General features: G+C 40.2%; 4 protein-coding genes and 1 long non-coding RNA gene across 7 annotated transcripts; 2 read left to right on the top strand and 3 right to left on the bottom strand.

Moving 5' to 3' along the window:
• Positions 1–31,692: 31,692 nt before the first annotated feature.
• Positions 31,693–33,242, bottom strand: LOC144716423 (uncharacterized). 3 transcript variants are annotated; one of them, XM_078591532.1, is made up of 6 exons: positions 33,122–33,242; positions 32,739–33,002; positions 32,591–32,667; positions 32,480–32,516; positions 32,290–32,401; positions 31,693–32,219 (listed from the first exon to the last, which is right to left on the bottom strand). In XM_078591532.1, the coding sequence occupies exons 2-6, from the start codon at positions 32,971–32,973 to the stop codon at positions 31,733–31,735; spliced, it is 948 nt and encodes a 315-aa protein (XP_078447658.1). In that variant the 5' UTR covers positions 32,974–33,002; positions 33,122–33,242; the 3' UTR covers positions 31,693–31,732. The 3 variants fall into 3 exon arrangements, with proteins under 3 accessions (XP_078447658.1, XP_078447659.1, XP_078447657.1); XM_078591533.1 differs by having other exon boundaries at positions 32,739–33,071; positions 33,159–33,239; XM_078591531.1 differs by having other exon boundaries at positions 32,739–33,242.
• A 6,580-nt stretch (positions 33,243–39,822) lies between these two features.
• LOC144700447 (uncharacterized) lies at positions 39,823–40,374 on the bottom strand. The gene has a single exon (XM_078571874.1). The coding sequence runs from the start codon at positions 40,372–40,374 to the stop codon at positions 39,823–39,825; it is 552 nt and encodes a 183-aa protein (XP_078428000.1).
• Positions 40,375–81,418: 41,044 nt separating this feature from the next.
• LOC144706514 (pentatricopeptide (PPR) repeat-containing protein) lies at positions 81,419–84,486 on the top strand. Its single transcript, XM_078579508.1, has 2 exons — positions 81,419–82,266; positions 83,497–84,486. The coding sequence occupies exons 1-2, from the start codon at positions 81,592–81,594 to the stop codon at positions 84,271–84,273; spliced, it is 1,452 nt and encodes a 483-aa protein (XP_078435634.1). The 5' UTR covers positions 81,419–81,591; the 3' UTR covers positions 84,274–84,486.
• Positions 84,487–101,487: 17,001 nt separating this feature from the next.
• On the bottom strand, positions 101,488–105,352 carry LOC144706507 (cytochrome P450 71A1-like). Its single transcript, XM_078579497.1, has 2 exons — positions 104,370–105,352; positions 101,488–102,253 (listed from the first exon to the last, which is right to left on the bottom strand). Exons 1-2 carry the CDS (start codon positions 105,297–105,299, stop codon positions 101,633–101,635), a joined length of 1,551 nt encoding a protein of 516 aa, XP_078435623.1. The 5' UTR covers positions 105,300–105,352; the 3' UTR covers positions 101,488–101,632.
• Positions 105,353–123,096: 17,744 nt separating this feature from the next.
• Positions 123,097–124,453, top strand: LOC144716416 (uncharacterized). Its single transcript, XR_013584892.1, has 2 exons — positions 123,097–123,971; positions 124,123–124,453. It is a non-coding gene; the product is annotated as an uncharacterized LOC144716416 (long non-coding RNA).
• The last annotated feature ends 19,726 nt before the right edge of the window (positions 124,454–144,179 follow it).

The following is a 144,179-nucleotide window of genomic DNA, read 5'->3' as shown; positions in this document are numbered from 1 at the left end:
TTTTTCGTCCCAGGATGAAAATATCGTCCTGTCCGCGAGGTCGGACGAAGACGGGGCAAAAACTTTGTCCTAGAGCGAAAGGAGGAGATGGTTTTACTGTTCTTGGACGAAAAAAAAGTCCCGTTCTGAGGCCTCGGATGATGGACGAAAAGATACGGACGAATATTTTGGTGCCTCCGCCATCGGCAGTTAATTTCTTCTCCCTCGTCTTTGTCTTCTCTCTCTGTTTCTTCCCTTTTCTCTCTCTTACAATCTCTCTCTCTGTTCTCCCTTTGTCTCTCTGTATCTCTTTTTTTATCTTGCCCATTTCTCATACCTCTATCTATCAGCTAAACTCTCTCTTGCCTCTCTCTATCTCATTTCTGGTCTCTCCCTCTCTCTTAGCTCATATATCTCCCTTCTCTCTCTTTCTCGTTTCTTGTCTCTCCGTCTCTCTTGTACTTAAACTCTCTCTTATCCCTCTCCAGCTCGTCTCGCCTCTCCCTCTCTCTGTTCATCTCTTTCTCGTTTATCATATCTCTTTCCCTGCTAAGCTCTCTCTGACCTCTCTCTATCTCATTTCTTGTGTCTCTCTCTGAGCTCATCTCTCTCTATATCGTTTGTCATATCGCTTTCCTTGCTATGCTCTCTCTTACCTCTTTATATCTCATTTTTCGTCGCTCTCTCTCTCTCTGTCAGCCCATCTCTCTCTCTCTCTCGTTTGTCATCTTGCTTTATCTGCTAAGGTCTCTCTTACATCTCTCTATCTCGTTTCTCGTCTCTCTCTCTATCAGCTCATCTCTATCTCTCTCTCTCTCTCGTTTGTCATCTTTCTTTCACTGCGAAGCTCTCTCTTACCTCTCTCTATCTCGTTTCTGGGCTCTCTCTCTCTCTCTCTATCTGTCTCACTCTCTTTATCAGCGCGTCTATCTCTCTCATTTGTCATCTCTCTTTCCTGGCTAAACTCTCTCTTACCTCTCTCTATCTCGTTTCTCGTCTATCTCCCTCCCAGCTCATCTCTCTCTCGTTTGTCATCTCTCTTTCCTTGCTAAGCTATCTCTTACCTCTCTCTATCTCGTTTCTAGTTTCTCTCTTTCAGCTCATCTCTCTCTCTCTCTCTCTCTCTCTCTCTCTCTTGTTTCTCAACTTTTTTTGTTGCTAAGCTCTCTCTTACCTCTTTATATGTCGTTTCTCGTCTCTCTCTCTCAGCTCACCTCTCTCTCTCTCTCTCGTTTGTCATCTCTCTTTCCTTGCGAAGCTCTCTCTTACCATATCCAATAAGCGCCGGAAATCACAAGATAAGCAATAATAATTATTCTGATACAAAAGTCTTTATGTTTCGAAATAGAAACCAATATTTATCAGATTCAAAGTTTTGAACCATTAAAATTATACAATAACCCCAAGCACTCGTCATATTAATGGATAGCTTTACTAGTGTTTTCTCACTAGTGTACCTATTGATCAAATCAATGGTAGGACGCCTTATGTGAATCATTACGGTTGCCAAATGATGATAAATTACATGTCTTTAACAGTATGGAGGCATTTTATTGTGTTTCTTGTAATAAACAGATAAAGAGTTTTATGAAATCGATTCTGGTTACAACAAGCCAAAAAGGGGTCACTTACTCTTCCCGCTTGAGAAAAATACGCAAACGCGTGCAAAGATGGTTCCTCCCGTAGGAAGATATTGAAACTAGTAAATTATTTTAATGCAGGTGATCGAGGGTATTTCATCCGTCCAGAAGTCCAATCGTTTCGGATCCACAAATTCGAGGGCAAATAGAAGAATTTTCAGGTGATCAGCCCACAAATATAATCAAATTATAATTTAAGATCAATAACATAAAAAATGATGACATGAGATTTATATGTTCAAAATTAACATCTATTCCAATCAAAAGTGCTGGGCCAATTCTGGATATCAACCTCATACCAATTTCTCCTCCTTCCACTTGTTTATCATTCCGTAGAGAGTTATGTCTCGTAAATTTGCATTCGTAAGTGAGACATCCACTTCCCAGTTCCAACAAACATAGAACTATGGACACTCAGGATATAATCTAAGTGATAATAGAGCAGAGGCTATCGCTACTCAGTAAATAAAGACTTTGCGGGACAGATAAAATGTGAAATGCTATTCACATTGCATCAGGATTCTTTGATGTTGCTATTTCCTGCTCTCAAGATTTCATCGGGGGTGTGGTTCTCTTGATGCACACAACGTCCATGGCATCGTTCGGAACTGGGTTAACAAAGCACAGTCGGAGTTAAAAGATATGAACATGCTCCAATAAAATTGTGTGGGAGACAACCCAATCACAGCCCTTTGGCTTCTTTCCGTACATCGAGATAGACAATATTCTTTATCCCCCATGTACGATGTATAAGCAAGTCTTCGATGGCATGCAATGAGAGAAGCGACTTGTGATAGGATCCCAATACAATGATCGGTAGTATTAAACAATGTTTTCTGTTTATCATTATTTACACGATATTCTTAAACGATGCCAAAATAATTAGATAGGCTAAATATATATAATCAAACTCCTACGACGAGTATCAGTGATCGCACTGCACTTAGCATGGACGCGCTGAAAGTATTTCAGTAACAGACTTTTCTAGGTGCTTTGATACTTTGATTCCCAAATCTTAATCAGGTTAGTTAATACATCGGTATTTTAGGGGTGCCTGATGACATGCATTTGACTATCACAATGTTACGTTCGAATAGCAATATGGAATTATACTTGCGTGATGAGTACGAGTGATTTTACTGCAGGTAGCACTGGGAACCTTAAAATAATCTATCTTAAACATATTTTGAATAGATCCACGGCTCTGGCATTACTCTCTTCATTGGTAAAGTTTGGTGATTGAGCTATCAATGCTTGGCCATTGTTGGCTGAAGGTGGGTACGGGGCTTTGTCTTTTTCACGGGAAACATAAGAAATGCATCGTGTGTTTTGAGGTTGGCAACAATTTTGTCAAATTTCAAGTTTCCAATTGTTGGCACTGACTGTATGTTGGTTCTTGTTCACTCAGCAAGGTGAACACGTGATAACATGCATTTTTAGTGCCTTATATTATTATATTTATGCGGCTTTATGCATTAAATTACTCATATTTGCATGTTATCAAGCTTAAAATGATTAAATCTATTTTTAGAACAAATTTCTGAATTTTCTATATTTTAGGATTTTTCTAATAGTATATTCTAAAAGAATATAATTTTTTGAGAAAGAATATGATTTTTCTGGAAGTTTTAGATATTAAATTTGGAAAGATATGATTTTTCTGATTCAAAAAATATATTTATATGTATTTTTTGGGCTTTTATTTGATTTAATATGAAAATTTTTAAGTATTTTGTTTTTTTTATGGCATAGTGTGACGTGGCGTGCGGATGCGCCGCCACATCAGCATTGAGAAAGAGATTTTTTCTTTGTTTTTTGTCCTTTTGACATGTACATGTGGCACGGAATATGAAAAGTCACGGAATACGAAAAGCCATGGAATATGAAAAGCCACGGAATACGAAAAGCCACAGAATACCAAGTGCTTTGACTTCTTAACAGGCACAAACTGATGACATTGATGAGGAGTGAGAAGAAATTAAAGGCTAGGATTGCTTCAACTTCCAACGGCCATAACTTTTCATCTTCCCCTCCTCTTTCTATCCATACCCTCTAATCTATAAATAGAGGCCTGGATCATTGTAAAAACCTTCTTGAACTTGCTTCCCACTTTTGTGGGCTGATTGAAAGAGAGTGAGTTTTGAGATCCATCAAGAGTGTTCTTGGTGTCTTGGGTGTGTGGGAAGAGACAAAAGAAAAGAGGGGGAGCTTACCGGCACTCGCAAATCGCCGTGATCCTGGCGGAACGTAAGGATCTAAGGTAAGTGTCTTCGCCTTACGTTGTTTCTCTCCCAACATCATCGTTATCATAGTTATAGTTTTTTTTTTTATCAACGTTTCATTTATCACTTCACTTACTTGCGTCCCCACTCTCTCATCTCTCCATCCTTGCCATCGTACCATTCCATATCCAACCACTATCCTCGTTCATACCATAGTTCATTATCGTGTCCGTCACAATCACTTACTCTTTTATTTAAGTTAAATTAACATATAAATTAAGTACTTCTTAATCGATATCACTCGCTCATATCCTTGAATTGTGTTTTTTTTTCGATCGCTCATTGATCATCACTAGTTTAAGAAAGTAATTCCTTAATCATCGTTCCCTGTGGAGACGATCCGTACTCATCACTAACTACGTATTTTCAAGTACGGTCAAATATATTTTATTGAATAATCTCAATCACCAACGACGAATTTTAACCCTAAAATTGAGATTATCAACACGATATAAGCCTCATTTGGTAGTTGCGCACTTGTGGGGGCCGTGAACACAATCGAATCCTGTCTCGTTCATTATGCATCATTGTTGTGCTGTGCGACACACTCTATAATTGTCCATTGAGATAGTCCATGGAGCTGTCTATATGTTATCAACCATTCCTTCAGTGTAGGATTCTCGATTGTGTTTGCTTGATAATGTGCGGTTGAGATTGGCCAAAGAAACTATTTAATTAAGCCCATTCAATCATCACTGTTGAGAAGAGGTGACATTGCGCTGTTCCTGGTGTGATAGTCGTCATTGTTGAGCTTCATTTGAGCAATAGGTCTAATAGAAGTTACCATTGGGACGTTTCCCATGGCTGCCATACAGGTCTTGCTACAGAGTTTGAAAGACCGATAAGAAGTAGCAGCAGAAGATTTTCCTCCATTCCTCTTGACGCTCACCACGGCCCTGATACTGTGAACGAGTAGGCATTACTGGCTAAAAAACAATAAGAAATAAGTGGAGAAGCAAAGAGAAACTGAGGGCCACGGAGTGAATAGATTCTATTAATCCACAAAATTTATCTAAAACAGTTCGGGATGTATACGTATACTAATATATAGAAGACACAAAATACGTAGTTTCTATGACTTAATCATAGCCGTTTCATTCTTTCCTGTCTACATTTGATCCTCGTCATATAGATATAATCCTACCTCTGAACACGAGTTGTCTCCTGGCCACTAATTCTCATAGCAAGTACGTGCTCAATTTTACCTAGCAAGCATAGCGCTGCTCATGCTGGTATTGCGGCTGGCTACGTAATCCTCTTGGTCCTTTGATGCTGATCCCGCGATTGATTGGGTGTCTAGTTCCCGCTCCCCTTGTCACCCAAGCAGTCCGGATATGCTAGTCATGAGCTACCATTAATGGCCCTCCCTCCACAGCTAAGTATCACAGCGTCCTCTCACACGGCTGCCTAGGGGAACACTGGACTAGGTTAAACTAACAAAACCTTACAATAGCACACGCAAAAGCCATATGGTCATTGACACTGACCATTACTTCGCCATGCTCTAATGTGTTTGAGGTGTTTACTTTAAGGCGGCTTCGGGTTGAGACCCGATGGAGCGCTGCATATCCTTAATATGGTTCTGACCTTGGACCTGATTTTATTTTTCCAATGCATTCCTCGTCCAACCTTGAGAGTTTGTATTACCACTTCACTGCTATCAACTTTAGACAGTTACTCTCTCTCTCTCTCTTGCTCTCTCTCTGTCTTTCTCTTCATATCTCTCTCTATATCTTGGTCGTCGTCTCTCTCCGTTTTACACTTCGTCTCTCTCTCTTTCTCTTTCTCGTAGATTCAGTGTTTATTTCATTATTTGAAGGGTCATACGAATTCAAATTCAGCTGAGTGTAAAGCTGATAACGCCCTAAATTCAGTGTTTAATTCAAGCAGTTAGCTCTTTTTTAACCGTTTTATGGATTTTAGTTACACATTAATCATTATTCCAAGTCAATAACGATTTCAATCTAACTTTACGTTCTCTTGTGAATTTTATAGAATTTATTACTGGTTGGAATAGCTTTTTTAAAATCAAATTGGCAGTTTCAAAAACAAAAATTAATTTTTCATAATGTGGGGATAAATTACTGAGACTTTTCGATTTTTCTTGAATTTTATTCAATTTTTTCCAAATTTATTGCAAGAAAAAATGAATTTTAAGAAATATTTAAAGGGTCTTGTCCGATTAATTTCGTTTTTCCAATGGTTTTACTTGGGAAAATATAGAGGAGAGAGAAGCGGAGGGGCATATCTATAAGTAAAATTATGGGCGTCTCTCTCTCTCTCTCTCAGAGTTTCAACCCCCGTTTCTTTTCGTCTCTCCTTGTCTCTCTTTCTCCAAGCATCTCTCTCTCTCGTACTCTCTCTTTCTCTCTGTCTTTCTCTCTCTTTCTCCTAATCTCTCCTACTCTCTTTCGCTAAGTCTCTTTTTCTCTCCGTCTTTCTCTTCGTCTCTCCTTCTCTCTCGCTGAGTCTCTTTTCCTCTCCATCTTTCCCTTCATCTGTCCTTCTCTCTCCTTCCCCTCGTCTCTCTTACTCTCTCTTGCTGAGTCTCTTTTTCTGTCCATCTTTATGTTTGTCTCTCCTTCTCCCTCTTTCTCCTAGCTAAAAAATACACTTGTTAGGATTATTATATATAACTCATAATTTTCAAAGAACAGAAATCAAGTGTGTTCACAAGTGGGAAAGGACAGCCTGTTAAGAACAAAACTCTCTCTTACTATTGTTTGCTAAGTCTCTTCTTCTCTCTGTCTTTCTCTCCGTCTGTCCTTCTCTCTCTTTCTTCTAGTCTCTCTTACTCTCTCTTGCTGAGTCTCTTTTTCTCTCCGTCTTTCTCTTCGTCCCTCCTCCGCTCTCTTTCTCCTAGTCTCTCTTACTTTCTCTCGCTGAGTCTCTTTTTTCTCTCCGTCTTTCTCTTCGTCCCTCCTCCACTCTCTTTCTCCTAGTCTCTCTTACTTTCTCTCGCTGAGTCTCTCTTTCGCTCCGTCTTTCTCTTTGTCCCTCCTTCTCTCTTTCTCCTAGTCTCTCTTACTTTCTCTCGCTGAGTCTCTCTTTCGCTTAGTCTTTCTCTTCGTCTCTACTTCTCTCTCTTTCTCCTAGTCTCTCTTACCCTCTCTTGCAGAGTCTCTTTCTCTCTCTGTCTCTCCTTCTCTCTCTTTCTCCTAGTCTCTCTTACTCTCCCTCGCTGAGTCTCTTTTCCTTTCCGTCTCCCCTTCTCTCTTTTTCTCCTAGTCTCTCTTACTCTCCCTCGCTGAGTCTCTTTTCTGTTTCCAATGAGAAATAAATCGGAGTGCCTGGTCTATTCAACGGGCCACAAAGGTTTGACGTTATCTTTCCTTATATTTGTTTTGTAGGCCTTGTATGTCGGCCACGTATGTTTGTGTTTGTTCGCACGTGTTTGGACCGTTGTATTGACCTACACGTTTGCACATGTGTGAGCCCCAGTGTGGGCATGGTATAGGGTATATCTCCTATTAGGGTTCCCTAATTAGTTTTAATTGGGCTTTCTCCCCTTTGTTTCTATGGAGGAATGCCTATATTTACCCTTATAAGAGGTGGGGCCGCCCATAGGAAGAAGAGAAATGAAGAAAAGGTTGAAACTGTGATTTTTAAGGATTTTTTCCGCTTTTAGTATTTATTTTGAGTTTTCCCCAAACATACAAAAATGTCACTGCAACTTCAGAAACTGTAGTTTGCTCGCCAGGAACCGCCGTCGCCGCGACCTTCACCGAAGCTCTAGCCGTCATCTCGCACGGCCTCTGGCAGCCGCCCGCGGCCTCCTACCACCTCCTACGACTGCCCATAGCCTCTTGAGGCCATCTGAGCCTCCCACGCAGCCGTCCGCGCAGCCTTGGGGCCGTCGCTTCTCCCACGGCCGCCATCTCATCCCACGGCCGCCATTCCCCCCATGCGGCCCTCGCCTCCACCTGTAACCTCCGGCGGCTGCGCCTACACTCGACCACAGCCACCGCCGGTGGTGGGACAACAGCCGCAAGCTATGACCGAGACAGCTATAGCCGCCCGCATGGCCGCAGCCACGAGGTGGAGCCGCAGCTGAGAGCCGGGAGCCGGGGTCAAAGGCGCTAGCCGTGGCCACGAACAGCGGTTGTAGACGCCAGTAACTATGCAACCGTCTGCAGCGAGCATAGCCGCTCAGCCGCCTTCACCGTTTGAACCGCCTCCTAGACCACCACGCCGTCTGAACCACCCCGTTGTCCCTTAATCACCTCCACGATCGCCCGAGCTGCCTCTATTGGGGCCAGCCCTACGCCGCCACGCCGCCAAGCCCTGGCACCACCGCACTATTGTGCCGCCTTGCCGTAGCACCAGTGCGCTGTCGCGCTTTGTTACCAACCTAGCAGTGGTGCGCACTACTTTCGCCGCGCACCACTGCATCACCGCACCTTGCCAATGCATCTTGCGACCCTGCCGTGGCACCCTACATCTGTTGCGCGCATCACCGCGCTCGTCTCCAAGTTGGCCGCCATGTATGCCGCCATACTTGTAGCTACACCTACTGCCACGGTTGGACTACTTACCACTATCGCCCATCAACGCTCATTGTCGTCGCTCCTCAGCGCCCACCATCGCTACTCGTCAACATCTGCCATCAGTCGTCATCGCTGGCCACATACCCGGTTGCCCACCAGTCCTGTTACGCTGATATTGATGTGAGGCCCCTAACTAATCTTGTACGCTCGCAATTCTTCCGGTTTACGCGTTCTGTTATTTCTTTTAGTACCTCCTGAGTGTGTCTCCTCCGCCAGGGTAAATTAGTCGTAGATAGGGATACGTCAATGGGAATAGGTTTCTATTGGAATGACCTTTGTTGGTGCGTCGAACGGTGCACGCCCGAGCAACAATAGCCATACTCACACAATCGGCCCTCAACCCGTCGTCTGGGTCATCATGAGCCTAGTGGTATTCCTAGGTACGCTTACCATAGCATAGTGGTCTTTGGTGTATGTCGCTGCCAGATTTATATTCTCAATTGATATTATTGTTGCATAATCACTAGCATAACATCAGCATTATTCATCTCCATTGCATGACATGGCTGTTCCCATCCTTTCTATGGTGTAACACGAGTCGTTTGATTGTTGCGTCCTTCGTGTTACATCACTTCTTCAATCAAGACAAGTTTTAGTACATTTCACCCTAGCCAAGGCAATTCAGAAGAACACAATCAAGATCAACAAGGAAAGAAACTTAAAATAAAATCCAATACCATGATAAAATTTGATCCAAGGACAACTCCCCTCTGAGTGCAGACTGTGGTTGAGCATCCAACAATGAAAAAGACAGAAAATTAGGAACTTATATCTGGGGTAGAGGGGTGAGACAATTCCACTTTTCCTGTATGCTTACCTTAATATTCTTTGTTTTCAGGCTCTGCTTGTCGATCCATCTATACAGATAGAAAGAGGATAAAATGAAGAACTAGCCCTCAAAATTTGAGCTCCATTGGACGGTTGGATCTTCCTATATGAACGTTTTCATCTGGATAAAACTAAGGCATTTGGTCCTTTTGGGTTTCTCTCTCCACAAAATTTTCAGAAAAGCCCTTTGCTTTTGTGAAATTTTATTTTTATATATGTATTAGCAATATTTGGATATATGGCCCTTCACTTCTCAATCACCTAAATTATCTTCTTATTGCAAAAAGGCCATCTACTCTTCCAAAACAAGTTAAAATACAACAATATTAATTAAATTGGAGATTTACACATGCAAAAACTATGAAATTAATATTGTAAAGACACATTTAATATTAAGTAAAAAAGGAAAGTTCAGGTGAATATAGTAAAGACACAATTATTTCATTTTTACAATGAAAGAATGCAATTATAGTCATTTTAGTATAAATATAAATATAATATGTATGAAATTAATATTGTGAATTTCCTGTTAATAGGGATCCATGAGCAGAGTCAGGGGCGATGATCTATTTTTCTATCTTCAGCTTACATGAATTAGGGAATGTATTTAAATTTTATTTCCGTTTTGGATTATCTTTTCATTAGGGTATATGCTTTCATTTCAATCTTAGATTGGTGCACATATTTAAATGAAATAAACCCTCAAATCAGAACTTGAATTCAAATATTCTTAGAATACTTTTTGGAGCCATTTCATTATACACCTTTTGCCCCTCTGAAACTCAGTCAATTTTTATTTATTTTTAACTTTCAATTTATACGCTATTACTGCCATGAATAAATTATTTAAAATAATAATCCATCTACAGCTGATTCTATTAATATAATCCTACATAATTTACATGACTAAGTAGCAATCCACTCTTACTATTACACTCATCCTGAAACTTTTTCTTCTTTATGCACTTCCTCTTACATTTTATTAAATAAAATATACACTTTGACTATATCATTACATATTTATCTTCATTGAAATACTATCTGTAGGTGTTACCTCAAACACATCTATTAAATTCCACTAAAAAGTAATAAATAAACAATAATGTTTCCCTACTAAAATTATTTTCCTCAGTTTATCTCGCACTATGTCTTCCTTTTACCTCATATCTCGCACTGTTGGACCTCTGAAAAATTATCATTGTGCCTTTTTCAGATTTCTAAGTCTATGTATACAGTTTTGAGCTCTAATTTCAAACTACCTTCTCCTTGCCCTTTGAAAATCTCAGCCCAAAAGCTACAGAAATCTCTCAATCTCTGGAACATTTTTGAATAAGTTTTTGAGAATTCTTTGAAGAGTTTATTTGTTGCTAACATCAATCCAAGTCCATAGAACTTGGAATCGTGGTTTCTGGTACAGTTTGTTTCAAGATTCCAATGAAAGAAGGCTGGCCTCCAAACTTCGCACATTCTCAAACTTGTGATAAGTTTACAATTTTTAGCATACTTTTTATACTGATTTTGAGATTTTGTTCAACATATGAATAGTTGCTAACATTCATACAAAACCAAGAGTTTGGAATCGCATCATTTGATAGAGTTTTAAAAGAGTTACAGGGGTATGCAGTTGGACACGAAGGAATTGGACAGTAAACTAATAACGTGGAAAGATTCCTCTATAAACTCTCCGATGCAAAGTGTGAATATCCTTATTATTTGCCCGTCCCATAATTTTAAATTCTATTTCTTATAAATCATTTATTAAAGGCATCTGATTCTTTAGCATTCCCAGAATTCTCTGAAGATTTATTGCACAGTAGGCAGATAGAGCCTTCCTCAAGTCTTTCTTTGATAAAGGCATTTGCATGCATGCCTCTCTCATCTTAGATAAACAAATGAGCCATAAAAATGATGTAATTTTCCTCATCATACAAATGGAAAGTTATAAAAAGTTTTTAGTCAAACATTCACTTGATCCATGCTGCTTCATTAAGCCCAGTAATGATAGATTATTTTATATTTGCAAGGGATCTTGAATGGATTTTTTTGCTTGATCATCCAAGATACCAGATTCCATCACAAGGAAGTACACGCACAAGTGATCAACCTGAGATCAACTCATGGACAAGCAATGTTCATATTTGTGTAATGTTTTAGGTCTAAATCATCTGTCTTCTTAAAATTGAATCAATACCCAGTGGTTCCCTTGAGGTACCACGCTTCCTTTGAGGTAAGATGACTTAAGATACCAAATATCCCTTAAGATACCATATAATTAATTACACTGCCTTCAGATAGATTAAACTGAGATAATGCAAAAACAATACTTAAACTACAAGAAGCACAAGACATAATATATTTAGAGGGAGATAGATATCTAAGTCAACAAATTAATCTTTGATATTACCCTTGGTGCACAACCATAATTCCTTCTTTAATCTTGGATTACCTTGAATTCACAATGTGATTCATTTAAAAGGTATCATGTTTCAAATAAAAAATTGTGTAGCTATTTTCAAAGTTGCACACTACTTTGATACCGACATGCACTAAATGTATGGCCATTTTCCCAATATCAAGCTTTAAGAATAATGTATGACCTGTATTTCTTTGTTTATAAGATCATGGGTGCATTAATTTTTATAATTGGCGAAACCATGTTTGAAGACTCAACCCACACACTGTTTTCACTAATGTAAAAAATTTAGGTGAATTTTACTTTTTATATTTTTGCACGGTAGGTCTATAAAAATCCCTCTTCAAAGTATCCATGATGAAAGATGCTCTTTACATATATTCAATAAAAAGAAAACATTTTTTAGATTCTAGATACATAATATTCTAAAAGAATTCACTCTTTGTGCTATTACAGACGTTTCTAGGTAGTTGATAACATATACTTGATAGTAACCCAAATCATTTACATCAGCCTGAAGTATTTTGTCAATCTCCATTTGTAATTTTCTGAGTCGTATACGCCATCATACAGTAATGTAATAAATTTTAGTATCATGTGTTACACAAGTAATAAACCCTCCCAATCATTGACCACCACCTTTCTCCAGCTGAGGTCTTTTAATTCGTCATTCACCTTTAATTTTTTCTTTGTTAAAATTATTAAAAAATAATGGTAAGGTAAATTACAGTATACAGAAAATTAATCATAAATTGGTCAAAGTATCATTCATATATTATTTCTACTACTTTTCCTAAGGTCCAATATGATATAGTTTGATCATCATTTGAATAAAAATGTTCACCATAATGTTTTAATTAGATTTCCTTGGTTCCGGACATGATAAATTCCGTAATAGTATTCAGGTATTCTTAAACTAGACATTCCATATTTTCACTTAGACCTTAATTAAACACTTTTATGCCACAAACAATATTAATGTGAGTCTTAATAATAGGGATGTTAAGAGTAATACATATAATTTTATGGAAAGATAACATCTTTAGAAACATGAAAATATTAAACTATTGTGGAAAGCCAGTGTATCTTTTGCGCGCATCTTAGCATTGAAAAGACAAATTTAATAGTTTTACAATATATTATATTCAATAAAAGCTTTATTTTTAAAAAATATAAAGTAGTGCACATGGTTCTTATTTACATTGAAGAAATGCTAATAGTCAATTTACTTTATAAATGATAGGTTTTGGTATATTATTCATGATCATAGTGGCAGTTAGTAATGCTTCTCCCCAATTACTCTTTATGTATTACTGTAAAGATCTAATGATCCACTATTTTTCTTTATGTGATCCCAATTATTTCATCAGTACCATTATGTTGAGTAAAATAAATAAAATTTCATGAAAATTTTATTCATATCTAAAGAAATCAAAATTTATTATTATAGTATTTATCTGTGTTTTCTTTTCTATAATGCAGCAGACTTTAGATTCATTTCAATGGATAACATAGGTTGCATTAAATAAGTTGAAAGGGATTAAACATTAAATTAATGAAAGATGCTTTGATCAATTTTGTTTCAAAACACAAAACTGGTATTGAAGCCTGTTATTACAACTTCTGAATTCAGAATTTATTTTTAAATTGACATTAACGGATGTCCAAGTCTTTGGTTTAGGATCCTCAAATCATAAGAAATGCGTGGTTAGATTTTTCTTAAAGGTGGAAACTTTCTTGTTCCTAAAAATTTGAAATATAATTTTCATGATTTTTCCTAGTCTAGTCTTCTTGTTGAATAACTTATTTGATACGTTACATTAAAAATTGTAAAAAAGAATGCCAAATTCATAATGCGACTGGTGTATAGTTGTGCAAAATGAAAAACCTCATATAAGATCAAGCACAAGCACGAGCACATGCGTGGTCTACCCTGATCTATCTCGCATGTGCACCCGCAAGCACATGCACCGTGTGGGCATTGGTTTTAAAGATTAGGGATGGGTGTCCCCATTTTTGTTGTGTATGGTGTCCATGAGTCGAATTCTGCCTCCTATCCCAAGTCCAAGTATTTGGGTTTTTTGTGCATTTGTTCTCGTGCAGATAGCACACGAGCCTTTGTATGCTAGTAGTGCCTACTTTGGGGTCTTACACACCCCACAACCACAACCCTTGTCGACGCCTGCTGTGTCTCATAGGCTCACAGCAAGTGTTCAAACTGCCATAGGTCAGAGTTGTATTTCTATTCACGCATTCATCAGACATTTCCTCCACATTACGAGGTACTCGCTCTTGTGGTAGCAACAATGGCATCAGTTTCAGCCTATCTCCCTTTTGTCCTGAATACCCTTTTCTTCCTGGTCAAATCGTGCCCACACATTTGGTGCCGCACGGCGGCTTTGCTCCTTTATGCGTCGTTTGGGTCAGCCACATACTTCTTGTGCATTGAGATATGAAAGACTAGATGGACCGCCAGTCATTGGGGTATGTTGTGTTGGTAAGCAGCCTGTGTGAGTCTTGCAACTACCTCAAACAGTCCACCGTTGCACGATACAAGTCCCTTGTGCCATTTATGAACCAAAAATTAGGGTTGAATATGTCATTTAAGTATTATTCTTTATATAAAAGTAATTATAATTTCCTCATGAGCATAGAGCAAGCAAGAGCCAAATCAATTAGGAGCAAGTTTTGTCTTTAATTTATTTAAATTTATTTAAGAATTAAATTTAATCTATATAAAGCAAACTAGGGAAGAGTAATTAAAAATAGTTATAAGAAGGTAGGAAAAATTTTGAGAATTTTAGTTAACCTAATTTATTCATATGTTATAGAATAATTTTGAGAATTTTAATATGATTCTATTGTAGAAAATTACTAACGAATTTAAAATACATTTATCAGTTATTTTGGGAGAGCAGGGAAATGGTAGATGAAGATTGATATTAATGAAGTGAAGTGGATGAAAGAGATACCAAGCTGATTACAATGGATAGGATGCGCTGATGAATGACAAAATGGAGTGAGTCACGATGATTTTATCATTAGATGCAAATATACGCAAACCAGCGGTGGAGTTAAGGGCGATGTGCATGACACTGGAAACCTAGGCTAGCGATGATGATATCCTAGGAAAAGGACAAAAATGTGAGTAAGAAAAAAACAAAGATCACACTAACCTCATCGCCATGTGCCCAACGGGCCAAGTGGTGCTTTTTCTTCAAGTTTCTTGGTTTGAATGTCACTCCAATAATTTGATTTGGAGTACAAGAAAAAACTCAAACAAGATTTTGAAGGAGCAAAACACTATGCTAATCGTAATTGAAAACAAACTCTAACGATGTATTTTTTACAATGATGAAGGGTTATATTTGTGGATATAACATGGTGGATGGATAGAAGAGGGAAATTTGAAATTATCCTCAAAATTTGAGCTTGAAAATCCTAGATTCTTAGATATCACTATATAAAATTTGAACGGATCCGAGCCATCTGATTTTTTCTCTCCTTCAAATTGTAGGAGGTAGGGTTTGATAGATCGCGTCTGATCTGGGTTTTTGATAAAGACCAAAACCTTACCTAAAATTTTTTCTAGCTCCAGTCCATTCGTTTTAAAACCTGGTTAGGCTCGGGCTAGTCCCAGTCTAGTCAAGTTGACTAGTCAATGATAAAGTCAAATTATAAAATTTATGTTGATGGTTATGTTGAATGCCTCTTAGCCTCTCTTCCCTTCTTTTCCCCTTTCTTTCAATCTCCCTTGTTGAGTCTTTCTCCATCCACACCGCCCTTTCTTTGTTGAGAACTGGTAGGGTGAGTTGAGAAGGAAGAAATGTTCAATAGAGAAATAGGTTTGGATGGCTGCTTGTAGCCTGCATTCAAAGAAAAACTCCTCTACATCAAGTGGGTGTCTACAAATAGTCAAATAATTGTGGCTATACCAAACTCAATAGAAACCTCTCTAACAAGTTGGGTTTAATACTTTTTAGAATTTTACAAAAAATATTAAATAAATATTTAATAATATACTTTTGGTTCTCGTTTTATTTGACCTGTGCACCAAAACCTACCCATGCAATTGGTCCTGCCTCAAATGGAGGACCTATAGTCCTGGTTCGGCCTAGTAAAACTGGTCCTCAGTTCTAAATGTCCATCCTTATATGGCCAGCCTGGCACAAACTTCTAAAAGTGGAAAAAGTCAAATTAGTTCATTAAAATATTTAAATAAACTCAAATTTTATTTTCTGAATTATAAAGTTATTTTATTTATGAATTTAACTTCAGCATATTCCATTAAAGTACTAGAAAATAAAGAAAAATCAGAATATCATATTAAAAGTATAAATAACTCCTTAATATATTTAAATAAATCTAATTAATTTACTTGTGAAATTATTTTATTCATGAAATTAATGTCTCAAAATTATTTTTAAAATATCATAAAATAAATAAAAATAGGAAATTTATTATAAAAGTGAAGTGAATCAGTTTCAAATCTAATAACCTTGATTTTTATTAATTTCAAGGAGCATATACACATAAAGTGCCTGGAATTATTATGAAAATTAGGATGTTATTTGTGATTATCAGCCACTACTTTGCCTACTTAATCTTAAGCTTCTGGTTTTCCATGCCAAGCAAGGCCAAATCACCACCTTGAACTCCGTATCCGATTGGTGTTGGTCCATGCTTGCCTTCATATGATGATTGCACACTCGAGTGCCTCACACACGTTCTCAATGCCAGCATGATAATCACACACAAACCAGAAGCTGTATAGAAATGACCATTTCCCTTTCTCTTTACCACTTCCATAGGGGTAGCAGGTGCCTTTGGATCGCAATCTTGAATGGTGAATGCCTCGTAGCTGAGCTGTGGTTGATGTTGTGGACAACTTGTGCTGTATCTATTAGTTCAACCCAATACTCATGGTTAGCTGAGACATAATGTCACTAGTACTCCTCGAGTAACACACTGATGAGAAATCTGTTTATTGATGGAAGCTTGTTGAGAACTTGAGCTTTGAGCACATACTTAAAAAAAAACTCCCAAAAGAGGCTCGTGAATCTTGTATCACATTCGCTGATGATGTCTAGTGAAAGCTCGTATCATTTCACCACATGGTACATGAAGAACCGAGTGATAGCGTCAGCATGCAAACCACTACTAGGTCATCTTAAAATTCCAAATTGATGTCATCCAAAATGCTTCTTTGGATCGCAAGACATGATGCCACAAAAACATCTGGCTCTTTAGGGCTGAGTGTGTTGACAACTTGATTGGTGTGCCCCAGCTTGTACTTCTAGTGTAAGTTGAACTCTACTAAGAAGTCTTTCCATCTCACTTGCTTTGGCTCAGGCTCTTTTAAGACTCAAAGCAACTAGCTACATCATTATTCGTGTAGACACACCCGTACGAGAGAGTGGTCCGACACTGGTAAGTAGCAAACCATTACCCATCATATCTTTATTGTGTAGAGTGTACCACCGCTATGTGTCATTCAACTTCTATCTTTGGTATACCAACATTTGCCCTTCTTGCATTAAAAATCCTCCATGAGCGACGTTGGATGCATTAGAAAATATTTTATATTGCTGGGTTCTATGCCTTGGTTTAACCATGGAAAACATAGTGTCTGTGATGCGGAAGCTTGAATCGGTTCATAATTGATCTATAAAATCAATACATCATATGTACCTTATGGGGAACCTGTTCCACCCATGACTTTCCCACTCTAACATCATTTTAAAGCTGCTCATGTGCCCGGCCTCAAGAAGTACCCACACAATCATGTTGCTCATGGATCTTCACCTCTTCTTCTGCAACTCTCCTTGAAAATCTTGAAGATATTCTCACAATGAAGACACTCTTGATGTAACACGACGTTTGGAATTCAATACGCCGTGTAGTGTTCAGAGATTAGGCCCTAAATACAATGAAATGATGTGAAAATGCAACACAGTTGATTTTGAGAAATTTTAAAAACGAGAAATATTACAATCGTCAGAAGACAAGAGTGGTAGGTCAGTTAGACGACACGTGACGGGTTAGTCACGATCGAGCTCCCAATGATCCACGTAAGCAGACAGAGGGGGCCGACGTGATGGGGGATGTTCTCGTCCAAGTGCGTCCGCACCGTCCACATGGGTGTCGAGATCCGTTACCGCCAATAAAATCCCTAATACATATATGGTGGCTAGTTCCTAACACATATAGTTCACTCTAGGCAACAGAACAGTCGGTGATCAGCACTGGAAGAAGTAATGTAAAACTGCTAGAAAGTGGGGGAGGGGAATGAGTGTTGAAGCATAACCTGGAATACTGAACACTGCCAGATCAGGTTGTCCGATAGAGCTGGTTGCAACAAGAGAGTGATAGAATGATTCCAGCAAAATCACAGTAGAGATTAATCGCCAGGTACAGACGGTGGGAATTTGTGACCGAGTAGAGATCGCACGAAGCATTCGTTGACGTCTGAGAGAAAGATTCAAAACGCCATCGATCGTACAATAGAGAAGATTCCAGGATTGGTGACCGGGAGCAGAGTGGAGGACAATCCTTTGTTTTCGAGAGAGAGCAAGTAACACGGACGAATGGGCAAAGTGGAGTATGATCAAAAGAGAAGAAAATGGCCCACAAATAAACTGTTTTTCTGTCGACCGTAGGTGGAAATTCTGATCAGCGGCCTTTCTTTGACTAATTGAGGCTAGAAAATGGTTCTCGACTCCTCTGGCAACGTCAAACGCAGAAAATCAGTAGTACGGTGATCCTCAATGTTATCCCTCTTTTTTTTAATCTTGAGGAAGGAACATTGAAGAGGAGAAATGCCGGCGGTAACTCTCATTGATGGTGGAGGGTCTTCATCAATCATAGAGAATCCAGCAGAAGGGTCGAGCATTCATCAGACGAACGATCAAAGTCGACGCCGTCGGGGAAGATACCGCTCAACCAACAGGGTAATTTGATAGGTGCGTGATGTAGTCCTAAGAAGCACCCAAATGATACGACGACCGATTGGTTCTGTTACGGTCGTAAAGACAACAAATCATCTCTGAGAATTGAAATACTCGCGACGATGATGCACCCAACAGCAATTAGAGTCCCGGATCGAATTGCAATTGGCTGATAGCTCTTCAATTCTCACAATGAACAATAAACACCTGATTATTCAAACAGCGCAGAGGGGGACCACGATGAGGGAAATGAACACCCAGAACTCTTCTCGGTAGAAACACGATCAGTCTTCCTTCTTCTTCTTCAGAGAGCAAAGGATGAGAAAAAAAATAACTGCCAAACACCAACGAGATCTAGTTTTTCCACACAAAAGACTTCTTGGCCTCCACGTCCACTCCTCCCTCTTCTTTATAGGGGGGGGGGGGGGGGGGGGGGAAGTTATGGAGGCTCAATTGGGCCTCTCTTTTAAGGAGAAGGCCTATTGGACCTTCCCCTAAAAAGTGATATTTAGGGGGAGAAGAAGCCCAACATGGATTTCCTCCCCCTAAAGATGACACTTAAACATGATTAAAAATAAAACATGTATGAGGGGGAGGCCGGTACTCAAGCAGGAGGGACCTCCCGACAATCCAAAGATGACGAAAGAAGAAAAGAATGTAAAGATACACAACGCGAAGCGGTAAGACAATGTCGCTTCTCAAGCTTGGTAGTGGAACTGTAGATTCTTCGCGTCCGCCCAGGCTTCACGATGTGGCTGCGACGGGTCGGGGTGTGAACGACTGGATGGTCCTCCATCATCCTCCTTGGTTCAGTGGAGATGAAAGCAGAGTGAAGAAAGGGGGCTCTCAATTCTTGTTGGCTAGGGTTCTTGAAATGAGTGCCCTTTCCCTATTTATATTTTACTCAAGTTTTTTCCAAGACCCCATAAAGTAAAATATATTCAGCAATTCCCCTATAATATTATGCATGCGATGCTCAAGGCCCATGTATCATTCTAGTTAATAAATTTAGTGGCCTAATAACAATTATTGGCCAACCTTATTAATTAACTATATCAACATATAGATTAATTAACCAAGGATTGATTTAACCCAATCTATAGGTGAAGTTTCTAGCATGTGGGGTGCCAAGCTACACCTCGTGATCAAGAAGATATTTAGTGTTTGAACTCTCTCGTGGAACATTTATTGTCATAGGTTACTGTATATATATATATAATTCATCATCTGCACGAGACTCTCAAATGACTTATGGTATGGTTGATCTTCAAACCCTTATCTGTCATTCAATTAGTACTAATGCGTAATGGGGAGCATTGGAGAACTCCTCCTCCAATATCCTCACTACCCTTGACATGGATTTTCTGTATCATCATCCTTTTGTCAATCTCTTCTTATACTGAGGGCGTATGATCCCGTCTTAACCACTCAATCATCTCCATGAGCTTCTTACTACATATGAGCTATGACTTGTTTGAATCCATGATTAGAGGCTCGTAAGTCGTAGTCAAAATGTATTCATCCATCCAAGAGATGTCCTTGGTGTCTCAGGTTGGTGGATCACTTATACAACCGTGACATGAAACAACATGATTAACGTTTAGGTATAATTCAGGGATTCATACGGATCAATTAGTCAACTCTTTCTCCAGAGCACCTACTATCTGTTCTTAGTGTTGACACACTAAGAGCCACAAGATCAGCTATACTTATCTTATAAGTAGGATCAGTTAGCGATATTATAACCGAATAATTTGATGCCATATCGACTATCTATTGAATGGGAATATTTGGAATACATGGTTAAAGACTAGTGATTTTTGTATCATGATCTCATCGTAATTCACTACGCCATTACACATATTCATGGATTTCATTATAAACAACACACTGGAATAATAGTGAATATAATATTTTATTCAATAAATTTAAATAAACATGCTGGTGTGATTTGGCTTGACGGCCACCTCATATCTATCATATATGGTTTGTCAAACTTAGGTAGTCACAGTACGGGCTCACTTGTGACTGCTCTCTTCAAATCAAATAAAGGCCTTCTAGCATCGCCTTGGCATTCCTTCAATAGATTTCTCACTGGTGCAACTAGAAGAGAGAAGGAATTATTCAACTTTTGATAGGAATCGGTAAATCTGAAAAAGGATCGCAAATACGACACCCTATTTTGTGCTTCCCACTCACAAATAGCACACACCTTGGAAGGAACCAGTGCACACTACCTTGCCCTACTAGGTGCACAAGGAATTCAATCTCCTCTAGAGAAAGCTCAACCTTTTATGGGTTGATGTAGAGTTCATGCTCTCTCAAATTGGCCAACACTTTTAGCAAGTGCCGCGTGTGATAATCTAGACTTCATGCCATGACATGTTGTTGGAGCATTGGTGAGTGATAACACCCTAATTTTGGTCTTTATTCCATGTTATTAGCATGATTTATGCATTTAAAAGACTTAAAATTGGGTTGTTATCATATATTTACACGAAAATAATGCTTTCAAGTAATTTCTGATTTTTCCCTAATTTTCTGTTAATTATATGAATTTGTAAGGGTTTTTTAAAGCTCGAAATAATTATTTTTGGATGAAAATGGCACATTAAAAATTTTATTTTGACATTTATCAACATGGGAATGAATCAGGGAATTTTCTAGAATTTTCTAGAATTTTTTACAAATTTTTAGGAATTTTCTGGGATTTATTTCAAGAAGAAATGCATTTATTCTATTAAAAAAGGGCATATTTATAATAGAAAAAGAAGTATTTTTATTATTTTCAAACTTTCAAGGGCCTTTTTGCAAACTTTCGTTGCAAAAAGACCCTGAAAACAGCTCTCGGTCGCCACTGCAGGCGTAAAGATCCAATTTAAAATTTTACAGGGTTTTATTGCAATTTTTAATATATATTTTTTATGTTTTAGGAGAAATCGGAGGAGAGAGAGTGCGCCAGGGGCATACGCAATTACTTTTGGGCGGCGTCCAAAAGCAATTCCAGGCTTTTTAAGGACTTTTCTGCAAAAAGGAGGATTCAAAATGCGCCAGCCAATGAGAGAGCGACACGTCATTGCGTGTTTAAAAACGAAACTAATAAATAAATCAATTTTAAATCCAATGGATTAAATTGGTTTAAAATTGATTTATTAATAACTTTTGATCCTGAAGTCCGATTGAGATGAATTTTTTATGGATTTGTTTGTCTTGATCCCCTATTTATATCTGTACCATTGGATCATTCAGATCTAGCCTACATTGATAGATAAATATTAAGTACTAAACGGGGGTAAAATGGTGATTTTTACCATATAACCTAAGTATAAAAGCTAAATTTCGAGAGGGGGAGCTCATTCTGGAGGGTGCTTCATCACAGCTGCAAGACAGAGAGGAGTCCCAGCCTGGATCAACAGTTTTGGTATTTTTTTTCTTTCATTGTATTCAAACTTTTGTGCATTTTGAATGAAATAGGTTAAGTTGTTTGTTTCTTCATCTCCATTCTAGTCTGAACTTCTAAATCGCTTGGCTTGAGTGGCATGTACAAGCCCTGATTAGGATTGAGAGGAGAAATTGAGAAATTTTACCTGGGCATTCAATTGCATTACAAAAGAAAACTCTAAAAAATTTAGTTTTAATTCTTAGAATTCTCAATTTCCCCATTTTAGTTCTGAATTATCAATCTGCAAAACTCAACCCAACTCATTTTAAGAACCCTCTTTCAACCTCTCTAAATGACTTCTTGGATCCTTTTATTAGGATCAAATAAGGAAATTTAGAGCCCTTAATTCTTCTAGTCTTCTCATCTCTTCTATCCCCCTCTCTAAATTCTCACCTAATTAGGGTGACTTGATCCTCATTGAAGATCAAATTCACTCTAATTAGGATCTAAAACACCAAAAATAAAATCAAATTGAAATTCCTACTTGCCTCCCTTGGACGACACTCATACTTATCACTATACATAATAAGTAGAGTTTTATAAATTTTATTGCATAAGCCAAAAATTCACAACGACAAGGGCTAAAAATTTTGCGTAATTTTCACCCCTATTTTCGGCTTATCAGTGAGCTCGAAGGACATTACATTAAAATCATAAGACCCACAACATCTTACTTGTTATCTTCGGCTCATCCCCTTCCTCGATCCACACCGAGTGATACTCAATGTTGAAGTCCTTCTACAAGAAGAAATGAGCATCTTCTAGGCGCTCAAACAGCTCCTCTACATTCGACATTCGGTAATTTTTCTTCATCATGACTTTTTTGGGAGCACGGAAGTCCACGTAGAGGTAAAACAAACCACCTTGTTCTTTGGGAATAGTAACGCCTCACCAAATAGTGCCTTAACTGGGGGATCAGACCCAACTCAAGTAGCTACTAGAGTTGTGGCATCAGGTCTTCAAGGTAAGCTGAGGGCACCTTGAAGGGTACACGCAAAAGCGGAGGGGTACTTGGACAGTAAGCTCATTGGGAGCTCCACGGGCATGACCCCAATGAGCTTCAATAGTATGTAGGCAATTGCTTGCTCCAACCTCCCTACACAGCGGTGATTAGTTTATTGTCATCGTCATCACCCCAATTGAGCACTAGATGGGTAGGTGCACACCCTTGGTGGACACTTTGCTTCTTAGCCACTGACCCTTGTACAATGATGAGAAGGTCTCTTCCCCCTTTCATAGCTCATAATTGACTTGCATCACAAACAGAAAATGAGTGTCTCGTGGCCTCCAATAACCCTGGTCTATCACAAGACAAGAGTGTGGTCCCTCGGGGAACCGGATGTTGCGTTACTCAAGGAACTCAACTACATGTGCTCCCACTAGGGGGCCAAGACCTAGGACAACTTGGAGGTCATGCATGAGAGGGACTATGAAGGTTGTCTGGCTTTTCCATATCCCCACCTATAGACTCCCCTCCTAGAAACATGCCAGTGATGTCTCGGTCTTCCAAGTTCATGGCATTGATCTTACAGGTGCTTGGGAGAGGTTCAGGTTGAGCCGTCTGGCTTCATTCTCGACAAGGACATTGTGTGCCAGTCTTGTGTCGGTTATGGCCATTGATGGGTGGCTGTTTATGAGAAATTTTAACATGGAGGAGGCTGAGTCCTTCATATGGGCGAGGATAGCGTCTTGCATGACCATCACAAATTAAAGGGGGTTTGTCATCACCATTATGATGCCCCTATGAATGTCTAGTAGGGTGAGGGACATGACCATTGTATTTATGTTGGCGGCAGCCCCCCCACCCCATGGGAAATCCCTCAAAAGGTGGGGGCCTCCAAAAGAGAAGCATATTAGTCTTGGACCCACACCTAGGTTCATTGTCAATTTCTTTGGTCTCTTACCCTTGTTAGGACCCTTGACGTTGTATGTCCTAAACTTTCTCTTTACACCCTAGCTGGCTGAGCCAAGATGGTCTGAGTGGATACCACCCCACTCCCTAATATTGTAGGCCAACTTCAAGTCCTAGCAATGCCTCCTCTCTAGCTTTAACCGAGCTATAGGAGTCCCCTATCGAAGCAATATAGGTTGTCCTCATTTGGCATGCCAGCGATCTATAGAAATAGAGAAGCAAATTTCCTCCTATAATCCCTTAAAACACGCCATCTTTATGTTTTCCAGCTCATCAATGGTCATCTAAGAGATGTTGTATGACATGAATGTCTCCTTCAACTCTTTCACAAACTCCTCGAATGTGGCCAGAGGCCAATGCCTCTATATCAAATGCTAGCGCCAAAATATTTTAGTGTTTGCCATGAGGTAGAAGCTGGATGTTAAAACCTTCCTCTCCTCCAGGTTGCCCACTAGTTTGAAATGTCTTTGAAAAGCATAGAGGAAGTTAGAAACATCCACCTCCCTTTGGGCGTTAATAAATGGTTTTGAGGGTGGAATGACAAAACGGTCCTCTCCACTATTGTGCTTGTAAGTGGGTACCTCTAGTCCCCATTGGTTCGCTATCTCCATCTTAAAAGGCATCACCATCTCCATGAGCTTTTTGATGACATCTTGTATGTGGCTATTTGCTTGTTTGAGTCTCCCAATTCTGGTCTTTAATTGAGACATCTTCAAGGTTATCTCTTCCACTTTGTTTGCTTGGGCCTTGATGCCCAACAGACCAGAGTAGATTGCGCCTAGTTCTTGCTTTAGGCATACTGTGCTCTAGTGCTTTCCTTGTCGGAGGAGTTCTCAGTTTCCGTCAAACTTCATTTTCTTCGTACAACTTGGCTCAGTAGTGCTAGGTGAGGAACCCAACATGGCTTTGATACTAGTTGCCACATGGTCAAATTCAGAGCTAAGAACAATCAATACTCACACTGAACGCGCACTGGCCTCAACACTTTAGCAGAGGAAGTGTCTTTGGAATGCTTGAGATTTCATAGGGGTTAAGAAGGTAAGGCTGCACCCTTTACAGAACACCGAGACATTTTATTACTACACGAATAAATATTCATCAATAATTATGACTAGTACATCAGGCAAAGGCCAATACATGAATGTAGAGACAAGGTGGGATTGGCTTGGGGCCCCCAACCACGTGCGCACTTGTGGGCACTGCCACAACAAATTTGTACTCGTGCTGAATGTCGTGCGCTTGGGGACCATGGGCCTAAGCATATCTGCCGCTCAATCGTACAACATGCCCCAATGTCCACCCACAACACCATCATGCTTGGGGTATATCCTTGATGATCCATGCAACTCCACCACCTACAGTGACACCTCTACCACTTTGTTCTACATTGAAACTATTGTGCTTGGTGCCTCAATCATTGGCATCTACACTCTGAAACACTATCCTTAAACACTAAGTGCCCAATAAACGTCTCGGCACTTCGTACACCATGGCTATTTGTTGCAGCGTGTGCATGCCTTCGTTGGGGGTACATACAGACTGCAGCGCAAGCTTTGGATGCCCGCGTGCAGGCAACCCTGACCCCCCACGTATATGTGCCAGCAAGCACAAGCACCGCATGGGCATCGATTTAAAAGATCAGGGGTAGGGTCATCACCCATGGTGCATGTAGTGTCCACAAGTCAAACTTGACTCTTATCCCATGTCGAAATATGAGGGGTGTGCCCATAGGCATGTGTACTTGTGCACTCTATGCAATTAACAAGAAAGCCTATGCGTGGGAGTGTTGCCTACTTTTGGTCCCTTACACATAAGCTTCAAGGGTCATGTGAAAATTTTCTTTAGATGCCAAAGGACATACTTAAAGTTTAGGGATTTTGATGAAAAATTTAGACCTAGTACAAATAGGGGAAGGCTTTGTATGAAACTAGCCAACCCCATGTACTAGTTTATTATAAATAGAAACCTATTTTATTTAAATATGTATTCCTAATATTCCAATTCATAGGATAATTGTGAAGGCCATCAAAATATTACCTTATCATAACACTATATAGTCTCATGGATGTGATGACTATTGCCGACCCCAGAACTATTGGTGTGAAGACACTAAGGAAAAATAATGGCTGACCTTTAGGGGAAAGCGTTCCCTAAATTTATTCTCATGAATCTCTGAAGGGTATTATACCACTCTATTAATGGGGTTGATTTATGACACAATTGTGTTACTAGTCCTTAGACTTAGGACACTAAAGACATCTTGTGTGTGGATGGTTATACTTTGACTATGACTTATAAGCTCCTCATCCTTGATTCCCAACAATCTTCTCTAGGTTGTAAAAAAACGTTTATGAAGATAATTGAATGGTTAAGATGGTATCGTTTGCTCTCTTTACAAGAAGAGAGAACTTAACAACGATGATGTGATAAAGTCTTAGACTAAGGTGGCAGAATATTGAAGAAAAGTTATTGGATGATGTCCCAACATCTTATTACTAATTTGAATGACTAATATGTGTTTGATTGTTGACCATATCCCAAGTCATCATAGGAGTGCCAAGTAGATGAGGTAATATACATACACTAATTTCAATCAGACGAAGATTTCATCATAGATTAATTATACTCCGTATCTTTGAGAACATAAGATATAGCTTGGCACGCTAGGGACTAAAAACTCCACCAATCTCATAGATTAAATCAATATTTAATTCATTCATATGTATGTTAATTTAGATAATTAATTAGGATGATGAATCATGGTTAATTGGTAACCAAAGTTAATAACTAGAATTATACATGGGTAAGAGGGTCACCCTAGGGACTATTAATAGAACTAATAGTCTTCTAGAGTTCCAAAAATATACTTAAAGTTTAGGGGTTTTATGAAAAACTCCTTTAAATAATAAATATGACAAGAACTTAAATAAAATTCTTCTTGGTAAAAATTATTCAGGTGCCCATCCTTCTTTTCCCTTCAATCCTTGGTTCCTGATGCCAGACGCCGTCAGAGACGTCATCCAATTGTGTATCGAGACGATACTCTGATACCAAGATTATGCTGGACGTCATCAGAGACATCGTCTGGTCGCGTTTTGAGACGATACTCTGATACCAAGATGATGTCAGATGTCGTTAAAGACGTCGTCCGATGGGTAATTATCTAACATAAATGTAACTATGTGATGATGTGAATCCTAGGTGGATGTAGGTGCAGGCCGTGACTCATGGGGAGATTCACCGTGCTTCGAGGTCCGAGTGGACGACCGATGATGGTGATGGTGACCTTCTGGACCTTGTCAAAGCAACGATGGCAACCACGACGTTGAACGAAAGACTTTTCATTGGACCTCACACGTAACGGATGGGCACGCCCGTACCAAAGAATTCACTCAATTCGTAGTTTTCTCTATAAACTCTCGCACCTATTTCCAACCCGAGCGCGGTGAAGCACAGTCAAAAATATACTGAAGACGGCAATATAAAGGGTGAGCAAGGGGATGACGTACTTCGTCAGTGGCGTCGCCCGTCGTTGAAGTCTTCGTCGATGCGAGTGCCAACACGGGTAGATGTAGTGAAACAGTGCCGAATGAGTACACAAGTAGCTCGATGGTTGGTAGTGGCGTGACACAGGAGCAGGCGACGGAGATTTGAGGGGAGGGGGAGAGGCAACGAGACAACGTCTAAGTGACACATCTTGGAGTATCGCAACCGGGCGGCATGAGCCTGGCAGCTGGTACAGCTTGCGACTGTGCGGTCAATGCGCCGTGGGTCGACCCCTGTAGCCCACACGGTTGCATAGTCTGGTAGCTCGGTTGGATGCTCAATCACACAATTGAGTGGATCAGCCTAGTGGCTGACCACTCGATGACAGGACTGTGTGACTGAAATTGGGGTGGACGGGCCTAGCAACGTGGATGAGTACTCAAATGCTCGATGGTGAGGGCGACCTCGTGGCTGGCGGACTTGCCTGCACTAACTGCACGGTCATGAGTGGCGCAGCTAGTTAGTCGTCCAAGCAGCGGCGGTTTTGCATGGCGGGTCATCCACGATAACTCGGCAATAGGACCCACACAAAGAGAGAGTCTGTGAAGAAACTCCACTATGTCAAGTTGACTGTGGAGCAATATATTCTTCCACGTGTGGTGATCCAAAAGGCCACGACGGAGATGTCTATCGGGCTGGCACGGTTAACGTATGGGGTCTGAGTCTTGCACGCGATCGTGCAAGGGCAGTCCATCGTGGCGCACCCGTGAGTTGACCAATGCAACACCGGGTGAACTCCTGACACGCAGAGGGAGGGGCTTATTGATGATCTCAAATTGTCATTGACACAGACATGGGAGGAATGTCACCAAAGTGATTTTGACTGCAGAAAAAATAGCACGATGGTGACAAGACAGGATGGAGAAACGAGGTAATCGATCTCCCTTCTCCTTCCACTCCTTCCCCTTTATTCCTCCTCTCTTTGTCAGGTGTGAGATCTGATAATTGAACAAAAAAAAGTTCCACAAAACCAGATCTGATATCAGGACGTACCCATCATGGCCTTATATAGGGCCATGATGGGCCCATTACAAACAGTTCAACAAGGGGCCCAACAAGGGAACCTTTTTACAATAATTAAATTAAAAACAAAGGGAACTTATAACGACTCAGAATAAAATGATGGATAAAACACAACTATACGGACACATCACGACGAGTACACCGTGACGAACACAAAACATGAATAGGACAAACGAAAACAGAAAATTAAAACATGAGCAGGTACACGGATGTGCTTTACCCGGAGTATTTAAACCTGGGCATCTTCATGGACACTTTGGCATGCTAGTCAGGCTGGACACGGACCGGCGGTGATGCTGATGACTGTGAGGACAACTCCGATGACGTATCCTGAAGGTGGTTTGGGCGTGCTCCATGAGTTCCCATCTTCTTCACATGTAATTGGAATGTTGTTGTGAGGATAGTGGATCCTTAATGGGGCTCATCAAGAAGTAGGAGGATATTTAGCATATTGGGGATTGTGCGAACACATCATGAGTCTTCTCCCTTGAGTGACTTAATACATCTCAATTGAGGAAATGATAAATTAGTGATCCGATTCCATTTTCTATCTTCCACGCTTGAATATCATCATAGCTTTAAGTCAATCATTGACATAAAGCCCAACACTAACCCCATTTGATGCTTCAAGTCATGTGGATAAATTCTCACATTTCATTAATAATTATTTAATATAAAATATTTAAGTAAATTATTTTTTGAATATGAATGCAAATGGAGAGGATAAAAACAGCCCAGACCAATTGAAGAAATTCCAAGTTAATTAAAAAGTCAATTTTATGGGAAGCTTTTTAAATTTGGAATTGACACCAGTTCAGTAGGTTGAAATGATGACAGGATTTGGATTTGGGTTGCAAACGAAGAAACCCTAGCCCTTTTAAGTAGGTTAAGCCAGTAGACTTGCCTGAGGGGAAACTAGGTGCCCTTAAGATTGAGGATATGAAGCCAAGTTCATTCTGTGATTATCACACACAGCACGGGTGGTGACGCATGTCCCTCATCTTGAAGCCAACGCCCATATGGTGATCGTGCTCATCGGCGCACATGCACGACTGATCAGGGTAGGTCATGTGTGCAGGTCGTCGAGGCCTATGCCGTGGGCCCACGGGTACTACCCCTGTAAGGTTGGGACCGTATCAAGACAAGGCATGTGGACGTTGCGGCGTATGTAGGCATGGCGCACGAGGCACCATGACCATTGTAGGGCACTCAGTGTGTCCCTACGGTTGGTGCTGCAAGCCTTGGGGTTCCAAGCACGACAGTGCCAACAAGGACCAAAGTAGTATATGTGTCAGCGTGGTTGTTGCAGGCCGTGGAGCTTCAAGGCTGGGCTTCGAGCATGGTGGTGCTATGGAGGGATTTCGGGGCATTTGGTACAACTAATTGGCACACATGTTGAGAGCCATGGCCCACAAGTGCTCAGTGCCCAGTCAGGACCCACACTTGGATCGTCCTACCCAATGGTTTAGGTTGTGCCCAGTCTCTGTTGGACAGTTAATCTTGACTTAATTTAGGAGTTGGTATTTTTGAATAAGTCAACAAAGAACAAGTCAGCATGATGTGGAGGCAAGAGCTGAGGTCGAGTGCAGAAGACTGGGTTTTTTTGGAAGACCAAGTACATTGACAGGTGTGTGGCCATCCTGAGTTTAAATCCATAGGCAGTTATGGGGGAGTGCCTATAAAGATGTATGTGTTCCGTTGTTGTTGCATGTTGTGTGCATCAAGGTTCCTTCCTCTCTCAAAGTGTTCTTTCTTCTTGTTTCTCTTTGTGAGATCAAGAGAGTGAGAACTTAAATCTTTTTTCTCTGTGTGAGATTAAGAGAGTGAGTGCCTGTCCTTCCCTTCTCTGTGTGAGTTGCTGAAAAGAGAGAGATAGGTTCCAACAGTCTCTACATTCGTGTATGGGTTTTGTGCCTAATGTAATGGCTACAATCACCAATGCATCTTTACACATGCAGTAATAAAATGTTTATGTGTCCTGCTACAGGCCTAGCCCAAGCTCCATCTAAACCCTAATCAATCTCAAACATTGGCAAATAGACTTCCACTGCCCACGTGAAGGCCACTCAATGTTCAATGTTCACGTGAAGGCCTTTGCGTGTTCAATCCAAGTATTGTTCTTAGCTCCAGATTTGACCTCGTGACAGTGAGACATACGTATTTTCAGAGAGGATGAACAAGGATTGTGGAGGCCAGCACTGAGCTCCCATTGGAACAGTTGACCAAGCCATTCAAGTGATGTTCTCACATGATATTCTCGTCTGTTTTGATAGCAATCTAGTTGATTGCCTAGATTCTGAGCTTTCTAAGACCGTCTGTCACGTCAATTGGTTCCACCCGTAGCAAAATTTAAGCCCAAAATATTCCACCGTAAATTGCCGCCGATAAAGATTTCCAGGATCCACAAACACTACATCATTCAATTTGAATATTAACTGTTTTTAGTTTTATTTGTAGCGTTTCATAACTTTTGATTACATTAACTAATTTCCAAATTGAATGCCTTTCTAACCTCTGAAACTTCCGGCTTTAAAAGGGATTTCTATAAAAGAATCAGCATTCATCTCTTATGAACAACTATTTTGAACTCTTTATTGGAGCACGCCTTGATTATCTGTTAAAAAAAAAATTATAATCCGATGGGCTTTGACTTGCAATCTTGCGTTCTTATAATTTTGCCCGTTGGTTTTTTTTTTCTTTAATTGGCAGTGTGCGTTTAAAGAACCCAACAAGTGTGGGCAGATTGTAGGAAAGACAAAAAGGTAAAGCTTTCGAAGCCGCAACAGTGAATCATCGACGCCACCTAGAAGCTCTAAGTCAGAATATTTAGTTCAGCAAGTTGTCAATCAGGAAGGACGCACGAGATAGACATGACTCAAAATATAAAATTCCGACGCTAATGAGAGTGTAGGTAAGCATCACGCTTCTCCATTGATTGGTTGTGTTTTCGACGACAATTTCCCTCATTGTCTGTTGGCACGTCAGGCTCTGGGCAGAGTCGGGACGGTAGTTGCACTATTTATCGAGGGCCTTTAATTCCAGTACGATCTCTGAGAAAAATATAGATAATTCTATTATTTTGTTTGAAAATGGTTGTAGGGTCACATAGAAGACGAACCATAGTTGTGTGATGTCTGAAAAATTCAAAACCGGAGTATCTCACTACATTTCACTCATATGGTCAGATTTAATGTGCTTATCATCCTCTGCGCCTCTGGGGCCTTGTTCTTCACTGAATCGTTAGAGGTAATGGAGAAGAAGGGCAGCGAAGGGTGGACTAAAATGCTACCTACGACTTCCTCTCCATTCTTTGGCAACTGGCGGTTGTTCTCCTTCTCAGTTGGGCTCATGAGTGAAAGAGTCAGGTCAAGTCTGCAGTCGTCTTCGTTCCACAATCTTTTACTTTTTGTCGGCTGGGGAATCTGCTCTGGCTTCCTAACTTGCAATGGCTTAGATTCTTTGTATGCTGAGGTGCGCTCTTGATTGAAACTCCAATCGGACCGATGTTGATGACAAAATCCGAACAATCTTTTCTGCAACAGGTCGCTTAAAGTATATTTGCCCTTCGGTATTTCATGCATCGTCCCTGGTGAACGAGGCGAGAAATAACTATTGATGTCTTGGAGGGGATTATTTCTGTATCCCAACGATTCCTCTCTTCTGAAGAGTAAGCAAGAATGCGTCAGTATTTTAAAAATAATGGTAGGTATGATGCAGGAAACTATTTGACCTCGACGCGGTATTAATTGATTGCTGAAGTACTTGAAGCACTGGGATATGTCGAAGATTGCTCAGATGTCCGTTCCCTGAACGCTGCATCGATATTCTCGTTGACCTAATTACTGTAGAAAAAAAGGCAGACACAACCTCCGTTGACTTCAAAAGTGATATTGTGAATCAAGATTTAGAAATGGTCTCACCTTTCCCAAAATTGTCTATCTTCTTGCTCCTGTACATCTGAACCGTACACGATAAGAAAGTTATAAACATTAATTAACGCAAATTCGCAGGATTAGGTCAGAGCTGAGAACCTGCAAGTGGCTCTTCACATGAGCCATATTAAGGCCCCTGACGTTCATCATCTGGAGAATTAACTTGGGCGTGGCCTCTGCGACGAGAAGGAATCAGACAGACATGGGATGTGGCAAGGTCTTGGAGATTTGATTAGGATTTACTCACCATCTTGACCGCCGAGCTTTTCGACAGCGTGGACGAAGCAACGGTGGAGATCTGGCGTCCAACGGAGCCGCGGATTTTTGGATCTGTTGTACTGTCGAACGCAGTCCGTAATCCCGGCGTTGCTGTCTTCAACGGTGCTATTGCTAGAGCTTCCGCCATGGGCCAGCTTTCCTTCGCCTTCTTCCTCTTCCGCCGAACTCTTCTTGGAAGATGCGGGAATCCCGATTTCCGTCATGTTTCCTTTCTACTCTAAGGAAAAATTACCTTCATAGAGAGAAAGAAAGAAGAATTCGATCCCACCCTCGCTCAGATATCCGTCCTATGGCTCTTCATCTTCATCACATGGACTTTAGATCATTAGAGAGAAGTCCAAGAACTCTTACATCATGAACCGTGAGACCTGAATAATGGAATACGCACCATCCTGTATCGAATAAGTCCTGGAAGCGCCGACTCTCTCCCTTTCTTGCTCTGTCTGTGTGTCTCTCTCTTGTACGCGTGATCACACGGGTTTTGGACGAATCTTCGCAGTGACATGAATATATAGAGGAGAACAATTCCATTTGCTAGTACAATGAAAATGACATTGGGTGCGGTGAAGTACAACGTACAAATAACCTTATGCACTTACAAATCAAATCTTTATCGACGGACGAAAGGGGTGAACACGAGAGTATTTTCGCGGATTTTAGGATTAAACCGGGTACACTTTAGCTTCAGTAATAATAGGGAGTTTTCTTAATCTGAAGTTGTCCGCGAGGATGGTGCAAGTTGGCCCATATTTTAGCTTAGTCATCACGTTGAGTTAATTAAGAAACAGTGGGCAGAAAGATGGCATTTCAACTTGCCGAACGTTGGAACAAATCCTTCGCTGTACATGAGAGAAATTCAGCATGTGTTTTCATCCAGGAAGTCAACGGCTTGCAAGTTGGAACAGTGGCAACCTTTAGTCCTCGTCCTGTTACATCATGTTATTTTTCTTTATTCATATTCATTCGTCAACATAATGGGGAGAGAGAAATTCACCAGATTCGTTGAGCAGCCCTGAGCCATCGGGATAATGACACGGTGTAACGCCCTCATTGGTTTATTGATCTCCACTTGGGGTTGTATGTCACAATCTTGGAGTTCTTAATAACCAAAATGTTAAAAGAAGGAATAAGTTTCGATAAACTACATAAGGGTCGGTTCGTTCTCACATCCGACTTCTGCATTCCACAAGAAGATGACCTGATCACGTACGGGGTAATTTATATTTCCCAATGTCCTCCCTCGAAGATGGTCCCGGAAAACTTCTTTAATTCCAACGATGTGAATACTCTGAAATGGCCCAACCGCAACAAACTCTCCCTCTCTTCCTCTGTGTGTCTCTCTCTATCTTTCTCCCTCCCTCTTTCCCTCTCTCTCCCTATCTCTGCCTCTGTGTCTCTCTCTCTCTCCCAATCTCTCGTTCTCTCTCTCTCTCTCTCTCTCTCTCTCTCTCTCTCTCTCCCTCCCTCTCTCTCTCTCTCTCTCTCTCTCTCTCTCCCTCTCTCCCTCCCAATCTCTCGTCCTTCCCCCGTATAGTGTAGGGACGCGGACGGGCTGATCCTCGTGGTTGGACGAAATCGAGACGGAAATTCGTCCCGAGACCTCCGGCTTTCGTCCACTCGGACAAAACAACCGTCCGTACGGAGGTATCGGACGAAAAAACCCTCCCGTCGGCGTCTCTGCAGGCCTGCACTGCTTCCGACGTAGGCCGGGACGATCTCCCCTCTCTCCCTCTCCCCCTATCTCTTTCCCTCCCCCTCTCTCTCTCCCTCTCTTTTCCTCTCCCTCTCTCTCCCCCCTCTCTCTCTCATCCTCTCTCACTCTCTCTCCTTCTCTCTTCCTCTCTCCTCTATCTCCCTCTTTCCCGCTCACTCTCTCTTCTTGTCTCTTCCTCTCTCTCTTTCGCTCTCTCCCTCTTTCCGGCTCACTCTCTTCTTGTCTCTTCCTCTCTCCTCTATCTCCCTCTTTCCCGCTCACTCTCTCTTCTTGTCTCTTCCTCTCTCTCTTTCGCTCTCTCCCTCTTTCCGGCTCACTCTCTTCTTGTTTCTTCCTCTCTCTTCTATCTCCCTCTTTCCCGCTCACTCTCTCTTCTTGTCTCTTCCCCTCTCTCTTTCGCTCTCTCCCTCTCTCTCTCTCAGTCTCACTTTCTCTCAGTGTCGCCCACTCTCTGTCACTCGCTCTTTATCTCTCTATTATTTTCTCTATCTCTCTCTCACTCTGTCTCTCTCTTTCTCATTCTCTCTCTCCTAATCTCTATCTATTTTTCTCTCTCACTCTCTGTCTCTCTCTTTCTCATTCTCTCTCTCCTATCCTCTATCTATCTTTCTCTCTCACTCTCTGTCTCTCTCTTTCTCATTCTCTCTCTCCTACTCTCTATCTATCTTTCTCTCTCACTCTCTGTCTCTCTCTTTCTCATTCTCCCTCTCCTATTTTCTATCTTTATCTCTCACTCTCTGTCTCTCTCTTTCTCATTCTCCCTCTCCTATTCTATATCTATCTTTCTCCTTCACTCTCTGTCTCTCTCTTTCTCATTCTCCCTCTCCTATTCTCCATCTTTATCTCTCACTCTCTGTCTCTCTCTTTCTCATTCTCCCTCTCCTATTCTATATCTATCTTTCTCTCTCTCTCTCTCTCTCTCTTTCTCATTCTCCCTCTCCTATTTTCTATCTTTCTCTCTCACTCTCTGTCTCTCTCTTTCTCATTCTCCCTCTCCTATTCTATATCTATCTTTCTCCTTCACTCTCTGTCTCTCTCTTTCTCATTCTCCCTCTCCTATTCTCCATCTTTCTCTCTCACTCTCTGTCTCTCTCTTTCTCATTCTCCCTCTCCTATTCTATATCTATCTTTCTCTCTCACTCTCTGTCTCTCTCTTTCTCATTCTCCCTCTCCTATTTTCTATCTTTATCTCTCACTCTCTGTCTCTCTCTTTCTCATTCTCCCTCTCCTATTCTATATCTATCTTTCTCCCTCACTCTCTGTCTCTCTTTCTCATTCTCCATCTCCTATTCTCTATCTTTATCTCTCACTCTCTGTCTACCTCTTTCTCATTCTCTCTCTCCTACTCTATTCCTATATTTCTGACTTTCTCTCTCACTCTCTGTCTCTCTCTTTATCGTTCTCTCTCCCCTACTCTATTCCTATCTTTCTGACTTTATCTCTCACTCTCTGTCTCTTTCTTTCTCATTCTCTCTCTCCTACTCTATTCTATCTTTCTCTCTCACTCTCTGTCTCTCTCTTTATCGTTCTCTCTCCCCTACTCTATTCCTATCTTTCTGACTTTATCTCTCACTCTCTGTCTCTCTCTTTCTCATTCTCTCTCTTCTACTCTATTCTATCTTTCTCTCTCACTCTCTGTCTCTCACTTTTTCATTCTCTCTCCTGCTCATTACCTATCTTTCTCTCTCACTCTCTGTCTCTCTCTTTCTCATTCTTTGCCTTTCTCTCTTTCGTTATCTCTCTCACTCTGATCGTTCTCTCTGCATTTCTTTCTCTTTCTTGTCCCTCTCTTTCCCTTTCTTGTACTCTTTATTTCTTGATCGTCCTCTCTCTATTTCTTTCTCTCTCTTTATTTCTGTCACACTCTGTTTATCTCTCTAGGCCGTTCTTTCCGTTTCTTTATCTCGGTCTCTCTTTCTGTGCCTCTGGTTCTCTCTCTTGACATACCTCTCTCATATTCTCTCTCTTTCCATCTCTTTCTGTTTCTTTCGATCTCTCTTGGTTTCTCTGTCTGATGTTTTCCTCTCTTTTTGTTTCTCTTTCCGTCTATTTTTTCCTCCGAATGTCTCTGTTTTTATCTCTTTCCGTCTCTCTGTTTCTAGGTCTCTTTATTTCGCTCTCCCTCCCCCTATTTACCTCTCTCTCATTCTCTCCCATGTTCTCTCTCTTATTTCTCTGTTTCTGTGTCTCATTCTCTCTTTCTGGCTGTCTCGCTTTCCTTTCTCTATGTTTTTGTCTCTCTTGTTTGCTTTCTTCCTCTATCTCTCTTCTTCTCTGTGGACCAATTAAAACTGCGTGGACAAATTAAAATAAAATTCATGAAATATAACAAGAACGTTTAGTAAACTAGTATCTCTGACTCTGTTCAGATATGTGTTGGCATTCTCTTGGGAGACGTACCAACCAACCCACATACATTGATTCTCCTCAGGTATCTTCGTCCAGGCGTCCAGCGCTGTCCGTAGTGCAAGTAAGAAGCGGAAAGGCCTGCGGTCATTTTATTAATTTGGAAAAACCTTTCTACTGGTCTAGTCACGAAAAATATCAAGGGAAGTCCCTTCCGATCTGTATTTTCATTGAGCCTAATGTTTATATATGTTTTCAATAAATGTCATTAAACCATTAAGTAGGACTTTATCTTGGGAGACGTACCAACCAACCCACATCCATTGATTCTCCTCAGGTTTCTTCATCCAGACGTCCAGCGCAGTTCGTAGTGCAAATAAGAAGCGGAAAGGCCTGCGGTCATTTTATTAATTTGGAAAAACCTTTCCACTGGTTTAGTGCACGAAAAATATCAAGGGAAGTCCCTTCCGATCTGTATTTTCATTGAGCCTAATGTTTATCTATGTTTTCAATAAATGTCATTAAACCCCTAAGTAGGACTCTATCTGAATGAATCGGAGGAATAAATTATCAAACTTACCCATCTTTTCGGGCAATAAATGAAAGACAGCTGGCCCTTGCCCTGTTACATCCATATACGTGGCATCAGAGTGGTCGTTGTCATTGACTTTGTGGATCGTGACACGGTTTCTCACGGCCAATACCCCATGAAGGTTTGTCGGCCGGACAGAACATACTGGGATCTTAGAACTTCGACGGCTCTTATTTTCGTTCAGTTTCTCTCAAAATTATCTCGGGGACTACTTTCTGTTATTTACAATTCAAAGACCAGGCAACTTGGTACTCCTGATATCCTTTTCTTTGAAAGAAACCCCAGTAGATCTACAAACTCCCCCTGAAATGAATCTTCTGAATTGACTTATTAAACTCATCTACAATTAAAAGATCATGCCAACTTTTCTTCTGTTCTCATTCTACACTATTCAACGGAATTAAATAGCTAGCGATAATCTTCCACGAACGTAGAACCCCAAACGTTAAATGACCCCGGCCGAGTCATTATCATTCAGGTTGGCATCAGATGCCTAAGAACTGCGGGGATTATACCTTATCGATTGAGTTCATCGCGGGCTATTGAGAGAAACAGGAAAAGAAGATCCATCGTCTCGTTCAGTTTGAGTGGTCCGTATTTTGCCTCGATGAAACGATCAAACTGTATGCAATATCCATTGTGGTTATACACCTAAGCACGCCATGATTTCAATTCCGAGTTCTGCTATTGTTGAAAGATTCCCTTCTAAGAGAATATACCAAGTAAAATTTAAAAGGAGGAGAATAATGTCTTCTTACTTGCCGGTCAACTAAGCAGATCCACGTTGAGACTTGGGTATGGTTGTCGGTTTAAGTCGGGCGTTGAATGGATCTTGAATGGGCAAACATCGCGCATGAAACAGTAGGAATGTTCTTTGGAAACATGGCAAATACAAAGATGTTACACAATCGCGAGAATAAGGCAGAAAAAAGCTTATCCGGCTGTTAAGAAATGTGAAATTTCTATGAAAACGTGGTTCTTGCAGGGCGAAAGTCATTTGCAATAATGATCGTATACAGCAGGTGCTCCAAGGAAATAAAAAGTCATATTTTGTTAAATGAAGAGTCCAAACCATCATGGGAACTGTCCAAACCATGGAGTGTTACCTTGCAGCTACTCGTATTTTTGAATACGCGCATTTTTACATAATAGAATATAACTCACTTTCTTTTCTTTAAACCTCTGAGAAACATTCTAAATCTTACTTAAACCTGGGTCGCAGGCATGAATGGAAATAGGAAGAGCGTGAGTTGTGATCCGTTGGGCTGCCCTTTATTCAGGATGGGGAAAGACGTCCGCGAGCTTGAAAAGTAGATCAATGTCAGATTGCCTTCGTCCTGTTATACTCTTAGCCCTGGCGCGAGAAATCCAGGGGAATAATAGATTAGTCGATGTCATCGGTGTTCATTGATCTTGACGCGGTACTGGCCATGCCATTCTTGGCTTCCAATTCACCAGCTCAGATTGTAGGTCAACGATGTTGAAATAAACGAAAGAAGGATTCTGTTAGTCAAATTAGTGTAAAAACGGACAAGGGAACGCGAGAGGGGGGGGGGGAAGAGAGAGCGCGTGACCGAGAGATAGTTGGGAATCCGCTGGAGTTTTTCAGCATCGGTTCGCTATACGTAGAACTTCTTAATATATGGCTTCTTCCCCTTTAATCTCTAGTCAATTTTATCTTAAATCATTCTCAAATCTTATTTATCTCCTCAGATCTGTGTATTGATTTTCATGATCATCTTCGCCACCCCTTTCCCTGTTTCTGAGCTCAGAAGACCAGGTTCCTACCTTGATGAACTTGCGAGAGCACCGACACGAAATCCCCGCGCAACGTGCGATCACGGTGCGAAATCGATTCTTCCTCTGATTTCTCCACCTTTTCCATCTCAAATTTTTAACCAACATTCGATCCTCTTTTTACTTCACTATCTTCTGATTTTAAACGCAGTACAGTTATAGTTATAAATATAATAGCAAATGAACACTTTACCAAAAACGATATTTTGTAACCCAATAAAGATAAATTTTACCTGAAACGATATTTGAAAAGGTATTCCTTATTTTTCGCCCAATGCGTTGGCCCCCTGACGCGCTATGGAGCGGGTACGTGTGCGCTGCGTACAGTCAGCGCAAATTCTCATTTCCTTCTGATTTCTCCACTTTTTTATCAAAATTTCTCACCAAAATTCTGTTATCTTTTTATCAAACAACTAAATACATATTTTTAACACTAGGGGGGACTGCTCGCCACGCTCACTTGGGGTTTTCAATCATACCTGTGTTTGATGAAGTTGCAGTATAAGGTGAATTGCAGTGGGTTGATTATCAGAAAAGGGTAATATGTATTATGGGTTTAAAAAAAACAACATGTAACATGCATCGGAGGCTGCCTGCTATCTCCTACTGGAAAACCTCTGCGTAAACAACGTTAGTCACTGTGGGTCGGTTCGCACCGCCATCGCAGAACACAATTCCTACCAGACCGATTTGCGTCCTTGAGAGAGCGAAGTAGAGTTGACCGTGGGTAAAAAGCGGGTGCGGTAGATATAACCCCACGGTGTCGAGAGTTTGGCCTTGGGACTTGTTAATTGTCATGGCGAAGTCGAGTCGAAGTGGAAACTGGAGGCACTTGAATCGAAACGGAAGCCTCAATTGAGACGGGTATAGCGCGATCCATGGTAGGAGATGGACTTTGCCATAAAAACTTCCTCGGATGACGATTATGGCTTGGAGCATTGTCGGAAAAAAGGCATCCACCCGAAGCCTGGTCCCATTGCATAGACATTGCACGGTGTTCAAATTTTGGAGAAGTATCACGATGTACCCGATCTTGAGTCGTAGCTTGTGGAGCGGCATTGTCGCATCATCAATCGTGTTGAGGAACTCGGTTGGGTAGAGGGATTCATTGTCGACTTCGCCAGGAGGGATTGTGTCAAAGCTGAAGTACTCCATCACTTCACCTGGTAAGACATCGAGCATCATGTCGTCGACCTTGACCACATCATCGTTCAGAGGCGTCAAAATCGTCTTCGCTGTCAACTGAGTTGCGTCGTCTTCAAAGGTGCCAACACTTGGGCAATCAGCTCCGGCAGTGAGGAGACGCGCCGAATCTCAGTTGGAAGATCGACGTTAGGGCCAACGCGTCCTTCTCCAACCGCAAGTAAGAACTCGCTCCAAGCTTGTTGGTCGGGCAAAACGCAAACGTTGGTTCGGAGGCAAACAACAAAGCAATGGCGCCATACATCGCTTCGGTTGAGGGATGAAATGACGATCAATGAGTATGAGCCTTTCTGTATGACTGGAAGCATTTGTCTGAAGTCGCCTCCCATCACGACGACCTTGCTACGAAAGGAACCATTTCCATACTTGCATATATGCTTTTCATCACATCTCGAACTGATCGATCCAACGTCTCGTACATGTGGCAGTGCATCATTGGCGCTTCCTCCACAATTATCATGCTTGCTGACTGAATTTGACGGCCGATCTGATAGTCAAGTGAGATTCCACACGTTGAGATGTGAGTGACAGGAATCGGAATCTTGAATGGCGAGTGCAACGTTCGCCCTCTGTCTAGAAGAAACGCCGTAATACCACTGGCCACGGTCGAGATGACGTTGCGGCGAGAGGCCTTGATCTGCGCGAGAATAGTTGAGTAGAGAAATGTCTTCCTGTAGCCCCTAGGCCCATCAACAAAGAAGACCTTGGCCTCCGTAGCACGTTCTATCAATTCGATGGCGTCGAATACTACGTCGTACAATTGTCGATGTTCTTCGTTCAGCATGTCTTGTAGGCGTTCCATCGCAAATATCATAGGCAAGATGTCGTTTCCTTGGCTTGGCCCCCATTCTGTGTTTGTCAATGGGAGTTCGACGCCTTGTGGCAATGCGGGGAACGTTGTGAGAGAAGATCCATTGTGGTAGAGGATTGACTTGAGCGCGCTCAACACTTCTTGCCTGATCGCTTCAGCAACTTGCGAAACAGCGTTCGCAAAATGGATGTCCTCCGACATGGTGTCTACGTACTTCTCGAGAAGCACTTCTGGTTGTGAGATCTCACAGTAGAGTAGCATCATCGTGAAGAGCTTGCAAACTTGACAAGGAGAAGCAACGCCTGATGCCAACGCGAGATCGTTGTCGAACTCTTCGTCAGGCTAGAATAGGCCACGCGCTTGAGCAGCTCTTTGATTCGTGTCGTAGACAACACTATCGACGGTGTGCAAATCTTCGTAACACATTACACGAGGAACATGATGCAGCATCAACTGGAGGTAGTATCACGTAGTATCACGAGGGCTCACGAAGTGCACCCTTCCAATATAGTGTAGTCGTTGACGTCGTGACCAACATCGAGTGGAATCATTCCACGTGTAATACGACAGGACGTCACACTACAACGTCTGCTTAGTGACTTCATCTTCCGGATGCTCCCTATTGTACCGCATCCACTCTACAAGGGGTGTGTTGCCGACCTGTCCATGATCTCATGACCGGTTCGTCTTGAGCATACACCACATACTGCATATTCGTGTTGTGAACTTGGAGGGCGTACACACTTGGATACATCTTCTGCATGCTGAATTCATAGATCCGCCAAAAAGCTTTTGATGTAGATACGTATCGTGCATCAAGATATTTTTGGGCTTCATCGCGTGATGAAGGCTCTTGAGCTACACTTGTGACGGCACGTCACTTAGAGCATCCTTCAAAGCTATTCTGGCTTGAATGCGGTTGTGGCCCTTGTAGACATACTTGTGCAAGTACCTCACCGACTGGATGGAAGAGCAGATTTCCACATTCATGTGGTAGTTGAACACCTTACACAAGTACTTGTTGTACAAAACAACCCAGTAGTTGTCGATTAGATGCGAACCCTTCTAGACGACGCGACCATCATTGCGGCACTAGTGGAGAGGGTACCCGACGTTGTTGACTTGGGTTGAGCCGATGAACTCCTTAGGAAACCTCTTAGAGCACTTTCCATCCCTCATACACAGGCATCTTGGGTTTGTTGAACCGCATGGGCCATGTATCATATGTGTCATCGCATAGTCAAACAACTCCTTGTCGCTGGGATCGGATAACTCAGCACAGATGATCTTGTCGATGTCTTCAGGAGTCTTCGGCTTGTACGGATCATCCAGAGCAAGTGGGCGTGCGGGAGACCGCGCTTCTGAAACTTGACGATGTACACACAACCTTTAACTTTGCCAAATATTTCCTTGTCAATGATCAAATGTGACATAGAGGTCAAATCGATCTTGCGCCTTCTGGCTAGGTAGAGGTAGAGCTTCCCTAATCTTGGGGCAGTTTGGGTTACAAGTCATCATGATGAACAAATCTGGCTTTCTCATCTTTCTTACGTTTGCCATGGCATCTCGGTACAGCCCTTGCATGTAGCGCGGGCCGCTAGTGAAGGAAGGGGGGAGAATGATCATCCTCGTTGCGGGCACGGCAACATCATCGACGGAAACTTGATCAACCAACCCTTGGTAGAGGCTTGCACGCAACGTCACCTGGTTGTAGTAAACCCACAACAAGTGATATTATTCAATCTTGGCGTAAGCATCCACAACATATTCATGAAACAGCCGGCCAAAAAAATGAAAGACTCTTGATGCCTCTTGAACCATCAAGTGGTAGGCATAAAACTGGTTCATCATCACCTTGCTTCTTTCCTTCAGTTGCAGGCTCCACCCCGGACTGCCCTACGAAAAGCGCAGTACGAAGTGGAGCGGATCATACTTTCCGTCGAGCTGACTCACAATCTTCAGGCTCCCACCACGCTTTCAAAGAACAATGTTTCGCCTTCCATCCCCTTCATTTCCATCTCCAAGCATAAGAACAGCGACTTTAGAGCTTGTGGGTTGATCGTAACGGTGGTCATGGGTAGAAGGCTCGCCGACTCATAGCTCAAACTCTTGGGTGGATGTGGAGTGAAGCCCTTCTTCGTTGTTCGCTTGAAACAGGTAAACAAAGGGATTGGCCACACTCAAACAATCGTGGATCTTTTCAAGGATGCTGCGATGTAGATCAGGGATGATTGAGCTTCGTCGGTCGATCTGGTAGTCCATGTTGTCGATGTAGATTTGAGCAAAGCGAGGAGCTTGACCAACGGGGGGCAGCAAAGCATTTGAGATCCGATGATAGGCGCCGCCTTGTACACGCCTTGTACATTTGAGGTACGTGTACACGCTGACACGGTTGTCGACATGCGCACGGTCAAAATTTGCAACGTTGGACGTGAAATCAAAAGCAAAATTGTATGCTCGAAGAAAATTGTGATAGTGCTTCGCCTCTTCTGTCGTCCCTCCGACAGAGCAAGAAGCGGTGTTGGCAGGTTAGTTTACGCTGACAATGTGACCTCGCCATCCTTGCAGCATAACTAGAACACTGGGTTTCGTTGACTAGAGCCAGGTTTGCATTCTTGTAGCCACATCTTTGATTGGCACGAAATGCATGTTGCAATCATGCCTCCAAGAGAATGTGGTCGAACATTTAAAACATCACGGGTAGCTGCAAGGAGTGTCCTCACATTGGCTGATCCTATTGATCGACGGTACGCAATTCGCTTGGCCCGACAATTGCGCTCAGTAGCGGGCGCAATCAGTGTCCAAAAGGTTACATGACTTCCTGTTATTAGTTGTCAAGATTAGTAGTAGAGATATATGTTTAAAATGAAATATCCAAAATAATACAGAGAGATATAATATTTCATAACTCAGATAGTAGAAGCTTAGAAGGGCATAAAAAATATTTGTTATTTTTTACGCCCATTTTCTATATTTTATTCAAAAAAATATAAATATACCTTCCATCGTACTCTCTCTTAGATAATACCTCAAGAGCAATATAAGCAGGAGTGCTAACAGTTGACTACGATTGTGAATGGAACACTGAAGACTAAATTCCAAAGAGAAAAATCAAAGATAGATTGAAAGTCTAAATATACAAAGTCAACGACACCAAACCTTCGAATATCCAAAATCACAGATCTTCAATCTGGGAGCCAACAACATCAAACCTTAGAATATCCAAAATCGTAGATCTTCAATCTAGGGGCCACACTCCTGTCCAGCAGCGTGTTCTTCAGCTTCAGATCTCTGTGACAAATTTGCTAAATTTTCAAAAAAGACCCTCATCAGATCTCCGGGGCATATTTCTAATAACCATGAAATGGCAGTGGCTGACTCCTGAAATCAATTGCTGGAAGAATAGCCTTGCCTGTGGATTCACAACGGAAAATTACTTTTCAACATCAGCTTTACAGATCTTGTCTAAGAGCTCTCCTCCGACGGCATATTCCATAACAATCGCCAGATGAGTCGGCATTCTCCCCTTCCAAGGAGAAGAGCTCCTCCCTCAGGAGATTCAAGGACTCTCTCTCCCCGTTAGAGTTGCAGGAGGATAAGGAAAAGACATCGTCCATGAAGAAGGTAGGTTCGTCAAAGCCAGTGAACACAATAGGGAAGCGGCGGAGTTCATCCTAGTCGGCGCACGAGAGGCACTACGCAGCGAATAGAGTGCAGGATGAAGAGATGAGGAAGAAGACATTCCTCCCCTACATGCAAGGCCTCCTGGGCTGCCTTTGGTTTAGCTCCATAAGCTATGGCACCATGAACAGAATCGCAAGAGCACTGATTCTCGTCCAGTCCCGATGAAATCCTGAAAAAAGTACCGCTAGTGCTTCTGATTTCTTTCTGTTCTAGAAGCAAAAACCCTTCTGTGCAGAGTCCTCCATGCTATATCAGCGTTTGTCCCTTTGTGAATGTGCGCTCAAATTGGTCTCATCTCACTCTTGTAAGCCAATCAGCGTCCAGAAGGGTACATGAATTCCTATTATTAGTAGTAGAGATTGTCTCTCTGTGAATTGACCCTTTTCACCCAATACTTCTTGCAAGTGTTGATGGTGAAATTATACTTATTGTTGCATTAAATTCATTTCTAAATGAGTATACATAAAACATAACTTTAAATTATATTTGGTGGGTCTCATTTTGTGTACAAAATGAGATAGCACCTTGATTCGTGCTCATGTGGGATGGGATAGCACCTTGTTTCGTGCGCTATCAGGGCCACAGTGGCTTCGGTCGCACAGCTGTGGACACAGGTACAAGCATGGGATTGCGTTTGCAACGACTGCAGGCACATGTCACACTCTAGGTTGTGTAAGCGTGAGGGGTGCAGGCTTGAGGTGTCATGAAAGCTTCAAACTCATCCATAAGCCTTGCTTCTTGTGTGTTATTGTGGTTGCTGGCATGTGTAGCACGCATGCATGGTATCAAGCAGGGATGCAGACACGTGTGCTAGTGATGATGAATATTAGACTTACCAGTTGCCTGTTTTGCTGACTCAGTTTACCGATTTTTTTACTGACATATTCTTTGCATAGTTTATGTTGTTGTTAGTCGGTTGATACCCATATAAATGAGAAACAATATGTAACGGAATTCTCCCCGGTGTATCTTTATCTTCTATTAGAGAGGTTGGGTTATACATGTTTGTGTCGATCCTCTCTATCTCCACGAGGAGTCCAGGAGATCGGCACTGTCAAAATTGTTCAAGCTCCAAGAAGTGATTGAAAGAGAGAAATGAGAGATGTAAAGAATGTGAAAGAGAGAGAGATATAGAGGAAGAGAGAGAAGAAGAGGTAACGAAGCATGAAAAAGGGGAGAAGTTGAGCAGAAAATATTGTTGTATTTCCATGAATCAAAATCATACAAGTGTGATGCTATTTAAAGAACTTATATGTAGATAATAATACACATAAGTTCACTTGGCTGATCCTGACCATTATAACAATTTGTAATGCTTATATCAGATTGATTCTTAACCATCTATCTTCTCGAAACTAGATTTGATCCTGACCATCTATATTTCCCTATCTATGTTTAATTCTGGCTGTCTATGTTTTCCTATATTTAATCCTAGCTACTAAATATCTTTAGTGAGTATAGGGTACATGTAAGTTTATTAGTAGACTAATCTTATATAAAACCCTATTGGATGGTTCATGTTGACAGGGTGAGTAAAACTCCTCAACACCCTCCAGTCTCATTTCTTTTACGTGAAAAGAGCTCCATCAGCATGACCCCCTGTGGGCATGCAGGGCTTGTGCACTACGTGAGTGATACTCGCATATTAGCTCAAGCATGAGCTAACCAACAGACTCTGCCCAAAGCTCGGTTACGGGCTTAGGAAGGATCCCCACCACGGACTACTATGTGTGCTTGACCGTGATGTGGCCGCTTGCAGCGCACTCCCATAGAGTTTGCACCAGGACCATGCAGGTTCCTAACAAGCTAGAAGCCAAGTCTCTTATGCTCAATAAGGGGGAAGAAGAGACAAGATGAACAGGAAGATCCTGATCTTCTCTCACAATCTAGATGACCAATATTGGAGGAGTAAAATAAGATTTTAGAATTATTAAGATTAGTTTTACTAGTGATTAAAGGGAATAAGTCCTAGATTAAGAATTTATACTTTTTTCTGCAGTTTGGCTGAAGTTTGTGATGCTCTTTATGATCAAGCCTTTATTAGATCCTGTATATTTTGCCTTAGTTATGTGTTTTGCTACCATATTTGAATGAATTGAGGAAGACAACAAGAAACTCATGGTTGAAACGCTTGAAATGAATGTGTTGATTCTGGAGTGCCTCTTTCTTGGGACCACCTACTGCTGCGGTTGATAAAACGGATAAGTAACAGAAGCTTTTATATCTAAGGTATTTTAGGGATATTTTTTCAAAAACATTCTTCTCTCTCCTAGATTATTTCAAAACAATTGCTTGATTCCCTTCAAGCCGCACAGTCATGTGGCCTCTGTAAGTGAAATTGAGTTTGAGGCCTATATGTATCAGTACCCATGAGCTTATTTTCATAGTTTATCTAGCCTATCTACAGCTCTAGGCCTATATGGTAGTTGCTTCCACATTTTTCAGGTGAAATTATATCGGTATTTGGGGCACTTTGATCAGTTTCTTGTTGCATGTTCGTAGCCCATGGCCTTGCTGGGCCAGCTCCTTACAGTGGTACAAAGTTACCTAGAATATATATTGGATATATGTCAACTCAAAAACGGACTCATCATGTCATTTTGCGAGGCGAGACGAAAAGATGGGTAAATATGGTTATTCCAATTTACATCTACACGTATTGATAGATATGTATTATGGCCTGATATGGGTGTAGGTAGGAAAAGATTGATATAATAACAATAAGAATGAGACTATGGTGGAGTGAGATGCTGAAATGAGTATGAATTTGATAATCTCGGTGTGGAGATGGGATTTAAGAAATATATGTGTAAGAGGTATATTATGCTTCTTTAAATAAGAATAAATTATTCATTCATAAGCTAGATGAGATGGTGAAATGAGAATAATTAATATTAAAGGAGGTATCATGGGAGTAAACTCGGATGCCATTTTTTAGTGGGGACCTTAAGAGTTGCCCCTAGGGCCTTGCAATGCCCTCTTCTAAATCATCAAAATTACTCTTACTCTATACTCACCAGAACATTAGAAACAATAATTGATTGCTCAAATTTTATTTTTTCAAGGCTAACCAATGTTAATACATATGATAAGGAGGGGGATGTATTTATATGCTGCAGGGGGTATTCCATGATATCTCTACTTGGGAGCCTTTTCTATTTATGAAGGGATCACATTAGTGGTGAGGTAGGGGCCTCTTTACAGACGGAATATATAGTATTGGCTCACCCATATATTTTTGTTTGTTTTAAAAACTCATTATATTTCATAAAAGTATAAAATATTGATATAGATCATACGATCCTAATTTTCTTTAGAATTTATTATTCTATATAGAATGGCAGGGATACTTAACTTTATGATCATAAAATTGTAGTAATATAAAGAAAGCACATGCATCAAAATTAGGATTATAACTCACCTGTTGAAATTTTTTTTTGTATTTATGATTATTGAATTATCAATATCCATTAATAAGGTTTCTTTTATAGATATAAATAAGGATAAGGTATGGAGAGAGTTGACATAGACCTATAGAAGATAAATACAAAGGAAAATAATGAATTGATGGGAAGGTAGATGGATTGGTTTAAGTATTTATTAATATTTATAGCCTCCAAAATGTTTATTATTAATAATTGATATATCATTAAGGCTATGATAATTAATTACATGGGCTACTATTAAGGCCATTTTAATGATATTTCATTTACTATTCATACTCTTGAATTGTTTTAAAAATCAGGTTTCAATCAACATTATCGAGTGTAAAAACTAAGATGATACAGGAGTCATATTTCATTTTTGCACTCAGCTCACTAAGAGAAAATACCCAAACAAAGATCCTGCAATCAGAATATCCCTAAAGTGTCACCTAATCATTCCCATTCCTTTTGGTACCCTCCTTGTGTCAAAAGGTTATAGGGTGTCTGTTAGTTCTATCAAATGATGTCACTTGGATAAGCTGTTTTCTAACTGAAATGAATGGTAAGGATTGAACTAGTCACAATTATGTAAACCACCGTATAGAATGGGGAAAAGTGTCATCCTATAGAGTATAGTTTGGTGAGGTCTCCTCATAGCTGTTCATGTATCATTTGGTTGCCCAAAACTAGAATTGTGTACCATATATCGACTATATTACATGGTTTCTCTTGATTGATATTTACCTTTGAAACATGTTGCTTCATTATGCGACATCTACAAGTATGAGTACCCATCAAAATATGAATGTTCACAAGATTTATTTTTATATCTATGAATGTTCATTTTATTTGATGATATGCTTTAATTTTGTATAATATGAACCTTTAGGCTGTAGAATGGCGTTTCTAAATACAACTCTCTGAAATTTTCAGCACATATTTATTCCAATTCAAAATACACAAGATGTATTATATGATGCTATCAAAAATTGTAATCTGATAGTTATTTCAAGATTGAATACTGTCTGATGGAGAGAAGTGATGCCATAAATGCAACTTAACAAATAACTGGAGGAAACCACTGTGGTAGCTTGAATATCGATGGCTGCTTTTTGTTAGAAACATGGAAACTTTTATCCCTCAAGGTGCAGCTTCCTATTGATTTGTGGTTAATGCCCCGAAAAATTTCCAGTCACACAATCTCCCTAGAAATAAAAATGCCAAACAACCTGCAATCAACATTATAAGCCTAAAATTATTGTGGAATAAACATGAATTAAACTGTGATGTTGGCTATTAATTTTATGCAATAAAATTTATACTCTCCTTTTAAAAGTATAAAAAATTTAAGATGATCCACAAGACAGCTAATGTATATAAAAATTTGATTTTATCACCTTAATAAAATAATTGAGGATAATATCTGATAACATCAAATTAGATCAATAAATTATGCTTTTATACTTCTTTTTTTACCTCATATTTTTATATTTGCACTAGCCTTATTCACCATTTACGGATAAAAATGAAGAATTTATTATTTATTTTCCTAAGCTATATTTTTATATGTTTTATTGGTTTTTGAGACTAACCCCACTTGACTCTTTAGAGTCAAGTGTATTTCTCACATCTTCTTGGATTTGAAATAAAAGGACTTTGGTAAATATAATGGTGAATTTAATATACAAATGGGTGGAGAGTAGAAAACTAAGCCATCTAATAGATAATAAGAGGAGGCCTAATACAAAAGAAGCCCACTCTGGAAGCCCATTGAAACCTCCCTAAAAACTGGATCAACTAAAGGCAAGAATTGTGGAACTTACCAAAAATTTGAATTTGAAAGGTCGATTTTCAAATCTGATAAGAAAGGCACATTGGTCCAGGCTGGAAATCAAGAAATCATAGCTTCCAAGACCTTGGAATTAACTCCAATGACTGGGAGAGTTATGGAACTTCTATTTATTCTCTTCTCCCCTCACTTTGTATCTCATCTTGGATTTTTTCTCCCAACTTGTTGTTGTAGGCCTTTTGGATCATATTTTTTTTTATTCATTCTTGTTTTAAAAGATTGCGGGAGATAGTTCAATGGTGATCAAGATTGTTAGAGAAATGGCACCAACTGGCCCTTGGGGGAAGTGACAACAAGGTTCGTGTGATCTCCTCAATGTTTGACTTGAATATTTGCACCTTCTTCACTAGGTAAAAGTCCCCGCCCGTGGATAGCCTAGATTTCAAGTTTTCCAACCTATCGAAAAGCACTGAAAAACCCTCATGTGCCAAAAGTTACAACATTTTCAATCTACTACATGCGTGGCGGAGCGCCGCCGCCCACAAATTGCAGCCGAAGGTTTTCTATAATGTTAAATCTTATTTTGTGCCCTAAGAATTCACCAAAAATTCCTAAAAAATCAAAATTTAACAATTAGAAATTAGCTAAAACAAAATAAATATCTATTCAATTTATTTAAAATTTTGTTCATGAATTTTCATTTATTTCATTGATTTCCCAATTTAGAAAATACCTAAAAATCCAGAAAAATATCAAATAACCTAAAAGAATTATTTTAAATTACATTTTAAAATTCAAATTTTCTCTCATTACCGTCTCCTTCTGGATTCGACCCTTACTTACCCTATTCTAAGTAACGAAAAATTTATTAGTATTGTTGCATAAATCAGAGCCTTAAAATGACTTATTTAACCCAAATTATTGTTTATCAATGGCCCCCATTTCCGGGAATCAGGTGTCACTGAAGTAGCAAATTATTAGTATTCATTCTTACATTAATTTTCTTAACAATGGATCAAAGGAAGATTTCATAGGTATATTTATTCATTGGATCCTTTGACGATTTTATCATGAATTCAAAATTTTATTGTAGAAATGTTGCTTATGCATATCATGAACCATGTTTCATTTTTGATGATCCAAATAATGGCGGTTATTAATCTCACGAACAGCCTTATTATGATACAATTATTAATGATGTTATATTCAACTCAGTTGTTTTGTATTTATTGAAGAATTTAAAGAACAAAATTAATAATTTAAATTGAGGATGGAAATGAATGAATTCTTTTGTTAAATTTAAGGGAGAGATAGGTTATATAGGGAGTTGGATTGTAAGATAATAAAATTACAAATATTGAGAGAGGAAGTACAGAGAGTGATATAAAGCAAAAAAATAGAGAGAAAGTGGAGAGAAGTTGGGGGAAATTTGATTTTTAGGACTGTTTGATATAGATCTATGAATATAATATGTTAATGGAGATAAAAACATATCTGATAAGTTCCCTATGCTTGGATCTTGATTCTTAATGTAAATATGTGCTCGTAAATAGAAAGAGTCCTCCTAGAATATGAATATGCCACTCATAAATTGCATTTTCTGTAACAATCAAGAAGGAAATTGAAGACTCAAGAAGGAAATTACAAATAGATCAAGAATCAAGAAATTTTGACTTCTGAGGCAGCAGTTGTGTCCTTCCTAGCCAACTATGTTGGGGCGAGCTTCCTCAGTATTTTTTTTTGTTTCCCATAACTCATTTTATAATCCAACCATTTGTATGTTAGACAAGAAAAAGAGTCAATGGTCCTCAAAATTTCAGCTCATTCCCAAGGCCAGATCTCAAGATATCATCATTTAATTTATTGAATCTCCAGCACTTGTTTTTTATTCTCTCTCAGCCATGTGGGTGCCACCTGGATAGGGATCCATAATTTGGTCCATACATAATGATTCCCTTATTTTTTCTGCCATGCAATGATTAGCCAGCACACGTCTCGACCGTTCAAGGAAAGAGAGACAATAAACAAAAATGATCAAAACAATTGATCAAACAGCCTTCAATGTACTTATGGCACTGATGTCAGAACCCCAATGGCGAATTCTGTCCCCCAAAAAATGACTTAAATACCTTTAATAAAGCAAAATTGCATTTTTGGCTTCTAAAATTTTCAAATCCTGATGATTTGTCTGAAAATTCTAAACAAATGAAGAAAATTGGGAAAAAATAATTAATGCATTTATTAATTCAAAAAACCATTTTCTAGACAAAAAATAATTTCTTAAGGAGGTTCATGTCTGAAATATTAAAAATATAAAACAATATGGGAAAATGAAAAGAAAACCGCAAAACGGTATATTAATCAGTTTAATCCATGATGACATCCAAATATGGATATGTTGATGCAAAGTTTCATGGAGTGTGTGATATTTTATTGGTAATATGCATGTTATCACATACCCAGTGGGAGCATGAGTATTGCACTTTTTTACATGTGAAATAAATTACATTAAAAATGTCTTTTCTATCCCTAAAAAGTAAAATCATAGCAACGATGTTGACAATTATTTTAGTGCATATAAGGAACATAAAAGGATTATTTTTATTTTAGTTCCTGTGAATGGCATAATAAAATATTAATTAAAGCCATTCAAAACTGAATGAAATAATAACATCAAGAACATTAAAGCCATCATTGAAGAGAGCCCCATTACATGAATAGAGCTTCAGAAATCTAGATGTTCAATTATGGGAAGACTGCATCACAAGTAACAAAAAATGAAAACAAAACCAAAATTGGTATATTTCTTCAGTTGAAATAATGAAAATTTTCTGTTTTTTGGCTGCGGCGTACCACAAAAAACTATGAATTGAATATATGAATTTTGTATCAGTGAGTGTATAAGAAGTCGAATCCTTTTGATTTGATCTATACATCTCCGGAACCAATCTGAATTTTTTGTATTAGATACATACATACAAAATTAAACTCTGATGGTATGATTAGTGTAACAAATAAATAATGAATGTGAATGTTTTTGATAAACAGAGAAAACACCACAAACTGTGTCTCATTCTTCTCCTTTTTAAAAAATTTAAAATATTTTTAAAAACTTAAAATATTATGATATTTATTTAACTTATAATTATCAAAATATATATAAAAAATACAAAGGAATGATGATGTGGTTATCTTTGTATCTCTCGTAGTTGTAGGAAAGAAAATAGTATCATGATTTGATCGCTCTTGAAAGTGTAATATGATTTGATGTTCCTGTTTTGTGATTCACAGTACAAGAAGTATTATCAGATTATTTGGTTTTTTTGTTACTTGAAAACCAAAAACAGATATTATTAAGGAATGGTTAACTTATAAATTTGGGATGGCAAGATTGAATTTCTTTTTCTCCAATATAGTAGCATAAGCTCAAGCCAGATTTGATAAAATTTGCTTATCTCTTGTAATTCACAAAATCAAAAATATTGATATTTCAAATTTATAAGCCATATCACTAATAGTATTTATCATAAATATAGTCAATGAAAATATATAATTATTTCACTAATTTATCATCCAATTTGTAGAATCATCTATTTGAGCTGACACATGATATACACTAGGTAACTTCTATTTGACATGCCGCTTATTACGATCTGAATGAAAAATCATAATTTGGGAGCAATCACTAATGATAGAAATGTAAGTGGACACACGCCAATCACGTATTCCATATATTGTTATTTTTCAATAATACAATGTGATGTCGAACGTCGTCTAGGACGTCATCCGATCGGTACCGAGTTGATGCTCAGGTACCGAGATAGGGCTGTCAAACGTCGACGATATCATCGTCCGACGGATAAACAAACCCTAGCGGGGTAATGTAGCTACGATGAGACGAATGCGACCTACGTGTCATACTTGCAGGCCCTGACTCGAGGGAGAGTGCCAAACTCTGAGCTCCGAAGGGGTCATTGGTTGAAGGTGATGGTGGTCTCTCGAACCTCATCGAATGGGACGACAGTGTCTATGGGCCGAACGGGATCAATCCGTAGGGCTCGCACGCAACGGACGGGTTCGGGCCCTACCGGTAAGATGCTCAAGTTCTCGTAGTTTTCTCTCAATCTCTGCTCTCACCTATCTAGCCTGAGCGCGGTGGAGCCAATTTGAATGCATACTGCAAGGGATAATATGACAATCGAACGGGAGTATGACGTACATCATCGACGGGAAGCTCATCATGCAGAATCTTTGTTGATTCCGAGGGCTCAATTGGCTGACTCGATGGAGTGCGGAGAGAGACAACTCAACAACAAGCAACGACTTGATGCTGGAGATATAGGCGTTGAGAGGCAAAGTGAGGATGAGGGACTAAGGAGTGCTTTAGCAGATCGGTGCAAGCTACGATGGCCACTCAACTGAGCACCGCCAAGTCTGAAGAGATGGGCACCCACAAGGGGGGGGGGGGGTGCAACAAATGCTATGGTCTACGTGTCCATGAGCTGGGGCGTGTGCGTGAAGAGGCCTTGAGCAGCGAAAGCGGATCGCTCTTGGTGAGGACCCGCTTGGTGGCTCAGAGACAGGAATTGTCCCTGGGCCCTGATCGATCAGCAGCCGGCAACCAGGATCGACTGCGTTCGGCGCGACAAGAATGAGTCAAGCAGAAGCGAGATCGTCCCAAGCAGGCACTGTGCTGGAGCAGCCAAACAATGGGTAGATGCTTCCAACGCAGCACCCGTTTCGTTCGTCCAACAACAATCTACCCTAATGTCTGAGGCGGGGAGAATCAGGGACTTAAGCCGAGAGCTTCCAAGGCCCGCACGGAGGATCTCAAGGCTGACCATCCTGGCCAGCGGGCACGCAACTCCCGCCATATTTTGCAAGCACCTGGGCTTGGACCAGGTCGGCAAAATATCTTTCAACCCCGCAGTTGAATACGTGGCCTAGTTCCGCGTTGGGTGTCACAGATCTGCCATGGATACAAGTGCGATCGGAGAAGGGAGGGGAATCACAACTTTCATGTTGTCGTCGACCACCCAGACGACAAAATGCATCCCCATGAACGAATCCGGCCGTATTCCTCCGGTGTGGCCCGTTGACCATCGCAAACATGCTTCCCCACTGGTAGGCAGTGACGGTGCAATTCCGATACTGCCCTACAAACGGTCGATGAATGATCCTAGTCCATCAATGACGCAGAAGGGGCTGGGATAAACAAACAGTTCTTGACCACCACGCCTCCCAATGACTAGATCATGTCCAATTTCTCCTTGCTCCTCCTCTCTTTCTCTCAAGGTGAGACCAAGAACTCGTAAACAAACTAACTTGATGAAATTCCTGGTCTAAACGCATTAGGGCTCCACCCTTCCCTTAAGTAGGGAAATTAATGGGCGCTAATCGGTCCTTAAAGGGGGGGGGGGAGGTGGAGTCCAATAAGAGGGGCTCTCATATATTGGGCCTCCCATTACAAAAAGAAGGGAAAATAAAACATAAAAAGAAGGGGAAAGGGAGGGGGTTCCAAACGACTATGTACCCTTCCCAACATAACAACAAAGACACAATGGACAAAATGATGGATGTTTCTTGACTCGACAAAAATGACTGGACGAGATCGAGAAAACAGAAGTGTGACTAACGAAGAAAACGAAAGGAATCAAGACATGATAAAAGCGAGCATAATTCACCCAGGCTGTCGGCGCCGTGTGTCTTCGTTGGGCGACTGGGAGTGTGGTCTGGACGCAAATCAGCGGGCAGTCGACAATGATGGCGGCGGCTCGAATGACGCCTTCGACGGGTCAAGATAGCGTGTGCCATCACGATGTCTTCATTATAGTGCACATGTGATGTTAATGATGATATCATAATATGGACATCACTAGTCTTTAAGCATGTGTTATATACACTCCTATTTGAAGAATAATAAAATATGATATCCAAGTATGCAAATAGAGTAAAAGTATCTTGTCTTATTCATATGATGAGTATGGCATGTCCCGTAGTCATTACTGTTAAGACACTAAGGATAGATAGTGGATGCTCTTTAGCAGAAAAATAGTTCACTTAATTGATCTGTACAAATCCCTGAATGGTATTATACCAAATTCCCAATCAGTTTGATTTCATATCATGATTGTGTAAGTGGTGCTTAGACTTAAGACACAAAAACATCTTGCGGACAAGCGTTTTTACTTTGACTATGCACGACAAGTTCCTAATCATATAATTCTAAGTAGTCTTAGTTTGGGTTCAGTAAGAAGTTCGCGAAGATGATTGAGTGGTCAAGATGGGAGTGTCTAACCTTTTTACAAGAGGAGATAGCTAAAGGAAGATAGTAGAAACAAGTCGTTGGACAAGGTAGTGGAATATTAAAGAAGAGTTCTTTAATGATTTCAGAACGCATCAGTAATATCTCAAATGTGTGATTAGTGTTTTACAATTGACGATACCTTAAGTCAACCTAGGAGTGTCAAGAAGATAAGGGACTATATGTACATGATGACTGATGACAGAAAAGTTCCATGTGAGAGTCAATACACACTCCTTTTATGTGTTCGTGAGCACAAGCTGTAACTTGGCACCCTATGGGCTGGAGACTCAACATATGGATCGAGTTAAATTTATATGATAAATTAATATGTATGATGTTATATTAAATTAATTTGGAAGTCCAATAAATTTTATTGGGCTGTTGGAGTCATTAACTCGATTGACAAATGCAAATCCTCATTTGGACGTTGAAATATATACTTAAAGTTTGGGTTTTAAGAAAAATACCCACTTAATATAAATAAGGGAAGGCCCTTAAAAAAACTCAACCAGGTTAGAATTGTTCAAGGCTTTAGGTCTACTTCTCACTTTTTCCTTCTCCCTTTGACTCCTCTCTATTTTCCTGATGTGATCAGGACACTGTAGCAATGAAGATGGAATGTGAATGGGGTGTGTCAAGAGAAAAAAAGGAGATTCATAGTCCTCGGGATTGTGTACATATGTCTAGAGGTTGAACACTTAAGCAGCTCAACATGTCTCACTTGAGGATCTAAGAAGTTATGGATCTGAAGATCCGTGCCCAGTGATTTGATTGATCATTTTGTAGATGCCATTTTGGTTTTGTTCCAACCATTCTATTCAGGAATCATTTTTTTCATCAAAGTCAAGGTCATAGAACCCAACGTCATGTCCTCATCATTTCTTGAGATTTTTTATGGAACAGGGAAAAATAGTATTATATGGCGATGATAATATGATGGAATAAAAATGGACTAGCTATAGCTTTGGCTATAGAGTCAGCTATGTGTGTAGACAGATAATGAGTCACCAAATAGGTGGTTCATCAAAGTCAAGTACAATATACCCAAATCAAATAAATAAAAACATTTGGTAAAATATTTTATGAATGTTTTAAGGTAATTTGAAAGGAGTTCAGATGTTATTAATAATTAGAGGATATGATAAACAAAAGTAGGATGGAAAATTTTTAGTAGTGGATGTCTTTGAATGTGGATCTAGGCTGATAATGAATCCAAGACAGAGAAAAAACTTACCGCGAATTATCAAATACTAAAATCATATTTGGATAATAACCATCCTCACTTATTCATTTTCTTTATCTAATAGAACCACCTAATGAAGCGAGTAGTAAATTTCATTTTCTATATTTTCTTTATTTTGATTTGCTTGAGGAGTGAGTTCTTAGTTGTTGTTAACATGTAGGGTTATGATTCTCAAAGTTTGGTATGCAAAGCTGATGTAATAGAGCCTTTTTAACTCAATAAATGAGGCAAAAAGCATGAACAAGAAGGCTCGCCCAACATTTTTCATTTATTTACTTCTTGCATTATGTTTTTTTCTCATGCATTGATAAGTTTTATAAAGTGTTAGGGGTATTAATTTCATGTCTGGAAGAATGTGATAATGTTTTTTACAATTCATGCATCGACCCCCCTTGAGGACAGAAAAGTGACTCATGAATTCATGTGACTACAACAATCCCGCTTTAGGCTCTCTATTTACCCTTTATATTAAAATTTATAGATAATTAAGAATATTATTACATATCAGGGTCTTTTCTAGAAATACCGACCATGATTTTAGAATCAAATGTCATCTTCTTGTAAGTATCCTGGATATTTATTGTCATTAGTAGAAGAGGTGAAAATGAAAGGGCTGAAAAATGATAGAGATGGAATGGAATGACTAAGTGATTTGAGTGCATACTTTTGTTCACATATTCTCTTGTTGTTTAGATCCTAGTTATATGTTTATGATCCTCATTTTGTGCCATATTTTTGCGTAAAAGGTGCATGTTGGGTTCTGGTGCTTTGAGTGAAGATTACAACATAAGCTGAAATTGATTCCAAGTTGATCTCTAAAATATAACTCATGTTGTGTACCTTGTGTCGAACTTGTTATAAACTTGGACGGTTCCCTTGGAGATTGCTCTTAAACTGATGACATATCTGGCCTCTAGAAATATCTATGCAATCAAAGTGCTCTTGGATCTTCGTGTTCTCTTCTCCAACTCTTTTAATGCTGTTATAGATCTTCTCACCATGAAGATATTCTTCTTTTTTGAAGGAGAAACTGAGAGCGAAGAAAAGGGGAGAGAACCAGTTCTGGCTAGCTTGGGTGCCTAAAATGGGTGCCCCTTCCCTATGTATACTTTACTTAATTTTTTTCTGAAAATATGTAAGATTAAAGTATATCCACTAATGCCCCTATAATCTTATGTGTGGAATGATGGTCAGAGACTCATAAGCCGTATTTGAATATACATAGTGAGTAATATACACATGTGCAATTTTTAGTGAGAGTTCAATCACTATGTATATTCAAATTGCTCAAACCCACATTACTCATAGTGAGAGTTCAATATTATGTATATTTACTATATGCAAATTAACACTTATTTGAATTTGATGGTTAGAGACTCATAAGCCGTAGTCAAAACATAGTTGTCCATCCACAAGATGTCCATGGTGTATTAGGTCAATGGATCACTATCTCGATAATCCATCAAATAAGAATATTTAGGATAAATGTCTAAGAACTAGCTTATTGGACGTATTCATAGACTTCAATATAAAAAACGCACCTGAATAATAATGCATACATATTTCCTTCACTGAACTTAAATATAACATGGCTGTGTGGTTGGCCTGACTGCCACATAATATTCATCAGAGCTTTTACTTCTTCAGGTCTAAAACACATAGTTACCATTATTTAGACAAATGAAAATTTCATTTGATAAATCCCACCCATCAATACCTTACCTTACTATAGTTTCATATCCATCACCCATGTTCACCCTTGACATGTATTCCTCAGTTTCCTCCATATTTCTCTATCGTTAGCATCCCTAAGAAAATGATTTATATTTTGAGCTTTTCATGGACATATATCATTTTTAAAGGTTGAATGGACAACCTAAATAAAGCCTAAGAGATCTAGGAATGATAGAGTTTGAGAATATTTGATAATTAACATTATGATATGCATTATTGCACATTTGATACATATTAATATCTGAATTGTTTTCATTATGAAGTTTTGATGAAATATGAATAAAGTTTTAATTTGTCTTCTTTTTAGTACTTATACTACTCTAGTTAACTATGTGATATGCCATCTAACTAGCTAAAGAGAGAGAAGATAGGATTGGATCATTTATATTTTAGATGGCTGAGGCTAGTTCTTAATGATTTTTCAGAGTATTAACGACACCCTAAATTTGGTATTTAATTCAAGTAATTAGCACAATTTTATGCATTTCAAGAGTTTAAAATATGGTTGTTATCATATATTTTTACATGTCAAATAATTTTTCCAAGTAATATTTGATTGTTCCTTAATTTTATGTTAATTTATAAATTATATGGAATTTATTTAATCTTGGAATAATTCTATATAAATACAAATGGCAGGTTTAAAAATGAATTTTAATTTTTATTAATGTGGGGATAAATTACTGAATTTTCTAAATTTTTCTATAATTTTATCATTTTTTGGGAATTTATTTGATAAAGATGCTAAATTTTTAATAGAAAAAGGATATATTTATAACAAAAATAGGATTTTTTAATGCAATTTCTAAAGTTGGAGGGACATTTCTGAAATTATGTTTGCAAATATTCCTGTAAAATGGCTCTCAGCTACCCGTTGCAGGTGTAAAAATCCAATAAAAATATTTCCAGGGTTTTATCGAATTAAATGTAGTATTTCTATGGTTTTGATGGCACGGCGCAACCCGAGCCCCCAGAAACATCTTTGGAGACGTCACCATCGCCATCGACATCGCCGCCGGTACGCGTTCAGCCTGCCCGACAAGCCAAGGCGACGGTACGCATACCCAGATTGAAGTATTCCGGGTTACGGGTACGCTATTGTGTTTTCGTTCATCATTTCTTCATCGTTCCCCGTCTCTTTATCTCATCACACTCGTTGTAGTGAGGGGAATCCAACCTATAAGGAATTCCCCTCCATCACCACTCAAGGGAAAGACAATTCCCTCCCCTCTCCTTTTCCCCTCATCCTTTTCTTTTCTCCCCTTTGGTTTTTCTTTCTCCCCTTTCTTTTATTTCCTTTTTTGGGTTAGGCCTGTTATGTTAAGGCCCATCTAACTCCCCCTATAAAAGGGACCGGATGGTGCCCTAAACACTTCACCCTTCATATTTTGAATAAGTATTTTCTTCATCGTGAATTGTTGAGAAGAAAGGAGGGTCGCCGCTCACGATCGAGGAAGGAGAGAAGAGGAGGAAGGAGGAGGAAGGGAAGAGAGGAAGAGAAGGAGGAGAGATGGGGAGGAAGAGAAAAGGAACCGCCGCGGCCAACACCTTGCCCGTGCACTGTCTTCCCTCTGCCCCACCATCGTAACAGGTGCCTGCTCTTACCGTCGACGCGCCTACCACCCTACAACCTGGATTCTCCTCGCCTCGGCTCCCACTTCCGAGCGATCGATCTCTATCGGGCCACGTCCAATTTCCGCATGCTCGGCGTTGCCGTCCCGCTCCACGCGTCCCTCGCCTCTCGGTGCACCTTGTGTTACACTGCTGTCAGTTGCACCGCTGGTGCAAGCCCTTAGGAAGCGCCGCACCACGCCGACGCCGCGCCGTCACTACTGTGCTTCGCGCTGCTCTTAGGCATGCCAGCATGGACTGGTAGCATTGCACCCGGACTCCGCCACCTTGCCCTCGCACCTTAGTGTGACAATCAACCGCCACCCGTTAGACGAGGCACTACCCCTCCGGTTGCTAGTGCCGCGCTTACACTGACGCCTATTGCTGCCATCCCCTTGAATCTTTGCGCCCGTGAGTCGCAGGACCATCGAACGACATCTTGGTCGCCGCCAACTCCGCCGTCACCAAACTAAGCACTCGCCTCCCACGTGTGGAACCCAGCGCGTACCACGCCCGTTCAGTCACCGATCTGCCGCATGACCGGGCCTGCCCGATATCATCGGTGCCCTACGGACGTTGCCGCCGAGTGATGACTCGCAATATGTCATAAATTATTAAGGATTCTCTGAGCATCAAAGCGTCATTTGCATACATTTAATCCATATTGGTCATATTTTATGTGCAGTATTTTCCTACTTACTAACCCCACTTGATTCTCTGAATCAAGTGGATTAGATCTCACTTATTGGATTAATGAGTGCAGATGTGGATCAAGCACAAAGGAGAGAGCATTTGACCAAGAGGAGCTGGCGAAAATTATAAGGAAGAAAAGTCCTAAAAAACTCCAAGACGCACAATTTTAGAAAAACCTATAAATAGCCTCTTGAGAGAGCATGTTGGGTTGTCCAGAAATTCTGTCCAAACAGGCTAGGGCTTGGAGAAGAGGAGTTCTACAGACCCTCGAAGAGCTGATGAGCATTGGAGCTGGGAGAGAAGCAGGCTGAGACATAGCTAGAGCAAGAAGATCATCATCTTGCCGAAAGGGCGTGACACCAGGTGGTGTGATTGTTCTAGCTTCAGTTGCTTTCCTCTTCCCCATTCTAAGACAATTTGTGTTGGGTTGGAGGGCACGGTCACTGTATTCCAGCATTCTCCAACTACAGTTGTTCTTCTAGTTAACCTTGATTTTCTGTTCAGTGTTGTCCTAGTTTTCCCTCAGTTCCACCCATCTTCAAGCTCGTTTATCGTTTGATTCACTCTACATTCTTCAAGAACTATTCGAATTCAGCAGCTACAGCTACAGCACTGCGTGGGGGAATCCTTCGCGCACTGCAGTGCTGCAAGCAGGGACGCCCAGGCACAGGCGTGCCCGCACGCAGGTGCTCCGCACGCAGTAGAAGCCGCGCATGAAGGCAGCTGCGCGCAAGGCTCGTCCGCATGCAGGCGCCCTCACACGCAGGTGCTCCGTGCACAGCAGAAGCCGCGCGCGAAGGCAGCTGCGCGCAAGACTCGCCCGCACGCAGGCACCCCCGCACGCAGGTGCTCCGCGCGCGAAGGCAGCTGTGATGACTCTAAAATATGTCATCAAATAACCAAGTTCTCAAGTTTAAATTCATTACAATTATCTTGTGAATTCATGCTAAGTTCATGCATATGTATTGTTTTATGAAATCACTAACCCCACTTGATTCTTTGAATCAAGTGGAATATATTTAACGTTTTATGGCTAGTGAACATTCAGAAACAGGTTAAGAAGATCAAGGAAGAGAGGAGGATCAACAGAAGTGGGCAAAAATTCGAAGTGGCAAAAAATACGAAAATGCCCCTGGGCATGACTTAAGAGAAAACCTATAAATACTCTCTTGAGAGAGGAGTTTAGGTGTTCAGAATTTTCTCTAAGGAAACTAGGGCTTGGAGAAGAGGATTTCTGCACCCTCCATGAGCTGATGAGCTTTTGGAGTTGGAGAGGAAGAACAGACTGAAGATAGCTTGGATTGAAGAACCACGCCTCGCCGCAAGGACGTGACACCCGACGTGGGGAAATCTCAAGCTTCAGCCCTGTAATCCCTCTCTTCTCAGAATATTTTGGTTGGGTTGGAAGAGTCACAAGATCTTCCAATGTTTCCCAACTGAGGATTGTTTCGTTTAGATTTGATTTCAGTTTAAACTTTGTTCCTTTGTTGTTCAAATCGTCTTCCCCAAATCTTCCAAAAGAACAGAACTCCTCCGCATCTCCACCACGCCGCAGGCAGCTGCAGCACGCAGTCGCCACGCAGCGCTGGCAGCCAGCAGTACGCAGCAGCGCACAGGCCGCGCAGCGCCGCAGCGCGCAAGCCTGCCAAGCCAGCCAGCCGCGCGTCAGCCGCGCGCCAGCCGCGCGCAGTCGCGGCAGCCGCGCGGCAGCACAGCTGCGACAGCAAGCGCAGCACGCAGCCGCGCGCGCAGCACGCAGCAGCGCATCGCTGCGCAGCCGCGACGCAGCACGCGCAGCGCCAGCGACGCAGCCGCCGCAAAGACGCAGCCGCGCGCAGCACGCAGCCGCGCGCAGCACGCTGTTGCGTGCAGGCATTCCGTGCATAGGCAGCCGCCGCGCGCTGCATAGTCAGCGCGCAGGAGGCCGCCAAGCACGCAACACCTTGCGCGCAGGTTATCCCTGCACGCAAGGTGTTCGATCCTTTGCCCCAAAGGGCAAAGGATCTGTCTATAGAGAAATTCTCTGTAGACGGCTTGATTAAGTTGCACTTTAACGTACTGAAAAGGAATTTCCTGCTGTTTTCTTTTGCTCCCTGTGGATCGACCCTCACTCGCCCTAACTTGTGAGGTTTATAAATTCGTTGAATAAGCTTAATCCTCACACATGTTACTGATAAATAACCAGTAAAAAACACAGTAAAATTGAGCTTATCAAGCTGGCGCCGTTGCCGGGGAGCACGGTATTACAGTAGAAAATTCTATGTTCTCTGAATCTACAGTTATCTCTCTAAACCTACAGTCATTTTGGTGAATCTACAGTCATTTTTGTGAATCTACTGTCATTTCTCTAAATCTACAGTCATTTTTGTTGATTTTTCTAGAGCTGCAGGACTTGACAATCCTCAGCTCATTGTTATTCTAACCGTTTGCTGTACATTTATGGTAGTAACACGCTCAGGAGCTGGTGAAAAGTCTGCAGAAAAAGACATTAGAGACGCCACTCCGGATTCTACAGTGACAGAACCAGAAATTCAGCAGAGAAATATGGCTGAAGAGATGCACCAGCAGAATGAGAGGAGGACTATGCTGGATAGGTCCACACCGTCGGGAAGCTTGCGTCAAACCGATGTAAATCTGAACATCGGTGACGGTATTTCCTTTCGATATGACAATGCATTAATTCATTCCTTACCTGAATTTAATGGACTGCCTGCTCAAAACCCATTAGAATTCCTTGATGATTTCCACATTAGGTGTTCATCTCAAAACGCGTTCCAGGATATCTACAGAAATTCTAAAAATGAAATATTTTCCTCTAACCTTAAAAGCTAAAGCATTTTCCTGGTACCGCCATTTAGGAATCACTTTTAATTCATGGGACGAGATGCAGGTAAAATTTCTGCAGAAATCCTACCCTCGCTCCACAACTAACTTTTATAGAAGGAAATTCACAACGTCCATCCTCATGATGGTGAGGCGTTTAGTGAATCATGGGAGAGGTTCAATGATCTGTTGAGGAAGTGCCCTCACCATGGAATTGAACAATGTCAACTAGCTCAGATATTTTATGAGTCTCTCTCTGATTTTATGAAAAACAAGGTAAACCTCGCCACGGGTGGAACGTTTTATACTGCATATGAGGATGAAGTCTTTGATATTTTGGAGAGAGTTGCAGAAACTGATTTGCAGGAGATTGGAGCCAATCAGAATGGGAGGAATGTGCAGCCCAAGAGAGCAGGAGTTCTGCAGGTCAACGCCAAGGAGGGACAGCTACAAGCGGGCCTAAGGGAGACCAACCAGAAATTGGAGGAGCTCACCTCTACCTTGAAGAATGTCTTCCTAGGTAACTCTCCCATCATTAAAGCTAAGATCTGCTCTCTCTGTTTTAGCAGGAACATGAAGATGGAGCTTGCCAAGCCATGGAAGAAGAGGTGAAGGCTTTCAACCAGCCGCAACAACCGTGGGCGGGTACAAAGCGGTCAAATTTCCAAAACGGAGAGGCCTTCCACCAAGGAAACAAGCCGGCAGCTCAACCCCCGTTCCAGCAGAGACAACAATTCCAGCACAGGCCTCCACAACAGTATCAGGTTTCATCGCAAACTCAACCTGATTTCTCCACATTAACTCCCGTCATTTCAGATATGATCGAAAAGCAAAATCAAAAGTTGCGGGCGGAAATGGAGATGCGGATGCAAGTGATGATGGAGTTTCAAAGCGAAGCAAATGCTGGATGCTCAAGAGCAGATGAGGAAGATGCTAGAAAGCCTCAGACCTGTCCAATCTGAACACCAAGGTATACCGTTAGATTCTCCTTGCACATCTTATAAACTTCCACTAAACCGTCCATCAATCCATGCAACTTGCATCATGTGCAGCATTCCATTCATGATGAGACGAATAGAGATGATCCTGAGGTTCTAGCCATCTCAAAATTGAGAAATGGGAAAGAACTTCAGGATCCCTATCGACTTCTATAGAGAATTCTAAGAAGGAACCGAACCACAAGAGGGAGAAGGAGAGGACCCCCTACGTGGAGGAGCCTCTGCCATCTACGAGTGGGCAGCATGTTCCCTACCCTTCCGCTTTAAATAGAAAAAAACCGATATTTGATTATGAAAACCGACTGCTAGAGAATTTTAGAAAAGCCACCATGACTGTTACTGTCGAAGATATGCTTAGGTGTGCACCTTCCCTAAAGAAGTACCTTGAGGACTCTTGCACCATTAAGAAGCCTAGGGAAGTGGTTAAATTATCTGAAAATGCCTCTAGCATTCTTAATGCCATCCCTATCAAAATGAGAGACCCCGGAGCCCCTTTCATTACATGCGAAATAGGAGGAAACGCCTTCTCTAAAGTTTTATTAGATACGGGAGCAAGCATAAGTATCATTCCGACCGCATTATATGAGGAGAGTGGGTTTGGAGAGTTGGATGAAATTCATATGGACCTACTCTTAGCTGACGGCACTGTTAGGCAACCCGAGGGAAGGTTAACCGATGTCATGATCACTGTAGAGAATTGTGAAATCCCTGTAGACTTTATAGTGACAGATGTAAAGATATCGGAGACATTAGTTTAGCTCCTATCATCTTAGGTAGACCATTCTTGGTTACAAAAAACGATTATGGATTGGGAGAAGGGGACGGTTGAGTTTAAAATTGGAAAGGAGAGAGTTCAACTGGATATATAAAATGATGAAATGTCCTGTAGGAAGCAATGAGGAGTTAAAATTGTGTGCAGAAGATGAAGGAGAGGATGTGGTTAAAGAATACTTGTCACAAGTAGAGGGTAGAGAGCTAGAGGGAGAGATCATAGACCCCCCTTCGGTAGAGGTAGGGCCAGAATTGAAACCTTTGCCTCATCCTCAAATATGCATATCTAGATGAGCAGAAAATCCTACCGGTAATCATATCTTCATCACTATCCTCTGAACAGGAAAAGGACTTGCTAGAGGTACTTAGGGAGCATAGAAATGCCATAGGTTGGACCTTTGATGATATTAGAGGAATTCCATCTTTGATCTGTGAACATAGGATATTTTTAGAAGAGGAAGCAAAACCTTGTTGAGAGCATCAAAGGAGACTCAACCCTTACATGAGAGAAGTTCTTGAGAAAGAAGTGATTAAGTGGTTGAATGCAGGAATAATTTATGCTATATCCGACAGTAGATGGGTGAGTCCTGTACACATGGTACCAAAGAAATCTGGAATTACCGTAGAAGTGAACGAAAAAGGGGAAGAGGTGCAGAAAAGATTGACCACAGGGTGGAGGGTGTGCATTGATTACAGGAAATTAAATAAGGCGACAAAGAAGGATCACTACCCACTACCCTTCATAGATCAAATACTAGAAAACTGTCAGGGCAGCAATATTTTTGTTTTCTTGATGGTTATTCAGGATACAACCAAGTAAACATCCATCCTGATGATCAAGAGAAGACAACATTTACGAGTCCCGTAGGGGACATATGCCTTCAGGCGTATGCCCTTCGGGTTATGCAATGCCCCCGCCACATTTCAGCGATGTATGAATGCCCTATTTTCTGATTTAGTAGGCGAATGTTTAGAAATATTTATGGATGATTTTTCAGTAGTTGGATCTACCTTTGAGAACTGCCTCCTAAGCCTCACCAAAGTATTGAAGAGGTGCATTGAGTCCAACCTTGTCCTAAGTTGGGAAAAATCTCATTTCATGGTGCAGGAGGGAGTAGTGCTGGGACACACGGTCAGCAACCGTGGATTGGAAGTGGACAAGGCCAAAATCAAAATCATCTAGGGCCTTCCACCTCCAACCAACCTAAAAACCCTTAGGGGTTTCTCGCCACGTGGTTTCTATAGACGTTTTATCCTTGATTTTGCTAAAATTTCTAAACCTCTTACAAACCTTTTATCGTCTAAAAATAATGATTTTGAACTAACACTAGAGGCTAAAGATGCATTTTATAAATTGAAAGAAGCTTTGGTTAATGCGCCTATCCTGCAAGGGCCCGATTGGACCCTTCCTTTTGAACTAATGTGCGACGCTTCTGATTTTGCAGTAGGTGCAGTGTTAGGCCAAAGAATTGATAAGAAACCCGTGGTGATCTACTACGCCAGCAGGACCTTAGTGGACGCACAACTGAATTACACCACCACCGAAAAGGAGCTGCTGGCCATTATTTTCGCTTTAGAAAAGTTTAGGTCTTATTTACTAGGTAGTAAAATAACTGTTTATTCTGATCATGCAGCTATTAGATACTTGTTAACGAAGAAAGAGGCTAAACCGAGATTGATTAGATGGGTGCTTTTATTACAGGAATTTGATTTGGAAATTAAAGACAAGAAAGGGTGTGAAAATGTAGTAGCCACCATCTCTCACGAATCATAGGCGCCCACCTGAACAAATTAATGATGCATTTCTGATGAATTTGTCCTAACTGCACAAGGAACATTTCCTTGGTATGCACATATTGTCAACTTTTAGTTTTAGGACAAATTCCTACAGGTTGGACTTCCCACGAGAGAAAAAGCTACTCAAGGATGCGCGATTTTATTTTTGGGAAGATCCGGAGCTGTTTCACCAAGGACAAGATCAAATTCTCCGACGATGCGTCCCCGAGAGCGAGCAACGAAGCATCCTAGAATTCTGCCACGCAAAACCAGGAGGGGGTCACTACTCGGCCAAGGTAACAGCTCATAAGATTGTTGAATCGGGTTTCTTTTGGCCTACATTATTTCATGACGCGCAGAAATTTTATAACAGTTGTTTAGCATGCCAAGCATCCATCAATATCAATAGGAAAGATAGAATGCCCCTACAACCCATCTTAGATGTGGAAATATTTGATTTATGGGGAATTGATTTTATGGGTCCATTTCCTAGTTCTAACGGTTATGAATACATCTTGATGGCTGTTGACTACGTCTCCAAATGGGTAGAAGCCATTCCCTCCAAAACCAATGACAGTAAGGTAGTGACCAATTTTATTGAAAAACACATTTTTTATAGATATGGATGCCCACGAGCAATCATTAGTGATGAAGGTTCACACTTCACAAATTACAACTTTAGGAATCTCCTCAAAAAGTTTGGTGTTCATCATCGAGTCACTACCCCATATCATCCTCAAGCCAATGGACAAGTTGAATTGTGCAATAGAGAGGTGAAGAAAATTTTGAGGAAAATAGTGCGTCCAGATGGGAAAGATTGGTCCAGGAAGCTAGACGAGGCGTTATGGGCTTATAGGACAGCTTACAAAACCCCTCTCGGCATGTCTCCCTTCCGCCTTATCTTTGGCAAAGCTTGTCACCTACCACTTGAGTTAGAACACAAGGCCCTTTGGGCTATTAGAAAACTCAACCTAGATTTGGATAGAGCCGGCAAGCATAGACTTCTTCAATTGAATGAGTTGGAAGAGTTAAGAAATGAGGCTTATGAGAATTCAAAGATTTATAAAGCCAAGATGAAGATGTTTCATGACAAGAGCTTGAGGAGAAGAATTTTTTTGGAGAATCAAAAAGTATGGCTTTACAACTCTAGACTAAAACTCTTTCCAGGTAAATTGAAAACGCGATGGGATGGTCCCTTCCTTGTTCAACAGGTTTTTGAGAATGGAGCCGTTACAATTTTAGATCCTACGTCTCAAAGACGATTCACTGTGAACGGGCAACGGCTCAAACCCTACTTAGAAGAAGAAGATCTTCACAGCCCCATGAATATTACGTTAGAAAAGCCATCGCATGATAGCTCATGATCCGATTAGTTTTTGTTTTTACTACATTTCATATTCTCTCTGCTTGATTACTTTCCTTGTTTTGTTTTTGTTTCTGCGTTTTTGTTTCTGTTCTCGTGTGCAGCCACTCCGATCCACGCCCACCTAACACGTCACTGGACAACACGCATGCTGATCGCTGCCCTTCCTTCCATGGTTTGGTATTCCTTTCTCCTTTCTCTCATTTATGATTTGTCATGTAGGAACATGCCTTTTATTGAGGGGGGGAGGGGAGTACATTTACATGCATTATCCATGAAATTTTTTTCGTTTTTGCATTCACAAACCATGGATATTTGATGATCTTAGGAGATGATTGTCCAATGATATGCATGATAATTCGATTCTTTTCAAAAGGGTAGAAATGCAAGAGTGGCCAGCTAGGGAATCCTAGGTGAAGTAAGCCTAGCTAGGTGCACTACGATCCATACCACGACAGTCGTATCTATTACCATTATACTTCTCTCACCTCACCATCCACCTCGGGTTGAGTTAGCACTTACATGCACGAAAATTTTTAGCTTTAGTGGAGAGTAGGGTTAGTGTTAGCTCATTGGCAGTATTATTATGACGTGAGTGAAGCTCCCTGACCCATGAAGGATACATAACTTCGTTGGGGGAATAAGCTGCCGGTCTACTAAGGACGGCACATGGGTAGTGGATAAGCGCCACCAAACTATCAAGTGAAAGCTGCACTGCGCATAAACAAGCAAAAGCTTGCATCATAGTACTAAAGTTGATTGTCATCAAAAATGACCAACAAGCAGCAAATGCCAAATAAAATAAAGGTGGAAAAGCTGTCTCCCGTGTGTTTGAGCCGATGCTACTATAGCCATAGTATTGAGCTAGCATTAATGCCACTCTCTACGCCTCGTTCAGTAGTGCGCTTGGGGTGTTAACTCGATCTTATTCCATATACTATGTACTTACTATATGTACTCCATAGATCATGTGCACTTAGTTGAGGTTTAAGGCTGAGATAGATCCTAAATTTCTTCTACGCTGGTCAATTTTAATTGCTGAAAATACTCCTTGAGAAGAGCATGAATCAAAGTTATCGGAAGTCAAAACTCACCTTGAGATCATCTTTTATTCTCACCTGCATGTCATTACTAAGGGACTAGTAATGATCTAAGTTGGGGGGTGTTTGATGACTTTAAAATATGTCATCAAATAACCAAGTTCTCAAGTTTAAATTCATTACAATTATCTTGTGAATTCATGCTAAGTTCATGCATATGTATTGTTTTATGAAATCACTAACCCCACTTGATTCTTTGAATCAAGTGGAATATATTTAACGTTTTATGGCTAGTGAACATTCAGAAACAGGTTAAGAAGATCAAGGAAGAGAGAAGGATCAACAGAAGTGGGCAAAAATTCGAAGTGGCAAAAAATACGAAAATGCCCCTGGGCATGACTTAAGAGAAAACCTATAAATACTCTCTTGAGAGAGGAGTTTAGGTGTTCAGAATTTTCTCTAAGGAAACTAGGGCTTGGAGAAGAGGATTTCTGCACCCTCCATGAGCTGATGAGCTTTTGGAGTTGGAGAGGAAGAACGGACTGAAGATAGCTTGGATTGAAGAACCACGCCGCCGCAAGGACGTGACACCCGACGTGGGAAATCTCAAGCTTCAGCCCTGTAATCCTCTCTTCTCAGAATATTTTGGTTGGGTTGGAAGAGTCACAAGATCTTCCAATGTTTCCCAACTGAGGATAGTTTCGTTTAGATTTGATGTCAGTTTAAACTTTGTTCCTTTGTTGTTCAAATCGTCTTCCCCAAATCTTCCAAAAGAACAGAACTCCTCCGCATCTCCACCACGCCGTGTGCAGCAAAGCCGCGCTCAGCCGTGCCAGACGCAGCACGCAGCCGCGGCGCAACCGCCGCGCGCGCAGCGCGCAACCGCGCGCCGCAGCAGCGTGCGCAGCCGCAGCAGCCGCGCGCAGCAGCCGCGCGTGCAGCCGTGCAGCCGCAGCAGCACAGCTGCGCGCAGCAGCAGCGCCGCACGCGCACGCAGCCACGCCGCAGCACGCAGCAGCGCGCCGCGCCAGCCGCGCGCGCAGCACGCAGCGCGCAGCACGCAGCGCAGCACGCGCAGCTGTTGCGTGCAGGCATTCCGTGCATAGGCAGCCGCCGCGCGCTGCATAGTCAGCGCGCAGGAGGCCGCCAAGCACGCAACACCTTGCGCGCAGGTTATCCCTGCACGCAAGGTGTTCGATCCTTTGCCCCAAAGGGCAAAGGATCTGTCTATAGAGAAATTCTCTGTAGACGGCTTGATTAAGTTGCACTTTAACGTACTGAAAAGGAATTTCCTGCTGTTTTCTTTTGCTCCCTGTGGATCGACCCTCACTCGCCCTAACTTGTGAGGTTTATAAATTCGTTGAATAAGCTTAATCCTCACACATGTTACTGATAAATAACCAGTAAAAAACACAGTAAAATTGAGCTTATCAAGCTGCGCGCAAGGGTCGCCCGCACGCAAGCGTGCCCGCACACAGGTGCTCCGCGCGCAGCAGGAGTCGCGCGCGAAGGTAGCTGTGCGCGAGGCTCGCCCGCACGCAAGCGTGCCCACACACAAGTGCTCCGCGCACAACAGAAGTTGCACGCGAAGCAATTTGTGCGCAGGGCACACCTGCACATAGGCCAGCACTGCACGCAGACAAGCGTGCCGGCTCGCCTGCGCGCTGTAGGCTTCCCAAAAAGAAACCACAGGCGTGAGCCTGTGGAGAAGAGGAGACAGAGAAATTCTTCAGCGGAACTGAGGATTAGAATTTCTAATCTTCTGCTGAAGAACGAAATAGGGATTAATTGAGACTTCAGCCCTGGTTAATTTTATCTTTTTAAAACTCCATGAAGAGAATTGGCTAGTTAATACCTTACAGATTTTTACTGAAGATACTCGAACTGATTGTTAGAATAAAACCCCGAGATTTGACAACATAGATAGAATTGAAAAAGGAACATTACCTGTTTACCTGCTCCCTGTGGATCGACACCTTATTCGCCCTAAGGCTGTGAGGTTAAAATTATTGTTGCACAGCTCAAGTCCTCACACGATTACCCATTAAATCAACAGTAAAAAACACTAAATTTGAGCTTATCACCGAGGCGACAGCCCGACCGCCATCCGCGCTTGCGCCCATGACGTTGCCGTCACTGTGTGTTTGAACGCCTCTACTGCCCCGCGCCGCGCCCCGCTCCGCTGAGCCCTAGTCAGCTGACTCTCACCCTGCCGCGCTCGGACGAGCACACGAAGCTATGAACGGCAGTCTGCGGGCCCCAACGAGGTACATCCCCTCTGCCCCGTCTCTTATTTCTTTCAGTGCATGATCGTATTGCCTCCATCGCGCTCGGGTTAGACGTAGGTGAGCGGGACAGGACAAGTGAAGACTCACGTATTTTGTGCATCTTACCTGTTTGGTACGAGTCGGGCTTACCCGTCCGGTGAGCAAAACCCAGCGGGAGATTATCCCATTGGGCGCCGTAGCATCCTCGACCCCCTCGGACGAGGTTTAGGAGGCCTACCATCCACCACTAGGCGACTCCGTCGGCTTCTCGGGAGTTGGAGCTCATTGCTTGTCGGCGCTTGGACGTACCATACGTAGACTTGCCCCGCATTTCATCGTAGATCCCTACCGTAGGTTCACTGTCAGACGACAAATTCCACCATAGTCCCATACCTGTCTTCTTATCGACACCGAGTCCACCCGCTCAATGACGACCGGACGATGTCTCGACGACGTCCGACATCAGGTTTTTTCAGGAAATATGGAGGAGAGACAAAGTAGAGAGGCATATACATAATTATTTTTTTGGCAGCGTCAATTTGCACGGGCATATTAATTCACAGAATATGCGCAAATCCAATACCTTATTCTCACGTGGACACATGGCACGATCTTGTCCGTCTGAATGAATCCAAATGAATGGCGCGATCTTCTCTCTTCTGGGCTGTAAGTTCACCGCTGGTGTTGCGCATACAACGTGCATGCACGGGAGGTGACATGCCGTCTCATGATTGGATCGCACTGCTAAAAGCGCACATATACGTGCAAATCGCTATGTATCATGTTTATTTTTTTTCTTATTTCATCTAGGGGGTATGTGGTGCGCCAAGGAAGAACCCACCAGATGAAGTTGAAATTTCATCAGCCAATCAGCAGTCGACACGTGATTGTGTGTAACTATGATTGATCCAACAACTATGATTGGTCAAAATTCATTTATAATAACTTTTGATCCTAAAGTCTGATTGAGGTCAATTTTTTATGGATTTACTCCTCTTGACCTCCTCTTTCTATATGTGTAGTTGGATCAATCAGATAAATCCTACATCGATGGATAAAAATTAATTGCTTATTTGGGGGGTAAAATGGTATTTTTTCCATTTTACTTAAGTGTAAAAGCAGAATTTTGAGTTAATTAAGTCATTATGGAGGGGTATCTTTCACAGCTGCAAGACAGAGAGGAGAACCAGCCTGGATCAAGCCTATAGGGTATTTGAATTTATAGTGTAATTTGGATGGTTTGTTAGTGAATTTCTTCATCTTTCTTCTTTAACTTGGTCTGAATTTCTAAATTGATAGGCTTGAGCAGAATGTACAAGTCCTTACTAGGATTAAGAGGAGTGAACATTGGACTGATCTAACTATTCTAATTGCAAATTAAGAACAAAAAAATTATAAAACGTTTAATTGCTAGGAAGATTAGAATGTCTTCATGAGATAGTTGTCAGTGAATTTGGATTCCCAATTTTCCCAAACAACCAAAATCAAATTTTCTTCTTCATCTCTCTACTTGAACACTTTGATCCTTTTTATTGAATCAAAGTAGTCAATCTAGAAATCCTGACTTGTTCTATTTTTCCCATCTCTTCTACCCTCCTTTATAAATTCTTCATCTAATTAGGGTAATTTAATCTTCATTTAAGATTAAAATAACTCTAATTAGGGTCAAATTATTCAAATAGATAACTGATTAAAGTCCATACTAGCTTCCCTTGGACGATACCTATAGTTATCATTATACATCTTAAGTTAAGGTTTTATAAATTTTATTGTATAACCTAAAATAAACAATGATAAGGGATAATAAAATTGCATAATTCACCCCTAATTTTTGGCTTATCAAGTATCCATCCTGAGGTAAGGATGAGCCCCAGAAATGCTTGTGTGGATATCTCAAAGAAAAACATTTGGAAATAAGACCATAGCTAGCTATAAAAAATGATGCAATGGAAGATATAGAGAGGGGATGAAATGAACTGGCAATAGTGGATAAGGTAAATACAAGTATATGCGTGTAATGTCAACTATATGTTTGTAAACGGATGTAAAATTTGAAATTTAGTGACAATGAGAAGATGAAGCAAGGCAACAATGACTAGCTTAAGAGAAGGTGAGAAAGATAGAATTAGATAGATTTGATCTAAGATGATGGTCAGGAGAAAATAATATAAGGCAGGGCAATTAACCTAGGGTCTTATGTTCTAGAAACACAAAGATTCTTTTTAGTTACATGTAAGCATCACTTTTCCTCTATAGCCTCTCCTCAAACATAGAAGACACCAAGAAACAACATGATAGATCTCTAAATCACTCTCTTTAAAGATGCCTAAAATGCAAGAACCAACTTTATGGTTGAATATCACACAAATCAGCACATAAATATAGAATTTTGAGATTATGGATGGAAAGCAACAAGAAATTGTTGAGTTCTAGGTTCTTGAACTAGATGAAACAGAAATCAATTCATAGTAGAAGGCAAAAACAGAATCGTAACAACATCAATAAAACATGAAATGAATCATCACCGGACGAATCTCATCGGTGATTCCTCCGATCCTCAAACGTTCATATGGAGCTGCTCATGTGTGCAGCTTGTAGAAGTATCCACACGATCCTCTGTACGTCAAATGTCCTCCTCCACCTTGACAAGCTCCATTCACCCTCAGTTGTCATCGTCAAGTTGACCCAATCACATTGAGAATGGAGAGGAGCTATGGGAGAAGGGAGAAGAAGGGGAAGGCCCCTAAATAATTCTGGCCTGGGTGAAGTTTGTTCAGGGCCTTCCATTACTTATAGTAAGTGGGTATTTTTCATAAACCTCATAAACTTTCTGTATATTTTTTGGCATCTAAAACACCATTTGTGTGTGACCTTCTAGGCCAACGTATCCATCTAGTTAATGACTCTAATCCCCCAATAATCTTAATTAGCCTTCTAAATTAATTAACTGTATTTGTTAGATATATTAATTAATATTAGATCGATTCAACCCAATCTATAGGTTGAGTCTCCTGCCCGTGGAGTGCTAAGCTACACCTTGTGCTCTAGAAGATACAAAGTGTGTATCAACTCACTCATGCAACATGTTCATCATTAGTTACCATGTACATATAGTCCCACATCCACTTGACGTTCCTAGGATGACACAGAATATGGTCAACTATCAAACCCTAATCAGTCATCCATGTTAGTACTAATTATTTATAAATTTCATTGCCTTGGACAAGGACTTGATTGCATTGTCTACCTCGAGCTATCTCATCTTATATCAAGGGCAGGCAATCCCATCTTGACCTGGAAATCACCTTCGTGAACTTTGTGGTGCAACCAAACTAAGATTATTTTAAATCCTATGATTAGATACCCATAGGTCATAGTCAAAATACAATTGAGCGTCCACAATATTTCTTTGGTATCTCACGTCTAGGGACCACTTACATAACCATGAGGTGAATCAACTTTTTTGATAGTTTGGAATAATACCATTCAGGGATTTATACATATCAATTCAGTGAACTTTTTCTACTAAAGAGTACCCACTATCTATCCTTAGTGTCTTCACTCTAATGGCTATAGGACTGGCCGTACTCATCATATGAGTGAAACTAGATAGCATTGTTCTATCTAGATACTTTGATGCCTTTCATGAGTATCATTTGAACATGAATATTTATAGTACTTGCTTAAAGAGTAGTGATCTCCGTTACAATCTCATCATAATTCACTAAACCTGATCTTGTTATGGACTTCATTATATGCATCACATGTGCACTATAATAAGTACATTCTATCCATAAACATGGAAGGAGACATTTGATGTGCGATTGGCTTGCCGACAACATATATTTCCATCAAACATATCAAGCTGTCCTCAAATAGCTTGAGCAGCCTTTTGGATCTTCTGATATCAACGCCTAGATTTGGAGAAATCCTATACATTGATATGCTTAAATAGTATCTCTCCTTGTCAAAGCCACTATCACGTGAACTTTACCCATTCACAATGTGGCATCATTAAAATTTTAAAATATTATCTGGAAAGTTGGTCTATGAGTTTCTGTTTCGGCCTCGAACAATCATCATGAAAGAACACACGTCCTTACACATAGAAGAAAAAAAAAGAGTAAATTTGGAACAGATGATGAACGTATGACATGGAAACATAGCATAGTGAGCCAAACCTGTACCTTATTTTGTTTCATCCAGAAATTGACAACCACATATAAGTGTCTTTGTTAATGCACATGTAATGATTAGGAAAAATGGAATACATGATAAGGAGATGTGGTTTGTGATGCTACATCAACACAGTTTCACTTCTCTACCAATTAGGTCACCCCAACTACACTCACCTTTCAATGAATTTTTTAATATTCCTTTTTATTAAAATTAAGGTATTTAGACTATCGCCATGTGCTCCTCGTTATTTGAAATGAAAAGGCCTTAGCTAGGGTTTGTGTATGATGATGAATTGATGACATATTTTCAAAGGATTATCAATGATACTCATTAAAAAAAGCCTATGAATTTCCTGCATTCAATCAAAATTCACAAGAAAATCATGGAAGGGCATAAAATAAGGTAGAAAATCCTTCTATAATTTTCAAAAAATTAATTCTAAGTCACAAAAATAAAAAATTAAATATGCATATTTAGAAAAATATTTTATCATTCAATCTAGTGCCCAAATATTTTATAGAATTATAGTTCAGGTTTAATAGTTTTTCTAAGCATCTGATTGTAGAAATATGCTTGAAACGATAAAAATCATAATAAGAATCTAAAATATTTTCAATAAATTTAGCCTTGGTAACATGCATATATAACTATTTTAATGAAGATAAAAATATAAATTTCATGATATGTACTTAGTAATTAGCGTCTTATCATTCATCCATAGAGAAATACAATTTTTCTAAAATACAATCTTTAGAATATTCATTTGAGTATCATAAAATGGTTCAACATTACTTTTACGAACCTCCTGGTTCACTTTATACTTTGTTATATTTATCTCATCTTCTACATTGGTGCATATTTATTCCTCATCATAATTAAAGTCACCCACAATTAAGACAAGTGACAATCAAGTTTACTCATCTAAAATGTCACTAGTTCACCCCTTGATGTTTCCTCTGATAAGCTTAAAATGGATGTGATAAATGTGAATTTAGACTTATGAAATAATATTTTTAAATCTTCCTTTTAATAGTAAATGTGGGACGAGAGAGGGATTGGTTCAAAATAAGAATGATCTGTAAAATCTAATATACAATGCTAGGACTGAGATAGAAAGAGATGCAAATTTAGAGAGAATAGATGGTGTTGGATAGTGAAATAATGACTGTGAAATGAGATTGGGGTTTCTAGCTGACCTATGTGTTCCCTCAAAGAATTAGTCCTCCCAGATATGAGGAATAAAATAGAATGGGATCTTGATTTTCCTATGAGAGTAGAAGAGTAGCGATGGAATGTAATCTCCTTGATCTTGTTTCTTACTTGAAGAGAAAGATCGTGGAGATTAAATGGATGGTAAAAAAAAATCACAAATGGAATCCTAAGTGTGAAAGTCCCAGTTAAAAGTTTTGACAGTGTAGTACGCCTTTCAAAATTTTTTTAGAATTTTTATTTGGACTCTTGAACTGTTATGATCCTCACCCTAAATGACCTCTCCTATATTATGTACATTGCACCGATGCTTGGCATATTGTAAAGAAACAATAATAAAACCAAGAAGACATGAAAGTCAGAGGATTAATGCGATAAATGTCATAAAATTGGCTTCAAGGGTTTGATGCGTCATTCCAGCCGAAATAATGTTTGAGAGAGCCTAAAACAGTACTTCCCCCCTCACTGACTTTCAATATTTAAAGTTTTCAATAGGAATGAAAATAAAAAGGAGCCCATAAAGTTCAGCTCAATCTGATGGGTTGATTTTGAGATACCATGTCTTAAAACTTTTAAAATCCTCATTATGGGATTGTCATTCTCTCTATCATCCATGAAACCCCCAAAAAATTATGGTTTCCATGCTTGTCATATTCCCAACAAATTTTGCAAAGATTAATGCAAATTATCCAACACTATTTTTTCATGTCAGGGAATATCCTTGCATATATCTGCAGATTTACATTAGCTTGTACACTATCCAACTTCTGTGAAAAACGGTTTTTATCTCTTTCACCCATCCACATCAGTGCAGCCCTTAATCTCTTTACTTCATAAAAATATGTAATGAAATATTGTCATCTCAGGTGTCTCTACATAATAAATAATCATGATAACATAGTTATGGCTTCACAAATTGTGATACCATAATGATCTTCATCCCATGATTTGTGGGAGCAATCATTGACGGAGGCATAAGATACACGTGGTAAGACCAAATTAACTCCTGATAAAGCTGCTTAAATTAATAAAGGACTTAAAATAAAAGAAAAGAAGTTTCAAGAAAGATAATCAATGTCTCAATGAAACTCCTATTGGAAAATTCTAAAAAATATGGAGAACCCAGAGAAGCTGATAAATTATACAATTAACTATATATAGATACTCTCTTACTCACCTTCCCATACATTTCTCAAAAGCTGATATTTATTTCATCCACTTGAGAGAGAGTTCTTTTTCTTTCATGTCCATCACATTTCCATATTACTCTCTATCTGCTCTAAAATTCTCATTCATTGTCCCATTTCTAGCCCCCCATATCCATATCCTACACCTTCTCTTCTTTTCCTTCCACACCCACTTGTGGGACTGTAGATCAATGGTACTAAAGGCCATTCAACATCAGACCAACCAATCCAGTGGTATATTGATAATTGATTATTTCTCTTGGATATTGTGTGATCCCATGCTTACTTATGCCTAAATTTTTCATTAGGAAACTATACACCTTTTAATTCCATTTAATTGAAGAAATTTGAATCATTCTCCTCAGTGGTCATATCTAAGTCTCTAATTCTCCGATTCAAATCTTATCCTACATGATTTAAATCCATACCAATCATCCTCAAAGAATAGTCTCACGAGTTTTTTTAAAATTGTGATATTAATTTATTTTTTCATGAATGCAATTGTTTTTTACACATCATACTAGCTGGTCCTGGAAGGGGTTGATGATTATGTTTGATCCAATCCATATTTTAAAATTTGATCTGATAGCTCTCCTTGGGAGCAGATCTATTGTATCACTATGCAAGCCTAATGAAATCTCATATCGTCGAGTTTACAAATGTGAAGAGATATAGCTTTTTTGTTCGCTGAAAAAATTGGGGGAGAGAGAAATAGAGAAAAAGAAGTTGAGATAGAAGTAGAGTGACAGGGGGAGACAGTAATACACAGAGAGAGATAAATAGAGAGTTACAAAGGGGCAACATAGAGGGATAGACAGAGAGGGAGACATACTGATAGAGTGAGGGAGAGAAGAATATAGATAGGCTGAACGAGGGAGAGGGAGAGAGACTGAAAGGGAGAAACAGAGAAACATATATATTTGGGGAAACAGAGAGAGGTAGAGGTGTATATATATATATAAGAGAGAGAGACCAAAAGAGAGAGAAAGGGAGACAGAGGGAGATAGAAAGGGAGACAGAGAGGGAGAGAGGGAGACAGAGAGAGAGAGAGAGAGAGAGAGAGGGAGACCGAGAGAGGGAGAGGGAGACCTTGAGAGAGAGAGACAGAGAAGGATAGAGAGAGAGAGAGAGAGGGAGATAGAAAGGGAGACAGAGAGGGAGAGAGGGAGATACAGAGAGAGAGAGAGAGAGAGAGAGAGAGGGAGAGGGAGAGAGAAAGAGAGAAAGAGAGGGAGAGAGAGAGACAGAGAGAGAGAGAGAGAGAGAGAGAGAGAGGGAGACCGAGAGAGGGAGAGGGAGACCTTGAGAGAGAGAGAGACAGAGAAGGATAGAGAGAGAGAGAGAGAGGGAGAGAGAAAGGGAGACAGAGAGGGAGAGAGGGAGATACAGAGAGAGAGAGAGAGAGAGGGAGACCGAGAGAGGGAGACGGAGACCTTGAGAGAGAGGGAGAGAGAGAGGGAGAGAGAGAGAGGGAGAGAGGGAGACAGAGAGAGAGAGAGAGAGGGAGACCGAGAGAGGGAGAGGGAGACCTTGAGAGAGAGGGAGACAGAGAGGGAGAGGGAGAGAGAGAGAGAGAAAGGGAGACAGAGAGGGAGAGAGAGAGAGAGAGAGAGAGAGAGAGAGGAAGACCGAGAGAGGGAGAGGGAGACGGTGAGAGAGAGAGAGAGAGACAGAGAGAGAGAGAGAGGGAGAGGGAGAGAGAGAGAGAGAGAGAGAGGGAGAGAGAGAGAGAGAGAGAGAGAGAGAGAGAGAGAGAGAGAGAGAGAGAGAGAGAGAGCAGCAGCAGCAGCAGCAGCAGTACAAGAGAGAACCAGCACAAGAGAGCCAACGGTGGATAGACCCTGATCAATGGAAAGCTACAGATGGAAACACATACAACTTAGAACAATAAATCAGCTATTTTCCTGATCAAATGATCTAAATCCATGGATTTTAACTAACCAAAAGATTCAACCTGATGACTAAAGGGGAGACACAATTAACCCAGTCCAAAATGAAAACTGCCCATCATTCACGGCCCAATCCAGCTTCACTGAAATGCCATTTGGTCCTTAGATTCCTCCATCTCCCTATTTAACGTGCTTCTCTCTCAGAAGGGCCGCCGCCAAGGGGGAAGCGATGGGCCCTTGAGAGCCCCCTTCCACTCTCCTCTTCCTGTCCAGCGCTCGTCCTCGGAGATTCTCCCCAGAACCAATCTTATCCTTGTCTGAGTCGACGGAGTTTTAGATTTTCGGGTCCCGGACAAGATTCCGGGAAGAGATGGCTCTGAACTACGCTGTGGGTTCCCTATCGTTCATCAGATCGTGTTCTTCCCCATCTTCCCGATATGGGTCTATAATTCTTTCTCGAAATCGGGTTTCTTTCGGTTCTTTGAGATTGAAGGCCCCGAAATCTGTTGAGCTGGATCGGGTCTTGACCAGCGATTCCGTAGATGAATTGGGGGAAGTTTTCTTTGAAGCAGTCGAGGAGCTTGAACGGATGGCTCGTGACCCATCTGATGTTCTTGGCGACTTTGTTGAGCGGCTGTCGGCTAGAGAACTGCAGCTAGTTTTATTGTACTTCTCGCAGGAGGGAAGAGATGCTTACTGTGCTCTAGAAGTGTTTGATTGGATGAGGAAAGAGAATCGAGTTGATGCGGAGACTATGGAGCTGATGGTGTCGATTGCCTGTGGTTGGATTGATCGCTTGGTTGGTGAAGAACATCAAGTGGAGGATTTGGTGGGTTTGCTCAAAGAAATTGACTGCGTGGGGCTTGAGCCAGGGTTCAGTATGGTGGAGAAGGTCATATCTTCTTACTGGGATAGGGGAAAGGAAGAGGAGGCTGTATCGTTTGTGAAAAATGTTTTGAGACGAGGGGGGATTGGGAGCACGGATGCTGGAAGCGAACTTAAAGATCATAGAGGTCTTGTCGGGTATCTTGCCTGGAAGATGATGGTAACAATTTCATGAGTTTTTCTCTCTTTCGTAATCATTGATCTGCCTCGACAGTTATCCTACACAAAACGGCGTATAGTGTCTTTCATCCGACAGAAAGATTAATTTGACTATTGACTAATCGAGGAATTTTCTAGGTAGTGATGTATTGAAATTGTGAGGTTTGATTTTTTGTAAATGATTCAGGGCCAGAGTTAATTTTACCGTTTGATAGCAGCACCACAAGTTCTATTTAACTTCCAGAATCCAAATCCGAGTTTTAGATTCTTTGTGGTGAATACCAGGCCATGTTTAAAGCAGACGCACGGAATTTTGATCTGGAAAATAGGTGATTTATTGATCTAAGTTGTAGCTGATTTAAAGATGGAAACACGTACAACTTAGATCAATAAATCAGCTATCTTCATCTTCCTTAGGACTATTCATTTGTCTGCTATCACGGAATATTGATCGATTGCATCCTCTTGATACTGAACGAAATTCGTGTATGAATAACAATTTGTTATATTTTTAATAGATTCATCATCATGATACGCTTTTTTCCTAACGATTTGTTTTTTGTTGACATTTCTGAAACCCAAGTAGCCGCACTAGAATAACGCATCGTGTTTATCCATCTTTTAAGATTTTTTGTGCCTGCGTCTAATTTTATCATGTATACGTTGCTTTTCTTTGAAAATTATATTGTCTGAAAACCGATATATCCTTAGTCATAAATCAATTACCGACATTTCTCAATCTAAGTTTGAAACTAGGCCACCGCTGAGTTCAATCAACTGTAGTTGGAGGCTATTCAGTAGACCCGAGTAACTCACGGAATATCTAATTCTCAACCAGAAACTTGAATAATTAGGAGACTCTGCCAATATTGGCTGGAAAGGATAATTCCGTAACGCCAATCATCAACCACCGAGTTTCGGGTGATATTCTCTCTTTTTTTTCAAAAAAAAAATATTTGACTATCAATCTGATATTTTGTTGACCTTTTCCCATGAAGAAAGTTTATTCAAGAATCACTTGGATTATTTGGTCTTCTTGTTGTTTAGTTCCCACTGAGTTTCAGTGATTCCTTTGTAACCTCGTAATCTTTTTCCATTTCTTGGTAATCGAGAAACACCCTAATCAATCACAAGACTCATGCCTTTTCTTTGGCGTGTATAATAAATCAGTCTTTTCTTTTTTTCTTTCGTGTCATAATCTCTGACAGACTTTGGCTTGACCAATGACCAGGCTGACGGCAAGTTTAGGAGCGCCGTGAAGCTGGTAATGGAGTGCAGGGACTGTGGACTGAAGCCAGAGGCATACAGCTATATCGTGGCACTCACAGCCTTGGTCAAAGAACAGAAAGAATTCTCTAAATCTCTCCGCAGGCTAAGGGGCTTCATAAAGGCAGGAACCATGGCAGAGCTCGATGATGAGTCCAGGTGTCATATCGAACAATACCAAGCAGATCTTCTCAGACAGGGTGCCTCACTTTCCTCCTGGGCCATAGAGGAAGGCGGCCCAGACGTCTCCGCCGTCGTCCACGAGCGGCTCCTCATCTTATACACCTGTGCCAGTAATGGACGGCAAGCTGAGGAGCAGCTCTGGCAGATGAGACTTGCAGGTCGGCAACCGGATGCTGAGCTCTGCAACATCATCCTTGCTCTGTGCGCTGCCCAGAACGAGGAAAGTGCAGTCAGGCGCCTCCTTGCGGGCGCAGAGGCTGCCGCAGCTGGCCCCAGAAAGAGGACCCTCCTGTGGCTTCTGAGGGGATATCTCAAGGGGGGTTATTATATCAAAGCTGCAGAGACTCTTCTGGACATGGTGAATGCTGGAATGAGCCCTGGCTATGTAGACTGTGCCGGGGTGCTTCAAGGTCTGAGGATGGCCATGCAGGACTCTGCCAGTGTTGATAGGTACCTGAAGCTCTGCAAACGGCTCTCCGATGTTGGTCTCATTGGCCCCTGCATTGTATATTTGCGGGTAGGCGGCAAGTACAAGCTGTGGATAATGAAGATGGTGTAAAAATATTTCCCTGGTGTGCTTCGTGGAGGTCTGAGAGAACTTGGGACTCATGTAAGTATAATACCTTAAGTATAGCGTCATAGAAAGAAACAATACTCCCCATCTCATGCCCAACTTTTGATGCTCAATATGCACTCCCCCCGGCAACTGGTTGTCATTCAGCTCGAGATTGGCTATGATTTGGTTTGAAGAAAATGTCCACTGGTTCTAATAGTTTGATCTAACCACGTAAAGAGGTCGACCATGGTTTTCTTTTTTTTTTTGGTCCAAAGTAATTTATTATAGGGTTGTGCAAACCTTATTGGCAATATGGGGCTAGTAAAACGTTTCAATTTTTCAAGAATCAGATTTCTCACTTTGGATTTTTCTGTAGTAATATAGAAGATTTTTGTGTGAATTTCAAGAGATTCCGATAATGTGAAATATTTCCAACTTGAGTTATTTTTGTTTGGTTAGTTGTTTCAAGAGATTCCGACAATAGTTGTTTTCCAACAATACTAATACTCCAAAGAATCATAAATAATGTTATCTGAGTTGATCTTCTGTGTTTTCACTTGACCTACTACCTTCCTATCAGTAGTCTGACTCTACATTAGTTGATAAGACAAAATTTACGTGTAGTTTTATTGATGTCTAAATTTACAGAGAAAAATATTTTTACACTTCTAACCTTAATGACACTACATAAGAAAAAATACAAATAAAGGCAGTGGTTGGTGCTTGGTGACCATGTGGCATGAAGCAAATGCAGGGGTGCACTACAAATGTTGTCTTGATGAGGTTAATGTGGCATATCAATATGGCAGTGGGTCATATGAGAAAGTATGAAACACTGTAAAAAAGGGTCGATGAGGCAGCAGATGGATGACCGATGAAGCTGTGTTGGACATATGAGTTGTAGACAATAAGGGCAAAATGGCCAAGGTGTAAGGCCCCTAACTAGGTGCCATTCCCTGCCGAGAGGCTTGCGTGCTTATTGGGAGGGCTTGTCTGTGTCTTCGGCTCACGATATTAAAGGACTGAGTCATTATGGATAGCGATGCCCAAATACCTGATCTTTAAGGCCATTGCCCCTGTACGTAGTGATACACTACAGACGGTGCATATGCCCGTCCACCCCCAAGGCGAGACGCATCAGGTATGGTCCGCGCGTGCTGGGTGCGCGGGCTGATCGGCGTGTGCGCGTGCGTACCAAACGCCGCGCGCCAGCGCCAAGCGCCATGTGTGGGCGCCAACGCTACGCGTGAGTGCCAAGCACCGCGCGGGAGCGAGAAGTGCTGCGCGCGGGCGCAGGACGTGCAAGCCGGGCGGCGTGGAGTTGTGTGGGGTGTCGCGCAGCGGCCGCGTGGGCAGTGCGCGCATTGCGTGTGCAGGGCGCGGGGTAGGGAGACATCTCGCCAGGAGACCAAGGCATGTGGCACACTAAGGGCGTCGAGACGCCACAGAGGGCGCGTAGCGCTCCTGCGGGTAGTGTTGGGCGTTGCGCGCCCAGCTTAGGGGCGTTGAATGCGGCGGCGTTGTGCAATCTGCGCGCGAGTGTGTTGGCACGTGTGCTGGTGGCGTGTGTGAATGTCAAGGCAAGGATGTCATATGTGATCGCCACGCCCGCGGGCGCGTGGCGCCCGACCCGGGGCACTTGTTTAGCGGCAGAATGGGCGTGCGCGAATGGAGTGGCGGCCTCGAGGTGGTGCAGCAACACTACCCTAGCGCAGGGCGCCTCGTCTCGTTCGTTGTATCACTCCTCATCTTCCCCCATGTGATGGTTCAATGATGATGTACTCTTTTATGATATTAATGCAATGACCCTATTCCCTGACGGGGCTGCATCCCCACCATCTCCTCTAACCCCTTCTATGCGATCTTAAGCATTTGCAAAGACTTCTGCTGCAAGAGATCAATGTTGCTCAGTGTTTTGCTACGAGCACTAAGGCCAGCACACGCCAAATTTGAGCAAGAGACCTAGCTCAAGATTTGACCGTGTGACACAAGGGCTAAGCATGAAAGGTAAGTAAGCATTTAAAAAAAGGACGTTATTGACGGTGGGGCAGCCACAGTGGAAATATAATTTAATATACTTAATGTTTTAAGAAACGTGAGTGGATTTAAGATCCTAGGAAAAATAGGATTTATGAGGGTTAAAATTATGAAGATAGGTGAAGGAAATTAGAAAAAATATATTATTTTTTTTTAAATTCAATAAATGTACAAAGAATCAGATTACATGGCTCAGAGCATGGTGTTTTGCTGCATCAAGGAGACTGCATGATATCAATATAAAAGACACGTACAACCAATATTCTTTCAGGTTTATCATAATAGAACCTAGGAAAGGTTGTTGCATTAATACCTTACAGCAGCAAGCCATTTCTGGGAAACCTATTTTTTAGTGGTTTGTTTATAAAAAAATAGATTTATAAAAAATTGCTTGTTTACTTAAGTGCCTCCCTTTTCCAGATGCCTTTTTATGAGATTTCTCATTAATTTTTAGTTATTTGAGAGCTCCGCGAGTTTGAGTTCATGTAATTTCTCTGTTCTTGAAATCCATGTGCATTTTCCTTTGCTCATCCAATAGGTTCTATTAGGCTCCTTCATGGATTATAACCTAAAACCCTTTCATAAATTCCATGATCAATTTCACGAATATCATGAACACAAAAATATTGAAAGTTATTTTTACAAATAAAATATTGATCATTATTAAGAAGCCTATTAGGGTTAACCATGAAATAAATGTTTTATTATCATAAAATAAAAAATTACTTGAACAATAATTCGTAAGAAGGTCCACAATTTAAGTTTTACCAATATAATACTTTAAGAACTTGAATATTATTTTCTTCAAAAAATGAACTTGAATATTATCAAGAATTTAAATCATTTCTGTATTCACTTAATTTATTGGGTTATCACATGTATAAATCAATGTGTTTATTGTGAAGAAAATATTGTAACAGGTTAAGACTACATTATATTGAAATTTTATTGACCTTGTGTCAATATTTTTATGCCTAAAAAACAAATTAAAGAGAACAGTCCAATATGGTGAAATCAAGGCATCATGTTGTGAGACACAATCATATATTTGATATTCCGAAAATCTTATTTGGTTTAAAGCCCAAAATTTCTCTGAAGGAAAATAATAAGTTCAAAAGGCTTGGTATGGCAAAAGAATTGATCTTTCCCTTTTCATGGAGCATGTATTATTTATTGCCTAAATTCAAGTGTATACCATAATTAGTTGATACAGTAACCATTAGTTTTATGATGTGTTCAAATATCACATATAAAATGAATTTAATGTCTGATATGAGATGGAGGTACTTAGATGGACTCAAAGTTCATAAAAACTGGAACATTGTTGTCCTTATTTGAAGCATAATTCTAAGGCAAGGGTACACTCAAGAATATGAATATTCAATTAGAGACATGCCAAGATCTCTAGAATGTGTATGACATTATGTAAAAGGCTGCTTTTACACCCTTCCCTATAGTCTATCTTGAAATTTTTGGTTAATGTCCTTATTACACCATTATATCTGGCCATTTTTGTGTGGATGATAAGGCATAGTAACTTGGTGATGAAGTCTAAAGCCCAAAATGGGAATGCTGAAATGAAATTAATCCACAATTCATTAATCATTAAGGGAGAAACATATTGACAAAGGATATTTCAAGAAGCAGAATCAACAAAAGATGAAGACCAATTTCCATAGTTGAGGTTATTCTATCAAATCTGAATATCATCAATTTAAATAAATATTTTCTCAGTCATTGAATAGAGGAAATAGAGTTATAAAAAATGTAACAAAATAATTTTTTTACACTTTAAGGATGGGTGGAAAGGGAAATTCATATTATTTAAATATATTAAATAACTATAGTTTATCTTATAAATCGTAGAATATATGTTCATTATGTTAGATTATTTCCAACAGTAAATGATCCTAACAACATGAACTTCATATTAAGGGAAAAACACATAATAAGGCTACGATGTTTATCTTCTGTATGCACATAGTGTAAAAGTGATGCATTTAATACTAGATATATACATTGTGTTTATAAGAAATTTATGAGGTTATTTTATCAAAATACCTTATGTAATAACTTCATTTTAGAATCAGTTTGCTGTGTGAGAATATCATAAAAGGGGATTTGAAATACCAAATATACTTTTACCACCAAATGAGTTTGTGACAAATAATATTAAACAACAATTTCAATGTCCTTGATTTGTATTAAAATTACTAATAAAATTTCTTGACGGGCCAAAACAGACAGTAAATTTATACTTCTGCAAAAACAAAATCATGTAATATCATTTCTGACTGGAAAAGGGTTCATATCATGGAATTCATTTGATATAAACATGATTCTATTTAAATTGACAACTAATGAAGATAGAAGTTTGTTAGCAAAATCAATCACTATAACTTTATTATTTTTTGTATTGGATACGAAGGGGTTTTATGAGAGATCTAGTCCTTTATGATTGTAATTTCATCTCACAAATCCCCACCACTTATTCCATATAAATATAAACCTGGATTAATTTAACTCAACTGAACTGGTTGATGGGTTGGGAATATCCTGATAAAGTGCTCGATAAAATTATTGTGTTGATATGAGCTGAAGGTGTCCCTCACTTTGCCAAAGAATTGGAGGAAGATGAAGAAAAATAATGAAATGGGTTGTGAAGATAATGGAATTCTACAACACACCATTCATCTCATTGTTGTATAACCTGGAGTACAGCGTGTGTAGAGGTAAATCACGACCAATGAAAGGTGATGGATTCTTTGCAAAATATAGCCTATCTAATTAAGGTTATGTGATGAAACAGAAAACACCATAACATGAAATACTATCAAATATTCAATATCCTTTAAATCAATAAAGTCCCCTCTCATAATCTATAATGTTTCCAAGTATTTGAGAAGGCTATATGATGATGGTCATTACTACCTGAATAGTTTTTAGGCTTCCCCCTTATAGTGACATGTAATTTTTATTCCATAAAAGGCATTTATATGGTCCATAGAGGTACCAAACAGTTCATCATTAAAAGTTCCTTAGTCAAGTATTAAATATTATGTACATTTTATCCTGCACTTATTTTGATTTAACCGAGTTAAAATGTATTTGCCTTACCAAATTACTTTGATTTTTTAACAGTAATATTAATAACATGTGTTTTACGCTAATTAAAAAATATGCACTCTAGCTCAACTTTTGAACTAAAAATTTTCTTAATTCTCTAAACCACTCATGTGAAGCCTTCATGATTGAAATATGATACCTCATTACATAAAGCTATATGATAATTAACTTATAGATATGTAATAAACTGGAAATTTGGGCTAGTTAGACCTTTTAAACCTTCTTATTAATATATTTTTTATAATATTCCTTACCACCAAAAAACAAGGGTCGAACCCATAAAAAGAAATTATTGTACAAGTGAATCATGTTTGATTTTTTTATATCGGGTTTTATACATTTTTATTGGAATTAAATCTAGCTTAATAAAAGCCAATGAAAATTATTTCAACAAAAATATAGGAGGTTGGGAACATATTAATCTTATTTCACCTTATTTACCCAATGTTTATCGTATAATTTTGGGATTTGAGACTAGCAGGTGCAATGTTGGTGAGTGGAGAAAATAATCCCCTTCAGTAAGTCATCTTATACATTCATTTGCATATGTGACAGTGATTTGAAATTCAGACAACATATGTTAAGTAGGAGTCTCTCAAGGCATTTGGAGCTTTATATATTTTAAGTAGTCATGAAATTGATAAAATTAAGGATTTTGGATATTTCACACATAAATTTGAGGATATATAGGTGGCCGGCATGCCAATCACACATTCCAAATTTCATTCATTGTTCATTAATATAGTATATTAACTATAATGAATGTGTAATACCTATTTTGAAGTCCATGAGTATATGATCCAAGATAGTGAATTATGCTGAGATCATAATATGTTGATGAGTAATATTTAAGCATGTGTTATAAATATTCCCATATGTACGATATTTGAGAATGACATTGAAGTATCTGGATAGAAAAAAAGTTGTAGGTGCAATCCACATTAAAGTAATTCGATCAGTGAGTTTTCATTGTCCATTCAATTTGATTTTTTTAAATCTTCTGGTGTGAATTGCTGATGTTTCATCTCGATTAAGACTCCGTAACACAACAAGAGGTGTCATATTGTCCCCCTGATTTCTTTGTATTATCAATTTTCTGAACTGATCATATATAATTTATTTTCACCCATAAAGGAGGCATTCTTGCAACACTCAATATATTGCATAATTTTAATCAGAAAAAGGATAATAGTTTATTCTTAAATTTTAAGTCAGTTAGTTTGAGATAAATTGTTTTGGGAAAAAATATTCAGCTATGCTTTTTAAATGTATAATACAAATGATAAGACAAAAATCTAAAGTTTTTCACAATACAGTTAACCACATGGACTGTAGTAGGTGAAACCTCAATTTAAAATTTTCAGTACATTACTTTGGTTAGTAAGACCATAGTATTACATAATCAGAGTCCATTATATAGAGAAAAGTGTATAGTATGCAGTTAACCACATGGATTATAGTATATGAAAACTCGATCAAACAATTCTGAGCACATTTGTCTGGTTAGTAAAACACCATGTGGTTTCAAGGATATGGCAAATAAAACCATGACTTTAGAAAATTTGGAGGTGAGTATTATCGATCAGAACATATGTATACCCCTGAACATAGTTCGCAATGATAATCCTTAAAAAACTCAACTTAAATGATTCAGTATGAAAATATTCACTATTACAATCCATGTTATTCCTGATTAATAACTATCAGAGCACCTAATCAAACTCCAATGAGCTTATTTGAATTACACGGGCCAAAAAAAAATTTATCAGATTTGAAATGTTAGGAATTTTGGAGAATTTAAATTATATTTATAGTTTTTTTTAATTTTATTAATCCAGACCCATGGAGAATTTTGTTTTTGTTTTCATGTGAGTATCATGACATCCATTAAGTGGTATGGTTGGTAGGCACACCACTAAGGGGTCACTCAGGAATAATCAAAGTAAAACAGGTTGTGGGTAATATTACCCAAAAATCTGGAAACTTAAAGCAAATCAATCTTCAAAGATAGCATGATGCATATCAATAGACATAAAATGATGAAGTTTGAGATCAACATTTAGTAACATGAAATAAAAAAAATTCCCAACCTTTTTTTCAATAGATACGTGTTGAATTTATTTTCTTCAGTTCCAAAAATTGATAATGATATGAATCATTGTTTGTCCCATGATATATATTCAATGGACTTCCTATCCTAAAAGACGATATTCATAAAAATAGGGAAGGTCAGCCCTATTTAACTGAAATCCCCAAATCAAGAACTGAAGATCAGCCCGGTCTTGGTTGGTCAGATTTACAAGTCAATATCAGGTTGACTTGGTTGGTCGTGAAATATACTCACTGCATCTAATTAGAGAGTGAAAGAGTGTGAGACGGAGAGGGTGAGAAAGTGAGAAAGTAAGATAAAAGAGGCGGAAAGAGGGGGGAGAGAGTGAGAGGGAGATAATGAGAGAGGAAAGAGATAGAGAGTGAAAGAATGAAACAGGGAGAGAATGATAGTTAGAAAAGGAGAGAGGGACAACGACAGAGTGAGACTGAGATAGTGCTAGACGGAGAGAATATGATGGCTGGGGCATCCGCCATCATAATAATACTAAAGATGATGAATCTAAGAATAATTAAGTAATTAATAAATAGAGGGAATATTAGTTTGATAAGATAACTACAGAAGAGAGAATATCTAATATTATATGTATGTATATCATAGATACTAACAATAATAAGGAATTAAGATATTAGGTATTATTTTTAAGACTGATAGTAATGTAGTTAGGGAAAAGATAGATAAGTATTTAATAAGAGTAACTAGTTTAATAAGAGAAAAGAACAAGAATAAGAATGAGGAGCTAGATAGATAGGGAAACATTATTTAATTAAGAATAGATAGGTAAGCTAGAGTATTACTGATATATACATTAAGAATATAGATGGGGAGAGAATTAACTAATTACCTAAGTAAAACATAACTAATTAAGTAGATAGGTAAATATAGAGATGAGAGAATATATTTTTATGCAATTTTATAGATATTTACTTAGTTATTAAATAGTTAATATGTGTATATTATATTTTCTTTATATTTTTATAGACTTTAATAGTTGATTAAGGGAATTAATAGGTAGATTGAATCAAACACCTTAGAGTGTTCAACCAAATTCTAAGCGGGGGTCGAAATAAGAGAGTTATATAGTTTATTTAGTTATTATATGATTTTTATGAGTATTTTATATAGGTTTTATATAAGAAAATTGGGGTAGAAGAGGCAGTTCTGTCGAACGCCCCTCAGGTGTTCGATAGAATGCCCGATAGAAGTCAATTAGGTGAGAGAGAGAAATATGTTTTTTGAATTTTATAAGGCTGTAGAGGTAAAACCTTATATAATCAAGATATATTAGTCGAAGACATGAGGTGTTCGATGAAATATCCAAGAGAAGTCGCGGTGAGAATTATTGATCGAGAACTTTAGCAATATCCATCTTAAACTAGAAGTATTCAAACTAACAAAACTATAACGGTTTCTCATCCAGATGAAGCGAACAAAAAAACTTACCAACTCACCCTGAATCGAAGATAAGGGGTGGCAGCCCCAATCGCCGCCGCCTAGCCTCGGCATGCGGATTCCCCCTTGCTTTTCTCCGTGCTGGCACAAGTCTTCATCTTCTTCAACCTCCTCTGAGGTCATCTGGATCTCTAGGAGCTGTCAGAAGGTTGTTAGACCCCTCCTCTTGCTCCGCCAGACTTAGAAGGGTCATCCACCATCTCTAAGACAATGGTTGAAAGATGCTGAATTACAGGCTTTCAGCCCCCTTTGACGGCTTGGGAGGGACCTCCCAGGCTGTTCGATGGAGGGGGAACTAGGGGTCCTCCCAGACCGTTGGATGACCTGGCGGTCCCCCCCCACCGGCCAACAATTGTCATCTGATCAGCATTGTCGATGGCCACAGGTGGTGTTGGACCAAACTGCCCCTGGTCGTTTGATGGGCCTCATCTGGGACCAACGACTGTGATTTAATCACAGCCTTGGACCCAGATTAAAATGGTATACCCACTGTCCACGTCATCCTGCCAAGTCAGCGTGTCCTGTCAGCCTCATCAGCGCCTTCCTCTCTTCTGATTTGCCCGTAGGAGGGCCACGCGTCTGCGCCATCCATGCCAGCCAATAGGGAAGCCTGAAAAATGAATAAAAGATATTGAATAGAATGGGATATATCTCACCGTCCAATCTTATTTAAGAAGATCACACGGATGAGATCATATCCGAATATTTGAAATCAGTCCGATATGACGGGGGCTTTGGGCCGGCTCAGCTCGAAGCCCGGTTATGATTTGCTAAAAAAAATTGCATGAGATCATGGCCCGTTGGGCCGCAATGGATCATGTTACTCCTCGTCCCGGCCAGACGGGAAGGTCAAATAGACCTCGGATTCAAATCCCATATTGACAATATTTGAATTGTAAAGCGCAATATAAATTTTGAATCCTCTATTGAATTAAAATCTTATACCTCTTGAGTGCCCATTATCCTCGTCACTGTGGGCCTTGTGGGTCTTTCTGTGGGGAGGTTGTCCAGAACAATCTGCGAGATGTTAGTACCTGCATAACCAACAGGGATAGCCATCTAACCAATTTGACTGAGACAGGTCTTGAGCAAACCCGCTTATTAGAAACTGGATGATGTGGCCGGGCTTGCCATGGCCATGGGGATCCACATCAACTCACTAACCGAGCTTAAGATTGTAAAGTAAATGATCGTGAATGTGACGATGCTCCACAAGTCAAGTATATAACCCGGGGGTATGATAGGAGCCATCCTGATTATGAGGATTCATATCTCTCCAAGGATAAATCCCAAGGCCGCCATAATAATTGCCCCACCTGTGATGATCCCTATACCCCCAAGGACAGAGCCCATGGTCGTGGTAGGAATTGTGCGATCAAGGATGATCCTTACCTGCCAGAGGGTAGGCCTCAAATTCTTGATCGTGATTGGCATCGACCATAACATGACATTCAATGGAAGCAGATCCAAAATAGTGTTAGAGTCAATCTTCCATGTTATGAGAGTCACAAGATCCAAAGGATTAACTCGACTAGAAGTCTAAGTAGAAAAACTACTTCAAGTGGTGCGATATGCGTGAATGGCAAAAAGTCTAGTATATTGAGATGAAATTGGGCGGTCAAGCCAAGATTTTTTGGGAGAACCTCAAGTTCTCAATCTAGAACCGCGGTGATGATCCTATAGAGACTTGGCCACAAACAAAGCATTAACTTCATGATAAATACATGCCCATCACATATCTAGCTAATCTTTGAGGTCAGTGGCATAAAATACAGTAGGGTAAACATCCGCTAGCTGGATATATTACACAATTGGAAGAGTATTAAATGAGATGTAGGGCAGAGGAAAATCCATGCATTGTCATTTGACATTTTCAGAACGGCCTTAACCCATACCTGGCGACTGGGTTGCTCATATGAAAGGCCGCGACAATTGAGCAGGCTTACCAGATTGTGGAATTTCTAGACTTATGTCAAACCATTCATAGTGTGACTATCATGGCTAGTTGCCCAACACTTAGTGATCGAGTGTGCAGTCCCTATCATACTTGTCCTACTACATGCAATCTAGCTCCACTTCACCCTACACCTATCCCCACTTTGACATGCTACTCCTCGGATCTGTGTGTCTACTCCTACGCCCCAACACACAAAATCTGAAAATTGTTGATTATGAATTTTTATGAATTTCAAAACATAGAGAATAATCAAGATTTAGGTTTTGGGTAAAAGAGAAATAAAAATATAGTTTACTTTTTCAAAATGCATAAGTTTCGATTTTGTGTGCCTAGTTTATCATAGATAAAATAAAAATGTTATTATGGTTAGAGTTGCAGGAATATTTTATAAAAAGAAATAAGTAGGCACGAAATAAAGATAATTAAAATAATAATAATAATAATAACAAAGGTAGTTGGTCGTGAGTGGTGAAAAAAAAAACTAGAGAAAAGTAGCGGGATTTTTTAAGCTGCGGGAAAACAGAAAAAGCTTGGTGATCGTGTGCTCCTGGTAGAAAAAGCTTGGCGATCTTGTGCTCCTGGGAGAAAAATTTTGGTGATCTTCAGCTCCTGGGAAAAAGCTTGGCGATCTTGAGCTCCTGGGAAAAACAACTCAGATTTCAGGGAAACGTGGAAGACCTTGTGCGGCGACTCAGATCATTCTTGTGATCTTTGACGTTGACCAAAATTGTCAACCCTGAAGATCTTGGGTGAAGGTTCTAAACGGCATTGGCATCATTGGTAAGAGTAACAGATTCTACGACCTCAGCATTCCTGGAAAGAACAGAACATTAAATTCATTGACATTTAGAGTTTCTTTGGCCAAATTAAATGTTTGAAACTCAGAAAATAACAATTAGGCTTGCATTCTGAATGAATTTTCATTACTACTGAAATCGAGATTAATCTTCTTTCTCATTTGCAGAATAAAAAAAAATTTGAACGAATTTTCATTCCTGCTGAAATCAATATTAGTTTCTCTTTTCATCTGCAGAATTTAAACTCTGAACAATTTAGAATTACCTGCTGAAATCAATATTAGTTTGTCTTTTCATCTGCAGAATTTAAACTCTGAACAATTTAGAATTACCTGCTGAAATCAATATTAGTTTCTCTTTTCATCGGCAGAATTTAAACTCTGAACAATTTCGAATTACCTGCTGAAATTAATATTAGTTACTCTTTTTTTCTGCAGAATTTAAACTTTGAGCAATTTAGAATTACCTGTTGAAATCATTGATTAAGATAGAAACAGATCAATATTAGCTTCTCTTTTTTTTCTGCAGAATTTAAACTCGGAACAATTTACAATTACCTGTTGAAATCATTGCTTCAGACAGAAATAGATCAATATTAGTTTCTCTTTTCATCTGTAGAATTTAAACTCTGAACAACCTAGAATTACCTGCTGAAATTGTTGATTAAGATAGAAAGAGATCAAGATTAATCTCTCTTTCCATTTGCTGATTTTAACACTCTGAACGAATTAGAATTACCTGCTGAAACCATTATTTGAAAGGAAAAGAGAATTGGATTTCTATTTTTTTTTACTGTTGAATTTCAAATCTGAAAAAGGGATCAGATTTTCAATTCTCTTCTTTTCAGAGTCCCGATATCTTAAGAAAGTAGTATTATCACAGTATCAATCTTATTCTTTAAGTTTTTTTTTAATAATGACTTGAAAAATATTCATATATAAAAAAAAATTAATTACATTGGAATATTTTTGCTCTTGGGCTAACCTTTCAGGTAAATCGAATACAAGTTTTTCAATATTTTCACAAGGTCTTTCAACACTTGTGGGAATAGAGACAATATTTTGAGTAAAGGAGTTTTTGGAAGCTGAGAAGGACTTTAGTGGTCCATTGGAAGTAGAAGTGAAAGCAAGGATACCGTCAAAAAGGCTGAGGGGGCTCAAGGTCATTCTTGTTTTTCAATTTCTAGATAGGAGGTATCTGTGTATCCCTATTACCAGGCTGTTTTAGCTTGGGGGGCTATAAACTTGGTTAGGGACATATTAAAACTCCGGCTGGATACCCCGGGACAGGATTAAGGGATTAGCCCTAACCTGTATAAAAATTCTGGGTGTCCACTTCTTCTCTCTTTATAATTAGGTAATAGGTAGAGATATCAGGAAAATAATAATAAAAGAAGAAAAATAAAAAAAAAAGGGAGTGGTCTAATTCACCCCCCCCTCTTAGACCATTCGTTGGATATTAATCCAACAAAATCATCATCGATTGCTAGGCATACCATGCCATGTATAGATTCTACAACTTTGGCACCTGGCCATCCTCAACCATCTCTTATCGGCCAAACAAAAATTACATGTTTTAAGTATCAAGGGCGTGGACATTGGTCCTCTCAATGCTCACCTAGATCATTACACATTGGACATGATTATTGTGAACTTGAACATCCCCTTGAAGATCAAGTTGTTAATGCGGAAGAATACCTGGTTCAAAATTATGTTGTAGATGAGTGTGTTAATAACGATGGTTTAGTGGCTTTTATAGGTATGACCACGTGCCCATCTTCGCTACCCTAACATGACCCATCAACCTCCACTAGGGGAGATGTTCGCTGCACCCTTACCCAACCCTCTACCAATGATTCTACATTGAGGACATCCATAGTTTACACTTATGTGAAGATTGGTGATAAGATGTACATCATGATCATTGATAGTGATAGTTGTATCAGGGATGTTTTTGGCACGATGATGGCAACATTTGGGGTTGTCTTTGATTGATCACCCTCATCCATACCATATCTCCTGGATTGACAGTACCTCTACCCCTGTGAAAAACCCAATGTCTCATTCCACTCAAGGTATAATCCTATGAAGTAAATATTTTGTGTGATGTGCTCTCAATGAAGGTTGGTAGCATTATCTTTGGCTGTCCATGACTTAATGGCAATTATGTACACCGTTTTGGTAGGAGTAACTCATATTCTTTCATATATCAGGCCAAAAATATAAATTGACATCCTTATACATCAGAGTCCACTTTATTGGGTTTATATCTTCTTGACGGGTGTTGATAAGCTAAAAATTAGGTGTCAATTGACCAATTAAAATCCCCTGTGATCTCAAAATTCAGCTTTTATACTTAGGTTAAATGGTAAAAATACCCTTTTAACCCCAATCATTTACTAATTTTTATCCATTGACATAGGCTTGATCTGAATGATCGAACTGTACAGATAGAAATAGGAGGTCGAGAAGAGAAAATCCATAAAGAAGTGACCTCAATCCGACTTCAGGATCAAAAGTTATTAATAAATGAAAATTTCCCAATCTGAGCCATTGGATCAATTTCTAGTTATTTAATTTTAAACTTGTTCATACACGCAATGCCGTGTCGCTCGCTGATCGGGTGGTACATTTTAAACTTTGATTGGCGGGTTTGTCCTCAGCGCGCCACGAACCCCGTGCTGAAAATAAGAAAAAAATAAAAAGACTCAAAGTACATAGCTATTCGTACATACATGTGAGCTTTTAGCAGCGCGATCCAATTACATGCCGCCACGACACCTCCCGTGGATGCGCATTTTATGCGCAACACGGGCCGTGAACTTATTGCCCAGAGAGATAATTCAAGTCGTTGCATTTAAACCATCAGATTCTCATCCGTCAGCCGATCCTGTTCGTGTCCTATATTTTTGATGGACTTATAGATATATCTTTTTTTCTATTTAGCCGACCCCACCGATGTCAGTCCTAGCCATCCTGCATCAACTTGGTATCAGACCAAATGAGAGGGAGAGAGGAGAGTGGGAGCTGAAGAGAGGGTGAGAGAGAGAGAATGACAGGGAGAGAGGAGAGTGAGACCAGGAGGGAAGGAGAGTACAAGATGAAGAGAGGAAAAGAGTGAGAGTCGGATAGACGATGAGAGAGAGAGGGAGAGAGGGGGAGAGTGAAAGTAGGGGAGAGGGAGAGAGTGAGAACAGGATCGAGGGGTGAGAGAGAGAGAGAGGGAGAGAGTGAGAGCGAGATAAAGGGTGATAGAGAGAGAGGCAGAGAGTGGGAGAGAACAAAATGGCGAGAGGAGTGAGAGCAGAAGAGAGGGCAAACAAGAAAGGGAGAGAGGGAAAGAGAGTGGGAGAGAGAACGAGAGGGAAAGAGGAAGAGTGGAAAAAAAGGACAGAAACGAGTGGGAAACTGGAAGAAAGGGAGATAGGAAGAGAGAACGAGTGGGAAAGTGGAATAAAGGAAGAGATGGAGAGAGAACAAGTGGGAAAGAGGAAGAAAGGGAGAGAGGGAGAGAAACTAGAGGGAAACAGAAAGAAAGGGAGATACGAACAGAGAACGAGTGGGAAGAAGAAGAAAGGACAAAGAGAACAAGCCCGAAAGAGGAAGAAAGGGAGAAATGGAGATAAACGAGTGGGAAACTGGAAGAATAGGAGATATGAAGAGAGAAATGAGTGGGAAACTGGAAGAAAGGAAGATAGGAAGAGAGAACGAGTGGGAAAGAGGAAGAAAGCGAGAGAACGAGTGGGAAGAGGAAGAAAGGTAGAGAGGGAGAGAAAACAAGTGGTAAAGAGGAAGAAAGGGAGAGAGGGAGGGAGAACAAGATGTAGAAATAGGTAAAGATTGATAGATGGAGAAGGGGAGAGACTGAGATAGGGGGAGAGTGAGAGCATGCGGACGAGAGGAAGAGACTTATTATATTGTAATATTTTTTATTTTTTTTATATTGACACTCTTAGATTGGTTCGACATGGGAACCGGAGCAGGGACCGAGCGTTTTGTCAACCCTAAAAAGGCATCATTAAAAACTGTAATATGTAGACCGGTATTATATATCATACATACTACACAAACATTCAAATTCTGATCACGAAACAGCCATCAAAGTGTGCAAATCTACTCGACTCTAACATCATACAAGAGGCATTTTAACGGTGACTCTAATGGGGACTATTATTCTACCTTACCTTACTATTTAAAACCGAGGGCAGAGGGTATCCAAGATGATGGGAGTTACTCCCATGCGCCAACACAGAGCACAACACAACCTGACACACGAAGGACAGAAAGTGAATAAAGGAAGAGATGATGATCAAGAGAGTGAAGAATACAAAGTTCACCTCTGCATATTCTGACGGGACATGTTTAAGATTTCCCTTTCACCTTCTCTCCATTTCTCTTTCTTTCTCTCTTCCCTTTGACTTTTCTTTTCTCCTCTCCTTCTCATCTTGTTTTTCTCTTTTCTCATTCAGCCCCATTCTTTGACATTTCTCCTCTATCACGTTCTTTTTCTCTCTCCTCACTCAGCCACTTTCTTTGACTTTTATTCTTCACCTATTCTCGTTGTTTCTTTCAGGTCCCTCATCATATTCATCACCCACTATTATTGACTATTCCACTACTCTCTTCCCTCGCCGATTTTCTTTCTCTTTTATCTTAACCTCTTTCCCTTTTACCCTTCTCCCACGACTTTCTTCCATATAAACCACCAATCCCACCTATTCTCTCTACCACTTTCTCTCAAACCATCCACGGTTTATTTGCTTGTAACTGCATATTTTATTTTCATTTAAAAGGTCTATGAGTCTATCTGTATGAACACCTTTGCTTGAGAGTTATTGTGAATTTTTTTATGAGAGAAAAGTAATTCTTTGGTGATATCGGCAACACAATCGGCTATTGCAGTATCTCATCTTCAACATTGATCTCCTTCCTCCCTTTCTTTTATACCTTATCAAAGGTATGTGTTAAATAAAGTCAAGGGTGAGATGTTAGGAAAATGAGGATGGAGGAACTCCTCTTGGGTTCCTCCCTCCCTTTCTTTTATACCTTATCTTCCTCCATCATTTTCCTAACATCTCACCCTTAACCTTATTAAACACATACCTTTTCACCCCTATAATCTCCACCTCGGCTTGCATTTTCTCCCTTCTTCTTATCTTCATCCATTCTCATGCCTTATCCCCGATACCTTTTGAGTTCATTTCCCACACTTCATCTCCACCATTTTCATGCTATATATCAACATCTTCTCGTGTAGACCTAATCTTTCACTCCCATTATATTTTCTTCCCACACCTTCTCTTCTTATTCACAACAGTTTGTGGGGCTGCAGATCAACATCAATCAAGGCCATTCAACATCAGAACAATCAAGCTATTGGCTCCCTTCTCTGATGAACCTCATGACACCTTAACTTTGAGATAATTGTTGGTTCATGATAATTGTTGATTTGCTCTGAGTGGTTATGGACCTTATGAATCCATGTGCTAAACTTTGATTGGGCATTTCAAATCGTCTACTTGCATTAAGTTAGGGACATCATAGTTATTCCCTACTTGTCCTTGTTAAATCCCTGCTCCACTGACTTAGTCCTCTTCATCAGGATTAAACCCATTCCGTATTATTTGGTGTTAATTTAACAATTTCACAAAATCACCTTTTTATCCCACATCATATTCATTTTTGGGGCGTAAACTTGTTTGAAGAAGATAAAGGGCACGGAAAGTTGTAACCGTGTGCTTAAAGACAAGCCAAGACCAGGTCTGCGTATACGCTACCCAATAAAAACCGCAAAAACAAGAGTGTAAGTAATGAAAACAACCACGGTTAAACAACAGAAAGGAGGAAAGTTGAGTCGTCCGTTTCCGCGCCGACTTCATCAAGACTATATCCCAACAGTAGATGGAGTAGCGAGAAGAATAAGAGGGGTCTTCCGGCGGACGGTAATCCCCATTACCTCAGCCATGTCCAACTCTTCCGGAGCTTTCCCCCCAGGCAAGGCCCAGTCGAAGTGGTATAGCAATACCGCCAAGGCCAGATGGACCTCGCAAAGCCCAAATCCAATCCCTGGGCAAATCCTCCTCCCCGCTCCAAAGGGCAGGAAATGCATGTCATTACCCAGATAATCTGGTGCATCCCCCTTTAAAAATCTTTCTGGCTGGAACTCCTCCGGCGAATCCCACGATTCCTCGTCCCTTGCAATGGCCCAAGCGTTAACTATTACCTGAGTGCCAGATGGTACTTCGTAGCCTTGTATGATGGTGTCCCTCATGGCCATTCGAGGAACGAGTAGTGGGGCTGGCATGTGGAAGCGGAGAACCTCTTTTACTACTGCCCGAAGTAGTGGCATGGCGTCGATGTCTTCTTCTGCAACAGTGGCCTTCCCGGCAACTGCAGTTCTTACCTCCCGCTTGATCTTCTCCATTAGAACTGGATTCCTCACAATCTCTGACATCGCCCAGTCAAGAACAACGTACGAAGTGTCTGTCCCGGCTGCGATCATGTCCTGAGAACGAATTGTCCGGCAGTTATAAAACATACACGGGTAGGCGGGAGGATTGATTGACGGATAGAAAGAATAGAGAATATAGAAAAATTGTGGAATAGATCGCTCTGTAGATTAATGGGATGGATAAATGTGCAAACATTGGGGGACATATGGATCTATCGATATTTTAATTAAGATCTGACTACCAATGTTTCCACAGTTATGTCAGGAAGGCGAGAGAGAGAGAGAAAGGGAAAGAGAGAGAAAGGGAGACAGGGGGAGAGACAGAGAAAGCGAGACAAGAAGTAGAGAGAGACCAAAAGAGACCTAGAGAGAGGGAGAGAGACCGAAAGAGAGAGAGAGGGAGACAGAGAGGGAGAGAGACCGAAAGAGAGAGAGAGAGGATGACAGAGAGGGAGAGAGAGAAAGAGAGACGGAAAGAGAGAGAGAAAGGGAGAGGGAGAGAGAGAAAGAGAGACGGAGAGAGAGAGGATGACAGAGAGGGAGAGAGAAAGGGAGAGGGAGAGAGAGGATGACAAAGAGGGAGAGAAAAAGGGAGAGGGAGAAAGAGAAAGAGAGACGAAAAGAGAGAGAGGATGACAGAGAGGGAGAGAGAAAGAGAGACGAAAAGAGAGAGAGGATGACAGAGAGGGAGAGAGAAAGAGAGACGAAAAGAGAGAGAGGATGACAGAGAGGGAGAGAGAAAGAGAGACGAAAAGAGAGAGAGGATGACAGAGAGGGAGAGAGAAAGAGAGACGGAGAGAGAGAGGATGACAGAGAGGGAGAGAAAAAGGGAGAGGGAGAGAGAGGATGACAAAGAGGGAGCGAAAAAGGGTGAGGGAGAAAGAGAAAGAGAGACGAAAAGTGAGAGAGGATGACAGAGAGGGAGAGAGAAAGAGAGACGAAAAGAGAGAGAGGATGACAAAGAGGGAGAGAGAAAGGGAGAGGGAGAGACTAGGCATCGGGGGATGGGATCGTTCGAATCTTGATCGAAAGAACAAATACCAATTCGAACAATCTTTTCGAATATCGAACAGACCCTTTTCTCGCGTTCGATCAAAATTTTCGAACGAACAATTTGGTTCGTTCGTGTTCCATTGCCATTTGTTCGAACTTGTTCGGACAAGTTCGAACAAATGGCCGGCGGCGCCAGCGACCGCCAGCGACTCCCTCTGGCGGTCGCTGGCGGCCGCTAGCCGGGGCTGGGGGCCGCTGGGCGGCGCTGGCGGCCGCTGGCCGGAGCTGGCGGCCGCTGGCCGGGGCTGGAGGCCGCTGGGCGGCGCTGGCGGCCGCTGGCGGGAGCTGGCGGCCGCTGGCCGGGGCTGGAGGCCGCTGGCCGGCGCTGGGCGGCCGTTGGCCGGAGCTGGCGGCCGCTGGCGACCGCTGGCCGGAGCGGCGGCTGGCCGCCACTGGCCGGAGCTCGCGGCCTCTGGCCGGCACTGGGCGGCGCTGGCGGCCGCTGGCGCCGCTAGATTCGAACATTCGATTCGATCCGAATCGAACAATGTGTTCGAGTCGGATATTATTCGAACATTCGATCCGAACATCTACCTTGTTCGAACAATCCGATCTGAACAGACGCGCAGATCGTGTTCGGATCGGATCTAAATTGGACAGATCGGTGTACGGATTCGTTCGTTCGAATGCCCGATCCGATCGAACATTCGAAGAGAGAGAAAGAGAGACGAAGAGAGAGAGAGGATGACAGAGAGGGAGAGAGAAAAAGAGACGGAGAGAGAGGATGACAGAGAGGGAGAGAGAAAAAGAGACGGAGAGAGAGGATGGCAGAGAGGGAGAGAGAAAGAGAGATGGAGAGAGAGGATGACAGAGAGGGAGAGAGAGAGGGAGAGGGAGAGAGAGGACGACAGAGAGGGAGAGAGAGAAAGGGAGAGAGAGAGGATGACAGCGAGGGAGAGATAGAAAGGGAGAGGGAGATAGAGAGGATGACAGAAAGGGAGAGAGAGAGGATGACAGAGAGGGAGAGATAGAAAGGGAGAGGGAGATAGAGAGGATGACAGAGAGGGAGAGAGAGAGGATGATAGAGAGGGGGAGAGAGAAAGAGAGACGACGAGGGAGAGCGGATGACAGAGAGGGAGAGAGAGAAAGAGAGACGGAGAGAGAGAGAGAAGCTCACCATGAAGATGGCTTTGATTTCATTTCTCGAAAAGCCAGAATCGCTGGTGATGAGGAGATCGATGAAGTCAGCTTCCTTGGAATTATGCCCCTCCTTCTCAAACCGATTCATGTGCTCCTTCAGAATCTCCTCTAAGAGTTCATCATGCTTCCTATTCAGCTCCTTCAACCTGGAGTTCATACCGGGAATCTTACGAACCCACGCCATGCTTGGAAACAAGGCCTCCATTCTCGGTCCGGAGATAATGGACGTGGCCATATCGATTAGCTCTCTAAACCTGCGGTTTCTCTCCTCTTTGTGCTCGCAATTCCCTGCCACGGCCCGGCAAATCATACCAGACGATAACTGGTGAAGAATCTCGCTTAGATTCACCGTGAAAGGAGAAGACTTGGCCGCTATCTTTTTCACCATATCGGCGATCTCCTCTTGTCTGGTCTGCTTGTAAGACTGGACCTTTGCGGAGCTAAGGAGATGAACTACGGTAAACTTCTTGGCCTGTCTCCAGCGATCACCATACTGGGCGAAGCTCACGTTGGTGCCATCGTAAGTGAGGGCGGATGAAACGGCGGTGATGGGCCTGGTTGCGAAGACTAAATCCTGGTTTTGGAGCACTTCCTTCGCCGACGCGGCGGATGATACGACGATGGACGGGACTTGGCCGAGGTACACCGTCATGACTTGCCCGAATTTCTTTGAGAGGTCTCGGAGAGGAAGATGAGGGAGAGATGAGAGCTGGTGGAGGTTCCCGATAATGGGCAGGGTCGGTGGCGATGGCGGAAGGCGGAGGGGTTTCTTCTTCGGACGCTGAAGCAGGTGAACGGTGGCGATCGAGAGGAAGAGGATGGTCGAGAAGACGAGGAAGATAGAAGCGGCTGATAGGCGGGATAATTCCTGTACCGGACTACCCGGAGATCGTGCGGTATCGTCCATTTTCTCCTGCAGAGAGTTGGCTCTCTTCGGACTCTGCTCTTGGGTCACCGCTCTTATCTTTTGTAGGAAGATGACTTTCTCGGTCGCTTTCTGAGTCTCTCTCTCTCTCTCTCTCTCTCTCTCTCTCTCTCTCTCTCTCTCTCTCTTTCTGTTTTCTCTCTCTTTCTTTCTGTTCTCTCTCTCTTTCTTTCTGTCTCCCTTTATCTCTCCCTCTTTCCGTCTGTCAGTCTGCCTCACTCTCCCTCTCTCCCTTCTCTCTCTCTACCCTCTCTATCTCCTATCTTTTCTCTCTCCTCTCTTTTTCTCCCTCTCACACACTCTCCCTCCTCACTCTCTCTTTCTCTCTCTCTCGCTCTCCTCTCACTCTCTCTCTTTCTCTCTGTCTCACAAACACTCTCCCTCCTCTCACTCTCTCTCTTTCTCTTTCTCTCTCACAAACACTCTCCCTCCTCTCACTCTCTCTCTTTCTCTTTCTCTCTCACACACACTCTCCCTCCTCTCACTCTCTCTCTTTCGCTTTCTCTCTTTCTCTCTCTCTTTCTCTTTCTCTCTCACAAACACTCTCCCTCCTCTCACCCTCTCTCTTTCGCTTTCTCTCTTTCTCTCTCTCTTTCTCTTTCTCTCTCACAAACACTCTCCCTCCTCTCACTCTCTCTCTTTCTCTTTCTCTCTCTCTCTCTCTCCTCTCACTCTCTCTCTTTCGCTTTCTCTCTCTCTCTCACTCTCCTCTCACTCTCTCTCTTTCTCTCTCTGTCTCCCAAACACTCCCTCCCCTCCCCCTCTCTCTCTTTCTCTTTCTCTCTCACAAACACTCTCCCCCCTCTCACTCTCTCTCTTTCTCTTTCTCTCTCTCTCTCCTCTCACTCTCTCTCTTTCGCTTTCTCTCTCTCTCTCGCTCTCCTCTCACTCTCTCTCTTTCTCTTTCTGTCTCACAAACACTCTCCCTCCTCTCACTCTCTCTCTTTCGCTTTCTCTCCTTCTCTCTCTCTTTCTCTTTCTCTCTCACAAACACTCTCCCTCCTCTCACCCTCTCTCTTTCGCTTTCTCTCTTTCTCTCTCTCTTTCTCTTTCTCTCTCACACACTCTCTCCCCCCTCTCTCTCTCTCTCTTTCTCTTTCTCTCTCTCTCTCTCCTCTCACTCTCTCTCTTTCGCTTTCTCTCTCTCTCTCGCTCTCCTCTCACTCTCTCTCTTTCTCTTTCTGTCTCACAAACACTCTCCCTCCTCTCACTCTCTCTCTTTCTCTTTCTCTCTCACAAACACTCTCCCTCCTCTCACTCTCTCTCTTTCTCTTTCTGTCTCACAAACACTCTCCCTCCTCTCACTCTCTCTCTTTCTCTTTCTCTCTCACAAACACTCTCCCTCCTCTCACTCTCTCTTTTTCTCTTTCTCTCTCACAAACACTCTCCCTCCTCTCACTCTCTCTTTTTCTCTTTCTCTCTCACAAACGCTCTCCCTCCTCTTACTCTCTTTTTCTCTCTCTGTCACAAACACTCTCCTACTCTCTCTCTCTCTCTTTTTCTCCCTCTCTCCATCTCCTCTCTCTCCTTCTGTCCCTTCTCTCTCTCGTTCTCTCTCTCTTTCTCCCTCTCTTCATCTCCTCTCTCTCCCTCTGTCCCTCTCTCTCTTTCTCTCTCTATTCTCTCTATCTCCTCTCTCTTTCTCCCTCTCACACACTCTCACTCCTCTCTCTCTCTCTACCTCTGTTTCTCTTTCTCTCTCACAAACACTCTCCCTCCTCCCTCTCTTTCTCTTTTTCTCTTGATCTCCTCTCTCTCGTCGCTCCTCCCTCTCAATCTTCTCTGCCTCCGTCTCACCCGTCTCTGTCTCTCTCTCTCTCTCTCTCTCTCTCTCTCTCTCTCGCTCGCTCTCTCTCTCTCACTCTCTCTCCCTATCCTCTTTCTCGGCCATGTAATCGATTGTCGGCTTGGTCCCTTACGCAACTGCGGAGTTGAATATCGAAATTGAAGCTTGTGTTGGCACATCCAGATCTCACTCAGGTCAACACCACGAGGTTCAGACAGCTGTATATAGAAGACGTGGTGTGGTGAATGACCACTGCGTAGTAGCCCCACCGACTATCCTGTGGCTGTGGAAGGGCTACAGGAAGACATGGTCAATCCTTGCTTACGACTCATGCCAATGAATAAGCACCATGTCGTATTTTAATCAACCGAAATCCAAGTTTCCTATTCTCTTGTAATTTCTGTTTTTTTCCATAAGCTCAATAAGATCCTCTTCTTGATGCTGCGGATTGAGAACTTTTGAAGGGTATTATCGCCACTCATGGCTTGCCCGAGTCAACCCCTTACTCGGTTCATATCTTAAGATTTCTCTATAGTCTTCATCTCGTAAATATATATGACATATAAATTCAACACATGTTGAGACTCAACATATTATTTTTGGCATTTGCAAGTTGTCCGACTGCAGAATATAAAAACCTTCTCAAACATAGAAGCTTGGCCCAAAAGAAGATAAACGTTGACCTCATCCACTTGTAATAGTATTTCGAATGTATAATGGGTGATTTTGTCTATAACTGCAGAGTTAGTCATTTTATGCAATACCACTTGAGACTTAATCGCTTATTCCAATGGTTTACAAAAAATGTGGGTCATAAATGTCTTTTGATGATAGACTAACATGATAAGTCAACGTCCCTGATACATCTAAAAATGGTCAATTAGCAAAAAACCCTTATAAAGAGAATGGCATGTCAAACTCTGAGCAGACTTCAAGGGTCGTAAAATAGGAGAAGCAGTGAACTTAGTTTCATGCTTAATAATATATTCTTTCATAATTGAATTTATTAAAAAATATGTATATATCCATAATAAGTAGTAGGTGAGCGTCAAATCTAGAATTAAATTCAGTTTTACTAATTGTGTAACTTTCATGTTACAAATATAGAAGAAGAAAATAGATGATAAAAATATAGAAGTGAGAAAAAGGAAAAATACATGATGTATCTAAATAATGATACAATATATAAGCACAAGGTATATGTATTGAGAATAATAGTTTAAAGTATATATGAATAGGAATCATCTGGATAAATTAGGTAAAGAGAATATGGAGGAAGTACAATATAGATGAGGGATATTTGACGAGAATATGGAGAAATAAAATTAATAAAATATATCTGTAATTAAGGATAGGCAAATAACATGGTTATTTATAGGTATAATATAAAATAATATACTACATAAGATATATATTGATTGTAGGTTTACCGAGTGCTAGGAGGGTGGATGCACAAATAGATTCATGTGTAAATTATACGAATACTGAATGGTTGAAATGAAACACCTAATCTAAATATGAATGTATGAGTAATTAAGAAAGGAATTTCACTAAACTTGGATATCTCAATACCATCAAGACCTCCTGAGTTTATCTTATAACCGAATAATGCTTTCAGATAAATATATTGAGCTACATTCAAACTACCCTTTTAAGTAAAGGACCAATAAAAGTTTTGGATTCAAACTACCCTTTGAAAATAATTTTATACCACAATGGATCTACAAGTAAAAGCCTTGCTTCATAATCTCTTTCATAGTCAAAGTGAGGTGCGCCCTCACAATAATTACTCTGTCTTGGCCATAATTAAAAAAATCTACTACCATAAGTATACTTCTGGGACGCAGACGGGACGAAGATTTCATCCTGGGACGAAATTTTTGTCCCGTCCATGGGCGCGGACGAAATATTGGACCAAAAATTGTCCGACGTATGCCGGACGGGACGAATCTCGTCCCATCGGACGGAAAGTTTGTTCGTCCGGGGTACCCGGACGGTGGACGTCCGAAGTGGACGATAATTTATAATTATTTTTTCTATTTTTTATATTTTTTCTTTTCCCTCTATATATTTTTTCTTTTTTCTAATTCTGAGATATTTCACTCATGTAACAAATTCATGGAAAGACATTTTAACTGAAAAGTTAGAGAACGCTAGGAGACGGGAAAAAGTGTGACACATCTTAGTTATAATTTTTGATATCTTTCTAAATAAAATACTTGACCTTGATAAAAGTAATAGAAATTTTCAAATTGAGGTTCGAAAGTAAACTTACGTTTAAACTCTGGTAAGCGCAAACTCTTAGGTGCATCCGTGGACATTTTTAAACTATAAACTAGGATTAAATATATATTTTAAAGCATTTTTATGTGATAATGACTTCGTCGTCACGTGCGTAACAGTCAAAGGTATATTTTTAATTCACAAATCTGAATTAAGTTCACTGATTCATTATTGTAGATCAAGAATGGAACCAAACCAAACGTAGAATAAGAAAATCATTTCACTATACTTAACTGGAAATAATTTACCAGAGAGGTTTTGTTAAAAAGTTCAGGGTTTGTTAGAAATATAAGACTGTGGATGTATAAAGTAGATACTATCAACATTCAACACTTTGATCCTGGTGATGGCAGTCCACATCTGAATCATTATATAGCAGTGCTTAAATTTTGAGTCTTGTGCACCATTGATGACTTGTATCCATATCTTTGGAGTTTCCACATTAACACAAATTAATTGTTCAAAAAACAGGCTTCAGTCACAGCAAAGGTGAAACAGAAATAGAGTGTTTTCTCAGAAACTGGGACAGAATCATGAGGCAGAGTTCATGCACTCATCCATCCACCTCGCGCAACATTAGTCGGTGTTGAGATGGCCGTCTCACATGTCCCACATGTAATCCGTTCAAACTGAAATCAAATCAAAGTCGTAAGGAAACATACAACAGTAATCAAATCGTAGAAGAAGAATAGGAAAAATAAAAAAGGGGGAGAAATGGAGAGGACAACATGAAACGAGAAGGGCGAGGGAGAAGAGGAAGAGAAGGAACGAACGAAGAGAAAAAAGAAACTTGAAAAAAGGAGCAGAATTAGATGGAATGAAGAAACCACATTAAACAGAAACATAGAAGATATAAGAATAAACATGGGCAGCTGAAATCTTGTTCCTGTTTCATTTATTTTCCCAAAAATTTCACACATCGAACTGTTAGGCCGGTGAGCATGACTATATATATATATCTCCTATATTAACACAAATTTATCCATACACATGCATATGAAAAGGAGAGAGGAAGCAATGGGCACACAGGTAAAAAATGAGAAAAAGTACCAGATACTTAATATTCAAGCAGAGCTTCTAAGAAGAAAGGAGACGACGCAGCCAAGAATTGCGCCTGCGCCAACCTGCATAAGCCAAAATTTTATTGAACCGCGAAAATATTTTTTAATAAGAAAAAATACAGAGATAATTATATTTTTAGAGTTCTAAAAAACTGATATTTCGAAACAAAGCCGTGTTTCAAACAGAAATATGCTGCTTGTTGGCGAGGAAAACAGAGAAAAGATGCAGAGAACGGGAGATGGATAGAAATGGGTTGTCTCTACTTAATGTGTTGATATTCCAATTAAATTAGTCAATTTTTTGCCAATAGACATTGAAACTAAATTAGTCATGGATAACTATTTTCCTAAAATATCTATTTTAATCTCGTTAGATAAAGAGAAATTTATACAAACACAAAAAGAGAGAGTGAGTGAGAGTGATGACACATATTTAGAAGATATTTCGCAAGTGAGATATCACCATAAGCAAGAACCCTAAGTAAGACGGACTAAAATTAGCCCATAAATTACCAAGGATAACCTTGCTAATCTAGAGAAATATATATATATATACACACACACATATATATATATACACACACATATATATATGTATATATATATATAGAGAGAGAGAGAGATGGATTTATAGATTGAGAGAAAGAGAGAGAGAAAAAACATCAAACTGATGGTAAATATTTCAGGGTGGAACGCTGCCAGAAAGAAAAACAGAAATATCAAGGTTAAAACTAAATTACCCCATTTTGATATCATGATTTGGAGAGCAAAATATAAAGAAATAGAGAGTGAGGAAGAGAGAGAGAGATAGGAAAGCTGACATCACATATTTCAATGTGGAATATCGCAAGGTTAAGACTAAAACTTAAAGAACCATAAATAATTATCCATGAAGATACAAGGAATTGATATCTTCATTTAAAGGGAAATATAGAGAACTATGCATTTGATTCCACAGTTTTTTGATCTTTCAGGTGCAAGATATCAACAGAATAAAATAAGAAACGAAAATAGTCAAACTGAATAGTCCCATAGGATAAATATTTTCATCAGCTACCTTTCTTGAGATAACATTTTGTTAACATTTAACGAGCAAAATTTTAAAAAGGAATTAATCGATAGATAGCTGCATAGAAAGATCGATAGATAGCTAGAATTTGACATGGTTTGACCGCTGGTGAGTTAGATAGGTAAAAGGTGAGATAGATGGACCAACAGAAAGATAGATAAATAGATAGATAGAAGGATAGATTGATAGAAGGATAGATCGATGGATAGATAGATAGGTAGATAATTAGATAGATAGGTAGATAGAGAGATAGATATATCGAAAGATAGATAGATAGAGAACATACCTTGCCGGCGGTGGAACACCTTGGCGACGGTGAATCACCGCTATCAGTCACAGAGATGGAGGAAGACAAAGCTGGGTTTCAGAAGGCAACACAAGCAACTCCGGCTCTCTCACACAGACGAAACGACGCCCGCCCGACGGCTCTGCAAGGTACTGGGTACGAGAGAGCTTCCCGACGGCAAATACCTTTCGAAGGACAAAACTAGGGCTGGCTGCCTGGCTCGGTGAAAGGGCTGTCTCGGTGAAATTCTCTCAATGTCGAAATTCGAATAATAATTTCGTCCGGATGGGACGAAAAATCGTCCAGGAGACTGGGACGGGCCGAAAATTCGTCCTAGAGATATTGGACAGGACGGTTTTCCAATCACCGGATGAAAAACCGTCCCGTCCTTCGTCCCAGGGGAAATTATGGACGTCAGACGGGACGAATTTCATACCGTCTCGTCCATCGTCCTCGTCCGGGACGATCCGGAAGTATAACCATAAGTCAGCTTATGACATTTCTGTAAAACATGAATTCAGCCACATTAACAAAGGTGGACGCGAATAATTAAAGAATATATGCTTTTTGAGTGGTATGGGAGTAGAATAATATTATGGGAAAAAATTCCTTTGTCATGTTTCATATTTTACGGAGTTTTAATAATCTTGTAAAGGAAAATTATAATATATGAGATTTTAACTAAAACCCTCACAATTTGTGTATACCTTTCAAGGTCCAAAAACCTAATATGCCTCGCTCTTTAGTTCCATTTACTTCCCTAGTTAATAGTCCCACAATCCAAATAATTTTCCTTACCTGACACAATATTAATAATATACAAAATATAGATTAATAATATTTGATCTTTTTAACCTCATCAATAGCTCAAGTGAAAAACTGGTAAGGTGCCATGTTATACCACGTGCTCTATAAGTTACAAAAGGAATTCATTGACACTTTAGTTAAAGCATCCTATCATCATTTGAAGATAATCCTTCACCTCTGCAACAATCCTACAATGATTTTGCATATGACCAATTGTCTTTTCTGAATGCATAACCATTTTTTGGACTGGCACATTGGGAAATTATCATAAAATTATTTTTTGGTATTTGTACTACATTTTCCAAGGATATGGTTGTAGTATCTTCCTTGGGTTAGTATCTTCTTATAGTAGTGACAAAAAATTCCATCTAGGCCAGACAACTACCGTCATAGACCTGTTTTTGGAGAGATACATTTTTTGGACTCTAATGATCAGGGATTTGGTGGTCATACTCAAAATACCATCATCCATCCACAAGATGTCTTTGGTATCTCAGTTCTAAGGGTTATTCTATAGAGCATGTCTATTATAACAAAGCATCAATTTATTAGCCATTACTTAATTTATCTTTACACTAATGGTTCAAAGACCTTCAATAATCATCATATGAGCATGAGTAGATAGTGCAATGTTACCTCATATAAAGAGGTATGTTTATTGATGTATTTATAGATAAGTAATCTTGCTCCTTCGATTTCATCATTCTTTACTCATCATTTCCCATATCCTTGACCTTCAATAAAAATATTGCACCTGAATAATAATGAATATTATTTATAAAGTCAAAATAAAAATACATTGACGTGTGACATACTTGCATGGCATATGACAACGCTAATCTACCAGTCACATGCTAGAAAATAAGATAATGGTTTTTTAAACTCACTGTTAAAACCGGTTGTTATCATGGTTTTTTTTCAAATATAATAAATAATTCATTATTATCTAAGATAAAATAATTAACACCAATATTTTTACCAACTTTTCAATTGCATTTTATTTTTTGAAATATCAGCTACACCAAGTTATAGTTACTCTATTAGGTACTTTTTGATGGAAAATACCTACATTGAGTATGAACATGAACCTTGATGTTAACTTAATATCATCCGTTCACATTGAAAACTCAATTTTATGTAGCTCCAAAACTTCAATATTCATCTTTCATAAAATATAATATAGACTTATTCCTTATTAATTTCTTTATAACATATCTCACATTCTTCTAGTGTTTCTCTACACAATAACGTCTATTTAATGAATCTAGTTACTGTGGCACAAGGGATTATTTTCATTTTTGTTCTATAATTAGGCATTTAAAGTGATTTCCAATGAGATGTATCTTTATTTTCCCATCCGAAACCTATTGCCATGGTTTCTCTGTAAATGGATTTCGTAAAATACTAACAACCTCCTTGATCTATCCCCATAAATCTGTATTTCTAATATCTAGGTTACTTATCCCAAATCCTTTACAGATAAGTTCTTTGAAAGCTATTCCTTTAATACAAGTTAAATTTATATATCATTTTTAATGAACATAGAGTTATCTACATGAAGTTGTTCCAAACAAAAATGTTGCTGATTATGACAGAGATGGTGATGGAAATGGGTTGTCCAGCAACAGGGCATGCCAATGATTGGTCTTCCCACTAATAAAAGTAGGGAATATTGAGAAAGGTATGCACTCCTGACTGGTGCAGTTGATGGCGGTATGTGAATGCTGAAAACCTAGGCAATCCTCAAACAGAGAAAAATGATGAAGACATGAGCTTAAAAATAATCAACATCACGCTAACATCATACTTATGTGACCCGTTATCTGGGTGGTGCTCAATCTTTACAAGTCTTGATTAGATCACTGCTCATTCAATATTTCATTCTCAAAAGTAAAGAAAAGACCCAAACTAGATTTTGAATTAACAAGTCCCTCATATTAGGAAACAAATTGAAGGGAAATCTTTTTCACAAAGATGTGGGTCTACATGTAGATCTAAGACTATACACGGACAGGGTTAATAAAGATAGATTCTCCCTAATTATTTGAAACCAAAAATCCTTCTGGAATTACGACATCGTGTTTGAAATTGGAAGTCAACAATGTTGAATTTTCTCTCTCCTCCTTGATCTAAGATATGCCCTCAAAATTTCCATAAACTGCCAATCCTTGGTAATAAAATTGGCATCTTTAATTATATAAAGACAGTTTTTCCTTGGATCTTCAAAAATAACCAATGACTGGCACATATTATGCATTTAAACCTTTCCTCCAATCATTACTTGCCACAGGAAACTGTAAAAATAATACATTATATACATTGAATGTAATTTGAATGAATAGATTCCCATGAAAAATCATAACTCCCACATGTCGGGTACATTTAAATGAGTAGGTTCATTAATTACTAATTAAAGACACCAATTTTATTTATCTGTCAATTTTATTGTTTGTTTGTCAGCATTTATTACAATTTGAATCAGAATTTTTTTCTATTCTATGTACAGTTGTGGTGGATCCGAATTTTGTCTGACTCAATTAGTGACATCTTGGCCTTCCAGGTGAGGATTTCTCAATCGGCGAAGCCTCACCCCAAGACTTGCTAGCTCATTATATTTTTATGATTTTAAATTTTATAAGTTATTTTAATTATAATTTTAAAATTTATAATTTATGTGCATTGCCACTTCTATGAATGGATCAGGTAAATTCTGATCCCCCACAAGAGTGGCACATCATTTGGCATGTGTACGATGGGGCTATTGGCACTGTAAAGTATAAAATAAAGGAAGTCACAAATCAACTTGACCCTTTCTAGTATTTCATTTGGTGCCTCTAATATTTTTATTAGGCCCCTCTCCCCCTGGTGTCATGAGTTTTAGGAGAATCTCACCTTGTAATTTGGGCAGCACTTACGAAAATGAATGTGAGGAGATTGATTGTCTTGAAGATTGAATGGATATTTCTAGACCTTTGCATCTTGAGGTGACTCATTCCATGACTCAAAATGATATCTCGATTCTATTATGTGTACGATGACTACTACACCATATGTTGATAGAGTATTACAAATCCACTAAAATAAGTTTTATTTCCTCAACTAAAAAAATCATATTTTGAAAATGAAGCATGACCATGAACCCCAGCAGTTTTGGAAAATCCAGGTTCTACCACATTTACCTTGAAAAGGACATGTGGTTCATCTGATATAATATTTAACAAAAAGGGTTTCAATTAAGTTATTTTTTGGCGTTGATATCAGCCTATTATGTCCTTGTTATTGTTCTTGTTAGAATCCCCATCACAACTGTGTTATGCATGTGCCATGGAATCACCCTAGTAATAGGCATAGGGGAAAGTCGAGGCAGAAATTGTAGAAGTCATACATATTGTCAATGGTGGCGACCAGTAAAATTAGCCAATATATCATATGTATGTGTCCCTTGAGGGCCATGAACCTATCTTATCTGTGACTCTACAAGTCCAAAAATTACTTACTAGGTTGTTAAATTGATTAGCTACATCAACATATACATTAATTAATCATGGATTGTGTCATAAAACCAGACGAGATCCCACTTTCTTCTCTTGTTGATGCTCCGTCCTCCGTTTGCCACATAGAATACCTGGTGGCCAGGGTTTGAATATACAAACGAGAGATACATTCCTTTCTTCACTTCTGGACTTAATAACAGCCAATTACAGAGTTCGTGGGGTCCACATACTTAAGTCATGTGGGACATTAAACACAGGTATGGACCACTTATGAGACATGGAACATTTCTATTACTTATAAGGGAAAAATAAAGGAAATAAATAATAAATGAAACTAAGATAGATGGCTCTCATAAACACCCCCCAAAATTTGGGTATGGATGTTAATCATGCTCAACTTGATGACCAATTGCTGGAATCATGGTCCCCGTAGTCCTTCGGTGAAGATGTCCGTTGTTTGTGCAGCAGATCCCACAAACATTGGATTGATAACTCCACCCTCAATTTTTTCCTTTACAAAGTGTCTACTCAAACGAATATGCTTGGTTCGATCAAGTTGAATTAAATTTTGGGCGTTTGCGATAGCTGATTTATTGTCACAATTAAAAGGGATACTCCTTTTTGAATGAAGACCTAGTTCTTCAAGAATCTCTTGAATGCACACAGCTTCACATACTCCACATTAGCTCTATATTCAGCTTCCACATTAGATAGAGACATAGTATCATGTTTCTTACTCCTCCAGGTCACCAAGTTCCCTCGAATAAATGCACAATACCTTGTAGTTGATCTGCTGTCAACAACAGAGCCAGCAAAATCTGCATTTGAGTATACCTCAAGTATCACCCCTCTAGCTCTTGACAATAGTATACCCTGGCCTATTGTGCCTGTTAGATAAGACAATACATGACAAGCTGCTTGCATATGAATTTCATGAGGATCATTCATTAACTTTCTCAACTAGTTCAGTGCACATGCAAAATCTGGATGGGTGTGATTCAAATAAATCAATTTACCAACTAGCATCTGAAATGACTGATTGATTGGTGCACTATTCTCTCCAAGATCCAACTTTACATGGATGTCAGCGGTGACCCAACTGGTTTTGAGGAAATCATCTTTGTTTCCTCCAATAAGTCCAATATATACTTGTGTTGTGACAAGAATATCCCCTTCGCATGAATATCCCACTATGATTCCCAGAAAGTATCTTAAATTTCCCAAGTTCTTGATGTCAAATTGTTTGGCCAAATTCATCATCTCTAGTAATAATAATGTCATCCACATAGACAATCAAGATTGTCTATCGACCATCAGAACTGAATTGAAAAAATATAGTATGATCTCCATTGCTCTGTCTAAAACCATGTGCCTTCATCGCCCGAGCAAGTTTCCCAAACCCGGTTCTAGGAGACTGGTTGAGCCCATACAACACCTTTCTTAGCTTGCATACAATTTTCACTTGGTTAGTTAACTTATAGCTGGGTGAAATGAACATATATGCATCCTCTTCTAATTCTTCATGTAGGAAGGCATTTCTGACATCATATTGATATAGAGTCCAACCCAGCTTAGATGCCAAAGCAATTAATATTCGCACAATATAGAACTTTGCGACCGGAGCAAATGTATCAAAGTAGTCAATTCCTTGGGACTGAATGTAACCTTTGGCCACCAGTCTAGCCTTACATCTGTCAATTGTTCTATCTGCCTTGTGCTTTGTAGTGTACACCCATCGACACCCCACTGGTCTCTTACCTTGTGGCAGTTCCACTAATTTTCAAGTTTGATTGTGTCTAAGAGCTTCCATTTCTGCATCCATCGTCATTTTCCACTCAACACTTTGGAAGGCTTCTTCTATAGTCTTTGGCGCCTGTGTTCCCACTAACTAATTCGCAAAAACTTTTCATTATGGGCTCAATTTTTCATAAAATGTAATTTCCCAATGGGTAACTGCCATTAGTCTTGCAATCTCTTATTCCCTTGCGCAAAAAGAAATTGGCCATCCCAAATCATCTTCACCTCTCACTACTGCTTGCTCCTTTTCCATAGTTATCATCTCATCCTCAACAGCTGGTGGCATATCTTCGTGACGTATAGAGACACTTTGTTCTCCTGGGCTATCCTGTGAAGTCTGCTCTTCCTCACTAAAAATTTCCTCTTCACCCCTTGGTTGACCCTAAAGATCTCCCTGAAATGGTTCTATGGCCCGAGGTTTGTCTCTAGGTATCACAAGAAATTAAAGACTATATTCTAACCTTATTGAATGTTCAGACTCCATTTCATCTTCTTTTGAATAGAACATATCTCCTTCACTAAATGTGACATCAGCAGAAACATAAAAACTCTGAGTTACTAGATGATAACAGATACACCCCTTTTAATTAGTGGAATTCCCCACAAACACACACTTTCGCGCTCTAGGATCAAGCTTGCCTGTTGGCATACCATGGACATGTACGTCGGCTCTACACCCAAAGAGCCTCAGCGAAAGACTTGTGTCCACTCTAGCAATTGGGAACAAATGCGTCAACAATGCTTTCACACTACGAAAACTAGTAGCCTTGGCTAGAATTTGATTTATGAGATAAACTGAAGTCTGAACTGCTTGTCCCCAATAATATTTTGGTATATTTTCCTGAAACAGAAGTGACCTAGCATAGGAGAAAATGTGCCAAATTTTTCTCTCCACCAGTCCATTCTGCTGCGGTGTATAAACACAAGATGAATCATGGACAGTTCCTTGACTTGAAAGATAGGAACTTATAGTTGAATTAAAGAATTCCTTGCGATTGTTTGTCCTGAGTAGTTTGACACTACCTTCGAACTGAGTCTTAATCATTTCATAGAACTTGAGAATGATATAGGGAATATCGACCTTTGACTTGAGCATATAAATCCATGTAAATCTACTGCAATCATCAACAAATAGCATAAGCCACCTACATCCTGACATGCTAGATATTGGGCATGGCCCCCACACATCACTATGAATAGTTTCAAAAGGTTTCAAACATCTCACATTCTACCAGTTAAAAGAAGACCGTCTATGCTTAACCAACTTGAAGGCTTGGCATGAAAGAGTACTAGGATTAATTCCAATAAACATCCCATCTGGAGATCAGGTTTGTGCTAGTTGATCAGGTTTGGTAGCCCAAGTTTGTGTTAGTTGGAGCTTGTCTAGGGATGTGCCATGCCATCTGAAGATCAGGTCACTTTGGCTTGTCCAATCCATGGGACCCTATATTTTTTATATCATGCCAAACCATATTGTCAAAATGGGGCTACCATTCAGCAAATGTTTGGCCACCTGGGCTTATTGCTTGCGCTCTTTCCACTATTATGCCAAACTATAATCTAGGCCATGGACAAATTTATTACTGGAAACAACACTAGGAAATGTGGTGGTTACTACTGCAGATGACAATAATACCGCAAAATGGTGGAAAATTTTCTTTTTTTTCTCCACAAGATTCCTTGTCAACCAAGGTTACTATTTTTCATGTCAATCATGATTAGAAATCTACAAATGTTGAGTTTTGTGTTGGTGATCAATGAACAAAATCCAATTCAAACAACAAAGTCAAATAAATCAAAATAGGCATGTAAGCCTAAAACTGAAAATCATGTCAATCATCAAACTACCTTTCTCAGCATAAAATATCCTACCATTTAACTTCCTATGCAAGTCCCCTAGAGCTGACAGATGTTAAGCCACTAAACATATCCACCCAAACTCCACAAGCTATCTTTCATTGTGTGGTACTTTGTAGGCTCCATCATGGATCTAAAATATTTTGACCATTATAGCTGCAGTTGGAAGGAAGGAAATCCAAGGAGAGCATAATCACATGTGTCCTTTTATATTTTGTCAGAATTTTCATTAATTGTTTTTATTTTAATCATACCATTATGTCCAAGATATATAATATTTCTGACCCTCAAGTCAGTCTAATTAATGAATCGTGGATCAAGTTAACCTGTCCAATACATCAAATTTTAAATTTTAAATATCATGTCCTAGAAGGTACACCTATAGTTTATGAAATAATCTGTTGAATATTTTTACCAATTTCTTATTGTGTATGTCTATTCCTTAATATGATGCACACTGCTAAAGAAACTTACGCTAGGGTCAACCATCAAATATGAATCCATCAACGTAGTTAAAACTGATGCATTTAGAAATCATTGGAAGCTCCTTTAAAAATATTTATAATGATGTGGAATTTATTTCATCACCTTCCTTATGTTTGTCTTCTTTAATACCAATGGTTGACAACCCCTTGAAAAATCTATTACCTTTGCAAACTTGTGGAATCCATGCTAAAAGTTCTTGAAATCTCATGATTAGAAACTCCTAGGTCATAGTTAAAACACAGCTTTCCATTCACAAGATGTCATTATTGTCTCAGTCTAAGAACTACTTAAGCAATACAGATATTAATCAAGATTGTGGTGAGTTTATTATAAAACCATCCATAAATTCATGCAGTTGAATTTCAAGAACTCTTTCTCCAAGTACACCCAACCTCGCATTAACGTTGCCACACTGAAAATTACAAGATCAACCATACTCGTCATAAGAACAGGCATATATAGAACTATTTGGATATTTCAATGTCTTTAAATATCCTATGAATATCAATATTTGGAATGATCTATCTAATAAGCTTGCACTATAGTATGATCTTCTCATAATTTACTTATCATGGTACATCTCCATAGACTTAATTGTGAACATCACACATAGATTAAATTGATATAGATTTATTAATTAAGACTGATTGATATATGCAAGGATAGTTTCACGAAAAAGCCAGATAAAACTATATATAGTTGAGTAGAATAATATTAAGTATAAATATTTGACTAATAAATTCAAGTGGACGAGATGAAATAAGAGACATAATATCTTCATAGAATTGGAAAACATGTGTAGTGATATTGTGAGTTAGTCTTGCATTTGGTAATAGGACCAAAAGACTATCACTCATAAGACAATGATGCGTAACTTTAAGTTGAGTGGGTCATGGCGGTGTCATAACCAACAGTTTCATAGTATAAATTTTGTTATCCTTGATTACCATAATTTCATCATGAGTAGTATTGAAATACTCAAGATAAATTTGATCATATTTATTGGCCGAAGAGAAACATGAAAGAGCAAGTAAAAAAACCTAATAACCAACCATGAAAGTTGAACTAGGATGTACATAAATATGTATATCCTAACTGTGTTGTATTAGTACTGTGAACTAGGATGTACATAAATACAAGATCTCGGGTAATTATCATAATTGGATCAGTGATAGATCTTCGTCCATAATTGAGATTATGCAATTAATATATGCCAGTACTTACCTATGAATATTTAGTTCATGATGAGTACAGATCGTCTCGATAGGAACAATGATTAAGGACTCAAATTCTTATTTAGTGTTGATCGATATGAGAATAGATCAAGACTAGAATTCACTAGGCAAGATAGTGATATCAATCAAAAGGTTATAAATAGATATAATTCAAACTTATAATTAGAAAAGAAAAGATGAAATGAACGTAGAATTACATGAAGTGATACATGAATGAGGAAGAGAGTGTGACAGATATGATAGTGATCGAGTGCGTGAACAGTGTGATGGTAGAGAGAGACCATATAATGGGGATGTAAGTGATATGATATGATAGTGAGAATATGATAGTAAACCTTACTTAAGCTAACAATGATCTCGCGAAAGAGCAACGTAAGGCGAAGACACTTGCCTTAGATCCTTACATTCGACCTAGATCATGGCGATTTGTGAGTGTCAGTAAGTTCCCCCTCTTCTCTAATGCGTCTTCTCTAATGGATCTCAAAACTCACTATCTTTCAGTCACCTAACACAAGTAGGAAGCAAGTTCAAGATGAATTTCACAATGATCCAGCCCTCTATTTATAGACCTAAGGGTATGGATGGAAAGAGGAAGCGAAGATGAAGCAATGCTGAAATTTCAGCTCAATCAGACCTGTAGATTGCCAAACATCGTGATTTTAAGTTGGACAAACTAGCCCTTGATTTATTTTTCTCTCCTCTTCAGCGTCGTTGACGCTTCCTCTTTTTTCATTTCTATAAAACTACCATATCGTTAGAATTTTGTAGCTTCTCATCTTCCGTGTTCATGCTTTTTCGAGTCGCCAAATGTACCAATAGGAAAAAAGACAAAAAAAGAATAATATTATTATATTATTATTATATATAATAAGGTACTGAACTGCAACTGACATGGTGGCGCGGCACAGTGTGCCACATCAGCTTTTTTAATCCAATCAGTGGATGACACACGTGCGCCATGTGTGCACATGTTTGCCATGTGTACACATGCCAATTGTGTCGTGTGGCCATGTCACCCAGATGCCTTTGTTGACTATTCCAAATGAGAGAGAAAATTTTATTTTGTGTCTTTTTCCACCTCGGTCCACTCACACATTTATTGCAAAAACATATTTGATGGAGGACCATGCCGATGAACATGCCGCGACTCATCACCAGCCTTGTCGTGGAGCCCAGGCTGACGTAAAAACACCAAACTTCCATTACCAGGTTTAAAACCGTATCCGCGTCGTTTTGTTTTATTTCGTTCGTGTAGTTTTATAGTCGTCAGAAGTCCTTCTTGGGTTTTGCGGAAGTTCCCTGTCTCCTCGCCGGTTTTATTTCCGTTGCTACTGAATGATGGGACGGCCCCTCCTGCGTGTGCGCGGGTCCTTCCCTCCCCCATCCCCCATGAGTAGTGCATCTTCTCCTCTTTTGTCCACTCTTTTGAAAAGGGGGGAAGACCACGCATCTTCCCCTTGAATCACCTTTACGGGGAGGGTAAGAAGCCCACTAAGACATTCCCCCCCCCCCTGAACAGCCCACCAGGGCACCCTTTTTGATCCCCCCCACCTTTCTCTTTTGGTATAAAGGGAGAGGGAGGGCGTCGTTTTGAAGGGGATTATCGTTGAAAGAACAATGAGATGAGGGTTTCCATTTTCCTTTCCTAGGGTTTCCTGGCGTCGACCTGCCCCTCTCCTTTTCTCTTCTCTTCTCGTCCTTCCCCCCCCCCCTCCTTTCTCCAGCTCTTCCCCTTCCCCTACTTGGCTGCCTGTTGACATGCTGCTTCTAGGGAGATCTTCAGAGCAACAGTGATCAGGCGACAGTTTTCTTTTTCGGTTCTGCGACCGGCGGAGTCCTGTGAGGTCGTGGTTGACTTCGTGTGGCGGCTCAAGACCATACTGTTCTCAAGTGGACGTGCTGCTCGTGATAGTCAAGACGTCCGTCCGCTCCATTGTCCTCCCGGGTTCTGCCTCGACCACATGAGCATCGTGGATGGCGGAGGGGCCCAATGCACCTGAGAAAAGGCATCCTCTGATCCAGAACGCACTCCCAACTCCCTACGGCCAACTCGAGAAGCAACGCCACACTGCGGCCGAATCCTCTTGCATCCTGAGAGGCATCCTCTTGCTGTGTGAACGCTCTGCTGTAGGGGTGTCTTGATCCCGTCAGCTGTCAGGGCCCAAGCACTTGACCCCCGTTGATGAATTGCTTCACCGCAAGAAGACCATCTTATCTGCGAGCGTTGACGCCTTGGTCGGGGTTCCCCGAAGTCGCATAGGAAGGGCGTGTGAAGAGGGAAGAGGCACACTCCGTCGTCCTTGTTGCTTGGGATCCTCTGCTCCTCCTAAACACGAGGACTGCTCAAGTTGGTCCCCTGGCAGGCGAGAGAAAATCGGAAGAAACCCATCCTTTCGTGGCCGCAGCTGCTTTGGGTGTCAGCTAGCCTTCTTTAAAAGTACTTCAGCCCCGCAACGGACGTACTCGCCTCTAGACGTGGTGATACCACCTCAGGTCACTCCTCAACTCCCCTTTAATTTTTGCAGTATCATTACTCCCGTCAGTGCCGATTTATGACGACTTTCTCCTCTGCCCGTGAGAGGTCCTTGATGATTATATAGGAATAGCCACCGTCTTGTGATAGAATATTCCTTGACGGTATCAGGGGTAGTTCGCTAACCGCGACGGTACGGACGCCACTGGACGGTGACTCGTCTCCCTTTCCCGGCATTCTTCGAGCTGGTCCCCCGAATCATTGGGAGCCTGGACACGGCTCGACATTCCCCAACGTCAGTGGTCACTGCATTTCTCGTTCAATTACCCCCTTAAATTTGCTCGCACTTCTATCACTTTGCATACCGCTTGTTGTGGCTACGCCAGTGGTGTGCTGCAACAACCCGAACACCTCGTGTTACATCAATATTGCCTATTTTATTTGTCCATGTCATCCTTCCCCTGAAAAAGGGAGAAGGTGATTTGTTAATCATTAAATGCAATCATAGCATTGTTAATCCGGATGCCATGACTTCTTAGCTAAATGATTGGCTGACATCAATCCTGACCTAAGTTAATGATTGATTGTCGCCAAACATTACCGCTAGCTATGATTCGTCACCATTCATTGAATCAAATGGTGAGACATGGCGACGCGAGATAATATATTCAAAATACGTTCTGAAATCCATATTTAACAAAATAAAGTTGCAAAAAATACATATAAATATATATTCTGACTCAGAAAAACCATAGCTTTCCAAATTGTATGTTGAAAAATTTCAGAAAAATCATATTCTGACTTAGAAACTTATATTCTTTAAGAATCTATTATCAGCAAAATCCCAAAAATATATTAAAATGCTAAAAATTCAGGATATGATTCTAAAAAATAAATTTCATCATTTTAAGCATGATAACATGGATATATAGTTAAATTAATGCACGTAAATATGTTAATATGGTCAGATTAAGGTACCAAAAGTGCATGTTATCAATCATCAAAAGACCACATCCACTAGACTAGGAGTTTGAGGGAAGGTGAGTACAGAAGGACAAAGGACAACCACGAGTACAGTCCCATGAAATTTGTCCATAAAGTTGAAGAATGATACATATATTAATGGGATATCATACTTAAGGATGAATTATACATGACAAGATTGTGTTAGATCAATATGTTACTAATTAATCTATATGATGATATTTATATATCATGTGTAAGGTTGATAAATGTAAGCAGGCCAATAGAATTGTTTACTACGCTGATGTATAGGGAGGGTCACACACCAATTGTCTCTTGGAGATTGAAAGATATATTTAGATTAAAGGGATTTATGAAAAGTTCCCTCTAACTATAAATAGGGGAACACCTAAAAACAAATTCACCCTTGCCCAAAATTTTTAAGTGCCCCGCCCATATAAACATTTTTTCCCTTAGTGCTTCCCCTCCATTCTCAATTTAATCGGGATGTCATTAAAGTGATGATGGAGAAATAATGGAGATTGTCAAGATGAAGGATAAATTTTGGCATGTTGGGTATCACGTGGATATTTTGAGATGCTTAACACCTGAATAGCTCAACATGTTTCACTCGGGAATAGATAAATCATGGATCCAATGCATGCATAGATGATTTTTTTTGACCTTGAAGTGGCGTCACATTTTAATTATGTATTTTTCTGCATGAATCCTTAATTTTGTTTCAATGAAGGCCCTAGGGCCCAAAAGGAACATGTCTATTAAATGCAGTCATCTGCCCTAAGTATCAAAAGGAGAGAATTTCAAGGAAGAGAATGTCCTGAATTCATTGGCCAAGGCAGTTGAAAAAAACTATTTGTCCTTGCATTGGTCCTTAATAGGATCAGTAGTTTAGCTTTTATAGTTTATCTTACCTAAGACGGTGTCAAAGCCTTACACATATAAAGGATGATACATCCATTGTAGCAAAGTATTACAAGGCTCAATCAATATGTTGAGAAAATCCCTTCTACCTACTTGAGCACCTAGTGCAACTTAACACCTCACATTGTTTCAAGCAATGTTTTTGACTGATGGTGAGTTTTTTCCAGAAATTTTATTTTCATTATTTATTTGGATTTACAATCTGAAACTCTGTTATATTTGGGCTCAAATTATTTTTAATTCTTTTTTATTAATCTTAATCTTTGTTCATCCCTTTTTGTTTCACAATGCATAATCTGATGCGACTCACTGCACTGACCAATCCCATAACTACCCATTTGGTCTATGACACATTATAGGGGTGAGCCGAATTGGCACTTTCAACTGTTTAAATCAAAGCTATCAGATATGACAACCTGGAACACCCAAATGTTACTAAAAAATAAAAAAAAATTATGTTAAATTTTTTTCTTGATCGCATGTTACCAACATTCTAGTCAATTTTGGCAGCGCATTGACAATGCCTACCAGCCAAGATGTAAACAAAAAGTACAAAAAGTTGTTGTAATAGGGTCAACCCAATGGGTCAGTCCAATTCAGCTTGGCCTAATAGGGTCAAGACTTGGCCGATTTGGCTAAGTCCTGCACAGGGCACTCCAAATGGTAACATTACATAAATATTTAGGTAATTCAAAAGACAACATGATAAATTATAAATTAAGATAGAGAGAGAAAATGAAGAGATGGAGAGAGAAAGTAAAGAAGGGGTAGAGGAATGAGGAGAAATGAGGGAGAAAAATATTATTTATACATTTGAAGAATTACTAAAATTACCTTTTGGCATTTTTTATTCTCTTTTCTTGCCATTTTGCCTCTTTTTCTCCATTAGTTGAGAGCTTTGCCTTGTAATTTCCAGTTTCTCTTTTTTAAGATGTTTGAAGGCCCAATAGGTAGGTCATGTCGTATCCCAACCCCCTCTGATTTCTGTTTTAGAAGCCCACGACATCATTTCATCTGATTTCTATTTTAATACCTAAAATGTATGTAAATACACATGCATTTATCATGTTATCCATTGTCTCCCCTGACCTCTGTTCGTTGAAATGATGGTGATTATGATTCCTTTCTGATTTTTTTCTGATCGATCTCAGCCTTTAAAATTTATATGGGAGCATTGATTTAGATAAAATTCTGAATCATGTTAAGTAGAACATGATTGAATCACCATCATTTCAATCATGTTTGAATCGGATTCTGAATCATGTTAAGTAGAACAGCCTCATTGAGGCTTTTTATCAAGCTCCTACGAGTAATGCAAAATTCTGATATGTGTTCTCTTATTTTCCTTAATTTGTTCTACAAAATATAATAAATAATGCATATCTCTATACACCCAATTTCTCATAACAGTCTACTCCCCTCGCCTTCTTATTAAAACCATCTTATTATTCCTGCCGTGAGCAAACATTTTGAACCCTATCTAAAGTCTCTTATGTCCTCTTAAAAATTAAACTATATGTTTTCCTCATCTCTCTGGTCAAATACTATAACCACCTTTGCTATTACATATGAAGATTAAATGCCATTGACTACAAGTCAATGTAGGGATTTGGATGAGTTTATCAAATTAATTCTACATGGAATTTGTTAAACCCATGCCACTCAATCAACTAATGTCTATTCTATTGTCAAAAGTATTTTCAATCATATCCACAGAGTTTATGGATGAATTGGAATTTTTTTAAAAATGCACACATCAAATATGCTCTCGGAATGCCCTGACATTGAGAACATAGCTGGTAAGGTCACTGGGTCAGACCAACAAATATTGACTCCAACTTTCAATGGTGAAGTATATACTTCATGTGTGACTAGATCCCACTTTTTTAGATAAATTGGAATTCATTTGGTCAATAAAAAACATCAACCAAGATATGGCTTTTATTATAGGTAACCATGAGTAATTTATTAAATATTTTTAAAGGAACATAGACATTTAATCAATATTTATTTCCAAATTGAAGTTTGTATAAGGTGAATTAAGAATAAAAATAATTTCATTATAGAGTTCTAACAATAAAATAAGTAGCCGATTGAGGCAGATTAAATATTAAATAATTTCTGCATCATATTTTTTATTCAATCACGCATCAATTAACTGTAAAATTCTTTATTGTTTTATATATAGTCATATCAATGGAACTTGTCAACATAAAAATTTAACTAATCTTTGTACAAATATTTTTTTTGTATTTGTGTGACAAGTAGTCCAGAAGGTAGGTTCTGCACATCAGGGAAACATCTACAAGTTGAAGGTTGACCGTGCTACCTTGTCCCTTCAATGAAGTTGTAGTAGTAAGAATAGGAAATGGGAAATAAAGGTAAGCCTTTTCTCATTTTTATTCAAAATTTGTGTGAATTTTAATGCTGCCACCTACTCTCTCTTAAAATGGAAACTGTCCCCATCTTTTGAGCCGCAGATTTTAAATTTTGAAGGTCTGTCCTGAAGCACTATCTGCAATCATAATCGTTTATTAATAAAAGAGAAGGACTTTAAGTTTTTTCTCCCATTGAGATTATCTCTCACAACGCAACCAAGAGAGGAGGAAGAATCAAGGTTCATTCTCTATTCTTGGTACGTCTTGTTTTGTTTTCCCTTTGTGTAATGGTTTCAGGTCAATTAACAGGAAGCTGGAAGTGGAAAGAAGAAGAGAAAGAAGGAACATTGAAGGGAAAATAAAAGAGGAAAATATATGAGGTTTGAATCATCAAAAGGTTCACATTTTCATTCTTTTGTGTGATTGGGCTTATAAGAAAGGGAATTTCATTGGATATGGATGGAGAGATAAGAAGGGTTAAATTTAGAAAAAACTTGAAGAGATTCAAAAGCAAAGAGATGAGAAAGATTTTAAGGAAATAGGAGAGGAAGTCAAAGATTGGAGAGAGAATATAAACAAAGGATATTGAATAAGAGAGAGAAATCTAAACCTGAAATCCAGTGAGCTCTATTTCATATCATCTTGAATACATACCTTACTGAGCAGAAGTTTCCTGAATATACTTTGCCTCGCATACATATTTTCTTGAATAGAACTTATGTATCAAATACTTCTTAAAACTTGAAAATTAATCATATCTATGTTTGAGTTTGTTTTAGCATTACTTGATTTCTTAATGAAGTTGATGTAACACAACGGACGCCCGGATCGAACGGCTCATATTACATCACAGGGGGGTTGGGGAGTCATGTCATGCCTTGGAGATTAATAATGAGGGTGAAATTCAAATGATAACACAACGATAAAAGCGATGAGAAGTATAAAACCAGGCATCGACAGACGCCGACATCCACTAAGTCACGATAAGCAGGACCAGGGAATGCCACTAGGCTCTTGATGACCCGGACGACCGGTTGAAGGCTGACATTGTGAGCACTATTACTGCTTCTAGTGTGTGCACCCTCGATGTGCCAACCAAGGTTGCACCAATAGAAAGCTATCCCACTATACGTTACTTCTATCTATCACTACCCTCACCCTAGCGGTGGAAAAACGTTCAGAGGCACTAAAAGAAATAATATAATGACAAAAATGTAATTATGAGTGTACCAATAGCGGCAAGGTGCAAGGTGATGGGTAATTTGGCGGCATTGGTGGGCACGTGGATAGGTTCGATGGTGGTGTGAGTAAGGGCGGTGGTGCAGGTAGGCACAGCGACGTAGGTAGGCGCGGTAGTGGGCACAACGTGAGTAGGTGCGGCGGCGGACACGTCGCCGTGAGTAGGCGTAGGGAGGGGGGGGCGCACGATGGTGCGAGTAGGTGTGGCGGTAGGCACAGCAAGTAGACGCAACGATAGACACAGGGAGTAGGAATCGCGGCAGGTGCAATGGCAGGCTCGTTGACGGGTGTAATGGTGGGCGCAGTGGCAAGGCATAGTGGCAAGGCATAGTGGTGGCAAGAGGCACTTCGGCGAAGTCACTGCAGCTGCAAAGTCAGCCACGAGGCAGCGCGCAGGCGGCTGTGGCTGGTGGTGGATCAAATGGCTGAGCTAGCGCTGAGCGAGCTGGAGTCCCGATTGGTGGCCCGGCAGTTATGACCACAACAGCGGTTAGGCAGATGCGACTACAATTGGTAATTGGGCATGCTGATGACCAGGCGGGCTAGCGGCTAGGCAGCAGCAGCACTAACGGCGGCGGCAATGCCAAGTTAGGGTTTCTCTTTTGTTTTTTTTTCAAACTCAAAATCATAGTGGCATTTTTACAAATACTCAGAAAACCTAAAAAAACTAAATTATCACCTAAAACTCGAAGGAAATAAGCCAAAAATGTCACATTTCCACAAAATTCTTCTCTTCTGATGGGATACTCCCCCTACCCGCCTTACAAGAAGCAAATATGAGCCTACCCCTTAAAAATAAAGGGGGGAAGCCTAAATAAAGGGTCCTAGGGGCCCCTAATAGGAGAGAGTCCCATAAGGAAGCCCACACATAGGCTCACACACACAAAAGCACGTAGGTCCATATAGTGGTCCAAACACGTGTGAACAAACACACTCTAACACATATCCGGCCCTTATACAAAGCCAACAAAAGAAGGAAAAATAAGTGAAAGATAACGTCAAACCTTTGGGGCCTGTTGACTAGGCTGAGTACTTTGAAGACTAGATCTTGCATGTCAGCCCTAGCTCGCCAAACTGGTTGAGACCGGTTCTTTGAAGCTAGATGATCCTCCATCATCTAGACCGTTTTCAGGATTTTATACATCATCTAGACTAGGCTATGGAAAGAGAAACCTGTGTATTTTGTGAGAAGGTGGATGACTTGCACATCCGACAAAGTTAAGGGGCTTAGGATGTGGAAATCTTCACCAACCTTTTTCGTTTATGATATACAATTTATTCCCTTTTATCAGTGTTTTTTCTTGGTGCCATTAAACTTAGATTAGGGATTTAAAAAACTACCAGCTGAATATCCCTAAGACAGGAGTTAGGGATTAGCACTAAACTGCATAAAAATCTGTGGTGATCTCCTCCTACACTAGATAGGTATAAAATCATATAGCTACAATTAACTTAAACTAGAAAACTTTAAAAAACCTGATTCACCTCACCTTAGGCATAACCTAGCCATTTGAAACTAACAGCCTATACCACTTATCTACCACTTCAAATAAATAATATTAATATCTCCTATACTGAAAGTACCACTTCTATTGAGATATCTGTATCAATTTCTTTTATCAATTATCCATTAACATATTTATATACCTTTTCTATATAATATATTAAAATCCATGTCCATATCACAAATCCATGTCTACTACCTCTCATCTCTTAATAATAATAACATAAAAATAAATTATATATTTTTTATTCATACCATTATATCTTCCTTATTTACTCCACTTGTAACAATTCTTCATTAAATCATCTAAAACCTTACATTTATTTATCTGCATTGAGTCTAACTGTTATTATATCCTTAACAACCTTACAACTATTTTATTTATTCAAATTAGTATACAATAAATACCTCCCATTTCGTTATTACTATACTATCATCTTGTTCGATATTCCCAACACACATATCAGATCTATCTCTAAGTATCACTCGTTATGAAAAAAAATTACTCACCACTACACATTAAGGGCAAGCTCACTAGATTTATTTTGATTGAAACGAATTAAATTTACAAAAAAATCATTAATTTGAAGTACTCATTTGGGCTTGCCCCAAAGCCTTATAGAAAATACTTCATCGTGCGCTTAAAGGTCATATATGATTTTTTAATCCAGATGGTATCTGCCTCAAAACACAACCGTGATATGATGTATATACATATATTTCTCAAGAATTATTCTGGAATGAGTTTAAGATGATGTTTTACAAGTAATACTTTTCAAAATAAGTAATTAATAATCTAAAATTTTCTTTTTCCCATATATTTTAGCTAATATTTAAGTTCTGAATCTAGATAAAAAATCTTCAAATGAAAAACAACACCATTCATTTAAATTACATCCCCTTTTGCATGTCATTCTTCCCGCTAGTTCTCTTGTAAACCACGACTTTTATTTGTGGAAGATCATGGCATATCTGGAACCTTATTGAAAATAAGTTTTGATATCTTATCAAAAACATTACTAAATATCATGATTCCTAATACCATAGAATCATATTTAAGTTGGGAACAAGTATGAATCAATTATAATGCAAACTAATGCATCATCCACAATGAAATTTCTTAAATGTTGTGTTTATTTAAAAATTCATGTTTATCCACAATAAAAAATTTATGTTTACTTAACTAACAATGTTAGCAAAAAATACTGCAAACAATCTTTCGTAAAAAGGTCAGTAGTGGCATGTTTTAAATGGTGAATTGCTTTTCGTTTAAGTTATTGAATCGTGTATCAAAATACATTATTCTACTTTGTATAGATTTATGTTGAAGTTCATAATGGCCTTTATAATTAATGAAACCTAAAGTTTTATTGTAATTTGTCCATTAGAAAGTTTTCTCGCAGATGTTTCTCCTTGCATGAAGCTGTAGAAGGCAATATTGTGTCCTTTTTATATTTTCACGGAAAAAGAAATAAAAAGTTTCTGCATCCTATGGATACAAATTGATGTCAGGAACATTTTTGGAATTAAATAATTCCAAAAATAGCCTAATTATAACTGTTGGAGTACACTTTAAAAAACAAAAGGAGAGGTTCAATGTGAGGGCTAAGCATAATACATACAGCTAAAGAAAACTCAGAGAGTTAGTTTATAATGTTCACATATGCGAAAGAGTCAAATTCATACAATATGAGAAACAAAAATGATGGGGTAACTAGTTTCACTTCGACCTGGCATAATTATGAGTTTGTCTTTCATTATATAGGTGATTAAAGCTGCATCAATCAGTATATTTTCTCCACAAATCAAACTTTAAAAACTTCCTTAAACTTTCTGATAGATATATGACATGGCCTCAATGAAAATATTATAAACTACATTTTATTTTTTTTACATTTATCCTTTGTGAAATAATCATTTATTTTGGATATAAATATAAACCGTATGCCCATAAGTCAATGCCGACCCTTAAGTATTGCTTACCGGGGATGTCTGGTTGATATAATTAGTTGCACACCAAGATAGAACGTGGTTATCTACATTTCATTTGAACGTTCATTCCTAACTCATGGATTTTTCAGGTACATGAAGATGCTCATCCAATGCATGCGTGAGCTCCATAGTTAAACCATTTCAAGTCCATGTTGTTGTCATTTAATTTAGAAAAATAATTAGTTAAGGCTATGTCCAATAATTAAACCACATTCGGCTTGCTATTCCCATCCTAAATTAGAATAGTGATATTAAAATGACACAAAGATATCTCCCATTCTGAAAAATTCAACCTCTTGGTATAAGCATCAATTCATACCATTATAATTTTTTCAGAAAAGTATATCCATTTCCATTCAAATTTCTCACTTCAAAATTTCTTAAATTCCCTTTATCTCACTACTAACTTCTACTTTCTGATTTATTCCATTAGTTGTCCTCAATTAAGGTATCTACCTAGGCTCAATCCAGATTTGTATTTTTCATAATTTGGCTTATCCTTAGTAATAGATTTCCAACAATAGTGATTTTCTACAACTAATTTGAAAAAATTTTACTTCCATTTATTTCTATAACTTTTCATCCAAAATCATTCAATCTCGAATTTTGAAAATATGGACCATTTATTCCATCGTCTATCTCACTAAAACAAGGAATTATTACAACTAAAAATGTACCATGTATGATGGGTTTTCCATATTTAGTATATTTGATATACTAAAATTATAATTTTTTTAGTGGATAAGTAACACCAGGTAATCAATAACTTACCTCATGCCATAAAAAATGAATAAATCATCTCAGAAAATTTTCTTGGAATTTCGGTTAGCATATTCTCTCTTCGAGCAATTAACAGAAGCAATTCAGAATCCAAAGATAAAAGTATAAATTAGGAAAAGAGTTAAATTTAGTTTACGAGGAAATGCAAGGGAACACTAATTTAATTTATCATGAATTATGTACACTATTGTGTACAAAAGTGCAGATAAAAAATAACATTATGGCATCAACATACAAATATGGTATTGAGTTTCCTAAAATTTATTGAAATCCTTTAATAATATTTGATTTAAGATTAAAGTGTAGGTTTAACAAGGAACTGACTTAGGAACTAGATATTTGGTAACTTGATTGAGAACAATCTTAGAAAAGAATTAAGTTTCAAGTGAGATAAGCACCTGGTATTGGAATTTATATATAATGACATATACGTAATTACCCTTAATGACATATATATTTTACTTTTATATCTCTTTTAAATTAGGAACAAGGAAAAATGGGGTTGCTAGATTTAACTTTCTTGATAACTCTTTCATCAAGGTTACTTCATGGAAATTGAGAATAATGTCAACACAAATGATTTAATGAACCCTAATAAAATATACTCGGTGGATAAGATTTTCTCTACAAGTTCCTTGGTCTCTTCAGGATATCAGTATATGGTCCTAAAACCCATTGTGGGAAGCCCACGACGGAAGAAGGTTGGTAATTGAAGTGTGATGTCAGGTGTCATCGAGGACGTCATCCGGTCGGCACCGAATGTGATAGTTTGCTACCGAGCTAGTGGTATCGAACGTCGACGGTGTCGTCGTCCGACCGGATAAACTCTAAATGGGTAATGCAACTACAATGCAACGTGTGATGTGCCTAGATGTCGTATGTGCAAGAGCCGACTAGCATGAGATGCCGAAGTGCGAGCTCGATGGAGTCACAGGGTGACCTCTCGAGCCTCGTCGGAGGGGATGAAGACGACTACGACGCCGAACGGAATCAATCCGCAGGGGCCCACATGTGGCAGGCAGGCTCAGACCGTACCAGTAAGACGCTCAAGTTTATCGTAGTTCACGCTCAACCTTCCTCTCTCACCTTTATCTAACCCGAGCGCGGTGGAGGCAATCAGAAAGTATAGTACAGAAAATAATGTGATAGGTGGGCAGAGGAGTCGACGTACCTCATCAGCAACGGCGCCGAGACTCTCTACAATGTTTCATCTGGCATGAGCGTGGGCGATGTCGGTGGCGGGAGGTGCCAAGAAAGGGACCAGCGAGGTTCAATAGCCTCGGGCTGGAGCGGACAGGCAGGAGGTTGACGGAGGAGGGGCAGCGGCTGTGCAGCAATCGGAGGGGGCCAAGCAGGCTCGAATAGTAGCCACAAGAGAGCTGCTACTCTGGACAAACGACGCCGTTCGGACGGCACTGTGATGACAGCTCTACCTCAGAGTGGGTTGGACTCCAAATGACGTCAGGGATGGAATCACGTGGGCAACAGCTTCACGTCGCGGCCGCGAAGGGGGTCAGGAGCCTCCCTAGTGGTGATGGTCGATCGGGCAGGACCTGGGGGAGGAAGCATGTCGCAAGGCCAAGGGGCCAGACAGGCGGCCTTGATCAGGGAGGGTCTGTCCTAAACCCGTTCAGCGCACGGGGTGGGTCCTGGTCAACAGCCCCTCGATCAAGGGGATTTCCCATCAAAGAACCCGCGTCTGACCAACCGGGGGAATCAGCACCGCGACCAGTGATTCTAAGCAACCGACCATGCAGGAGGAGCCCACGTCTAACTTGGCCCACGAGGGCTCTCCACGGTAGACGGCTAACCGTTGACATGGGGAGCGTCAGGGGACTCCAAGCTTGGTCTAAATAGGCCGCGGGATGATCGCAACCAGCTCTGATGTGACTACGTTGGGGTCAGTCGCATGAGGGCGGCGAGAAGACTCTCAACCTCTGTTGCACCTCACGGGGGGAGGAAAACAAATGGGCTGGCGGAAGAGGAAGAGAGGGCTACGACCTGGCTGATCGTCACCTCCCCTTCCTCCTTGGTTCCTTTCTCCTTGCCTCACTGCTCCTCCTCAATCTCTCCTTCCTCTTCTTTTGGACAGAAAGAGAGAACGGCGTTTCTCAACGATAATTCAACAGATGAAAAAACAAGGCAAGTCTGAGAGCTAGGGCAATCATCCTTTCCCTTATAAGGGGGAAGGTGACTGGGCCCCCTAGCTGGACATCATGAAAAGAGAAAGGGGTGAGAGAGTAAGGCCCATTAAGGGAAATCCTTATAGAATGGATTCCCCCTCATTACAATGCAAAGAAAGAGAAGAAAAGACAAGAGAAAAGAAGGCGCGAGGGGGTAGGAGGGGAAGAGAGAAAAGGAAAAGGGTGAGGTTCAAGATCCCCCTCCCCGTCACAAAACAAAGTCCAGCGATGGGAAACACGCACAAAAACATGGACGAAAATACGAACTCAAAAGAAACCGAATGGTCAAAACTCGAACAAATACGGTGCGCTTCTCACCTGGAGTACCTGAATCTGGGTGTCTTCACGGTCACCTTGGCATGCCGAGCGGGCTGAACGAACCGGCGGTAGTGCTTTTGACGGTGACGGCATCCCTGCAGACGTCTTTTGGGACTCGGGCTGCTCCGCGCCATCTAAGTGTCGATGGATTATTGCAGTATTTGTTTGATCTCTATGACCTGTGTTTTTTCCTCATTTTTAGGCATATGACCCAGCCGTCCACAATATATGTGATGACTACTTTAAGTGAAATGACATGGGAAAGGGAGAACCGATGTCATGATTGTAGGACTGCGTGACACTTTGTATGATTTAGAGATTCACTAATTGTATCTCTTCATGCTACATATATAGTACAGTATTTTAGGGATTAAAATTATTGTCCTCTCATCTAAATATGAGATTTTCAATTATTACCCACACCCTCCTCATATCTATTTGTGATTCATAACTAATTCAATAATTGAATCTTTCACCTATATAACATTTTAACCCACATAATTATATGATTTTTTTATTATTTTATTTGTACGCTAATTTGCCTCAACCTAGGGTTATCTTGAGGTTAGGAAATGCACAAATGAATTCACTCAACTCCACAAAATTGGCTAAATAAGATTAAAAGGTTATCTTTGTAACGTCCTCCAGAGCTCTCTCTGGAAAGAAATACACATATTTCCTTCTGGTCAATCCATGGGTATCGGTAAGATGGTTGAAAAATGATGGTTTTAGGGATTTTCTCTATTACTTCAACTATTATTTTAATACAATGTCCTTCTGGAAGGTTTGTTAATGCATGATCATTTGTCATCTATTTAATAAAAGGATACGATAAAATTGTGTCATTTAAGATATGGTGTATTCTAAACCATGTTGTTTAAACCAATGTGTGCTTTAGGAGGTTAAAAATCTATACATTTTATCATAGACTCTCATGGATTAAGGGAAAGAATCAAGCTAAAATATTACTCATCTACCCCTTTTATTATACTCTACATCATGTGAAATATGTAATTGTTGTAGTATTTTAGATGTGACTTCATATTCGGATAAGTAATCAGTTTTTAATCACCCTTCATCGATAAGTACTCTAAATGTCAGATTCATATTTTTCCCTTTCAAATAGAATCACAAAGAGCCCCATTATAACCTTTTGTGTCAGAGTACTCAATGGAGTAGTTAATTGTTTCATTTAATAATGAATCGAGTAACTAAACCATTACAAGGTCATTCAAAGCCTAAAAAATTAGACATCAAATTATGTATACTGTATGATTCATGGTGCTATATTCAGGTGATTAGTCCCCCATTATTGTAAAGTACTTCAAGAAATAAAGTCTTATGTGTGTATTCTCTGATTTACATGGATGTAGTCCCTAGCTTTGTTATTCATATCTCAGGATGATGAACAGCCATTTTCTGGTCAAATAAAGGCATATTCATTTACAAATGTGTCCATCGACTCCTGGCGCATGGTGCTTAAAGTTGTGAAATATGAGGTCAAAGCTCTCATCTTTGACCCGTAACCCCTCCATTGAATATCAACCAAAATACTTGATGAACAGCCATTTTCTGGTCAAATAAAGGCATATTCATTTACAAATGTGTCCATCGACTCCTGGCGCATGGTGCTTAAAGCTGTGAAATATGAGGTCAGAGTAATGATCACGACACCAGATTTTTAGGTTAAGGGCGATGACGCTTGGTGTCAGTAAGCAGCGGATCAGGTACCGTCTCAGTAGTCTGCACGTAACACGTAGCATTAATAGTCCCTTGCAAGATCAAGCCTGGTTGAAGGTTGAGTTTGGATTGAAGAAGATAGAAGTGAGTACGAGCAAGACGTTTTGTCAAAATTTCAACAAGTTGATCATGTGTGGAAATGAATGAAACCCGCATTGATCTGTGTGAAACATATTCTCGAACAAAGGTATAGTCAATTTCAATATGTTTTGTGCGAGCATGGAACATGGGATTTTTTCTAAGATACATTGCACCAATATTGTCACACCAAAGTGTGGAAGGTGAGGTTGATTTGACATGTAATTGGGGAAGAAGGGATTTTACCCATATAAGTTCAGCATTGGCGTTGGATATGGTCTTGTATTCCACTTTAGTGATGGAACGTGCCACTGTGGTCTGCTTTTTGGAGGCCCAGCTGATAAGATTACAACCTAGATAAATCAAGAAGCCTCTGGTGGAGTTTTGGTCTGCAGGGTCACCAGCCTAGTCTGCATCCCTAAAGATATGAAGTGTATTTAGCAAGTCAGCGTAGAATTGTAATGAAAAATGGAAAGTACCTTTAATATAACGGAGGAGATGTTTGAGATATCTCCAATGACATGGTTGAGGACCATGCATATATTGCCATGCCTTATTGACGAGAAATGTAATGTCAGAACGAGTAAGAGTTAAGTACTGCAAGCTACCTACAAGTTTGCGGTAGATGGTACTATCACATTCAAGATGTGAGTTTATTTCTTGTTTAGTTGAATCTATTAATGAGCGTGGAGTGTTGACTAATTTGCAGTCAGCCATTTTTGCCATTCGTAGTATTTTTATGGCATAATTGTCCTATGAGAGATAGAGGCCTACCTAATTGTGCTAAAGCTGAATACCGAGGAAGCGCCTTCCTAATTGTGCTAAAGCTGAAACCAAGGAAGCTCTGAGCTGCTCCAAGGTCTCATATTGCAAGCTGATTACTTTGACTGAGAATTATCTAAGAGACGAGAGTTGAATTAAGACTCCGAAGTAAAATATCATCTACATAAATAAGAACATATAATAGTCTTTGATCAGTAATTTTGAAAATAATGAGGGGTCAGTACGAGGTCTAGTAAAGCCATTAATAGAAAAGAATGAACTCAACTTCTGAAACCAACTACGAGGTGATTATTTTTAATCCATATAGTGATTTTCATAGTGATGGCGCAGCACGACCCACAGCCCTAGAAGCGTCTTTGGGGACGTCACCGTCGCCCCCGACATCACCACCAGTATGCTTTCAGCCCTCCCGGCAACCCAAGGTGACGGTACGAACGCCCAGATTCAGGTATTCCGGGTAACGGGCATAGTATCTTCACTTTTATGTTTATCGTTTCGTTCACTGTTTTGGTTTTGATCTTCATCGTTTGCTGTTTTAAAACCTGTCATGGTCATATGTAGCGAGGGAGGTTCATCCTATAAGGATCTCCCTCCATGTCTCTTCCCCCCCCCCTTTTCTTCCTTTCCTTTGGTGTTGTGTTGTTTGAATTTGGGTTTAAGGGGTCACCCATGTTCCCCTATATAAGGGAAGGATGGGTGCCCTAGAACGCTCACCCTTGTTTCTTTTGACGAAGTATTTTGAAGAAGAGAAGGGTCACCGCTCGTAGAGAAAGGAGAGGGGAAGAAGGATAAGAAGAGGAGAAGGAAGAAGGAGAAGAAGAAGGGGAAGGAGAAGGGAAACCTGACGCCGCCAAGACCGTTTCCCCGCCGCGCCAATGCTGCATCAGCACGCCGTTGCAGTCCCACTACGCTGCGCAACCCTCGCCGCGCCGCGCTGCGCATGCCGCTGCCGCTGTGAGCATCGCCCTACCGCGCCTTGCAACCGCTCCTCACCTTGCCGATCTGACGCATCGCGCTGCCCATCACCTTCGAGTGGCTGCACCGCGCCCACGCCGCCTCGCAGTGCCGCGCACGCCGGTGATGTCGTCTCAGACCGCTGCCGCGCGTGCGCATGTCGCCATCGCCGGCCGTCCACCCGCTGCCCGGCGCCCTTGCACTCTCACCCGGATTCCAGCCCCTTTGACGGCTGGGCGTCTCTCCCTGTCCTCAAGCTGAGGATGCAACCTCTGTCGCCATCTATATGCATGTCGTCGTTGCTGCTTGGGATGCCAACCGCTGCGCCGGTTAGCCCCACTATCGTCGTGCTGCCTGCAGCCACCTGTGCAGCGCCTCTCACCTCGCCCATGCGCCTGCTGTCGCACGTTTCTGCCGGTGGCGACCACTGTCCCGCTGCACCCATTGCTCGCGCCGCGCCCGCGCTTCGCCCGCACGCGTGCCATCGCGATGTCACCGCCGTTCACGGTCATTGCCTCCCCGCACTATGCGCATGCCGCACCACACGCCTCACCTGCGCGCCCGCGCTGATCAAATGCGGCCGCCACGAAGCTGTCGCCCACACCTCCTACGTCCACTTGTGCAACACCAAGCACCACGCTCGTGCCCCCCATGAACGAACGCACCGCGCCATGCACTTGCCTGTGTTACCTGCGGCCACCTGCATCACGCCGCGTGCATACTGCCCGCATCCGCCGTAGTCCGTTGTCCGCCCGCCACCATCCCTCGTCACCGACTACGTTGCTTACGAGTTGCACTCGAGACTGAGAGGACTGTTCCCTGGACGACAACGAGGTACGTTGTTCTGTCCCGTCTCTTATTTCTTGCAGTGCATTTTTGATTGCTTCCACCGCGCTCGGGTTAGACGTAGGTGAGCGTGAAAGGTTGAGTGAAATCATGCTGCAATTTGAGTGTCTTACCTGTTTGGTACGATCGGGTCCGCCCGTCCCGTGCGAGCACTACCCGGCGGGAAATTTCCCGTTTGGCATTGTAGCGTCCTCATCCCGCCTGGACGAGGTTCAGGAGGTCTACCGACCGTCACCGGGCGACTCCATTGACTTTCTGGGAGTGGGGATACTTTGCTTGGTGGCAGTTGCATGTACTAAACCACCACACTCATTGCATTGCATCGTAGGTCTTTACCGTCAGGACCTAGGGTCGGACGACAACCCCTGGACGTCGTCCGATTTCGTCGATCTCGACACCGAGTCCATCCACTTCGGTGACGGCCGTACATCGTCCCTGACGTTGTCCTACATCATAGAGCCAACAAACATGATGAGGTTGTTGAGGAGATACAAATTTGAGAGGTTGTCACATGTAAATAGTTTCAGAAAGCTCACCATGAAGAAAGGCATTAGAAATATCAAGTTAATGAATGTGCCACTTATGACTGGCAGCAGGGGAAAGAAGAATGTGAAGGGAAGTCATTTTGAGAATAGAACGGTAAATTTTGTGGTAATCAATACCTAAGGTTTGACTGAACCCTTGGGTGACTAAGCAAGCTTTGCACCAATCCAAGGAGCAATCTAGTTGTAAGTTTGTACGAAACACCCATTTACATCCAACTAATTTTGAGTTGGAAGGTGGAGGGACTAAATCCCATGTATAATTATTGATAAGGGCAGAGTATTCTCCATACATACAGTGCATCAAACTGCGTCCAAGGACAATGAATGCTTCGTATATCCTGAAAACATTCATCAATAGTTATGTACCTCGTCGAATGTTATGTAGTTTGTTCGTTAGCTCCATGACTCTTGAATCCAATCTGGAGGAGAGTTCAGTGCTAAGCATTACCCATGCTTCAAGAGCTGTCATAATTTTTTGTGTGACGGGGATCACTTCGTGGTTCAGAGACGACATCATGATGGCCATGAGGGCCATATCATTCTTCCGCCATGGATCTTCTGGATCTGTAAACCTCAGAACGGAAGTGGGTCTTTCATGGGTCAACTGCTTACCTAGTCCTTGTGTCACCAACATGGCTATCATGCAGCCCATCCACAACAAATAGTTTGGCATTGAACAACGCCTTCATCAGCGAATGCGCCTTCAGATCCTGATAGGGCTCGCTCTGATACCATGTTTTGAATAGTAATGACAAGGAAATAAATGACGAAAGGATAGAATGGAAGATTCAAAGAATGCTTTTCATATATACAATAAGTGAGTTTGTACAAGTATTTATAGGAACGGATGCTCATGAATTTATAGAATGAGTGGAATAAATTTAAATGAAGTCTGATGGCAGAATAATGATCATGACGCCCGATTTTTAGGTTAAGGGTGACGATGTTTGGTGTCAGTCGGTGGCAGATCAGTACCGCCTCGGTAGTCTACACGTGACACGGGGCTTTAACAATAAAGGAGAAGAAAAAAAAATTATTCCATAATAATTTTCAGGTTGTCTTTTGGTTACGCCAGTAATTAGCGCAAGAAAACAGGGGCAAGCAAAAAATCTGACAGCTTATTTGTTGAACCTAATTTCTCATATAAATAGATTTTCTCCATTTTGTACTTTCGATGTAGTGCAATTAAACCAGTCAATTGAGCAAAATAAAATATCTAAAACTAATGGAAAATATCATTGGGCACCGTTAAATTTGTTGGAGAGTTAATCGTGACTGAGTTATTTTAGGAGTTAAAGTTTGAATGGGTCAAGGAATAAGCTAAGTCAGCATGGATCACTAGGCTTTATGGAGATGGGGAGGAAAGAGCTTGTTTTAGGGAGCACAAGACTGTGTCTTGGAAGACCAGGTATATGGACAAGTGTGTGGCCATGCTTTGTTTAAGTCCATAGGCAGTTATGGGGGAGTGCCTATGAATATGTATGAGTTCCATAGTTGTAGTATGAGCGGTGTATCAACTGGTTCCTTCCTCTCTCAAAGTGTTCGTTCTTCTTTCTTCTCTGTGTGAGATCCAGAGAGTGAGAGCTTAATCTTTCTTTCTCTGTGAGATCAAGAAAGTTAAAACTTAATCGTTTCTCTCCGTGTGAGATCAAGAGAGTGAGAGCTTGTACTTCCCTTCCCTATATGAGTTGCTGAAGTGAGAGAGCTAGGTTTCTACAAAATTGATAGAAAAGATTCAGCTCCCAAGTATTTGACCGTTGTGTTTACATCCCATGAAAAAGAGGAGGCAGACCATGCTTCAATGACAGACCCGATATAAGGGAAGCCCGCTATGACAGCCTGTAACTACTTTCCAAAGCAGACATTATGACGAGAGAATAAGGAATAGATTACCTGATGAGAATTTCAGCCCAGACATTTAGAGGTCAGTTCCTTTGGCTTTTTGTAGAGAATACTACTCAAATTTCATATTATGTAGGGACTGAAAACGTTTGTCCTTGCTCAAGTAGAAGAAGAAGAAGAAAGAGAGGGGAAGAGGATAAGAGAAGAGAGAGAAGATGAACACAGTCAAGAGGTTAAGATCATTGTATTCTCATTGAGTGTAAAGTATGGTTAACAATGTTCTTATTTATAAGGTTTCTAGCTATAACATACACATGTTATAATCGTAGCTGTTATAACAACTATAACAACTATGTTAAACTAATCCTAACCGTTGGATCCTATCTATGTGTAATCAGATCTATATTTAATCGTAGCCGTTATAACAAGTATAACGGCTATGTTAAAACTAATCCTAACTGTTGGATCCTATCTATGCATAATCCTATCTACATTGAATCCTATATATGTTGGGACTTATATTGAATTATATTCATCTATTCTCTAAAGAGTATAAGAGGTACGTGTCTAATTATTACTAGCTACTATTTATTCAAAACCCTATTGGTCCACGTCAGCTCCGCGAGTTGCTTTCGCGAGTTTGTAACTCCTCTTCACCCTCCGTCAAGCACAACGTCCATTCGCGGACGTTACACTTGAATCTCTAAAGTAGAGATCTTCCTCTTTAAAGTGGCTTCGTCAAAGCATCAGCCAGCTGCTCCTCTCCTTTAATAAACTTGACTTGAATATTTCTAGAAGCAACCGGCTCAAGAACAAAATAATAATCTATTTCGATATGTTTAGTTCTAGCATGAAAAACAGTATTTGCTGCCAGGTAAGTTACTCCGATGTTGTCAAACAATAGGACAGGATTATGTTGTTGATTAATGTGAATTTCTCTGAGAAGTGATTGAACCCAAAGAATTTTGGAAGCAAAGTTGGTGAGTGCTTTATATTCGGCTTCTGTACTTGACCGTGCAACCATTGGTTTCTTCTTGGAACTCCAAGAAATTAGACTTTTACCAATGTACCGAAAGAATGCACTTGTTGCTCTTCTGTCTATTTTATCACCTGGCCAGTCTGTATCACTAAAAGCATTTAA

The sequence above is a fragment of the Wolffia australiana genome, chromosome 1, assembly GCF_029677425.1.
Source record: "Wolffia australiana isolate 7733 chromosome 1, ASM2967742v1".
Taxonomy (NCBI): Eukaryota; Viridiplantae; Streptophyta; class Magnoliopsida; order Alismatales; family Araceae; genus Wolffia; species Wolffia australiana.
This window is presented reverse-complemented; position numbering and strand designations above follow the sequence as displayed.

What these genes read in the sequence shown, in the direction of transcription:
- LOC144716423 (XM_078591531.1), bottom strand. Translation starts at nt 32,973, where the DNA reads ATGACGGAAATCGGGATTCCCGCATCTTCCAAGAAGAGTTCGGCGGAA. An exon ending in AAAGCTCGGCGGTCAAGATG is followed by an intron (nt 32,668 to 32,738) that starts GTGAGTAAATCC and finishes TTCTCGTCGCAG; the next exon opens with AGGCCACGCCCAAGTTAATT. An exon ending in TCAATTAATACCGCGTCGAG is followed by an intron (nt 32,220 to 32,289) that starts GTCAAATAGTTT and finishes CTTACTCTTCAG; the next exon opens with AAGAGAGGAATCGTTGGGAT.
- LOC144700447 (XM_078571874.1), bottom strand. Translation starts at nt 40,374, where the DNA reads ATGGAGTACTTCAGCTTTGACACAATCCCTCCTGGCGAAGTCGACAAT.
- LOC144706514 (XM_078579508.1), top strand. Translation starts at nt 81,592, where the DNA reads ATGGCTCTGAACTACGCTGTGGGTTCCCTATCGTTCATCAGATCGTGT. An exon ending in ATCTTGCCTGGAAGATGATG is followed by an intron (nt 82,267 to 83,496) that starts GTAACAATTTCA and finishes ACCAATGACCAG; the next exon opens with GCTGACGGCAAGTTTAGGAG.
- LOC144706507 (XM_078579497.1), bottom strand. Translation starts at nt 105,299, where the DNA reads ATGGACGATACCGCACGATCTCCGGGTAGTCCGGTACAGGAATTATCC. An exon ending in AAATCAAAGCCATCTTCATG is followed by an intron (nt 102,254 to 104,369) that starts GTGAGCTTCTCT and finishes ATTCGTTCTCAG; the next exon opens with GACATGATCGCAGCCGGGAC.